Source organism: Sylvia atricapilla, chromosome 28 (assembly GCF_009819655.1).
Source record: "Sylvia atricapilla isolate bSylAtr1 chromosome 28, bSylAtr1.pri, whole genome shotgun sequence".
In the NCBI taxonomy this organism is placed as follows: Eukaryota; Metazoa; Chordata; class Aves; order Passeriformes; family Sylviidae; genus Sylvia; species Sylvia atricapilla.
This window is the reverse complement of record NC_089167.1, coordinates 2840953-2977816: the sequence shown is the minus strand read 5'-3', so window position 1 is coordinate 2977816 and position 136864 is coordinate 2840953. Positions and strand designations below refer to the sequence as shown.

General features: G+C 53.7%; 7 protein-coding genes across 9 annotated transcripts; 6 read left to right on the top strand and 1 right to left on the bottom strand.

Moving 5' to 3' along the window:
* Positions 1-10810: 10810 nt before the first annotated feature.
* Positions 10811-30249, top strand: TACC1 (transforming acidic coiled-coil containing protein 1). Of its 2 annotated transcripts, XM_066337169.1 has the most exons (14): positions 10811-11073; positions 11567-11673; positions 17286-18321; positions 19350-19385; positions 20990-21050; positions 21288-21486; positions 23070-23125; positions 25013-25135; positions 25285-25361; positions 25708-25751; positions 25844-26004; positions 26229-26335; positions 26915-27035; positions 27498-30249. In XM_066337169.1, exons 1-14 carry the CDS (start codon positions 10910-10912, stop codon positions 27564-27566), a joined length of 2361 nt encoding a protein of 786 aa, XP_066193266.1. In that variant the 5' UTR covers positions 10811-10909; the 3' UTR covers positions 27567-30249. The 2 variants fall into 2 exon arrangements, with proteins under 2 accessions (XP_066193266.1, XP_066193267.1); XM_066337170.1 differs by lacking the exon at positions 19350-19385 and having other exon boundaries at positions 10812-11073.
* Positions 30250-32574: 2325 nt separating this feature from the next.
* On the top strand, positions 32575-47714 carry PLEKHA2 (pleckstrin homology domain containing A2). 2 transcript variants are annotated; one of them, XM_066337171.1, is made up of 12 exons: positions 32575-32691; positions 37996-38159; positions 38520-38576; positions 39962-40010; positions 40138-40235; positions 42053-42199; positions 43502-43639; positions 43738-43806; positions 43904-43974; positions 44509-44572; positions 44837-44914; positions 45028-47714. In XM_066337171.1, exons 2-12 carry the CDS (start codon positions 38019-38021, stop codon positions 45346-45348), a joined length of 1233 nt encoding a protein of 410 aa, XP_066193268.1. In that variant the 5' UTR covers positions 32575-32691; positions 37996-38018; the 3' UTR covers positions 45349-47714. The 2 variants fall into 2 exon arrangements, with proteins under 2 accessions (XP_066193268.1, XP_066193269.1); XM_066337172.1 differs by lacking the exon at positions 32575-32691 and adding an exon at positions 35129-35182.
* An 849-nt stretch (positions 47715-48563) lies between these two features.
* On the bottom strand, positions 48564-49737 carry TM2D2 (TM2 domain containing 2). The gene is made up of 4 exons (XM_066337173.1): positions 49516-49737; positions 49354-49441; positions 49165-49280; positions 48564-49053 (listed from the first exon to the last, which is right to left on the bottom strand). The coding sequence occupies exons 1-4, from the start codon at positions 49701-49703 to the stop codon at positions 48840-48842; spliced, it is 606 nt and encodes a 201-aa protein (XP_066193270.1). The 5' UTR covers positions 49704-49737; the 3' UTR covers positions 48564-48839.
* Positions 49738-51961: 2224 nt separating this feature from the next.
* Positions 51962-74637, top strand: ADAM9 (ADAM metallopeptidase domain 9). The gene is made up of 22 exons (XM_066337351.1): positions 51962-52146; positions 58799-58896; positions 59411-59475; positions 60526-60604; positions 62029-62105; positions 62825-63014; positions 63769-63834; positions 64260-64331; positions 64875-65044; positions 65379-65460; positions 66224-66357; positions 66555-66726; positions 66844-66936; positions 67128-67323; positions 67835-67940; positions 68368-68557; positions 69192-69272; positions 69764-69869; positions 70777-70915; positions 71384-71483; positions 71734-71861; positions 72552-74637. Exons 1-22 carry the CDS (start codon positions 52032-52034, stop codon positions 72664-72666), a joined length of 2574 nt encoding a protein of 857 aa, XP_066193448.1. The 5' UTR covers positions 51962-52031; the 3' UTR covers positions 72667-74637.
* Positions 74638-75213: 576 nt separating this feature from the next.
* Positions 75214-81558, top strand: ADAM32 (ADAM metallopeptidase domain 32). The gene is given in 17 exon segments (XM_066337095.1): positions 75214-75284; positions 75422-75500; positions 75620-75696; positions 75859-76023; positions 76204-76309; positions 76567-76638; positions 77247-77413; positions 77794-77875; positions 78024-78160; positions 78729-78906; positions 79178-79267; positions 79554-79752; positions 80163-80271; positions 80562-80745; positions 81057-81137; positions 81223-81325; positions 81399-81558. Coding segments are annotated over 17 exon segments (2058 nt in total). The 3' UTR covers positions 81557-81558.
* Positions 81559-82926: 1368 nt separating this feature from the next.
* LOC136372659 (indoleamine 2,3-dioxygenase 2-like) lies at positions 82927-88770 on the top strand. Its single transcript, XM_066337384.1, has 10 exons — positions 82927-83043; positions 83543-83638; positions 84173-84292; positions 84496-84614; positions 84933-84947; positions 85357-85456; positions 85646-85763; positions 85853-85904; positions 87623-87771; positions 88402-88770. Exons 1-10 carry the CDS (start codon positions 82945-82947, stop codon positions 88752-88754), a joined length of 1221 nt encoding a protein of 406 aa, XP_066193481.1. The 5' UTR covers positions 82927-82944; the 3' UTR covers positions 88755-88770.
* Positions 88771-103714: 14944 nt separating this feature from the next.
* TCIM (transcriptional and immune response regulator) lies at positions 103715-105123 on the top strand. The gene has a single exon (XM_066337385.1). It carries the CDS (start codon positions 103833-103835, stop codon positions 104151-104153), a length of 321 nt encoding a protein of 106 aa, XP_066193482.1. The 5' UTR covers positions 103715-103832; the 3' UTR covers positions 104154-105123.
* Positions 105124-136864: the final 31741 nt, after the last annotated feature.

Here is a 136864-nt window from a genome sequence, read left to right as displayed (position 1 = left end):
GGGCTGCCACTCCCCACCCTGACTGTCCACGGAAGGTGCAGCAGTGTCCTCGCCAGTCGCTGCCCTCCTGCTTTTTGCGGGAGGTGGGAATGACGAGAGCTGGGTTCTCCGCCCTGCAGGGATGCCGTGCGCCCTGGGTGTTTGGGAAGGTCATTCCGGGCAGGGCACAGGACACGGGGCACGGGGCAGGGCACTGCGGGAACAGACGGTACATTTTGTTTGCGAGGGGAAGTTCCCCGTCTAAACGGAGTTTTCTCTTCTTTTTGGAAAGCAACACCCCCGTTGACGTTTCCCGAGGATGAAATGGCTGCGCGGAGCCCGCGGCTCATTCCTGCTCCTTGCGCTCCCTCTGCAGGAGCGGGCGGGTGCCGGGAGGGGCCGGGAGGGGCACGAACCCTTCGGGGGGATTTAACTGACTGGCTTGGGCCGATTTCCGTGTGCATGTCGTGGGCTGAGCCTTGCCCGGAGGGACCGGGCTGGAGTTTGGGCTTAGGCAAACCGAGGCTGATGGTCCCAGGGCTCCGGGGAGAGGAGGCGGTGGGGGAAACTGCCCCAGGGGCAGCGGGAGATGAAGAACCCGCCCCGAGGATCTGCGGCGTGCAGAGATGCTCACCAGAGCATCACAGATGTTCAGTGCCCGGCTGTGAGAGCCCCTGGCTGCGGTGGGACCCAGAACAAAACCTTCAGACCCTTACAGTCTTCTGCTCCAAAATGTGTCCCGAGACAAACCTCCTGCTGTCCCCGCTGCCCCGGGCTGGTTCCCTGTGCTCTGGGCTGGCCCCTCCTGCCCAGCTGCTCTGGGGAGCTCCGTGCCTCTGTCCTGTCCCTGTCATGTGTCACACGAGGCATCCCTGGGCGGCAATCCCGGGCACAGCCGCTGCTCCTGGATCTCCTTCCCCAGCTTTGCACAGGTCAGGAACGGCTCCCCATCACCTCTCCCTGCAGCCGCAGCTCCCGCTCCCTCTGTAAGCGGAGAGGTTCCCTCCCCGTCGAGGGCTAGGCTGCCAAATTCCAATCGAGAGCGCATTTTTCCGGCATGACACCAGTGGGGCCCCGGCAGGAGCCGGCATGAGATCCCGGCGTTCACCCGCCAGGCGCCGGGACCGGGACCGGGACCGGCTCCGCCAGCGCCGGGCGCTCGCTGCTTTCCTCCCTCTGCCCGTGGAAGCGCTCGCAAATACTCCCAAACATCCTCCCTTCCTCCCCCCGCGGCTACAGGGTGCAGAGACACCCGCCCTCCCCACCCCTTCCTTCCTCCCCGCGCCTTTCCAGGCAGCCGCTGCCGCAAGTGGCTTTGGAAGGAGCCCCGGGCCAGGTAGCAGAGAGTGCCAGAGCTTGGGACAAGGCTGCAGCTGCAAAGGTAGGAAGGAGAAGGGAGCTGAGGGCTGGGACATTCACCCAGAACTTGCCTACATCAGGCTGGAGGGAGGAGGAGAGCAGGACCCGAGGGCCCCTCGGCTGCCCGAGGTGCGGGGCTGTCCCCAGCTCCACCAGCCCGCTGCGATGGCAGATTTCGGAAGACACCTCGGAAGGGCACAACAGCACAACCTCCCGCCGCTTTGCGCTGTCGGGGAGCTCCGTGTCACGGCGCTTTCCCGGGCACAGCAGGGCAGCGGCACCTGCCGGGCCCCGCGGTCACTCCGGGCTCCCCTCCGGAGCTGGCCGGGACGGGATCGCGCCCCTCTTGTGGCTCTGTTTGGGTCGCTAAGGAGGAGCTGCCAGAGCCAGACGGGATGATGTGTGCTGGCACCACGCCTCCTGCCCTCCTTGGGGACCCTCGGAGATGCCACCGGAGCTCTGAGCGAGGTGGGGACGGGCTCCGGCTCGGGGCTGTCCCACCTGCCAGCGCCAGCGGGCAGAGCTGAGATGTTCCCGGCGTGCCCACCTGGCAGCCCGGTGGTGCCAGCTCCGGCAGGTTTGGAGCTGGTGACATTTAGATGGGAGGCTCCAACGAGGCATTTAAACACCATGTGACAGACCGGGCTATAAGTCACAGTCCCTGGAAACCTCTGCAAACCTCTGGCGCGGGCAGCAGAAAGCCTTGGCTGCCTCTTTCCCAGGCATGGAAATTTCCATGGAATTAGCACAAGGATAATGATTACCATCTGCCCCCTTGCAGTCATCCCACCGGGCAGCTCCAGTGCTCCCCGGGGTGCTGGACGAGCCGGGGGTGCAGGAGCCTCACCTGGGCTGAGTTCTGCTGGCAAAGAGCAGCACCTCACAGCTGGGGCACATCTGGCTGCCGTGCAGCTGGGCTGCTGTGTGCCTGGCAGCCAGCGCTGCGGGCACTGCCAGCGCTGCCTGCAGTGCGGCTTCCCGGGCAGGGCTTTGCCTGCTTGGGACTGGTTCTGGTCCTGTGACACCTGGCACAGCAGCAGCAAATCTCCTCACGCAGCTCTGCTCACCTCCAGACGCCCAGGTGGGACTGGGGGCTGCTCTGGGACTCCGAGGAGATGTCACTGCTCTGGGGTCGAGGCTGTGGCTCACAACTGGTGACACTGATGCTGCCTGTTGTCCTGAGGGGGCTGGGAAAAGCTTAATCAGTTCCTTTTTGCTAGTTTGTCAGGTTAAGGGAGCTCTGGAGAGTGTGATGAAGGACGTCACCATGCGCCCTCAGGGTGCTGGGATTTGGGAACTGGTTTTCTCTGCTGGTGGGCTACATAATTGTCATTTAATTTTGGTGCCTTCCCCCCCCCGCCTTTCCCTCCAGTGTGTGCCCGGAAGGGCAGCACCTTCCCAGCAATCTGTGTGTGTTTACTGCTCACAGGGTGGGACCTTGCCGAGGAGGGTGGGGACTGCGGCCAAAATCGCCAAGCCTGGAGCCACAGTGCTGGCATGTCACCCGCTGTCTGTCCCCGGCCCTGCCCGGAGTTTTTAATGCTGGTTTCTGATGTGTGTGTGTGTGCTGGAGCCTCGGCTCCTGGTCAGATCCACCCCTCCGCTTTAGATCCCCGCTCCCACAGGACGGACTTTTATAGGAAATGCTGAATTCCTGCCGCTTGGGAGCGGTCCTCAGCTCAGCAAAGCCTCATGGAAGCAGATTTCTGGGATAAGCTGCTGAGGGCTGGATACAGCAGCGAGTGCAGGCAGGTCCTGGCAGCTCCTGTCCAGCACAGGGAGGTGTGTGTGTGTGTCCCAGCTCTGCAGCCCTTCCAGATGCAGCGCTCAGAAACGGCTGGAGGGAATTCCTTTGAAACCAAAGGCACAGGAATGAAAGGGCCAAGCCCTGGGACTCCTGCCCATGCCAGGGCCTGGCCCCTGGGCACGCTGCCTCCACAGGAGGATGCTGAGCAGGGGCTGCACATCCATTCCCAGGGCTCACTGCTGCCCCAGCCCACCAGCAGGGATGTGCAGAGGCAGGGATGTGCAGAGGCAGAGCTTGTCCTTGGCTGTGAGGTGGAGGAGGCAGACAGTGACACATGGCACGGCACACAATTTACACTGTTTGGCCTTTATAACACACGCAGGAAGCCAGAGCAGTCCAAAACCTGCTCCAAGGGCTGCATCTTGGACCCGGGAACCCAAAAGTCTTCTCCTCACCTTCTTCACTTGCTGCCACAGTCCATCAGGACCTGAGGCTTCTGGCTCCAGCCAGAGACCCCTGGAAGTCCCCTCTGGCATGGCCAGTTTCCCCAGAGGGCTCAGCAGGGGAAAGCAGAGGAGCAGGACCCAGGAGGAGCCTCCAGGCTGTGACATGGATTTGGAGCAGCCCTTTCCCAGGGCCACACTCAGAATCATTTCCTGATGGGTTTCCCCTCACCCATGTGCCGTGGTGCAGCGCCAGGAGGCCGCAGCCTCCCGGGACAGGTGTCCCCAGTGGTGCAGGCAGGTGCCAGCCGTGCCTGAGCTGCACAGTGGGTGCAGGTGCTGCCCAGCCCCTGCCTGCATCGCTGCCAGGGATTATCTGGCCTCCTGCAGCAGCCAGGGCCCCACACGGCTGTCACCTGACTGAGCCCTGGTGACCAGCCGCGGTCACCGACCACAGCCTCCGACTTCTCCCCTGGCACGCCGGCAGCACAGGTAACACTGGCTCCTGCCAGGGGCATTTCAGGGCTCTGGGGGGGTCAGGGGCATTGTGGGACCCCCCTGTGCACGCAGAGGGGTTCCCATGGGTGTGCATGGATCAGGGCACGCTGGGCTTGGTCATAGGCAGGAGAGCAACTGAGCCTGGCAGGACACATTTTTATCCAAGGAAAGTTTGGTTAGCTTTTTTTGGTGGTTTTTTTTTTTTGGTTGGTTGGGTTTTGTTTGGGCTTTGGTTTGGTTTTGTGTGGGGTTTTTTATAAGAAGGTGAGTGCTTTCAAGGGTATTGATACTTTTCTTGCCAAAAAAACCTGCAACCCCAGCCAGAACACCCTGACTGGCAGGGAAAAAAAAAAAAAAAGAGATAAATATTCCAGGTTTCAGTTTCTCAAAAGTAAAAAGCCCCAAATGTTGTCAGAAATGGATACATTCTCAGGCACTTTAATTAAAAGCACTCCGGCCAGGACGTTTCCTCAGCAGGGTCACCTCTGAGCTTTTCAAGTGACACCTTCAATCTTCCTCCCGTGTAGGGGTGTGGCTGCTCCTGACATCGGGGCTGGCTCTTCGGCTTCCCCTGCAAGGCACGATTCGGGAAGAGGCTGTTCTCAGGGGAGAAATTACTCCAGCACTTTATCAGGGCTTCTTGACAGAGATCAGGTGTCCCAGACAAAGGGCTCAGACCCCAGCCTCTCGTTGGATGTGCAGCACGAGAGGCTGCGCTGGTGAGAGCTGGTAAAAGACTGGGTTTAACTCGGGTAACAGGGACAATTCCTTCATGGAAAGCTGTCCAACCCTGGCACAGGGTGCTGGTGACAGCGGTGAAATCACCGTTTGTGGAGCGATTTAACAGACGTGTGATGTGACACCTGGAGGACACGGCTGGTTAATACCGGCCTCGATGATTTCAGAGGGATTTTCCAACCCAAGCGCTTCCGTGGGGTCTCTTATTCCCGCTGTCCCCGCAAGAACCGCCTGTCCCACGGCAGCCCCCGCCCTCCGCCCGCCCGCCCGCGGGGAGGGACCGGCCGGGAGCGGCGGAGCGGCGGCAGCGAGCCCGGCCATGGGGGCTGCCCCGAGCCGGGAGCCCCGCGCCCCCCGGACCTCGCCTCGCCGGTGAGTGGGGGGCTCTCGGTCCGGGGTGGGTCCGGTTCCCCCCGCTCCAGCCCCTTCCCCACGCGTGGGGCTGAGCCAGGGGTTCAACCGCAGAGAGAAATTTAATTGGCGGCGAGAAAGTTCCTTTCCCTTTTCCCTTTCTCCTCTCTCCTCCCCCAGGCGCACGTCTCTCCCCACCCACGGGGGCCTGAACAGCCCGGCCCTTCCCGGGAGAGAAGCTGGGGTGCCTCTGCACCCGCAGTCTCGGGGTGTGGGCTGGGGTGAGGTGGGAGCTGGGGCTGGGATCTGCTCCCCACCAGCTGCTCGGGCACGGGGAACTGCCGGGAGACGCTCGCTGGGATCAAAAGGAATAGTGGAAACATCTTAGCTGTAAATCAACCAAAACATTGTTGAGAACAGACAATTTTTTTTTTTTTTTTTTTTTTTTTTTTTTTTTTTTTTTTTGAGTGGGGGTCCTGTAAGGTTTGCGAACAGTGGGCTCGGACAAGGAAAATTAGTGCGTTCTGCCCTTGTAATTGCTCGGTCCTGCCTTTAGCTCCCTGCAGTCATCTCCTATCTAAATATTAGAGGTGTTCTCAAGTGGAAAGCCCATCCCAGTGTTCCCTGCGTGGCTGGAAACTGCTTCTTTCTGCCCCATTGGACTCAGCTGTTTCTCCTTCCCAACCTGTTTGCTCCACCTTGAGCAAACTTTGTTTTATTCCTCCTGCCCTTTATCATCTTCCTGGTCCCCATCCCGGCTGTTGTCCTCACTCTTTGCTGTCTCCATTGCTGCTGGACCCCCAGGTTATGGGTTAAGGTGCTGCCTGCCTTTCCCGAAATGAGTCTGGAGCAAACTCAGCGATCTAAGTCCTGACAAACACCTGATAAAAGCATTCCTGCCACATAGCACAGATATTTTTAGCAAACGAGGCAAAGGAGTTGAAGGGGGAGTCAATAAGCTGCATGATGAAGGCAGCTGCTTGTGTTCATCCAGCATCAGTGTGGAAATGGGGCTGGAGCCTGTTCCTTTTGAAATGAGCTCGCACCCACATGAGCGCATCAGCGAGATTAAGCTGTGGTTGGCATTTTTAAAATGCAGGAATAGCAGAGCATTCATTATCCCATCGGTCCTTTTCAGTGCAGCCACAAATGTCTGTATTTACCCATTTGCTGGCAGTCTGGTGGGGAAAGGCAGCTGGAGCCCGGGGCTGCCTGCTGCTGGCCAGGCTCGTGTGTGACAGTTGTGTTCTTTATTTCTATTTCTGGCAGCCTGTTCCGGTGGAATGTGTAGCGATGGGAACTGTCACATCCCAGCCTGTGCAGGGTCCCGGGGGAGCAGAGCTGCTCGGCCGCCCTGTCCCCACGCCGGGCATTGCTCGGGAGCTCCGTGGGGCTGCCACAGCGGGTGACACCGCGGCTCCTGCCGTGCCCCGGCGGGCAGATGGCAGAGCCCCAGACGGGAGGAGGTTGGTTTTGTCTGCCTTGAACTCCAGGGTGCCGTTCTGCCCTGCCCGGGCTGTGCCCAGAGGTGCGCAGGTTGAGCTCCTGCCAAGGTTAGGAGCAGCAAAAGGAGCGCTGCGCTCCGGGGCGCTGGCGGAGCCCCAGCCCCGCGCTCCCGGCGCCGGAGAGCTCGGAAACCCATCCTGGGGAGCCCTCTAGCGAGAGCAGCGTCCGCCCGGGCCCGCCGGCCTCCGGGGCTGCTGCCGAGCCCGGGACATGCTCCGTGCGGCTGCCACACCCAGGGGATGTCCTATGGGACTGGCACACCCAGGGGATGCTCCGTGCGGCTGCCACACCTAGGGGATGCTCCGTGGGGCTGGCACACCCAGGGGATGCTCCGTGCGGCTGCCACACCTAGGGGATGCTCCGTGGGGCTGGCACACCTAGGGGATGTTCTGTGGGGCTGGCACACCTAGGGGATGTTCTGTGGGGCTGGCACACCTAGGGAATTCTCTGTGGGACTGGCACACCTAGGGGATGTCCTATGGGACTGGCACACCTAGGGGATGCTCCGTGGGGCTGGCACACCTAGGGGATGTTCTGTAGGGCTGGCACACCTAGGGGATGTTCTGTGGGGCTGGCACACCTAGGGAATTCTCTGTGGGACTGGCACACCTAGGGGATGCTCCGTGGGGCTGGCACACCTAGGGGATGTTCTATGGGACTGGCACACCTAGGGAATGTCCTATGGGACTGGCACACCTAGGGGATGTTCCCTGGGGCTGGCACACCTAGGGGATGATGCTCCGTGCGGCTGGCACACCTAGGGGATGTTCCGTGGGGCTGGCACACCTAGGGGATCCTCCGGGATGCTGATCCCTGGTCAATAGAATGGGTTGGGATAAAGCGCAGCAACAGAAAAATGCTCCTGAAACATCTCAGACCTCTTTTCCTGGGGGAGATAGATAAATGTTATGTGAATCAAGTACTTAGTACAAGCTGTGGGTTGAGAGTCACACAGCAGTGAAATATGGATTAATGTTTTATGCTATGCTGGTCTCTGGGTTGTCACCACTATCCCCTGCTGTCCTTGTGCCCCATCCTGGCATCGCCTGGTCCTGGCAGAGGAGCAAAAGGCCCAACTGCAGAGAAGCAGAGAGGCAGGAGTGGAGAAATGAAACCCCACCAAAGATCTGTTTCTGAGCTAGAAATGTCAGTGCTGGCTGCTGTGCCGTGCCCAGAAAAGCTTCACAGACAGAAATAAATGTTCTCCTGCCTAATGAAAGGGTTGAGAAGGGAAATTCCAGGTGCACGCCTTCCTCTGGCCCGGGGCACTGCGGCTCCAAACGGCACAGGTGTGGCTGTGTGATACCTGTTCCCAGCGCCCTTCCTGGGGACCAAGGAGCGGGGACACGGACAGGAATTGTGTGCTGTGTTTTTGGGGTCAGGGAGAGGCGCTGTTGCCAGACGGCCAGAAGGAAATTCATCTCCGGAGTGAGGGGAAGGTCCATCTGGATGAGAGCTGTTATCCCTGGATGCAGTGCAAGGATAAGCATGAAAAGCTAAGCAAGGTTTTGCTTCTTCTTGCAGCTTCTGTGGTGACAGGGCTCTTCTAGTTCCAAAATATTCGGGGCTCCAGCTATCCTCTGTGCAGCAGGGGCCGCTGCTCTCCCCCTCCTGGATCCAGGCAGCGTGTGAACCGTGCGTGGGCTTTGTAGGTGTTTCAGCACAGCCTCTGCCAGAGACATCCATCGGCTGCGCATCCCCTGAGCCGCTTGTGTGTGCAGGGCTTGGCACAGGGAGTCCAGTGACAGCAGCGAGGGAGGTGACAGCGGTGCCAAGGACAGCCCGTCCAGCTGCTGCCTGCGTGGGCTGCATCTCCCTGCGTGGATGGAAACTGCTGGCAGGTGTTTTTAAACAGGTCAGCATCCTCCCTGCTCTGCAGAGATGTGTTTGCCGACTGTGCCAAGCGGCGTTTGGCAGGCACAGCCTCCGGTGTGACTGACAAAGTCAGGTTATCTCCTCGGCGGTGATTTGCAGCCGGCGCTGCTGCCAGGCTGGGTCAGGTGCCAAGCTGGAAAATGCCACTCGAGGCAGTTTCTTAATTGCTCATCGGGAACAGCAAGTGGAAGCAGGCTCTGCCCCTGGACTGCTCTGGTATCTTCCTGCCTCAGGGCCCTGCAAGTCGGAAGCTCTGCAGCCAGCGTGGTTCAGTCCTGCTGATCCTGCTCCCGCCGGCTCCTCCGTGGGTGGTGGGTGGGAGCGGGGGCTCCTCGCTGGATGCTCTGTGTGTGTGCAGCCTGCACAAGGACACATCCTGATGATGATTTCCTGCTCTCGGTGTGTTCCCTCACCCAACAAATGGGGACTGTAGGAGTCAGCCTGTCGCACACAGCTCCTTCCCCTCTGCAGCGGAGGTGGCTCCTTCCTGCTGCCGCTGCTCTCAGGGTTCTCCTTCCCCTGTGAGCTCCCTGGCAGAGCTCCTCAGCCCTTCACAACACGCTGATGTTCACTCCTGCTGGCCCTTGGGTTCAGCGGGAGGTGGGAAGGGGAAGCAGGGGGAGGATGAGGTCGGGCTGCAGCGTTGCCGCAGCACAGCTCGCGCCGAAGATCTTATGTAAAATTCATCTGCAGAAATCAGCTCTGCCGCCTTGGAGCAGGGAAGTGGGCTGTGCTCTGCTCACGGCAGCCACGGGCAACAGGATGTGGAGTTTCTGCTTTTGCTTCAGCCTCACCGGTTTTGGCTAAGCTTCAGGAAGAGTCACGTAGTCCTCTTTTGCTCGGTGTCCTCCACCCAGCAGCAGGGGCTGTGCAGAGCTCCTGTCCCCAGGCCTGGGGCTGTGGGGACAAACGTGCTGCAGGGGCTGAGGTGTTCCCTGGGCCCCATGTGCTTCTCCTGCCACTGACAGCACCTCAGCTTTGGTTCACCCAGAGGGAGCTCTGGGGAAGTTTAGAAATGTTGTGGAAAGGGGTAAGAGATTTTCTTTTCAAGAGGATGGGCAGTAAATGACACATATATCTAATAAGGGCACCAGGAGAGGGAAGCTTGGGAGAAAAGATCCCTGCAGGGAGGTTATTTGAGATGCTCAGCGGTGAGGAATGAGCCCTTTGAAGCTTCCTAGGGAGGCTGGTGTCAGAGGCAGCCAGACCAGATGGACGGGTCTGCTCTGGCCCGGGGGCCTCACTGTCCATGCAGAGACATTCCCAACTCCCAGAGCTGGCTGATGATTCACAGCCGTGGGCTCAGCCTGCCGTGGGAGCTCCTGGTGTGGTCAGTGAGGGCCAGCAGCTCTTCTCTGCAGCGGGCCGGGCGTGTTTCACAGCTCTCTGCCATTTCCGAGGGCATCCCAGGGACCTGTTGCTGTCCCAGTCAGGGTTCCAGGGAGCTGCCAACTGTCCGGAGCCAGCAATGCCCCTGCCCGTGACAGATCTGCTGCCAGGGCCCTGCACATTCCTCACAGGGCTGCGGCCCCGGCGCGGTGGCAGTAATGTTATCCTCCTCTCTCTAGCAAGCGTGTGGGAGGTGATGAATTTGGGAGTGGGAATCCTCGTTAGGAGGAAAGTTCCCGAGGGAGGCCAGCAAGGCTGATTTCTGTGGGAACTGCTGGCTGTTATTCTTCAACGACAATAATTTAATAAATAAAAAAACCTGCTGCCACGGAAGGATATCGCATCAGCCAGAGCTGTTGAGGCCGGTATTTCCTTGGAAAATAGAAAGGACAGGTGTTTCCCTCCCTTCTGCCCCTGCCCCGTGTTTGGCTCCTCAGCGCTGGGAAACTCCTTCCTCCGAGGGGTGAGCCTTTCCCCTGGGACCTTCTCCTCTCGGGCCAAGTGAGGATTCCTGCGAGCTGCCTCCCCCGGGGCATTCCCCGCCTGTGTGGGGTCTTCTCTGCCACGGCCGGAGTGGAAAGAATGTGTGTCCTGCCGGCTCTGTGACAGCACAGGTGCAGCCCAGTAAACGCGGGATAAACTGCCGAGGATCTGGTTTCGCAGTGCCCTGCCCTCTCACCCTCTGCGGGCTCCCTGCGGCGGGCGGGAGGAAAACGGGCTGTCGCCAGGGGTGACATCGTGGCCGCTTTTGGGGCAGAAATAGGAGAATTGACGAGTTGGCATAGGAAAAGACGAGCTGCGGCCGGTTAAGCGGGGAAATCCCGCATCCATCCCCGCGGCCGGGGGCTCCGGGGGGGCAGCGGGCTGAGCCCCTCCCGGCGGGCGGGGCCGGTTCGCGGGGCGTTCCCCGCTGCCGGCGGCGCGGAGCGGGGGCGGCCCGAGCCGAGCGGAGCCGAGCCGAGCGGGGCCATGGGGGCGGCGGCGCGGCCGCAGTGAACCCGCCGGGCAGCGCAGAGCGGCGCCGATGGCGTTCAGCGCCTGGCAGATCCTGTCGCCGGTGCAGTGGGCCCGCTGGACGTGGTCGGCGGTGCGGGGCGGGGGCAGCCCCGAGGATGGGGCCGCCGAGGAGGAGGATGATGATGATGATGAGGAGGAGGAGGAGCAGGACCCGCCGGCTCTCGGCTTCAGGCAAGTCACCCGCTGCCCCTTCCCCGTGCTCGCCCTCCCACGGCGCCCGCACCCACGGCCCTGTCCCCATCCGCCCGTCGCTGCCCGCTCGCTGCCTGCCTGCCGGGGGTCCCGCACCGCACCGGGGGCCGCTGCTACAGGGGGGATGCCGGGGAGGGAACACCGCGCCGGAGCAGCCGCGCTCGCTGCCCGCCGCGGCTGGGGGATGCTGCGTGTCCTTGGAGGCCCGTGCTGTGTGCTCAGCTCGGGAACGACCTGGCAGACGCCTTCTCACCCTGGGGATGCACAAGGGGCCGCTCACGATGATGTTTCACCTGCTCTCCCTTTTCCGTTCGTTAGTATGTCCCGCTGGACAGGAGCGAGTGGCCGCCCCGGATGGCCCCGGGCAGCCCGTGGCCTGGCTGGACGTGTGTGTAGGCGCTGTGGAGGATTTCGGAGGTGGCCCTGAAAGCAGTAATTCCTCACTCTTTTCCCCCCCCCCCTCCCTCGGCAGCTCGGACTCCACTGATACTTTTGAGACCCCTGAAGCAGAAACACCAACCTGCTCGCCACTCAAGGAGTTCTGCGAGCCACCAGGATCACCAGAGACCGGCAGCCAAGGTAAAGAGCCAGTGTTCACCTTCTGCTCCTGGTGCTCGGCTCCGTTGGCGGAAAGGCAGGGTGGGGCCAAGGAGTGAAAGTCTCTGACTTTGAGTAATGCCTGGAACGCTTTTGGTGGTTAATGGCCTGGACAGTTCAAATGCCAGGGCTGGGCTGGGCGCTCCGAGAAGAGCTGGGATGGGTTGGTTGTTTGAGAGGAATCCAGTTGATTGAGAGGAATTAATTAGTTTATCAGTTAAACGTTCCTCTGACACTTTCTCTGCAGCCTGGGGGCTGCCCTGAGTGCTGCTGGCTGGTGTCCTCATGTGTCACTCACCCCTGGTTCTTGCACAGGAGTGGCAAAATGCCAGGTTTGTGTCCCCCAGGCTGGTCAGTGGTTGGGGTTTCACTGCACAGGCCATTTTTCCTTGGAGTTAGGTGCTCACTGTGTAGCTGCTGTTAAAGATGCAAAAGCTCAATGCTGCTAAACCCCATTTCTTGAGACATTGCTGATCTGCTCTAACTGTGTGGGGTTTCCTTTGCTGGTGGGTCCTGAGCTGTTTCTCAGGTTTATCCATAAGTCCCACGCTGCTGCTGCTCCCCTGAGTGTGGCTCCCCGTTAGCCCGTGGCCTCCTGAGGACCAGCTCCCCACTGTCTCCATACCACTCCTCTTCAGGAGTTTGTGCTGGTGCCCATGGCTGATCTTGGCGTTTATGTCTGTTTTTGTGCTGCTGGGAGGAAGCTTTGAAGCTCTGGCACTGCTGCAACAACCCTCTGGAGGTTATCAGGGCAGGGCAGAGAGGAGAGGTCCCCTTCCATCAGCTGCCAGCAGGGCGGGGTGGCCGGGCAGTGTCAGGGTGTTGGTGAGCCCCCGGGGTGCCCTGCAGGACCGCAGCCTCTCCAAGGCACAGCGCAGGATGTGGTGGGTCAGGAAATCCTGGACAGGCTGTCCTGAGCTTTCCCTGCCCTGTCTTGCCCCTCACTGCTGCAGACCATGGAAAGTGATGTGCAGTGTTGTGCTTTCCTTGGCTGCTCGCAGCAGCGGCTGGGAACTTTTTGCAGGGCTGGTTTCAGAGCACACGGGCTCGATGCAGACCGTGGGGCCAGGCAGTGCTGGCTGTGTCAGTAGCAGAGGCTATGGCCGTCCACCTCCTGTGATGTTGTTCTGCTGTTGGGGTGGATCCGGGTGCTGCTCCATCCCTGTGGGCAACTCGTGTTTGTTTGCTGTGATGGAGGGAGTGCTCGGTTCATGCTTCCAATAATCACAGCTCTTGGAATAATCCTTTCAAGAAGGGATGACAGAGACATCTTTACTTGGGGATAATGCCTGGTAAGGGGGGGAGAGATAAAGGCTTTCCTAAAGGAGGATCACAGCTTCTGCCACAGCTTAGGGAGGTGCGTTGCTTCAGGCTCCAGGGTGTCACTGTTCCCAGGAGTGCCCGTGCCCCTTGTCCTGGGATGAGCAGCTCCTGCTCAGCAGCGAGGGAGTAGCTGCTCCTGCACACAAAGCTCCCAGTGTTCTGGAGACGAGGGCACGATCTCCAGCAAAAGCTGTTTTTCTGTGCTGCCTGGCAGAGAGTGGGATGTTGGAGCCAGCAGAGCCAAACTGCGGTGCCACCACACTTGGCTCCAGCCCTTCCCTGCCCGTGCCTCTGCCTGTGTCTTTTCGGTTTGGAATAGTGTAAAGAAAGGATTCTCCGGGCTGGGTTTGCAGTGTGCAGAGGCACCCTGGGCTCTTACACCGCTGTACCGATGTAATCCACGTGTTAAGGCTCATCTCTGCCGTGCCCTTGGGTCTGGCTGCAGCTCGGGAGCAGCAGTGGGATGGAGGCAGCCCCGTGTGATGGCTGCTTGTCAGCACCGGGAGAGCTGCTGCCCTGCATCCCTGAGGAGTCCCTGCTGGCCAGCCTGGGGTGTGTGGGGGCAGAGCAGGACCTGAGGGCAGCCACAAAACCCCTTGAGGGACAGCGAGGAGCAGGCACACTCTGCTGCATAGCTGCAGTGTCATCCTGCCTTGGCAATTAATAGAGTGAGGAATGACAGAAGCTGTGACTCCAGGGCTGGCTGCTCCATGCACAGCCAAGAAGTGACCTGGCTGTGTTAAACCCTGTCCTTGGGGACAAAAAATCAGCCCTGGAGGGGGCTGCAGTGAGGGTTTATGCCCACTCAGGATCACTCAGTTTCCTCTTGCTGTCTTGGATGGCGAGACTAATTCCGTCCCATTCTTGCTCCGGTTACCTCCAGTCCTCTGCCAATAGATATTTTGCACAAGGAAATGAGCAGAAGCAACCAATGTGGAGCCATCAGTGCTGGAGCAGGCTGTCGCTGCCGTTGCCCTGCTGCAGGACACGTGTTTTCCGGTGCATTAGCAGCATCGTTCCCGGTATGCTAATTCTTAACAGAATAGATTTAAAAATAGATCAACGGCTGTTAAACACCAGCGGAAAGCCAAAAGAGGAAAACAGTGGCTGGCGATGGGGGGCTGAGCTGGGTGCACGGGGCAGATATCCTGTGCCGGGGCAGAGCGGTGTGTGACTCACAGTGAGCACAGAGAGAGCAGGGTTCGCTCCGGGCTGGGCTCGGGGGCCAGGCAGGGATCGCTGCTGCTTGGCCTGTGGGATGGAAAAGGGCGCTGAGCCTTTGCCTTGCAGCGCTGCCAAGCGTTCCTGACTCGTTTGAGGGGATGGCATGTTGGAAAGCTGTTGGAGTCGGTGTTTGTGTTTAATTTCAGCCCGAGGAAGAAAAGCGAAGCAATTATAATGCAGAGGCACAAAGTGTCTATTACTGCGGTGCCAGACTGTCCTGTCTGTTTTTCTTTAGAAAGTTAAAAAAAAAAAAAACAAAAACCAAAAAACAACTCTGTTTTCACTTTGTAGCATCCCCTGCAGGTACTCACCTGGATGTGGAGCAGGTTTGCAGCCTGCACACAGCTGGGACAGCGGGTGTCGGCTGTGTGTTTGGGACAGACCCTGGAGTCGCTGTGTCCCTTTCCATGCCAGGACTGTCCCCCGCTGCAGGGCACAGCGCCAGAGGTGCAGCGGGAACCCTCAGGGTCACCTTTCGGGGATGCTGCAGCACGGCATCTGCTGGGCTCCTGCGGGAAGAGCTGCTCGGAGGGGCTGTGGTGCCAGCCTGCCTTCTCCTGCTGTCCCCTGCGGCTGTTCAGCCCAGTTTGGGCCCCGTGGAGGATCTGAGCAGCGACAAGGCTGGGGGAAGCTGCAGGAGTGGGGGCCAAGCTGGTTTCCCTGGCAAAGGGAAAAGCCATGGGCAGAGGGAGTACGTGCAGAGCCAACACGGCTGCTCACAACGTGACTGCCTGGGGCTGGCTGAGCTGGGGATGCTGGAGCGCTCAGAGCAGGAGCAGGGAGAGCTGCAGGCAGCGTGCTGGGCTTGGGGAGGGCTCCGTGGGGGAGAGGCAGGGCTGAACTGAGGAATGGCCGGTGCCGGGCAGCTGCGGGGGCTGAGGCAGAGAGCTCGGCTCCTGCTGTGCACCCCAAGGCCCTCCAGGCCGCTGTTTTCTGCATCCTGTGTAATTGTTCCTGCAGGAACACGCGCTCCCGTCACGCTGAGATGGAGGCAGAGGAAATGTAGAGGGGGAGGAAGTAGGGGAAACCCCCCCTGAGCTTGCAGGAGGGACATTTCTGCTGCAAAAGATTTCCAAAACCATAGGCAAGCACCTGACCGTGTGCTTTTTTTTTTTTTTTTTTTTTTTTTTTTTGTCTGTGCCTCCTGCCTCCCAGTATATCCCAGTATATCCCAGTTCCTTGGCTCTCAGATTGGCTGGGCAGGTGGGCTCTGCTGCTGAGTAGCTGAGCACTCTTGGGTGCAGAAAAGGAGGAAATCACAAAACTGGACAAGCTGGGTGGGTGGTTCTTCTGATTTTTTTTGTGGGAAAAGGATTCTGAGCTCTGGCCACACGCGCCACCGCTCCTTTCCTGCCCTCCCTGCAGACACCACAGCACGGAGAGGTGGTTTGTGTGCTGACTGCTTGTTATTCAAGAAGTTATTACTCACTGCTTGGGTTAGAAACCAGGATGGGCTCATGTCTGTGAGAACTGGCGGCTGCCAAACCTTCTGCTGGGAAACACAAAATGCACTTAAATAGTCCTTTTGCCCTGACTTTGAAGTCTTTTTTCTGTTCAGGGCTGTCTCAGGAAGGCTTCAAACAGCTGAGCAGCACAACAAGTGTAATAAAGTTTTCTTTGGGGTCTGTTAAGGAGGTTTTCCTGGTTCCTAATGATGGGAAGGCCTGCCAGGCGCTGCCTCAGACTGTTTCCTGGCTGCACTCCAAGTACTCATCCACTGGATTTGTGTTTACTGATGCATTTTCTGGGGCATCAAGGCGACATCTACTTGGAGGGAGCTTTTTTTTTTTTTTTGCAGTCAGAGGAAGCAGTTTTGCAGTCTCAGAGAGGACACAGACCCTCATGATTCATTTCCATGGCTTTTAGCTTCCTGGGGATCAATTATGCTAACCATGAGCCATCAACTGAGTCAGGATTGTTGGCTCCATGTCCTGGATTAGTCCTGGGACCAGATATTTGCCTGATTCACTTTTCCTTTGCCAGCCTGTGGTTCGCTCTGTTACCAGCACACATGAGCTGGTTGCAAATGCCTGGTGATAGGAAAAACCTCTCCTGGATGCTCAGGGATGGGGGTCTGTGGGAGCAGATGCTTGGTGTCCCCCTGCCAAACAGGAGGGATGCTGGAGGTGACTCCCCTCTGCAGCTGTCACCTCTGTTCCAGAGCAGGGCTGGGACAGGCTCAGGTGGATTTCCCTGGCATAAGCTCTTCATCACCCAGGCTGCTCTTCCCAGCCAGGTTTTCTAACCAGTTTGGTCCTTGGGAGAGCACTGGTTCTGTTCTGCCCTTGGAGGAGCTGGCTGGACTGTGTCTCCCCAGAAAGGTGCCTGTGAAGGCTGCAGATACCACACACTCCCTGATGGCTGCTGGGCCTCCCAGCATCCTGTTTTGCCTTCTCCCAGAGTCTGTGCAATTGTCCCTGGCTGAGGTGCAGGAGAAACTCCAGATGTTTTCCTCTTGTGCACAGCTGTACCACGGGCCTGGCTCTGGGTGCTCACTGGGTGCAGCTTTCAGGGTGCCCCAGTAGATAAAGGATCTTCCCCCTCCCTTGATTTCAAAGAAAAGATTAAACAGTAAAAGGATTGAGGGGAAAGGATTGGAGTAATGGTGATTAAGTCATGGATCAGGATTTGTCAGTAGAAGATGCTGGCAGCACTGTGGAGAGCCTGGTGTGACTTACAGCAGGGGTTCTGCAGGTGGAGTCAGCTTGTGTCAGGCAGCTTCCAGCTCTGGGTGACCCCAGATCCCTCCTGCAGCTTGTTCCTGCTCCTTCACTGAGCACACCTTCCCATTCCCCCTCTCCCTGGGGGCTGCTTGGTCACATTTTGTGCTGTTGTCTCCTGTGTCCCCCAACTCTTCTCAGTAATTTTTAACTCTCTGCCCAAGTGAGCAGTGTCTCCTGTCATCTGGCAGGAGGGAAGCTGAGCTGTGAGTCAGTGGATCCCCCATAAAATCCGACCCTGGAGCAGCTGTGAGGAGGGAACAGAAAGCGCTCTGGAAGGGAGTGCACTGCAGGTCAGGGTTTAACCATCTCCTTTTATCTTTTCAGAGCCAGGTGGCCATGGTGACCTGCTGGTAGGGGAAGCCCACGGGGACAGCTCGCCTGGGAAGCAGCCCAAAGATGAGGCTCAACCAGAGATTGGAGCCCCTAAAGCCAGTTTGGATGCTAAAGGGGAAACCGACCCTGACAACTCGGCCCTGATGCAACCCTTGGCCGGGCTGGGCTGCAAGGCTGACCCTGGCCACGCTGCTGTGCCCACTGCCCAGCCAGCCCCCGTGCCCCATGTGGGCACTGCCACCTGGGAGCAGGTGATGTCAGGAGGGGACACGGCGGACGCTGGCACGGGGCTGGTGGAGCTGAGGGCTGATGCCCTGGCCCAGGAGCAGCTCGGGAAAGGGAGAACACCTTCACTGGGGAGGAAAACAGATGAAACCACAGAAGACACCCAAGCATCCGACCAGCTTGACCCCGAGCAGCACGACAGGAGTGTGGACCCCTCTGTGGCAGAGGCCTGCCAGCTGCAGAGCTCTTCCCCAGCAGCCCCAAAACACCTTCCCCATCCTGGTGAGCCAGGGGGTGGCCCGGCTCTGGAGGCCCCAGGGCAGGTCCCAAAACCTGGAGCTGATTTTACAGAGGCTAGAGAGAGTGTGGAGGCCAAGCCAGCTTCCCCCAGGAGGGGCAGCAGGATCCCAGCCAGCAAGCTGACACCGAAGAGACACAGAGAGTCCCCCAAGAAACCAGCTGAGGATTTGGAGAGGGGTCCCACAGAGCTGCCACCACCTCGGGGCTCCTCCCAGCTGGGTCCCACGTGCTGGGACAGCCCCAGTCTCAACTCCCTCAGTGGCAGCTCAGCTCTGCAAAATTCGCCAGTTCTCCCCAAGGGCTCTTACCAGTTTGACCCCAATAACTTTGACTCCCTGGATCCATTCAAGCCCACCAAGACGCTCGCCAGCGCCGACGCTGACTCCTGCTCCACTGCAGATAACAGCCTCAATGAAATCCTCGAATCTCAGACACTGGAGATGCAGGACGATGCCCTGAAAGGCAGAGACTCCCCCAAGAAGCCCAAGTCACGCCTGATAACGTGAGTGCCAGTGTGTGCAGAGCTGGGGCTGCGGCCCCTCTGTGTCCCCAGGGGCAGGCAGAGCTGCACTGGTGGTGGTGATGGTGATGGAGGTGATGATGATGATGATGATGGTGGTGGTTGTGCTCCTGCCCTGGTGCCTCCTGAGCGAGCCCCAAATCCTGCCAGGCCCTTCAGGTTCCTCTGGTGCCTCAGTTTTGTCCACCTCTTTTCCCCTGTGCCTGTCAGTGCCGCTGATGGGACGAGAGGGACAGGAGTTCTGGAGCAGCGCCAGGGGCTTGAGTCTCAAGCAGAGCAGGGGAGGCTGGATTGGGACCCGCTGCAGGATCACCTCTTTGGAAACCCCTTGGGGGTCCAGCTGGTGGGTGCAGGTGTAGATGTGGTGTCAGAGAAAACCCATAGTGGAGGCTGGAACTGATGCGTTTGCTGGACTTGTGCAGGGATATGCAGGAGCTGATGGCTGCAGGTGTGATTGGTCAAACGTAGCTGAGACATTTTGTGAGCTGCCACTGAATTTCTGTTTTATGTCAGAGAAGGAGAACAGGTTGGACAGGTAGGCTCTCACTCTGCTGTCAGATTCTCCAGTGAGAAAATTAGACTGTGGGTTTTTATAGAGAAAGAGAAAACCTCGCAGGCAAACATCGGGCTGTGTTGGATGTTTTTGTGCAGGAAATACTTTACAGAGAATAGATACAAATTTTTTAAGAGCTGGTGTTCCCATGTGTGGCTGTGGGTGAGCAGAGCCAATGGGGAGGGGAAGCAGCAGGGAAATCTCTGCTCACTCTCTGTCACCTTGGAGCAGCACAGGCAGCAGGATGTTGCCCTGGCAGTGAGGTTTGTGTTTGGATCTCACCCCACTGCTGTGGATGCAGGATCAGAGCGTCCTGTGTGTGTGTGCCTTCCCAAAGACAGAGCTAGGCACCTCCCCGTGCTTCTCCAGAGCAGAGTCAACATCCAGGTCTTTTCACACACTCTTCTTCTCTCCATCTGTCTGTCTCTCTCTCCCTGTCCGTGCTTTGGTGCATCAGGACTACTGAGCAAGTGAAATTTCTCTGTTTTCTGTTGTAAGTACTCTCTCCTGTATTCCTTTTCTTTTCCTTCGCTGTTTTTGTCCTCTCTCTGAGTGTGTGCTGCCCCACTCGTCTCCATGGCATGCTGCCTCCTTCTGCCCTTTGACTTGTGCTCTCTGCTGTCTGGTTTGTGTGCCAGCCCCTGGCGGGGTCCCCAGGGGGGCCTGGCCTGGTGAGTGTCTGGGAGTGAGGGAGAGGAGGAGAGCTGAGCTGAGCACTGGAGGCACACGCCTGTGCTTGTCCTCGCAGCATGCCGCCTCGCAGCATCTTCTGATGGTGGACAAGCGCTCCAAACCTTCAGCGAATGGAGGGGCAGCAGGTCTTTGTGCAATCCAGAGCTGTTATCTTGGTGCTGGGGGGGAGCTCAAACCAGCTGCCAGGTGATGGGATAACCCTGGCACAGCAGAGGGTGCAGAAAAGAGGAGGGTGAGCACATGACAAGTTTGACTTGCTCGTGGCAGGGCATGAGGGAGAAAACCAGTGCAGAGAGATTGTTCCAGGTGACCGAGGCGTGCATGGCAGCGTGCAGAGGAACCTCCGTGTGCCACGTCGCTGGCTGTGCTCCGCTGCGCTTGTGTGCCATGGGCTGGGGAGGCTGCACAGTGCCACTGGCTGGGGGCAATTCCAGAAACCTGGGAACAGCTCGCTGGGTCCTGCTCGAGCCTTTGCCTGTGTCCCCGCCGTGGGGAGTGCCGTGTCTGCAGGCACATCCCTCCCCAGGTCCCTGCAGTGGGGCTGTCACACGAGCTGTTCCGCCTCAGCAGGTGTCTCCTGCGGGGCTCAGACGTGGCCACAAGCCTGGGACATCCCTGAGTGTGGAGTGTGAGGGGCTGAGATGCTGGAGAAAAGCTCGTGCTGTCCCACCCACGTTCCCCCTGGGGCCGTGCCTGCGCTGCTGGGTGCTGTGCTGGTGTGTGGGGATGCGGCCGTGCCCGCAGTCCTGCACGGATGGAGGGCTTGCCTTCAGAACACGGGATGAAGCTCCAGGGACAGCCTCCTCACTGGAGGGCAAGGACACCACCTGCAAGACCTACTTGGGCTAAACTTCCCACCCGAGGGGCGCTCCTCCTTGGGACAGCGTTTGTGCCAGGCGGAGCAGTTGTTCAGGCACAGCACCTTCCCCTGGCCACACGGGTCTGACTCACCTGGGACACGTGGATGCTGTGGAGGAGTCCCAGACAAACTTGCAGCTGCAGGGACAGGGCAGGAGACAGCCTGGACGTGGTTCTTCCTGAAGAAAGTGGACATGCACTGAAGCCTGGGGTGCCCTGGACACGCAGGGCGAGGGCACGGCGAGGGAGATCCTTCTTTGCCTCTCGCCATCAGCCTCTTGGGGCTGCTCCTTACCTTCCTCAGGAATAAACTCCTCACAGACAAACCCAACTGATGTGTAGTCGTGTCTTTTGTTTGCCTGTTCCTTCTGTTCCTTCCAGAACTTTCTCTGCCTCGGTGTTCAGTGGTGAGTGGGGTGCTGGCACGCGGTGGGTGCAACGCTGGTGCTGGGACTGCCTCCCCCTGCTTGGGCTGTCTCTCACGTGTCCTCGTGTCCCCTGCACTGCCCCTGGACCCCCCTCAGCTGCTGCTTCTCTCTCCTGCAGGAGCGGCTGCAAGGTGAATAAGCACGAGGCACAGCCCCTGGTCCTGGACACCAGCACTCAGGTAGGTGGCATCTCATCCCAGAGGGGTCCCTGGGCACAGGGGGGCTGGGAGGGTGGTGGGGCAGCTGAGCTTCAGCCAGAATCTTCCCTGTGGGCAGATCCTGATGGGAAGGGAGGGAGTAGGGCTGCTGGGGAGCAGCTCACCAGTGGATTTGAAGCTTTCCATGCAGCATCCAGCAGCTCACCTGGTGGCCTGGTCCCCGCAGATCTTTCTTAACTGCATGCCTTGATCCTGCAGGATGAGGGAGTGTTGATCTCAGACATCCCTGACATTACCAATCGGGATGGACGTGCCACTGATGAGGAGAAGTTGGCCTCCACCACCTCCATGCAGAAACCAGCCGGGCTGGAGAAGAAGGCTGAGCCAGAAGATGACCTGGAGTACTTTGAGTGCTCCAACATCCCCACGTCAGCAGCAAAGCACAGGCCAGAGGCAGGTGAGGAACATCCCAGTTGCCCTGAGCTCTGGGAATGTGCCCTGACTGCATCCAGGGAGCTTCTGCAGCCTCCAGCAAGGAGCTGCTGCTGTTGAGGCACCGACAGGGCTAAAGGCTGCTGCAGGTTCTAGTGGAACCTCCCGTTGCTTTCCTGCACTATTTGCAGTATGGAAAATGATGGTGCAGCCTGCGTTTGTCGAGACTTCAGGTGCAGAGCACTCTCCCCTCTGTGCTGCAGTGGGATGTGGCTGAGGCACGAGGTTCCCTCCCCGTGCTGCTCCCTGCCAGTGCCCCCTGAGCTCACTGCTGAGCCAAGAGCTGAGCAGAACAGTTGTCCAGCCTTCAGAGCATCCTGCCCTGGCTCCTGGGCTGCAGGGTCCCTGTGCCTGGAGCAGAGCTGGCAGGACTTGGTGTCCTGGCCCAGGGGCTGTGGCTGATGGAGATATCACTAATGCTTACAGAGACACCGATTATTGCTCCTGGTGGAATTCTGCTGTCGGTTTCCCACGTAATTAGCCTCTCTGACCAAGCCATTAGAAAATAATTAAAAGCCAGGCAACGTGGCATTTAATCAATAGCCAAGTCCTAGGTGCAAGCAGGAGAGATCACCACGGGGGGGTTTGCAGCCCTCCCCTCTGCAGGGACCCATTAATCATTTCTCCTGAGGGCTGAGCTGCCAGCTCCATGGAGAATGGTCCTTTGTCCTCAGGGAGGAATATCTGACAGTCAAGGGAGAGGCTGGGAGGATTTATTTATTGCTGCTGGTTTCAGAGGGCCCGGCAGTGCTTGGGCTCGGTGCTCTGTGCAGAGATGGGGTGGGAGCTGAGGGTGCAGCTGCTGGCACTGGGATAAATGGAGGGAAACAGTGGGAAGTCTGCAGTCACCAGTGTTACATTACCTCTCTAAATACACTGTTCTCTGCCTGGTTAACACATGAATCAGGTCTGCAGTTGTGTGAGTGTGGCCCATAAATTACCCCTCACGCCTTGTGAGGCAGCACTGTGCCCACGGGTCAGGGTGTCCCTCCTGCAGGGCAGGGGGTGCTGTGAGGCAGTGTCCCACAGGTCAGGCTGTCCCACGCCTTGCAGATCCAGGGAGGTGATTTTTATCTCTTCTCTGCCGCTAAGAGCAGCAGGGGCCATGTGGCAGGTCGTTTGGAAGGTGCTGAGATTGGCTGATGCTTGTGCTCTTTGGAGTGGAGCTGCTCTGTCCCAGCATCCTGCTGGAGTGCAGAACGTCCCGAGCATCTTCCTCCCCCTCAGCGCTGTGGTCTCAGGGTGGCAGCCCTGGGGACATGGGCACAGGCTGAACTGCCACCAGAGGGGAGTGTTGGTTTCCACTCCAAGGAGTGCACGATGTGGCACCTGGGGACAGGGTTTAACGGTGACCTCAGCAGTGCTGGGGACTCGATGGTCTTAGAGAGCTTTTCCAACCAAAATTATTCCATGCAAGGCCAAGAGCTGAGGGCAAAGGCTCTTTTGGGAAGGGAAGCTCAGGGGATGGAGGGGCTCAGAGGTACCCTCCTATGTCTCAGAAATGTGCTGTTTCCAGATCAGTAAAAGGTTGTGTTTCATTGTCTTTAGGTGTTGAAAAGGAGATCAGCATGCAGATGGAAAAGGGAGGGCCTGGCATCTTCCCTGTAAGTGCCTCTCGCTTCTTCCTTTCTGAAACGAGTTTCTTTGGGAGGTAAAATTCTTGACAAGCCCACGCAGGGACTTGATAAAAATAGCAGAGATTTCCCAGCAGGCCTGGAGGAGCCTGGCAGACACTGATCCCTCCTGGGTGGGCGCTGGGCTGGGGGAGGGATGCTGGGCACAGAGCAGAGCAGTGCAGAGCCACTGGGAAAGGACAGGGACAGGGCAGAGGAGACCATGGGGAGGGGACGAGCTGCTGGGCACGGGTTGTGTCTCACGTGGAGTGTCCAGGGCTGGCTCTGGTGGCCTGTTGGTGCTGCTGCCTTCTACAGAGGGTCCTCAGCCCTGCTCTCAGGAAGGGAGCTGACAGCAGGGATGGGGAGGAGTGAAAAAGCTCTGCAGCCACACTCACCTTGGCACCCCAGCAGCAGCATCACTGTGCTGGGACACCCCTGACATGCCCCAAGGAGCCCCAAGACCCCTCAGCTATAGGGAGAGACCCTGTGCCAGCTTAGCAGCCCCTCAAGCTGCTTGAGTTGACGAGCAGATGACAGTGAGATTAACAGCATCAGCAAAACTGATTTCTCTGAGACAGATTTAACTGGGCTGAGCCTCACAAGGACGTGAGGCAAAGTGAACCTTTTGTTTGGTGCCCAGGAGAGCCTGGGCAGGCTCTGGTCCTGCAGGCAGGCTGGTGTCACCCCAAAGGCACCTGCAGGTGTCACCCCAAAGGTACCTGCAGGTGCTCAGGTGTGTACCTGCTTTTGGGAGATACTGTGGCAGGTTGCTGCCAAACCCCACCGGGCTGAACCTCCTCAGTGTTGGGGTGTCCAGCCCCAAATCTGCCCCAGGGGTGGCTCCCACCTCTGGCCACGGCTGCAGCAGAGCTGTGAGGGCTGGGAAGGGCTCGGGAGCTTGAGCTGAGCAGCAGCTGAGGCGCCGGGGAGGAGAGAAGTGCTCCAGTGCTCTCGTTTCCAGAACGTGAGGAGCAGGCTGCCTCCTTCCTCCCAGCACTTCTCTATTTATGGGCTGGCAGCCGTTCTCAAGGAGCTGCTGCGTGGCTGTCACTGGTCTGGGTGATGAAAGGAGGAACAGGCGGTGTCAGCACCGGGGCCACGGGGCTGAGCCTTCCCCCACTTTGTCTCTGTGGCTGCAGCCCGGGCAGAGCACAGGAGCTGTGCTTTGGCAAATGGAGGCAGTGAAAAGTGGGGGTACAACCACCCCAGTCCTTGCAGAGGCCCCCAAAACGGCAGCAGGAGGGTACCAGGATCTCTGTGTGAGCATCTCTTATTTCAGAGCTCTCCTGGAGCACCAGGGATGAGTGGGGCTGTCTCTTGTAGCCCTGCTGTGCAGCGTGGTGAAGTCTGCTCCCCCCACAGCTTCCTTGGGCATTTGGGTGACCAGTAAAGCCCAGGAAACGTCCCTGCAGCTGCCAGCAGCAATTTGAGTACGTGAGCTGCGGTGATGTCCCCACCAGACTGGGAGGGGCTGGAGACAGGCGACCCAGACCCTCACAGACCACCCCAGCCTGTGGCTCATGGATACCAGAGACCCTCCAGGCTGGGGATGTTTTTAAACCAGCCATGAGATAAGGGAAGTTGGATGTGAGCACATCTGTGCCTGGAGCTGGGTCTCCTCCCTCTGAAATGGGCCCTCAGTGGGTCTCCCTTTTGGGATGTTGCCTCCCTGGGGCAGCTCATGGGTGTCCCATCGCATGCTCCTGGCCAGGGAAGGCACTGACACCTCCCACAAGCTCTGCAGGTGTCAGGTGCAGGCTCTGGGCTCTGTGTGTGCAGAAAGGGGAATCCAGTACATGAGCAGACGCTGATAAAATAAGGGAGGTGGGTGAAAAAAAAACGCACCCCAACATCCCAGCTGGGTCATTCCCCCAGGACAATCCCGGGCTGTGCTCCATGGACAAGTGCCCCAGTGTGAGCAGGAGTGACAGTCCCCTGGCTGGCATCTGCCTCAGCGAGCCTGAGAAGGCGGCTGTGCTCACACTCATCCGAGAGGAGGTAAGAGCCTGTCCCTGTCCCTGTCCCTGTCCCTGTCCCTGTCCCCTGGGGCTGCCCCTCCCTGCAGCTCTGCTCTGCCTGGGAGCGTGGGACAGGGAGGAAAACCCCTCAGGGCACATCCCAAGGGTCCCGTGTGTGCTGCAACCCAGATAATCACCAAGGAGATCGAGGCCAACGAGTGGAAGAAGAAATACGAGGAGAGCCGGCAGGAAGTGCTGGAGATGAGGTACGAGCTGTCCCCTGCAGGGGACGTAAGGGGTGACACAGGTCAGCCTCAGCAGGGTGGGATGTCTTGGCAGAGATGGTCTCTGCCTGCTCGTTCTTTGCTGCAGAAATAAAATCCCATGAGCTGTGCCAGCCCCAGTGGCAAGGGCGGGTTTTGGCCTGAAGCAGCGCCCATGGGTGGTGCAGCCCCAACATCTGGCCCCTGTGACTGTGCTCCTGTGGGGTTGAGATGGTGACAGGGCACAGGCCAGCAGATTGTGGGGCAGATTGCTGCCAGTGCAGCTGGAGGTTCATGTCCCCAAAATCAGTGGCCTCTCAGCTGGTTTTTTTTTTCCTCTTCCTTCTAGGAAAATCGTGGCTGAGTATGAAAAGACGATTGCCCAGATGATAGGTAAGGTGCTGTCACCTGGCCAGGTGTGTGGGGCAGGGAGCTGGCTGCCACAGCTCAGTCACTGTGCCCTTGTTGTTTGTTCTCCATCCCAGAGGATGAGCAGAGGACAAACATGACGTCTCAGAAGAACCTGCAGCAGCTCACGATGGAAAAGGACCAGGCTCTGGCAGACCTGAACTCGGTGGAAAGGTCCCTGTCAGATCTCTTCAGGAGATATGAAAACCTGAAGGGCGTCTTGGAAGGATTTAAGAAGGTTCTTACCTTGGTTTGCCCTTTCTCCCTGCAGCTCTGGTCCCTGGCACAGGGTTCTGTGCAGTCACATTCCATGTTTCTGTTTCTGAGCTGGATATGGGGCTCCAGCATAACACAGCTTTTTTAAAACCCCTTTTTCTTACACTCAGAACAGTATCTATCATCCTGTCAGAGCTATGTCTTTGTGCCCAGTCCCAATGCAGGTGGATGTACTTTCTTTTCCAGAATGAAGAAGCTCTGAAGAAATGTGCTCAAGATTATCTAACCCGTGTCAAACAAGAAGAGCAGCGGTATCAGGCCCTGAAAGTCCACGCAGAGGAAAAATTAGACAAGTAAGGTCATGCATGAGATTGTTGGGTGCTTCAAGACCTTGTAGGGAAGCAATTTCATTTGCTTTCCAGAGGCTGGAAGGCAGGAGCTCAGTGATGTGAAAAGCTGCATTTTACAACCTCGGGCTCAAGTGTCTCTAAGCAAGGCAGAGCAAATCCCTGAATGCATTCTCTGATCTCTGCCTATTTATTTTTTAATGGAGAACCTGAGGTTCACGGTCTATTTATGGTCACTTAGCAAGTTCCCATCTTTTAGAGTGCTCGTGTCTGTGGTACACCATGGGGCTGCACAGCCCTGGGGCTCAGCTGATGAGCAGGAGCTCCCCAGCACATGTAACCCTGAGTGGTGAGTGCTGAGCTGGTTCAGCTCAGCACTGAAAGAGCAGAGTTCTGTTCAGGAGCTCGGAGGAGCGGAGTTAACCCAGACCCATCCAGTTCCCACCTGGGCAAACCCCCTCTGTTGTACCCAGGCCAGCAGAGCCACGCTCTGCTCTTGCTGCATGGGCTGTGGCCGTGCCTGCTGCTCCTGCCTGACCTGGCCCTGCTCTGACCTGGCCACTGGTCCCCTGTCCTTGTCCCCAGGGCCAACGAGGAGATCGCCCAGGTGCGCACCAAGGCCAAGGCGGAGAGCGCGGCGCTGCACGCGGGGCTGCGCAAGGAGCAGATGAAGGTGGAGTCCCTGGAGAGGACCCTGCAGCAGAAGGTAACACACCTGCCCCAGGCTAACCCTAACCCTCTCCACCCGCCCTGCCAGCAGGTCCTGGGGCTGCCCTGAGCATCCTGTTGATGCCTGAGGTGTCCTCCAGATTTTTGGTGTTTTGTGGGTTTGGGTTTTGGGGTATTTTTTCGTTTGCTTGGGTGGGGTTTTTTTTGTGTTTTGTAGGGTTGGTTTGGAATTTTTGGGCAGAATGGGCATTGCTGATTTATGTGTGCCTGTTGCAGAGCTGTGGGCTGGGGCTGGGTTGCTGCAGGTCTCTGCAGCACTGAGATCTGACTGGGATGAGGAGGGGGTGAGCACAGGGCTCCACACAGTGCCTGGATGCACAGAGGAGCTCTTCAGGGCCAGGTGTAGGAGCTGGCAGCCCTTTCCTGATGGCACATGGGCCCAGGTGTTGTCCCCCACCTGTGCCACCACAGGGCTCCCCAAGATCTGCTTTTCTTCCAGAACCAGGAGATTGAGGAGCTGACCAAGATCTGCGACGAGCTGATAGCGAAACTGGGAAAGTCAGACTGAGCCTCAGCACCCCTCGCCCAGCACTCTGCACTTGGCTGCTTTTCTCGTGACGTTGAGCACCTTGCCTTAGCCCTGGAGTCCCTGCAGAAAAGCTCAATGGCCAGCTGCCCTGCCGGGCCTGTGGCTCCTGCACAGAGCTGCTCCCCTCACTGTCCCTGTCTGCTTCCCGCAGCCCCGGGCTCCCTGCAGCCAGGCTGGCATCCTGTGGGCCCTCCTCACTGTCCCTCTGCACCAGTGCCACCTCTCAGGTGAGAGGTGACACCCTGGGCTCTGTCCCCTTTGGTTGGGCTGGGTCTGGTTGTGTCCCCACCACGCTCTCTGTCACTTACTGTCCTCACAGGTCCAGCCACATGGTAGGTCCTGGCCTGGGATGTGGGTGATGGCAGGGGTGAACCTGCTGGCTCTTGCACTGGGGAGGGGTCCTGGCACTGGGATGGCTGGTCTCTGGTTGGTGGGTGAAGCACACACAGCATCTCCCTGTCCCTGGCCGTGCCAGCCTCAGAGGAAGGGAGCTGACATCTCTGCATTCGTGCACTTTATGAGCATTTATGGGCACTTGGGCTCCCTGCTCACTCCTTCCAGGCAGGCACGGTGCTGACACAAGGCACGACTTGTTCCCCCAGAGCACTGAAACAGTCACATAACCTGTAGGAACTTCAGTCCTCTCAAAGGGAGAATCCAGGCGAGGGGAGGCAGGAGGTTTCTGCACCTAGAGGTGTTTGAGAAGCAGGGGAGATGTTGGAGAGCTGGGACTGCCCATCCATGCTCCCCGTGGCCACCCTGCCTGTGGCCCTGGCCCCTGCAGTGCCTGGGTGACCTGGAGCTGGGCACATGCAAAGCCAGGGCTGTTGCTGTTGACTCCCTGTGCCATGGTGAGATCAGGGCCCCATTTCAGAGGCTGCAGGAGGAAGGAAGTGAACCCTGAGCTGCCTCGTGGGTACTGCAGTAGCTGCAGTGGTGGAGGATTCTCTGCCTTCAGTGGATAGGTGTGAAATAAGGGAAATATTTGCAGTTTGGACTGTTTCCTGCCCAGCCTGTTGAACACTTTCACAAACCTTTTTGCTGCTACCTTTTTGTAACAGAATTGAGCTCTTTTCCTTCTATTTTCTAATTCCCTGTGTTTTGGTGCAGAGAAAACACCTGTTTAAGCCAGAGCCATACACTTGATTATATTTTATTAGTTCTATAATAAAGAGAGAGTTTATTCTACACTTAAGCAAAGGTGTCAGCAGCCTGCCCCAGCACACATGTCCCAGCCTGTTCTCCCCCAGTTATCCCAGTGATGGACTGGTCATGGAAGCCAGTGGCTGACACCACTCAAAGCAGTGCACCTGTGGCTTGTGCTGGATATTCACCTTTTGCACAGTTGACAGAAAAGCAAAACCCTTTTTTTCCCCCCTCTCTTTTTAACCCCTTTGACCTCCCCACATGTCCCCCTCTAGGGCTGGTGAAAAAGCTTCAGTCATGTGATCAGCAAGGACAATTTCTGTTCCCCTTTGGGAGTCTGTGCAGGTAAAGCAAACCCCCGAGACCCAGAGAGATTTCTTGGGCAAGTTGCCTTTTTCTCTTGAGGAAGCAGAGTGCAGCATTGCATAACCTCTCAGAGGTGGTGACAGGCTGGTTCAAGACTGGTTTCTGGTTTGGGGCACTGTCCTGCCTGCAGCAGCACCCACGGTGCCAGGGTGGGGCTGGTGGAGCCCAGGTGTGGGAGGCAGGTCCCAGCTGGGGCTGTGGCAGCCCTTCTGCTTTGCTCAGGGCTGCGGTGCTCACGTGCTGTCCTGGCTCAAGGTGAGACAGTCTGAGCTCAGTCTCTCCTTGGGGCGTTGCTCTGGCCCTTGGAGCTGATGGATAATTGCAGAAGTTTAGATTTCACCACTTGGCACTTCCGCAGACCCCTGACCTGCACACAGCAGTCACTGCTGCAACTTTCCCCTGTGGGCTGTCTGCAGAGCACGGCTCCACTGTGATAACCCACCTCCACCCCTCGTGTCCCTGCTGCCCAGTGTCACCCAGTCCTGCCTCCCCTCACCCGCTGCCTGTCCCCGTGCACCCCAGCCTGGGCAAAGAAGATTCCTACGGAATGATTTATCAACTATACTATGGTTATAGTTACATATATACAAATACATACATAGAGGGGAGAGTTATATGAAATAGAAGGCGTGTTTGCCAGCGGGCAGGATGGCTGCACCCCGTGTGCTGCACTCTGCACTGTGCTGAGGTGATGGTGTCCCTGTGACTGGTGCAGGGAATGGCAGGTCCCTGTGCCTGGTGTCACAGCTGGGTGTGTTTGTTGTCTGTCCCTTGCAGTAGATTTTCAATGCCCTTTCTGGCAGCAGCCCCTGCTGCTGTGTTGCTGTTTGCAGTGTGTGTTTGCCGGCAGATCTGTCTGTAACCAAGTGCCAACCAGTAACCCCGACTACTGATCTCTTCCCCTGTCCCTCCAGTGTGGCCTCCCCCAGGCAGGAACTTCCTCTGCATTGACTCCTACCCCTCTGCTTCCAGCCATGTGTGTAACTGCCATCGCCATCGGTTTTATATGTATGATAATTTCCCTTTTATATGTCAGGTAAATATTTGTAAGAGTTATACTCACACAAATGAGATTATTATAATGATTACTAATATATTTTTTTTCCATGTTTCATTGCCTGAGTAAAAACTGTGTTTATCACTCTTGAAAGCTTTCTTGGTGTTTGTGAGGTTGGTGAAGAGGTTTTGGAGGAGTTGGCTTGACCTTCCAGAATGGGCCTTGTCTTTATTAATGGGATTTACATGGCAGTTGGTTTCAAATAAGTACAGTTATCATCTGTTCCTGAAATCTGCATTTCTGAGCTCTGAAATTCAGACCTGGGATGACTTTTCTGGCCCCCCTGACTCCCAGCACTCCCACCACACTGTGATGGCACTAAGCCATGGTGGTGAGCTCAGACAGCAGGAAGAGCTGAGGCAGCAGCAGGAGAGAATCAGGCAGGAGAATCCTTGGCCTAATCCCTGCACTCACCCTGACAACCCTCTGTGGCCTTGGGTAAATCCTTCTGGGAGGATGGAGCCCTGGGGGGTGCTGGTTCCACTGGGCTCCCAGCCCTGCAGGGGTTTTCAGTTGTTCTCTTGCACTTCTCTTTTGGTGGGTTGGAAAATCTGGAAGGGTTTTCCCCAACTTGGCTTCCCCCTACTTGTGACAAGAAAGGGGTTTTTCTCTGGATGGAGCAGGTGGGCTCCGTCACGATCTTTGAAAGCCACCACAAGGTTCCATGTCCAGAGATGATTTCCAAAGCAAGGTATGGAGCAGAGCTCAGCCCATCCACCAGCAACCCCTGTGGTGCTCTGCCCCACTCCATTGCCCAGCCCATGTCCTTGGGGAGCTGTGTCCTGTCCCCCAGCTAAGATGCCATTGTCCCACCCCCGATGCAGTCACCCAAGCAGATTAGCTGTAAGACCTTAAGACAAAACCTCAGCTTCACATCCCACACTGCACACTGCTGAGAATGCCTGCCCTGAAGACCCTGCTGGCCCTGGCCATCGTCACGTCCCTGGCTGGAGACAGTAAGTGTCCCTTGGCTGCGGGCAGCACAAGGTCGGGTAAATGGCTGTAGCTGCTCCTGTGCTTGCTGCTGCCCCATCCCTGTCACCTGCTGCAGGCTGCGCCGCTCCCCTGCCCCACGCTGCTCCCACCCCTGCAGGAAAATCATCTTCTGGGGGGGAGGGTGTGTTTTTCCTCTGAGTACCACCACGAGAACCCCCTGTCCCTTCCTCCCTGCCACTGGCACAAGGCCCAGGCATGTGGTGCCCAGCAGGGACCAGAGTCTCCCGGTTTCCTTCTTCACTGGAGGCTCCTGAGCCAAACCCTCCAGCCTCTCTCGGTTAGAGCTGTGCTTCCCTGCTAAAACTTGGCTCCTCCAAGGCATAATCACAAAAAGCCATTGGAAAAGGCAGGAGAGGGGTTGCACAGCTCAGAGCAATGCCATGGAGTAGGGGCAGCTCTAGACTGTTTCAGGAGTCTTTGGACCAAGGCAAGATGAGGGCAACAGCATTTTTAGCTCAGGGCGGATGAAGGGCTGTCCCACGCTGTGAGGAACAGCGCAGGAGACACAACACAACCCAGCAGCAGAAGCCGGCTGATTGTGGGTTAATGGAAGGTGCTAACCGGCATCTGACCCCATGAAACCCCCGTTTTCCCCATTGCCGGGTTTTCTCTCCCCGAGATGAAGGTGGAGGCTCTGGCCCCGCTGCCACGAGAGGGCTCTGCTCCGTCAGCAAAGCGGAGTTTCACTTCAGCACCAGCCAGCGCTGGTTTACCCATCCCCATCAAACCCCAGCGTCCGTCATTTCAGGCAGGAGCAGGATCTCCAGGTTTGGGTTTTTCTGGGCTGTGTGTGTGTGCTCTGAGGGGTCACACAGCTCTTGCTGAGAGAGGAGCTGGCTGCTATCTAACCTCCCTGTGGGCCTCCTCTAAGGACCCCACTCACACATCTGCCTGGCACTCTACTGCCTGTCACCGCGCTTGTCCCCCGGCAGCACCTTGGGCTGAGCTTCCTGAGTACAGCGTAAAATGTGGGAGCTGCTCCCACAGGTTGGATGGATTTTCCCTTCTCTGCCCCAAAATCCTTACGAAAATTCATTCTGGCACAAGAAGACAAAGATCTAGGATGGTTTAAAAATATTATATCTACCTATTTTTACTGTACAAGGAATTCCAGGAACACTCAGGGAGTTTTTGCAGGGTAAGGACTCGGCAGAGCTCACCTGCCAGGTTTAGCTCTTATCATTTTGAGTAACTCTTGGAAGAGTTTGCCTTAATTTTGTGGACAGGTGAGGCCCCATCCTGCACCCTGCTGCATGCCACGGCAGTGCCTGCCCATCGCTCAACTCTGTTTGGTGCCAAGCCTCACTGGTCCCTGGGCTAGGGTCACCAGTGTCTGTGGACACCCACAGCCTGTCGGGGCACTGGGGGCTCTGGGACGGCGCACTGCTGTCACTCTCACTCCTCCTCCTCCTCCTCTTCCCCCAGGTAAAGCGCTGAAATGCTACAAATGTGTCGCGTCCAACGAGAACGACTGCAACCAGCAGGGATCGCACAGCTGCCCGCAGTACGCCGACGCCTGCTCCACCATCACTGCCCCCAGTGAGTGCCTTGGCTGGGGCTCCAGGGGGAAGGGGGCACAACCGTGGCTCTTGGAGGGTACCACAGGGGTGGGGAGGGCGAGGAGAAGCAGGAGACGTGCCGAGATGCAGGAGGTGGCTTCTTTTTGCGGGCAGGAGACATCCTTTAATTCCCCTCCCGTGCCCGCTGTGCTGGGACTCAGGACCCGGTGAAACCCTCGGTCCCCGGAGCCTGACCTTTGTGTCGCGTTGCCTTTTCCTTGCAGACAGCGTCATCAAGTCGTGCTCCTACAAGTCCTTCTGTGACCAGGCGCGTCGCGGCGGCTCCGGCGGGGCCACGGTGCGCTGCTGCTTCAGCGATGACTGTAACGGGCCGGCGGGCCGGGGCTCCCGGAGCGGTGGTGGGGTCCCCCCGAGGGCACAGCCCGGCCTGCTGACCGCCGTCCTGGCCGGGATGCTGCTGCTGCTGCGCTGGTTCTGAGGCTCCGCCGGGCTCCGGCTGCCCCCGGCCCGGGGATGCGGGCGGGGATGCTCTCGGTGGGAGGCGTCCCCTCGCCGCCAGCCCCAATAAACGCTGCCCTTGAGAATCGCGTTCGCAGCCTCTCATTGACGGGGAAACTAAAAAAAAAAAACCGCCAGAGAACCGCCGAATCCGGTGGGTTCGGTTTCGGTGCCGGCCCGGAGGGCTTTGCTGGGCAGAGGCCGGGATCCCAGCGCAGATTCGCCCCATCCCCGTCCGACAGAGACGCTTTTGGGCTGCTTTCTGCAAGCCGAGGCTCGGCTGTGGAGAGTGGTTTCTGTGGCTGCGAAGACATAGGGGAGATGTGAGGCTGCTCTGTAGTCTGGGGCTGCAGGTGGTCTCAAAGCTCTACTAGAAAGAGCCCCAGGAGTGGTTGGTGAGGTTTGGTTTCGTGAGGGAGAATGGTAAAAGTGAGTGAACAGAGTGAGGAGAACGGGAAGGAGGATGATGAAGGGATGAAGGATGGCTGGGACCATGAAAACTTGACCACAAGAACTGTAAAGCAGGCGAGCAGCAGACAGCGGCCGTCTGCTGGAGTCTGCCCCAGTCAGCACACAAGGAAAAGGGGAACGGGTACTGAAACTGAAAAGAGCAAGTCTGAACAGAAGAAAAGAGGTAATTCAGCACGTGCAGACCCAGCCGTGGAACTCACAGCTGGAGGATGTTGCTGGAACAGAGACCTCGGTGAGTGCTGGAGGGTGAGAGGGTCACAAGTCCTGCAGAACACGGACTTAGTCTTGTGAAGGTTAACATATGCCTAGAGAGTCGCCGGGCTGCTGCCACTGGAGCGGAGCATCTGGAAAGCAGAATATTCCCTGTCTGCTGTGGCTCCCGCTCCTTCCCCGCGGCACATGAAGGGGGTTCTCCTGCGGGGGGCTCTGGCTGCTGGTGGAATCTCCAAAGGTCCTGTGGCACAGACGTGCCCTGCCCCGGGACATCCCTCATACCCCTTCATCTGCTGATGGATGGCGTTTCTCGGTGAGTTCCAGGGGCTGCTTGTACCCCCACACAGGTTACGGCAGATAAAAAAAAACGCTCTGGAAAATCCAGGAGAGCTGGCAGGCGGTGGGAATGAGGGCAGAGCAGCGCTGTGAGTCGCTGCCGTGTGACCGCTCACGGAGCCCAGCGCTGCCCCAGACTCCGGCCGGTCACAAGGGCTGCCGGAGCTGCCTCGGGATAAAAATACTCCGTGGAACAGTTTAGTCTCTGCAAAGGGAGGGATGGGGAGAGGGGAGGCGGCGGTGGCCGGGCAGGGCTCGACACCTCCAGGATGCCGGGAGCAGGCAGCCAGCAGCGGACTAGCGTGGGATGGATAGGGGCTGCGGGTGTCCGTGAGCCACATCCCTGCCTACCCTCGGCGGCGGCGGCGGCAGCACCAGGATCGGTTTCACCCGCGCCGGGGGAAAAGTGCTTCGGGGCCAGATGGAGTTTCGGAGAGAAAGTGGGGCTTCCCCTGGGCGGCACGGGGGAGGAGGCAGCGGGTCTTTCCTGCTCCTAAATCTACGCTGAGCTGACTCCAGCAGCAGTTTTCCCGAGAGATGCTCTTGCAGGAGCCGCGACCCGAACTCATCTCCATCAGTGCCGGCCTCAGGCACAGACTGAGTGGGTTTGTGTCGGGTCTGGGGGGGATTCACCGGGAAGACCCCGAGCCCCGGACTGAGCGGCTGGGGGACACAAGGGACCCGCCGCAGGCTGGCACTGGGACCGCACAGAGCTGCCCCGACCCCTCCCCGGGGGCTGCAGCAGGTGCTCGGGTGGGACACGGACGGACAGCGACGGGACAACGACACCGACCCCGACCCTCCGCCCCGCGGAGCCGCCCCGCACTCACATCCGGGGCAGGGTTTGCTAATGACAGACGTAATTAACCCGGAAAGAAGCGACGGCGGAGCCAGGGGCACACCCCCTGTGCCGTCCGTGCTCCTCGCAGCGCTGCCCGGCGCCCGCAGCCCCCCGCCCGCCCCGGCCATGCACAGCCCAGGGACCCCGCGGGGTAAGTGACGCCCGGGGGACACGCGGAGCCGCCTGGAGGCAGAACTCGCTCTCCAGAGACCCCTCGGGGCGGGCGGGGAGCTCTCGGAGTCCCGTCCCCATCCTCCCTCCGGTTCCTTCCCCCGTGTCCCCGAGCTGCGGCTGGAGGCGTCCGTGCCCCACGGTCTCGGGAGGCGGCGGGGACGCGGCTCCGGGGCTGGTCCCCCCCTGTCCCTGGCGGGGACTCCGATTCCTGCAGCTCCATCATCCGTGCCAGGGCTGGAGTCGAGCCCCCGCGGTGCGAGCGTCTGCCCCGACGGGTCCTGCAGCGAGGTGTCGGGGACCGCGGAGCGGGGACAGCTCGGGGACTCTGCCAGCAGCGCAGGGTCCCCGTGGGAACTCCGGAAATGCTGCACGCACCATCCTCGCCCAAAGTCGCTGCGGTTGGAGGCAGGCGTGTGGCGGGATCGGGGGGTTGCAGCTATTCTGGGGGGTTCTCCGACTCTTTGTGGCAGGTTGATAATTTCATTAAGGCAAATATCTGGAATTAGTAGGAGCGAGTTGCTGGGCGCTGCCTGCCCCGTCTGGCTCGTGGGTAGGGCAGAAGTCGCTCCGGGAGCTCCGGGAGCTCCTCTGCAGGAGCAGGTGAGGGGAAATGGTGCTGCAGCCGCTGCTCGGGGCGCTGGGCACCGCGGGTCCACAATGGAGGGGTCATCCTGCCCCCAGGAGACACCAGGACAGCACGGCTGTGACGGGTGTGACAGAGGAGGAGGAGGAGGAGGCTGTGGCTGCCCACAGGTGCGGTGGGTGCTGTGAGGGAGGTGCCGAGGGGATGCATCTCATGTGAATGTCGGCTGCTCTCTCATTGCCTCGGGTTTTTTCTCCTGCAGTGTTCCCGGGTCGCTCCTGGGGCTGTAGCTCTGCCGGGACAGAGCAGGGCACTGTGGTGGTGCAGGGGCATCCTGAGGTGCTTCCTGGAAAGTCTGGCTGTGTGGTTTGCACACGAGGCCTCTGAGCCACCCGGGGCTGCAGAAGGGACTTGGGTGCTGCATGGACAGTGCCCTGCACCTCCTGCCTCCCCTGGGGAGCACTTCCCTTTAGCTCGACACAGGCAAAGGGGTGGTTTGGCTGTAAACCTTCTTCTGCAGCCCAACTGCTCGTCATTCAGTGAGTCAGGAAAGGGGTGTCTTTTTTGGTGGGATATTGTGACTGAAAAAAACTGGCAAGTCAGTTGCTTCAGAGGTAGCAAAGAGTCCTAGAAGTCTCTGATATGCTTCACTAGAAATATGAGCATTTTCTGACCCTCCTGGCCTTCCTGAGCACTGCCCCACATGTTAGCACAGCTGGAGACGGTACTTTTATCATTTTCTTATGGAAAGTGCAGTTCTTGGTGGCTCCTAAAGGAGACCATTTGTGTCCTGTGGACAGTGGGATGTGAGGGGGCAGGAACCTGGCTGACTTGGTGCAGAGTGTGGGGCAATCCCAATCTCCTCTGCCCAGAGGTTTGTGCAGCCTGGGGTCAGTGTGCACAGAAGGGCTGAGCTGCTTTGTGGTCTCCCAGATGAGCCCGTGGTAATGAGGGACGGTGGTGGTGGGACATGGAGACTCCCAGGAGGTGCCCCGTGGGGCTGGGGGCTCGTCCCTCTGCTGCCTGTGGCACATTCTGCTTTTTTCCTTATCTGTCTCCTAAGCAGAAATCTCTAGACCTTTGTTGTCAGCAGAAGGAAGGGTTTATGAGGTTTACTCTGAACGTGTTTGTATGGTTGAAGGTGCCTTGGGATTGGCTTTCCATGTGCTTCCCCGCCACAAAAAATAACCCCACAAAAAAGCAGCGAGACTTGAAGTGCCCACAGAAACCCTTGTGCCAGGGCAGCGTCATTGCTCTAAAACAACCTCTCCCTTTGCCAGCAGCGTGGTCCCCATGAGCTAAGCCCATCTCTGAATTGTTGGTGATAAACTGAGCTCCTGACAGCAGGTTGCCTTGTTTTCTGCCTCCTCTACCTTTGCAGCTGCACCCCAGCTCTTGCGCAACCCTCGCCCCCCGGGCCCCACTCCACTGCAGCTCAAAAATAGTATTTCCTCCTTTTCTGCCTGAGTTCTTTTATTTGTGCAGCTCTGCTTGTGGCACCTGCGTGATCACCACTCTCCTGCCAGACAAACCACACCGGGTTCGCTCACATCCTTTGGGTAACGGCTGCTCTCATCCCTGCCCTCCGCCCTGGGCCGTGGGGAGAGGGCTGTGCCCGGCCACTGGGACCTGTGCTGCCCACCCGAGCCCCTCTTGGTGCTGCTCCTGCTCCCCACACCGGGCTGGGAGGGATGACAGTGTTCCCGTTGCAGCCAAGGGGCCTGGAAGCAGATCTCCTGGGTGAGGGCAGTGCTGGGGAGGGTCCTTACCCGTGGCAGACCTGGGGACACAGTGTGGCCCCGCTGTGGTGGGCCATTGTTTTCCCTGCTGACTCGACATCCTGGCTGCCCAGATTTTCTGCTGGGGTTGCAGATTGTTCCCCGTTTCCTGGGAGTGTGCTCAGGCTCTCTCTAGCACGCTGCTTTGGGATTAGTTTTCACCACAGTTCTCAGGGATCTGGTGTCTCATGTCAGACCCTTTGTGGCTATTTTGTCCTCTCTCACGGGGTTTGGTGGCTCTTGGGGCTGGCAGAGATGGGTTGGTAAGTTGTCCTCTCCATCTCCCTCTGGAGAGCTCAGCTCTGGCTGAGTGGCTGCGCTGGCATCCTGGAACACGTGGCTCTGGGATGGGTTGGGTGGCCATGGGTGCAGGAGCAGCTCCCTGGGGAGCAGAGCACCCAGCTCCCCCTGCCTGCCCTCACTGCTCAGGGTGATGCCAGAAGGAGCCCGGCATGCCGTACCTGGACCGACAGAACCGTATCTGCGGGTTCCTGGACATTGAGGAAAATGAGACCTGTGGCAAGTTCCTGCGGAGGTATTTCATCCTGGACACCCAGGCCAACCACCTCCTGTGGTACATGGACAATCCTCAGGTAGGCACACGTGCTGGGTATGTCCATAAAGTTGTCAGTGAGGCTGTAGGCACATCTCAGCCTCCCTGGAGCAGGCGTCTCCTCCAGGTCTCCCCAGGTCCTGCTGTGTCAGAGCGGCTGAGCGTGGCCATGACCAGGCTCCAGCCCTTCTGTGACCTCTGTGGTTTCCAGGACGGTCCCAAGGAGCTCAGCAGGGCTGCTCCCACTGCTGAGGGGTCTGAGCTGAGGCAGATGCAGGAGAGGGAAGTGGCTGAGAATGGCAGCTGCTGCCTGACCCCAAGGGCACAAAGGACAGGCTGGATTGCCCCCGCCACTTTCTCCCTGTCATTTACCTCCCACTGCTCGTTCTGTGTGTTGCAGAACCTGGCCATTGGAGCAGGTGCTGTCGGATCTCTGCAGCTGACCTATATCTCCAAGGTATTGTTGGGGTGGGGCAGAGGGAAGGTGAGTGCTCCCTGTTTTCCCCTTATCCTTGTGGCATTCCCGGGAGAGGCGATGGCTTGCCCTGGAAGCACCCAAGGCCAGGTCCTGGTCCTGCCTGAGCTCGTGACCATCTCTCTGGGATGAAGTGGGGCTGTGGGAAGCAGGGAAGGACCCCACAGCACAAGGACTGGGACCGTGTTCACCCGTGGACCAGTGTGGGATGGGGTGCAAGGCTGGGTTGCAGGAGGAAGAGGAACTGCTGTGCTGTGAGGAAGGTGGCCAGGGCTGAGTGGGAACAGGAGCGTGGTATTGCTGTGAGCTGGGCACAGAGCAGTGCTTCAGGAGCTCTCCCCTGTGCCCAGAGAGCAGTGCCCTGAAGGGTGAGACCTCCTAGAAACTCGCTTGTGTGTCTTAAGGGTGTCGTCCAGTCTGCAGGAACAGGGCAATGAGCAACAACCGTGGCAGGGCCAGTGACTGAGAGCGGAGCTGGGGCTGCATGTGGAAAGTGGAGCTGCCACCATCCTCCTCCTGCCAGTGGCCCCTCAGCTGCTGTGGGGGAATGGGCCAGGGCAGGCGCAGCTCAGCTTTATCCTGGAGCTGGATATAGCATTGGACAGATCTTTCTGTTCCTGCTGAATCATGATTTATAAATTAAGCGCAGATGAAGCAATGCCGGGAGGCTGAGCCTTCCCCATTTTGGAAAGAGCCTCACAAATTATATAGGTTTTAGTTTAAATGAAAATTGCTGCAGGACAGCATTTGGTCACAAACTGCGGGCTTGGGTTCTGTCAGTGGATGGAACTACCAACAGGAAATACAGCAGAAAAATGGAGGTTTGCTTGAGAAAACATATTTAAAGCATTATGGAGTGGCTTTGAAAGAGGAGGACTGTCAGAATAAATACTCCATGAACGCTGTTTGTGGAGCCTCAAGGAATATTATTCTTATATAAATGATTCCTACTCTTAAAGGTAAAACCAGCACTATTTCCCCTCAATTCTCCTAATTGCTGATGAGAGTGACTGTGTTAATCCAGAAGAATGCGTGTTTTCAGGTCCTTTGAAAGCTTTCTGTCCTCTGCTGGCAGCTCAGCCAGTGCCTGAGGGGATGCAGGGGATGAAAGTCCTGGCTCCGTGCTGACCTTCCCCTGGGACCCGACACCCTCTGCTGCATGTGGTCGGTGTTGCTCTGACACGGGCCACTTCAGCTGGCACAGCTCTGCTCTGGCTCCTCATTTCTGTGGGGTCCTGTCCGGGGCAGCAGAGCCCTGGCAGGGAGCAGGGTGGGCAGGTGGAAACTTCCAGCTCTTGTGCCCACCGTTGGCCATGTGCTGTTAGCTCTAATTTTTTTTTTTTTTTCCCTGATTTGCTCTGTCGCAGGTTAGCATTGCCACCCCAAAACAGAAGCCTAAAACTCCCTTCTGCTTCGGTGAGTGAGTGGGATCTTGGTGGGCTCTGTGGGGGGACACCCTGCCACAGGGAGCTGCAGTGTGGGTGCCTGCTCCATAAATCCTTCTGGCTGCTGCCAACCCTCCCTGTGCTTCCCTTCTCTGCAGTTATCAACGCTCTGTCCCAGCGCTATTTCTTGCAAGCCAGTGACCAGAAGGACCTGCAGGACTGGGTGGAGGCACTGAACAGGGCCAGTAAGATCACAGTAGGTTACTTAATACTCTTCTCAATTGTTCCTTTCACCCTCCCCAGGGATCCTTATGCTCGGGGTTTACTTGTGTATCTTGGTTCTCCCTCCCAGCCCAGCTGTGGGGGACAGCAGCTGTGCTCCAGGAAGGTCCTGTTGGAGCCTTCCACATCCCCTCCTGTCCCAGGCCCTCCTCCTCCTCCTCCTGTTGCTCCTGCTGGCTGGGATGTGGCCCAGCCAGTCCCTCACTGTGGCTGTCAAAGGGTGGCTTTATTGTGCTTCAGTAACTGATTTATTCCATTTTTATTCTTCCTGGAATGCTGGCTCTTGTGACGAGGCGCAGCGAATGCCCTGCGCTGTGGGGCATGGCGAGGCAGGCTGTGCCTGCATCCAGAGGGGCTCATCTGCCATCTCCTCTCATCTGCTGTGTGCTCACAGAGCCGTGAGCTGATGGTCACTGACCCAGTCCCTGAGCTCTGCAGCTGCCCAGCGCTCCCAGCACTGAGGGCTGTGCTCTGTCCCTCCCTGGCAGCCCTGGCCCCGGCCTGGGGGTGATGCTCTGCTGGCACCGGCGGCTTGGGAGCTCCAGGATGCCTTCTGCCTGGATGGGGGATCCCTGTGAAAGGGCTGGGGGTTTCTGCTGAGCTGCAGTGAGCAGTGAGGCCAGTGCATAACGTGGGCAGAGTTTTACTAGGTCACGCACTGATGCGTGTTGTTTATGGCATGTAAACCAAATGTAAGGAAAAAATCGTGTAAACAGTTTGATTGGGGCTTATCCCTGAGTTTTTTCTTTAAAATCTCTGAAGTGCCACGTTGTAGTCTCTGTGGGAAACTCATCTGCAAGACCAGACCTAGCTTGTATTTTCTTTCTTTCTCTGCAAATACATAAATTGTGACAACCTTTTCACCTGTAGCCACCAGACTGCTCTGGCTCGTGCCTTCTCTTTCTGGGTCCAGCTGATACTGGCCACAGACTCCACCTCCAGAGCTGGCCAGAGCTGTAGCCAGAGCCTGCCTGTGCTCTGTGTCGGGCTGAACTGTCAGCAGTTTCCTCCAGGGTCGCTGCCTCTGGGCAGCCTGTGGGGCAGGGCGATTCTGCCAGGCTGGCAGAGGTGACAGCTGAGGTGACAAGGAGAATGAAGCTGCACCTTCTGCTTCTGCAAGAACCCGTGGTGATTTCCGTGCCCTGATTTTGGCCAGCCCATCCCGACTCTGGCTGCTCCCCAGCTGGCCGACCGGCTCATCCAGCCCTTCAGGGAGTTGTCACAGGCTGCCTGGGACAGCCACAGCTCCCGGGAGGTGGCTGTGCTGCCGCTCTGCCCTGCTCTGGGGGGAACGCAGCACGAGGGGCTGGCATCAGGGGAGCTGAAGTGCAGGGTTGGGAAGGGAAACTTGGAAATTCCCCTTTTTGCCCAGAGCAGAGGGAAGGAGCTGGGAAGGGAAAGGGGAGGATGATGGTGCTGGGAGCCTCTGCCCAGGGGTGTGGGGTGCTCATGGGGGGCACGGCCAGCGCTGGGGTCGCGCCAGTGCCCGGCCTCGTTAGCTCCTCATTAAGCCTGGCTGTAAGTGGAGCGGGGACAATTAAAGGAGCAAGTGTCCCACAAACTCACTGAGCTGCAGAGGCAAATCACAGGCGCCTGTTGAAGGGATGCTTAATCACTGAGCTCCTCTCATCTCTCCTCTGGGTGTCTCCTGCCTCCCAGGGGGTTCCACACCCTCCCTAACTGGGGTGCTTGGCCAGGAGTTGTTTTTAAAGGGATGTTGCTGCATTAGGCAGGTGTGGGGATGCCCAGCATGGTCACCTTGTGTCCCTCACCCCTTCCTTTCTCCCACAGGTGCCAAAGGGTGGCAGCGTCCCACCTGCCACGGAAATCACGAAGCCTCCGGTGGTGGCCCAGGCCCAGGAGAGGAAGCCCCAGGTGGCCTACAAAACCGAGATTGTTGGGGGGGTCGTGCTCCACACACCCATCTCCATCAACCAGGTGAGCTGGTTTGCACTTCCACTTCTGGAAACAGTGTGCCTGCAAACCCTCCCCCCTGCAGGTAGAAATGGCTGCTCTGAGCATCGTGAACACTTCTGCTTTGTCTTGCTCTGAAGTGTGATGAGACGAGGGGGTGTGAGGGGGAGGAGGAGAAGGTCATGAATCTGCTCGGCTTCCTGGCCATCACCATCCGCCCACCCACGTGTCCTGGGTGCACATCACCTCTTGAGGTTCCCAGGGCAGAGGAGCGCTGTGTCTGGTGTCCCCACTGCAGGAGGTGTCCCAGGGGTGGTGGCTGGCACCGTGGCTCCACATCCCCTTCCCTGGCACACAGCTGGGTGTGCCCGTGGCCATCAGCATCTCCCACCTTTGGGCACTTGTCCAGCTCTGGGCCTCACTTCAGCTCTTATCAGTGACAGCACTAAAAATAGAGTGGAGAATTAGATCATTGCAGCAGTTTCTGCGGGCAGATGCTTTTAACACTAACCTGGCCACAGGGTTCGGCAGGATGCAGAGGTGTACAGAGGGTTGTGGGCTGCAGAGGGGTTTTTTGGAGGTGGTGCATCAGCTGCCAGAATATTTCCGTGCGCTTGCTGCTTCCCCCGTGTGAAATGGCCATTCCCCTGCTGCAGCTTCCTGGGCGTGTCAGCGGTTTCCTGGCTGTGCCCCAGCTGGTGCTGCTCCAGGACTGCGGTGGAGAGTCCCACGCCCTGGCTGCACCCCAGAGCGGCCAGAGCATCACCCCAGCTCCTGGGCATGTGACACTCCTGGCTGCAGGAGCGTCCTCACCTCTGCCTTTGGACAGCGCATCTGTAACGCCCTGGTGCAGAGCTGGTGTGCTGCGCTGCTCTCCAGAGGGGCTGGGCAGCACTGGGAGGCCAGACAAAGGGGTTTGTGTGTTCTGGGGTCCCCAAAGCAGCTGTGGCAGGTTTGCAGGGCCACCCCGCTGCCATGGCAGTGCTCAAACCTCAGCCCAGCAGGAGGAAGGGCTTGGAGGGATGGGGAAGAAGCTGAGTGCAGAAGATGTTCCGTCTCAGCCATCCTCCGTGCTGCTGGGGGGAAGGGAGGGCGCTGCTGGGGTGCTGCTGGAGGCAGGGCAGGTTCTGGCCCTCGGGGAGCACTGGGCTGTGCTCAGGGCTGGTGGATGCTGAGCTGCCCACATCCAGCACTGCCACGAACCCTTGGCTCACACACTTCACTCGACGCTTTTGTCGGGGTGGGAGCTTTTCCCTGCAGCTGGGCGTCCTGCCTTCCAGCAGGGAATCCCTACCGCTCACAGAACCTGTGTTCTCTCCGGTGCAGGACGGCGGGGAAGGCAGCGAGGTGTCTGCCCACCCTCTGCTGCGGCGTTCGCAGAGCTACATCCCACCGTCGGCCGCCCGCCCGGCTGCCGGGCCGCCCGCGCTCAAGAGCGGCTTCTGCGTCAAGCAGGGCAACGTGGTGAGTGAGGGCACGGCCCTGGTCAGCCCCAGGGATGCTCTGGGTGCAGCACCTCTGCAGGGCTGAGCACCGAGCGAGGATTTCTTTCTCTTTGCCAGAGGAAAAGCTGGAAGCGGCGGTACTTTGTCCTGGATGAGTTTTCCATCAGTTACTACAAGTGTGAGCAGGTGAGCAGCTCCGGCGGGATGCCGAGCAGGGTTCTGGCAGCAACATCCCAACCCCGGGGCCAGCTCAGCCCACCGCTGTCTCCTCTCGTCTCTGCAGGACAAGGAGCCTTTGCGTTCGATTCTCTTGAAAGATGTTTGCAAGACCCACGAGTGCCTGGTCAAGTCTGGGTAATGCTCTCCCCACGTTTCCCGGCCGTGGCCCCGGGCTGGAACAGGCCAGAGCAGCCAGTGGGAGCTTGGGCTGCTCCTGCTGCTCGTGGGAAGCAGCTCTCGAGGTGTTTGCCTTAAACTAGCCCAGGCGGCTGCAGTGTCTGGGGAACAAGTTATTGCAGCAAACGCTGATAAAATCAAAGTAACCTAAAGACTTGCAGTGAAAAATAACCTAAGAAAACAAACCTCTTCAGCTAAAGTAAAAAATAGAATGTATGAATGTATCTATGAGCTGTTTATTCCTAATAAGTAATAGCAAGCTGATATTTAAAATGAGCTGGGAGTGCAGTGGATTATGGTGGAGGAGGGAAAGAGCTGGGGGATTTCTGGCTGAAACTTTCTGGGGATCTGCACGCTTCTCAGAATCCCAAAGAGATTTAAGGTTTGCCTTCAGTATGTTCCTCCCCAGCACACTCTAGAGATGAAAATAAATACAAGTTTTTTTCTGTCCACGATGGCTGTTGGGGTGTGACTGTCCCTTTCTGTTTCTAGTGACCTCCTGATGCGAGACAACCTCTTTGAAATCATAACAGGCTCCAGGACCTTCTACATCCAGGTGTGCAGCTGAGGCCAGAATAATTTTTGGGGCAGAAAGTTCAGCTCTCGAGAAATGGGCTGTTCCCTACATGAGCAGATGGGGCTGTAACACACGAGTGTGCGGGATTCACTGGTTTGAACTGGTGAGGGAACTGCGGGGGGGGATTCACTTCTCCTTTGGGATTATTTATAATAGGGGCTGTTTGTGAGAGCAGGAGAAGGCAGAGCTGAACCTTGGGAATGCCAGGACAGCTGAGCCTCACTGGGGCTGCTGTGTTTGCAGGCAGACAGCCCCGAGGAGATGCACAGCTGGATCCGAGCAATCACAGGGGCAGTCCAGGCCCTGAAAACCCGCCCCAGGGTAGGTCATGTACTTTCTGTTTCATCTTTTGTGTCGAACGGAGATTATGCCAACGTACAAAATACTTATTTTGCGGATTATCTAACCAGCCTCACTCTGCCCTATCCTTGCAGGAGATGTCCTTTGTGAGATCCACCTCCATGGCCAGAGCCGGGGGTCCCTCAGCCCCATCGCGGCCGTCGGCGGAGGAGCGCAGGGCCTCGGTCAGGGGTCCCTCCACGTCCTCCTGGCAGCCCTGGACGCCGGTGCCGCAGGCGGAGGGGCAGCGGCCGGCGCCGCTCAGGGTCTCGGTGCTGGTGCCGGCGCTGGCGGAGCAGGAGGGCACAGCCGTGCCCGGCACACGCCTGCGGCACCGCTCCGAGCCGCAGCACCTCAAGGAGAAGCCGTTCGCCTTCGACCTGGACGATGAAAGCATCCGGACCTCTGACGTCTGACCGGGCACCCCTGGCTCCACACGCCACCTCCCTGGCTGTGGGGCGGTTTGGGGTGTGCCAGGTGGTCCCTTCCCTCCAGGACAGCCCTTCCCTGCCCCGCCGGATCCGTCTGGACCCACATCCTGGTGCCCTACTCTGCGGGGTGCGGGGTCCCTGGCTGCTCCTGCCCAGGCTTGGCCCCAGGGGTTCCATGTCTTGGAAGGTGCCTCCGGGCACTGCCGGCGCTCGCTGTGCAGGGCAGGAGACGCTGGGGACCTGTATGAGGGGACATCTTCTGCAATTGCATCATTTCCCCCACAAACCAGGTCTAGAGGAAGTGGCAGGAGGTCTTGGAGGCGTGAGGGGTAGTGTGGCCTTTCTTGCGTTTGTGAAATGTTTCTCTCCCCTTTGATGCTGCTCAGATTCACTGCTGGTGGGACACACCAGCCTGCAGCTGCCCACACACGGGGCTCACTGCAGCTTCCCCTTACAATGACTTACTCCCTCAGAGACCAGCTCTTCCCACTGCCCACACAAAGGTTATTATTATCAGCAGTCCGCTGGCTTTTAATTGTCTTTTTATACCTGTGGCTCCTGTTGAACCCCAGCCTGAGCAGGTGCTCAACCCCTCCAAAGGCTTTTGGTACTTCCTGAGCATGAGCCAGGGCAAGCAGCCAGAGTGACAGTGGCTCCCAGGTGGGAGCATCCTCAGGTAAGATGTTGGTTTTGCACTCGCATACCTGGGCAGTTGTACGCACAGGTAGCTGTGCCAGGTGATGAAGGGCTTTTAGCAAAAAGCAATGAATACCAGCACCTGATGGAGCTGAGCAGACTTGTCCAGCCAACTCACCCACTGCCTGCCCGAGATGGAAACCAGCAGGAGTTTCTAGAGCAATGTGAATCGTCATTTCCATAACCAAATGAGCTCCTGTAGGTGTGATAAATAGTGTGTAGAAGATCCAGGTGTTCCCTTGGCAGAGAGATGGTCTGATACCTTCATCCCGCAAGTGTGTGCAATCCCCGGGTGCCGAGGGAGAACTCGGCTTCCCTTTCACTTCCCTGGCCGTGGCACGTTCTCTGCTCTGCAAGCTCAGCCCAGTGTGTACCCCACGAGCAGAACATCTGGTTTGTCCCAGCCCTTTTGGGGCCTCCAGCTGTTTGACAGCTGTGCCTCAGCCTGAGCCTTGATTATCCTGACTGACCTTAATGTGATTCCAGTTGTACCTTCCTGCCTCAGTCCCGTTGGACCAGTGGGGCTGCTGCAGGATGGGCACAGGAGAGGTACCTTTGTGCAGCTGGGGGAGGCAGGAATGGGGTCCCCCGTGTTCAGGGGGAAGAGGGTCTCAAATGGGATTGTGTGGAGGTGCTGGAGAACACAGAGACCATGAAAAGGAGTGGGAATTGATGCAAATGGTACAAGGCGAGTTTTAATATTATTTAATTGTAGCTACCTAGATCTTGCTGTTCCTTTTCCTGCTCCTTTTTGCTTTATTTGCACTAGACTTTGAAACTTTCCCTTTTTTATGGTGACTTGCTGTTTGGCTCCTAACACTGTTTCAAGCTAGTTTTAGTAGTTTGGCAAACCCATCCATCAGAGAGTCATAGTGCTCAGTAACAGCATTCTGATGTCAGTTTTGGAGAGCAGGGAATGCAGAGGGATGATGGTTCTTTAGTACAAGGCCTTGGAACCACAGACTCCTGAGTATTCCTGGTGCTTGGTAATTGCACAGTTTCCTCAGGCCTGGGAAGGTAAAGCAGAGGCTTGTTGCACAATTAAGGTTAATTATCCAGGAGCAGAAACTACCAGTGGCTCCAGCACTATTGCAACATTTCTCTTGCTCATTCCCACCCTCCTGCATCCATCCCCAGGACAGCATACAGGCTGAAGGTGAAGTGCAAGTCATTGTGGAGCTCAGCTGGGCTCCAGAGCCGTCCATAACAGAGGTGGTGGTGGTGGGAGGGAGTGATTTCCCTCCTGTTCCAGGGCTGGTGGATGCAGCCAGACCTTGATGGAGCTTTGTGGTTATTTTAAAGCAAACTGGTTTCCCCTCAGCCCTACGTTCACTCCTGGCTCAGGTGTGGGATGGACACATCCCCCCGGAGCTGCTCCCTCCTGAGGGGCGTGCTGTGGGGCTTTGCTGGGGGTGCTGCAGATTTGGGGTGCCTTGGGGGGCAGAGCGGTGGGAGAGACGGGTTTGCTATTCCCACGTGGTTCCAGAGGTTTCTCAAAGTGCTGGCTGGGGATTCCAAGTGCTCTTAGGGCTGGGGCCCTCGTGTGGGCAATGCTCTGTCGCTCCCGGGGGGGGGGTACCTGCCTGTAAATGCTGCAATGCCCTTTCTCCCGTGTTTTTAAATAAAGAAGGAAATCCCAGTGACTTTCCCAAGTATTTAATGTCAATTTGCACTGTGTATTTTGGGTAAGGGTTGCTATGGGGGTTGAGTGCTGTCCCCACCAGAAGACACTGGTGGGTGCTCCCCGTATTGCTGCTCTGCACAAGGACAGGGCTCTGGGCTGGGGGGAACAGTGCATGGAGAGGGCAGGGACATCACAGCTCCCTCTGGACCAAGGTCCCAGATGTTCCTTGGGGAGGAGGGAAGCTGCTGCACCAAGGTCCTGCTGTGAGCTGGCACTGGGGGGCTGGAGATGTGGGAGCTGTTCATGACAGTGGGCTTTCGCACATGGCATTATTATCTTTTTCTTTCTGGGTTGCTGCAGAATTTTTTTTTCCCCTCCATGGACTTTCCAGCCCTGCTGTTCTGCTGAGGAATGGCATTTTCAGGACAAAGCTGCCCCCCACCCCCCAGTCAAAGCTGCCAAACTGGGAGTGTGTATTTGCTGTTCTATCTCAAATGTGACTGGACATTTGCATACACAGATTTTTCTGTCTGGCTCTAGCTGAGACTTGCTGCAGCTTCCTTTTCCCATTTTATTCAGCCTGGTAAGTTTTTAACCTGCAGCTGGTGGGGCTTCCTCTTTCGGGTGTGAGGTTCTTGCACCCTTTGGGTGCTGCAGGTGCCCTGTGCTGGGGCTGGAGGTGTGCCTGGCACACAGACAGGAGCAGCCCCTTCCCAGCTCCCTGACTGCTCCCACAAGTCAGGTGGCTCATGACCCCAAGGTAACCAGGGCTCAGGACTCTAGATTAATGGGCTGGCTGGGGGGACTCAGGGCTAATCATGACCCCGTGGCCTTCATCTCTCTGTGGCTGTGACTCTACTAATCCCCAAAGTACGTAGAGTCAGCTTCTTCCACATTTTATTAACGTTTGTTTGACCCCCTGTGTTTGCAAGCTCTGATTTCTTAAGCTGTCACTATTTGCAGCAGGAAGCCAGATTATTTTAAACAAGCAAAATATATCCTGAACAACCTCATGTCCAAGGATGGTACAGAGTCATCACCAAGAGTAACTGCTGTGCACCCTGAGTTACAGTTCTCAAAGTCCACGTTGTGCACAGAGCCTGTGCTGGTGCTCGGGGTGAGCAAAGGCTGCAGCTGGGGCCAGCCCTGCCCCTCCTCAGTACACGGTGCACCAATTGCTGCCATCACTCGGCATCAGCCCGCCGGTGATCAAGAGAATCAGATCCACAAACCACCAGATGCCCAGGCCCCCCAGGGTCAGCAGCTTCCCCACGGCGGTGCCGGTGTGGCCCAGGCAGAACCGATCCACTCCGAAGCAGCCCAGGAAGAAGGAGTAGAGCAGAGTGGTGATGAAGTAGTGTCCCGTGTACCTGCGAGAGAAGACGTGACGGGGTCAGGGACTGTCAGCCGCACCAGCCCCGCTCCCTGGGGCGGCCGCATCCAGCGGCTGCGCTGGGGGACAGGGACAGGGACTCTCCTACTTGACGCAGGGCCGGCTGCCCCGCAGGAAGCTCCGCGGCTCGGCGCACTCGATGCCGTCCAGCGCTCGGCACTGCACGCGTGTGTGATCCACCTCGCCGTGGGCCTGTCCGCCGAACTGCGGCGGGGACAGCGCTCAGCGCCCGGCGGGGGCCGCCGGGACCGCGGCCTCACCCCCGGCCCGCCCTCACCTTCACGCAGCCGTGGCCCAGCTCCTGCTGCGCCGTGGCGTTCCCGCCGTGATCCACCGGCTCCTCGCACTCCACGAACTCGTCGGGGCTGCGGGGAAGGAGCGGGCGGTGAGGGCGGCCGGGCGGCTGCGCTGCCCCCCCCAGCCCCGGCTCAGCGCTCACAGGTAGGTGCACAGGACGAGCGGCGCCCGCGGATCGCTGTAAGCCCAGGCGGCGGCGGGCGGCCCCGGCGGCAGCTCCCGGGGCTCGGTGTCGTTGCCCGGGAGGCCGCGGCCGTGCAGCAGCAGCAGGTTCCCCAGCAGCAGCGCGGCCTGCCCGCACAGCAGCGCGTACCCCACGGGCGGCGCCATGGCGGCAACGCCGCCGCGCTCGGCCTCGGCCCCCACCGCCCGCAGCCAATGGGCGCCCGCCGCCCCGCGCCCGTAGCCAATGGGAGTCCGCCGCCCCGCGCCCGTAGCCAATGGGCGCCCGCCGCCCCGCGCCCGTAGCCAATGGGCGCCCGCCGCTCCAGCCGGTCGGAGCGAAGGCGGAAAAAGCTGCGGAAGCGGCGGCGAAGGGCGTGGCGGAGGGGTGCGCGCCAGGCGAGGACAGGATTGGCTGTCGGGGAGGGCTGGCGGCCAATGGGCGAAGGGAGGGGCGGGGCGCTGGTCTCATTTGTGGCTTAGGCATCACGGACCTTCAGCGTTTATTTGGTTTTACCTGGGTTTTATCTCAGAGCAGCTCCCGCTAGTGCGCCTGCTGATGTGGGTGTCTCAGATGTGCTCCCCTGGCTGAGCAGATGAGCAGGGATTTGATTTGACCTGAGCTGTGTGCTCAGAAGCTGCCGTAGTTGTCCCAGCAGTAGCGTGTCTGGAGCCTCGAGGTGTGTTTACAGTTCCTTGTATTGTAAGGCTGCAGTAGTGGTGCTGAGTGACAGGAGAAGCCAAGGGAGATGGATGTGGCTCTTGTTTGAACCTGGGAATCTCATGCCCCTCAGGCAGGAACCACAGCATGATTCACGTTTGTGCATTATTTGTACAGTGCACAGAGGTTTCTGTATGCCATCCATGCTGTTATCATGATCCATAAGGAGCTTCCTGTATCTTGGGTAATGCCCAAGCACTGACTGGGCATTCCCCAGCTCTTTATCCCCTGACTCAAGAGCAGTGTGCAGCTTCTGTAGCGGATGGAGATGGATCACCTCAATGTTGTGTTTGTCTGGCCTCTTTTAGGCTGCATACTGTGCCACTTTGCCATTACTTGCTCCTAATGTTATGGGTCTGTCAGGTGTTTGCTCCTGATTTTTCTGGAGGATGATGCAGAGCTCCAAGGTTGCCCTGACAGGTTGTCCACGGGCGATTGGTGGAGCAGGGCGATATGCCTGGTGCTTGTAGCAGAGGGCAAAGCCTGTGGTGCCTTCTCATTCTGGGGAGTTTCTCGTGCTCACCTGTACCTGTGGTATTGCCCAGGTAGGGGCTGACATGGTGTGTTCTCATGTGCTTCCAACATATTATGAAAAGAAGGTTGGTGGGGCACTGAACAGGCTCCCGAGGGAAAAGTCACAGCCCCGAGGCTGCCAGAGCTCCAGGAGGGTTTGGACAATGCTCCCAAGGATGCACAGGGTGGGATTGTTGGGGTGTCTGTACAGGGCTGGGTATTGGACTTGATGGCCCCTGTGGGCCCTTTCCAGCTCAGGATGTTCTGTGGTTCCAGTGTGCAGCTCAGTTCTTTGGCAGGAAAAGCCAGAGAGCCGCGGTGGCCGCAGCCTGGGCTGACAGCAGCTCCCAGCCTTTCCTTCGGGACCCCAGCGCTTTTGGTGCCTGGGAGTGTTCAGCTCAAAAAAAGCACTGGAAAGGTTGGGGCTCTTCCAGCCCCCGTCCGGGCCGTGCCGGGCGGTGCCGCTGCCGTGCTCGGTGCCGGGTCCCGGGGCCGTGCTGGGCAGTGCGGAGCCGTGCCAGGTCCCGGGGCAGTGCCGGATCCCGGGTGCCGGGGCCGTGCCGGGTCCCGGGGCAGTGCCGGATCCCGGATCCCAGGGCCGTGCCGGGCGGTGCGGGGCCATGCCAGGTCCCGGATCCCGGGTCCCGGGGCCATGCTGGATCCCGGATCCCGGGTCCCGGGCGGTGCGGGCGGTGGGGCCCGGGGCAGTGTCGGATCCCGGATCCCGGGTCCCGGGGCCGTGCCGGGCGGTGCGGGGCCGTGCTGGATCCCGGGTGCCGGGGCCGTGCCGGGTCCCGGGGCAGTGTCGGATCCCGGGTCCCGGATCCCAGGGCCGTGCCAGGCGGTGCGGAGCCATGCCGGATCCCGGATCCCGGGTGCTGGGGCCGTGCCGGGTCCCGGGGCAGTGTCGGATCCCGGGGCCCGGGCGGTGCGGAGCCATGCCGGATCCCGGGTCCCGGATCCCGGGCGGTGCGGGCGGTGGGGCCCGGGGCAGTGCCGGATCCCGGATCCCGGATCCCGGGGCCGTGCCGTGCGGGCGTTGGGGCCCGGGGCAGTGCCGGATCCCGGATCCCGGGTGCCGGGGCCGTGCCGGGCGCTGCGGGGCCATGCTGGATCCCGGATCCCGGGGCCGTACCGGGCGGGCGGTGGGGCCCGGGCGGGCGGCACACGGCTCCGCCCCGGGGCGGCGCAGCGCAGGCCCCGGCCCGGCTCCATAAGGCCGCGGGGCCGCCGGCCGGACCCAGCGCCCCACGGAAGGGGCGATGGGGCCAGGGAGTGCCATGGCCCGGGCCTGGAGCTGCCTCTGTCGTCTCCTTCTCTTCTTCATCTTTCTCATCTTCCTCCTGCCGCCGCCGGCCGCGCCCGGACAGCCCGCGGGTGAGTGCGCGGGGCCGGGCCGGGCCTGCCGCCCGTACCGCCCTCGGCCCCCAATTCCCTTTCCCCGTCCCCTCCGGAGGGTCGGGTCCCCCCTTGTCACCCTTCTCCGGGGCCATCTGGCGAGGCTCTGGCAGCCGCTCCCCCTCCCCTGCCCTGGAGGGGCGGCCGCTGGGGCAGAGACCCCCTCATGGCTTGGCCAGGCCGGGGGCTGCGGCCCGGTGTCCCCGAGCGGCCCGCGGTGTCCCCGGTGCCAGCAGGAGGCTCTGTGGGTGGCACCTGTGCCCTGCCCAGCCCCGTCGGTGCCGGGATGCTCCAGACGAGGAGCTGTGTCCTCGGGAACAGGAGGCAAAGCAGCCCGGCACAGCCCTGGGAGATGCAGGCTGCCCGCTCAGCGCAGGGGGCTTTGGCCACCGAGGAGCCCGGGTATGGGGCAGGACGCGCAGGATGCTGTCCCCAGGCAGGCAGGGCAGCACTCAGTGCCATCCTTCTGTGCGGCTTTTATAGAGTTGATCCCGTGCTATCCACAGGGACAGTTCATGAATTGAGATGGTTCTGTTCGTGGGCTCCTGTGGAGCTGATTGAAGGCTGTCAATACATGACAGGCAGAAATGTCTCCTCTGTCATTGCTTCTCCCTCCTGAAGGGACACGTGTGCTGCGTAAAACTTTTGTGTTTGTCATTAATGCGATGTTTTTATAGTCAGGTGTTCCCAGCTGAGGAATATAGAGCTTGCTAGTGCTGCTTCGTGCTGGGACAGTGTTATGTGGTGTGGTGTGGCAGCACGTTGGGAGCTGGAGGCCAAGGAGTGATTTCTGACATTGTGCATCTCTGAGATATCAGGTGTTTGTGCTTCCAGTGGGGTGGGTGGTGTTTTGAGGAGTCAGATTTTAGTTCCTGCCTGTAGGAAAGAAACACTGGTGCCAGTTCCTGATGGTGGATGATAATGTTCCTCTCTGCCGTTGGAACTGTCTGTCCCAGCTATTAATGCCAAACCTGCCGTGAAATATAATGAACCTGCCTTGCCTGAGGTATGAGCGTGAAGGAGAGGGTAAAAGCTTCCAAATTTGGGTTATAATGTAAGTGCTTTTGACACACACGGGTTATAAGGCAGAAGTGGAGTGTTACCAGAAACTATTACTTGAAAATTCCTGAATGACCATAATCACATAGTGATGTGTAGCCTTAAGATAGTTGTGTGTGCGTGGCTTTTCCTCTCTCGTTCGTGTCCATAGGAGCCTTCAAGATTTGACTTGTATGAATTAAAAAAAATTCACAGATAGAGACTGTTTTGTGCTGCTCCATCTCTTTCTTGATACTCGGTGTCATACACACACCAGGATATTCCAGCCAGGCTTGGCCACAATTCTTGAAGTGTCTAGATGCTTGGGTTTAAATTTCTGGGGAGATAGGGTGTTTGGTTAAGGTAATTCTTTTGTTCAGATCAGAGAAAACACAGCACTCACCCATATTGCAACAAATCTGGGACAATCACTCAGCAAAGAGTGGGTTTGTGGTTATTTCTAACATGTGGGAAGGAAAGAGAGGAAGGACATTTCAGTGTAGCTAACATCACCTCTTCTAGTGCCTTGCTTTTGGGAAAAGGAAGTTTGAGCCATAACTTTAGAGCTTCTGCACGTCTTGATCGTTATTATTTCTTAAGCTAAAATTAAAAAAAGGTAAGAATGTGCATTTCAGAGTTCCCTGTGGTGGCCAAATGTAAAGCCAGCGATGTCTCCAAAGAGAAGGTTCCCACGGACTCAGCTGAGAAAGCAGAGCTGACACTCACAGCTGGTAAGATGGGGAGGAAGTGAGTGGGCTCAGCGTGCTCATCTGCTGTCCTGGGCACGCTCTCACGGGTGGAAGGGAGGTTCTCCAGGGCCAGTGACCCGCAGGAGGGTTCATCCTGCTGCAGAGGATAGTAGACTTTTACCCTGCTCCTCCCTGTGAGAAGGTTCAGAGCGTGTGGTGACAGTACCAGCGGACACGTGTGACAGTCCTTTTTGTGGAACAAGGGGAGCTGTTGTCTTGCAGTCAAATTAGGCTTTAGTAAGGGTAGAAGGAATGGGGAGAGTCTAGACAGGAAACACTTACAGCATAGGTCTGGATTTCAGCAAGGGGTGTAAGAATTTTCTAGGAAATATATCTGTGGAAGAGCTCCGTAACCTGATCAACATCCCCAGTGAAATACCAAAAGAAACTTCGTGAATTGCTTTGGCTAGGTTTAAAGTTATACAAATATTCCAGGTGAGCAATACATGCAGATGAATTTGCTTCTCTTGCCATGATAGTTGGTCACCTCTTCCTGCCTTCTAAAAGACACCAGCACAGCAGGTCTGAAGACTGAGAGCAGGGGAGGGAGAGATGGAAAGAAAAGTCCCAAGGAGTGGTGCCTGTAGAAGAACAGCTGGCCAGATGTTCCCAGGTGTTTTGGAGATGAAGCACCACTGAGGCACTCTTTAGTGTTTGTGGTATGGGAGGAGCTGGAACTGCTGGCTCCACAGAAAACATTCCTACATTTAGAAGAACACTTGTTATCTTTGTGTTTTATATGAACCTCTAAACATTTTTAAGTGGACTTGGATAATATTTGCATAGCGAAAGTGAAGGAGGTTTTTGCTTGCAGTAGTCCAAAGAGTAAATCGTGCTTCAAGTGTGACCTTAGTGCAAAGTTCAAGTGCACCAAAAAAAAGCTTTTCCTGGTGTGTCATTGCCTGGAGAAATCCACCAGCAGTGGTTCTGTTGTTTTGAAGGACATCTGTGAGTAAGCCAGGTCACGGAAGTTTCTCCTCAGACACTGCTTGGCAAACTCCTGTATGATTCTGAAAATAGGATATGGAGAATGCAGATTGAGCTGGCAGCTGGTACCTCCCAGTCAGATGGGATTCAGGCTCCATAAAGACTGGGATAGCAATCCCAGTGGTCTGAGTACTGTAGCACTGTAGAGAGAAGTATCTGTCAGAAATAAGTGGCTTTGAAAGGATGGTACAAAGTGTTCTGCTGAGGTGGAAATAATTGTACAGGTACGAGAGGGTGAAAAATGGGGAGCACAGGAACATGTTGGCAGGAAAGGAAATGAGTGTCAGAGTAGGTTAAATGACAAGTGTATCAGACATGTGCTGTCTGCTTTGAATGATCTGTTTTGCTGATCTGTGGAGATCCATAAACACACACAGCACGTGTGCCTTGGTTTGTGTGGGGCCTCCCTGGGCTCTTGTGTCCTGTTGCAGTGCTTTTTTGGGATGGATGACTGGAGAGTGGAGCCAGAACAGCCTGATGTGAACAGGCAGAGGTGGACAGAAATACTGAATATCGATGCTCCTGGGTTGCAGGGAAGGAGAAGCAAGCATCACACTGGAAATCTAAAGATCTGGGGCTAGAGAGAAGGCAGTGAACAGTTCCCCCCTCTGGGGGTCAGAGGTGCAGCTTGAGGCACAATGAGCTGATGCACTGAAGATCAGGGATGCTCGATGGAGGTGCTCAGTGTGGAACTGGTCCTGCCCAGGCCCTGGTGGGCTGGATGGCTGTGTAATGCTTTTGGCACTTCTGGTGAGCAGTCCCCTGCCAAAGTGTGGGCTGACTCGTGCAGCTGAACTCAGCTATTAACTGTAATCAATTGATGATAACCACAGTTAACTTAATGAGTTTTGGTGTTAGCTGCTCACATGCTGATGAGCATGTTTTTATGAAATTAGCTTGTTCTGTGGTGTAACAGGCCACACTCTGAACTTTGCTCTTTTTAATCTTTTTTTTTTTTTTTTTTTTTTGTTCCTTTTAAGGGTGTATCTTTGACCTTCCATTGCTAGGCTTGGGAAGGAGTCATGGCTCAGGAAGGATGGTAATTGAGGGGAAGTGTGAGTGTAGGTGGATTTACACTGTGTGCTGATTCTGTAACTGAGACAATGGGCTTGCCAAAGTCTAACAAGACAGGGGATGCAGTTTGGCCTTTGCTGAGTACAGCTCTTCCCTGTCAGGCACCCCAGAACACTCACCTGAGTGCTCAGAGGGTCCCTCAGTGTCTGGGGTGCCGTTAGGGCTCTGATGTGTTCCGGTGCTTTTCAAGCTCCCACATGCCATGGAGCATGCATGGAATTCCTATGGTGCATTTGGGGTGGGGTGGGGAGGATGATTCACATATTCCTGGTTGTCTCCAATGCTTGGTAATTAATGGCAGCCTTTAATGAGATGAGATAAATACGGTCGTGGATATGCAGTTGTGTTTTTCAGATCAGTAACAAAATCTCAGCCCGGAAATGGGTCATCAGCATGTCACATTCTCAGCAGTGACGTGCTACAGCTCCAGCAGAAAGCACCTGAGGATTAGGAGTCCTGTAACTTGCTGAAAACTTTATTCCAAACCTGTACCTGGCCTTTGTGGGAGGAAAAGGTGGGAGCAGGGGTTGTCTTTCTGCTCGGCTGCACTTGTCCCTTGGGTTGGATTTTGGTGAACTGCTCTGTGCCCTCTTTGAGGGTTGCTGACGATGTGTGAAATTCTGCACAGGGCACTTGGCATGGAAACAGGTTCTCTGGGAAGTGAGGGGCAGTGCCAGGGAGATGCCTGCTGGAGACTCCTACCCCCATCACCTTGCAAACTTGGGGTGGTAAAGGATGGCAAGGAGGGCAGAAAGTGGGGAGAGAACTTTCAGAGCATTGAAAGACTTGAAAATTGGCCTCCTTTTAGTGCTGTTGCTCTAAGAGGATCTTCTTGGACTTGTTCTCTTCCCAGAAATCCCTCCCAGTTCTGCTTCATGTGATGATTCACTTACTTGTTTTCTGCTTCCAAGCTGCTCTTGGGCAAACGTGTCGTGTTCCAAGCACTGCCAAGGTTGGCTGTGTCCTGCTGTTTGTGCAACCTGTGCCTCGAGAGCCTCCAGAGCCTGGCCCAAGTGTCCCATCCCCACTCTTAGGGAGGTGAATGGCAGTGGGGAAGGAACAATTGCAGAGCAGTGACCTGCAGGCACTCAGGGCTGGGTTCAAGTGTGTGTTTGGACATGACAAATGTAGAGAAGTGATTGCTGCAGTCTGTGCTTTTGGTGGTTCATTCCAGGGAAGGAAACAGCCCTTCCCTCCCTTGTTTTCAGGCCAGGGAGGTATTGACACTGTGTTCTGTAGCCAGTGAATGTAAGGGGCTGTTTTCAGGAATTTTATCTCTGCAAACATTGTATTAATGAAAGTTCTGCTGCAGTATGTGCCTGGTGTGACTTCCTGAGGAGCAGCAGGGCTGTGCCTGTGCTTGGGGGACAGGAATGCTGTGTGACAGAGCAGGACAGCACAGTGCATCTGAGGCCTCCTGCCAGGGTGTGCTGTGACAGGAGGGAAGCTGGAAGTGATCTGCTGACACTTGTTCTTTGGGGACAGTGGTGGGGAGAGTGTGGAAGGGGACTTACTCTTCCCTTGGGATGCCTTTTGGAGTGCTGACCCAAGGTGATGATGTGTGTCAGCTTGCCAGGGATGGGAAGAGGAGGGAATAGCATCTGAAGGAGCCTGAATGTCACTACAGCCTGGTGCTTTTTGGGGAACCCCTGGCATTTAAAGCCTGTGTTTAAAAGAGGCTCCTGCCCGTTTTCCCAAGGATGGAGCAGGCCTCTCATGGAGGCTTTGAGCTCACAGTGCTGTCCTGCAGCTTCGAGAAGCCAAAGGCCCTTTGGAGATGGAGGGTCAGTTTTGGTGTGCTCAGAGGGGGGCTGGTTTTAACCAGATGCAGCATCTCAGTCCCCACTTGAGATATTTTGGAGCATCTTGGGCACCAAACACTCATTTACCTGCCCTAGATGTGGTGATGATTTCTGGAGGCAGACAGTGAGGATAACTGTTCCCTTCCCCCTACCTTTGCTGGGAAGCTCAGACTCCTCTGATGAGCTCATTGATTCCTTTGCCATGAGCCAGGAAAACTCTTTCTCTGGATACTGTCTGTGATCTGGGTTGGCCAACCTCCTGCTTCCTGGGTGAGCAGCTCCAAGCCAGGCACCAGCAGATGCCACTGCTGATGGGAAAAGTAATTTGCATGCAAATTTATTGTTGTTTACATAGTTAATATAACACTTGCTTGCAAAAAGCTGATAAAGGGAGCTTGGACTGTGGACTTGTTTGGTGCAGGGGATCTGTCTGATGTTGAATATGCAAATAATATATAAAGGGATCTGCTTTGTTGCAGGGCTTTGTCTCATCTCAGTTGTTTTGATGAGGCCCTTGAGAGCTCTCTAAGAGCATAATGAGTAGTAGCACCAGCCTCAGGTCAGGAGTTTGGCTGTGCTGTGCCATGGGGAAGTGCAGGAGCTGCTGCAGCTCTTTAGAGAGGCTGCCCAGGGCAGTTGTGCAGCTTTGCAGCACAGGACACTTGGTTTGACACTGGGTATCCTTGAGCGAGTCCCTGCTGTGCTGACCTGCTTCAAATGCTGGTTCCTGCTGATGAAGAGTAGTGATGTATGAAATGGGTACTGATAAAACAGTATGTGGAATGTGAAGACTTCAATTTGAAACTTTCTGGAAAATTGGTGTTTTCTCTGGCCCCTTGCAAGGCAATCCAAGTGTGCCTTGCTCTGAGGTTTGCTCTGAGCTCTTCCATGTGTGGACTTCTCCTGAAGCAGTGTTTTCTTCCTTGTGCTTCATCCCCTTGATTGCTTTGTTCCTTTAGCCACTGTTTCTGTTCTTTCCAGGTTTCCAGGACATTTCCCTGCTCACTTCCTACGAAGTTGTAACTCCACAGAGATTGGGAAGAGAACGACGAGAGGCTTCCAACAGCTCCCTGAAACAGGTGCTGGGCATTCTTAGACAAATCCTCAGTTTAGTGCCTACTTCCAAATAAAGTCCACCCCAAACTGGCCTGAAATGCCCAGGAGATGCTGCTGGATTCAGCTGGCAGCAGGGAAATGTCTGTCCTTGCAGAGAGCATCACCTTTAGCACTGCTGGCAGCTGAGGTACAGAAGTACCTCCCTCCTCCAGAGGTCATGAGTTGCTGCAGTGGATTTTTGGTCTGGGTGTAAAATTTGAATTATATTCAGTAAAAAAACCCCTGTGTTGTCCTTTTTTTTTTTTTTTGGCTCTGACTTGGAACTTTTCTGTGGACATTTTAAAAGGAAAGAATAAGGAAACCACAGTTCTGTTTCAAAACCATTTCCTTCATGTGATTTTTCCTGTCACACAGGAAAGGATGCTGGCTTCTGGAGGCAGGGACAATTATAAAATAAATTTCAGGCTCATCCACCTTTGGTTTCAAAGAATGTTTTCTTCATTAACATGAGTAAAATGCACCTTTCTTTATATTCAGGACCAGATGTTGTATGCTGTTGAGATTGGGGGAAAGGAATACACCATTCATCTAGAAAAGAACAAGTAAGTGATTAATTTCTTTAAATTAATAAATTATTCAAATTGTTGTGTTCAGGTGACAAGCTGGCAGGTAGCACACGAGTTTTAAATCCTGGGGTTCTGTGTGGGAAATGCAGGTACATCCCAGCTCTGCAAAATGGGAAGAGATTGAGTTCTAGTGTCCTGGCCATCAGCCAGAGATGTTTTTCCATTCCTGCAGCCCTGGGGAACCCCCTTCAGAGCAGGAAGCTGCAGATTACTCCGAGGAGACCCAGGGAATCTGCAACTCTTTCTCTTCACAGATAAAAATAAACAAGCTGAACTGTATTTCAAGTAAATATTTTCACATTTGTCTGGGTCTTGTTTATTGCTTTAGTTTTGTGTTTTTTCCTGTCTCAGTAGCTCCAGGACACTAATAAATGAGGAGACTGACTTTCTCTCCAAGGTCTGAATGCTGAGCCCTCACTGATGCACACGCTCTGTCTGGAGTTTAGGGGCCACTTGCAGCACCAGCACTTGGTCACTGACCAGGCACTGCTGCTCCAAACTGCTGTTGTGGTAGAGACACAACTGTGCAAGCCCTTGGGGAGCTCCAGCTGCCACTTGCCAAGGCCCTGACCCTCAGAAATGTGGGAATTTAGCTGCCCCACATCAATGGAATTACCAGGATGGTGCAGCAGCCTGAGCCGTGGGAGAGTTTCCCAATGCACTTCCTCCTTAAACTGGAGAGGAGAAGGCATATGCAGCAGACTGAGGGCTAGAATTATTTTTTTTCCTGCTTGGAAACAAGCTTTTAGCACAATTTAATGGGTTTTGCTGCTTGTTCTACTCTTTGACGTGAGGTGGTTTGTTTGATTTCATTAGCAATTCTACCATTCTGGTCTCTTGAATTTTGCTGGGAAAATATACTATTTCTTTGTTAATTTTGGAGGGGTTTCCTTTTAAATGTTTCCTTATTTAATTGCAATTTACCTCTTTGTCGCACTTTTGATTAGGGCCATTTGACTGCTCTGCTCCACTGTCACAGTCATTTCATGAAATTCCTCCTGTATTCCTTCTCCCCTTTCCTTGCAGAGAACTGCTGCCCAAAGATTTCACAGTTTATACCTATGACAAGGAGGGAAAGTTGCAATTGGACTATCCAGATGTCCAGGTAGGATTTCCTTCTATTAATACCCTCACTGAAGGTGACAGGAACAGAGCATCTGTGGGATGAGGGAGTCAGGATTATAAAAAGATAGTTGTGTTTTCTGGTGAGCCACCTTCAGTACCCACTGCCCTGTCCCTGGAGAGAGTCCTTAATTTTGGCTGAGGATTTAAGCAGTAAAAGGCCTGTGTTTTCTGATGTGGAGCTGGTTGGTATCTCATTAAAAGCTGCTCCTCTCTACAAGGCAGTGCTGCTCTCAGCTATTGCTATCTCATTACTGGGCTGGTGCTGTCCCTGTCTCACAGCCCAGTGCAGGGCTGGTGTCACTTCTGGCCCCTGCAGGGCAGCACTGGGTGCTCTGAGGGGCTGAACAGGCAGCTTTGCTTTTGCTTTTGCACTCAGGGAGCTCCCAGATTGATCCCTGTGAGCTGTCAGTGAGCTGTCAGCCCCTGGCCCATCCATTCAGCAGGGCCAGCAGCCTCTGTGGTGGGAGGTCTGATAGTCCTGACATGTGGGAATTTCTGGGAGGGATCAGTGGGGTCAAGTCTGAAGGATGTGATCTGTGTAGAGTTGAGTTATTCCATGGAAAGCACGTTTGCAGCCCTCATTCTGTACAGTCAGGCTGCCTGACAGGTTGCCTTTGGAAATGTAGAATTAAAAGCAGGCTGTGTGATACAAAATGCATGAGAGCTTTCCTAATGGCTTCACTCTTAAGGATCAGTGTTGTTCCTTTCAAAGGGAAGTATTAGTCATACATGATTCATAGGATCTTGTTCTTGAAAATAGAGCACCTGAGTCAAATGACTATTTGCTTCCTAGTTAAAAGGGTTTGGTTAGAGGAAAAGTGCTTTCTCAGCATTAGGTCACAGAAGTCATGCTGGCCCTGGACAATCAGCACAAGCCCTCTGTACTTTCTGCATTCCTTGCTGAGCCACAAGTGACAGAATCTGTATTATAGACCCCTCTATCAATGTCTGAAAATGCCCTTGCCAGTGAAAGTGGAGTGTATTTGCCTCATGCTACCCCTTGTGTAGTTTCCAAGACATGTGTGTCCAGAGTAGACAGTGGAAGTATCCCATCTGTCAGGGCTGCACTGGGCAGCTTGAAAGCTCTGGTTGGACAGCAGGTGTTGTCCCTCCTCCTGCCACACAGAGGTGACAGACAAGCCAGAACTTTCTGCCAGAAGACTGGAGACTAATTTGGCCCAAATCTGGAGGGAGGGGCTGGCCTCCAAATATTTGCAGCAGGGTGGAGGACAGAACAGGAGAGGGATAGCCTAGGTCAAGTTAAGAAATCCAGCTGTGGTAAACTTAATACATTTTGTGTTCTTGAGTTGCAATCACTGCTGGTCAGTGGCAGACCAGAGATTGCCCTGGGTGTGCAGGCATGCCTGAAACATGTGTGTAACGCCCCCTTGTTTTTCTGTCCAGGATCACTGCCATTATCAGGGATTCGTGGAGGGGACCCTGGATTCCCTGGTGGCTGTCAGCACTTGCTCAGGGCTCAGGTAGCACAACTCATCCTTTGTGTCCTGGCTGTCCCACTGTGCCTGCTGAACCCAAACCCCAGTTCTGCTGCTTTTAACTGGGCCTCAGCCAGCCAGGGAGTCACTGGCTGCACTGAGCTGCCTTGGTGCTGTTGTCCTGTGGCATCTTGTATTCAAGGAGTTCACAGATATTTGAAGTTATTAATGCACTTTGTTACCAGAGTGTTGTAAGTTGGTTTCGATGCATATTTGGCTTATTTTTTAAACTTGTACAGATAGTCATGACAACTGTACCTATTGCAGAAATGGAATGGTGAGCACTGGTCTCCAAATTTCACAAAATTGGCCCTAAAGCTTATGCACTCCAAGTTTGATTTAATTGTTTTCTACTTGGGCTAATTGCCACATATTCTGTGCCATCGATTTTTTTTGCAGGGCCGTGCCAGGCACCAGAGTGGCAATAGTGTATTAGAACTAAAGAATTTCTGCTTAAGAGCTGTGATGTAGTTCCTAGGGCATTGTAGAACCTTACATGGGTATTTAATTTACTGCATTTGTAAGGCCCTACTCCATGAAAGGCTGCTGCCAGGCCTGAAGTGGAGAGTGCTGGTTAATAAGAGCTGAGGTAGAGGGAGGCTTTGGCTATCCAAAAATAACTGTTCCTTTGTTCAGCTGTAAAAATTCGGGGTTACTATCCTCTGTGCTCAGCACCAGATTTCTCACACTCTGCCATATTTTAGGGGTTTGGTGACAATGGGGAATGTCACTTATGGGATTGAGCCCATGGATCCCTCTTCTGGCTCTAAACACATTTTATATCGACTGGATGATGTGAAGAAAGAGCCCACAACGTGTGGAGTTGCCACTGAAGGCCAGGAAAAGGAACCTGCAGAGGGAAATCTCCATCCCAGTATGAGCCAGCTGCTGCGGGTAAGTCCTCCCCAGTCCCACATAAGGGCTTTTGTGAGTTCATTTGAGAGTGTGGAAGCAGCTTATCAGATTTCCTGGGACTTAGCACATACCTAAAGGTTTATGATTTGGGGGGGAAACTACTGTACAACTGTTTCTTCTCCAAAGCAGCCACAGTCTCCTCCTGCTTCTGCACATGGCAGTGAGGGTGGGGCAGCTGAGGAGAATATTCCTAGGCTTTTTGGGGGGACTTTTAAGGGCAGGAACATCACCCTCATGGAGAGGCTTGTTAACAAAGTGCTGCATGAGGAGCCAGGAGAATATTGTCATGTTTATTCCATCCTCCTCACCATCACAGCAGCAGTTTGGTGTGAAGTTCCCCTTGTCCTTCAAGGACTGTACAGGAACAAGATGGAAATGAAAGCAGGAGAATCAAAAATGTTGTGTTTCATTTCAAGTTCATTGGCATTTGCTTGTAGAATCTTTCTGCCCCTTTATGAAAGTGTGTGCTGACTTTTCCAAAGCAACCTGTGCAGACGTCCCTTGCTTTTGAATCAAGGGAAGTCTTTGTGCAGCTGAGTTTTACTGTCAAACACAGAGACTCTCATTGCACTGGATTACACTGCTTGGGTTTGGCACCGTGTGCTTTGGGTGTGGCTCAAACCACTAGTGGTATCAAGTGAAATATGACAATGTCATGAGGTTTTGGGTTTTTTTTTGTTTACACTTGAATTAATAAATCTGAAGTTGTCTAAAACATTTTTTTTCCCCCCAGAGAAAGAGGGCAGTCCTGCACCAGACAAGATACGTGGAGCTGTTCATAGTTGTGGATAAAGAAAAGGTAGGAGTTCTGTGTGGCTTTCCTTTTTCTTTCTCCTCAGGAGGGGGCCTGGAAAGCCCTCAGGCTTCAATAGTCCCAAATGGATTGTTGAAAAACACTTGACAATTTAGACAAGTTGTGCAAATATGCTGCTCCAAAAGTGGATAAATGTGTTCAATGCAATCCTTCTCAGAAAAGGAGTCAGCCAGCAGACAGGGAGAGGTTCTGTTAGCAAGGAATCTCACAGTGTGAGGAAAGCACGTGGTAAAAACTGCCCTTGCTGTTGTCTTTGGAATATTGAACTGCTGAGTAGTAACACTGAAGATCTTGGTGTCTTGGTTGGCATCCTCTTGGAGATTTGGAGCCAGGCAAAAATGTTCTGTTCCTTTTTCTAACTGTTGTCTCTATCTCTTCTTTTCATGGGGCTAAGTTTCTTTGTCTTGCAGTTTGAAGATTTTGGGAAGAGTGAAACAGAAGTAAGAGAACACATGGTGCAGCTGGCAAACTTCCTTGACAGTGTGAGTAGGAAGGGTGCTGTGTGCTGCAGCCCTGCTGCCTTTTGTAAATGTCCACCTTGGCCTCTGTTCTGGTACCACTTTGGGGAATGCATCCCCTTGGAAGCTTTTCCACCTCTAAATTCATCTGCACTTATCATCCTTGAAAATTAGTTTGGGAAACTCTTCCAAACTGTTCTACATCCAGTGAGTGACAGGACAGATTGTTGCAGTTACTGCAATTCTCGTGTCTGTGTAAAAGGTAGAGAAAAAGCATGTGTATAACTCCACTACTTCACATGATATTTGTCAGAATTGAGAATTACTTCTTTTTGTTATTGTCTTACAGTGTAGCCAGTGTGGCATTTAAGCATTGATCTGTAGCTAATGAAGGTCTAAACCACAGGGAAGATGCATTCTAGTGGTTCCAATTGTGTACTAGATGTGAAAAAAAAAAAAAAATCAAACCCACACAGCAAAGATGGAGACTTGCAATAAGGCCTCTAACAGCGGGCCTTGTTTTTGTCTGAAGATATTAAGAAATATTTCTCCTCATTTTCTCCCCAGATGTACGTTATGTTGAACATCCGCATCGTGCTGGTTGGTCTGGAGATCTGGAAGCATGAGAACATCATCAGCACAGATGGAGGGGCTGGGGATGTGCTGGCCAACTTCGTGCAGTGGAGAGAGAAGAACCTCGTTCAGCGGCGGAGACACGACAGCGCCCAGTTCGTCCTGTGAGTGCCTCCTCCTTCTTTGACCCCAAGAATTTCATTCTGTTCCAGCCTGCTCAGCCCAGCTGTAGTGCTTGTGCTCTTTATATGCAGAGGGATGATGTGGAAGAGGCTGGCTTTCTCTGTAGACACTTGTCTTTAATTAACTGAGTAAAGGAATCCTGAGCAGACAGCAAAAGCTCAGCTGCTGCCAGTTGTGCTTGCAGTCAGTAGCAGTGCTCCTGTGTCAGCCTTGGAAAGCTGGAGCAGCAGGATTTGTGCCCCACAATGCTGATATGGACTCTGTGTGTGTCTGTACAGACAGATGATGCCCTTTCCTTTCTCTTCATGACTGCAGGAAGAAGGGTTTTGGTGGCACAGCTGGAATGGCCTATGTGGGAACAGTGTGCTCCAAGAGCCATGCAGGAGGCATTAATGTGGTGAGATTTCTTCAGTGATCTCTGAGTGTGATTGAGATCAGTTTGCACTCTGAAAATCTTCCTGGAAGCACAGAGTCTTCCATAACAAAATTGAAGTAGCTTAGTAGGGCTGTTACGTTGTTCCCAACAATTTCTGACACTTCCAGGATATCTGGATCACAACTTCTCTGTAGTCTTCTGCTCAGCTTCTCCTCTGAGTCAAATGAGTACAGTACTCATGCAGAAGGATTTCTTAGAGAGGATTTGTCTGTGTCATTTTAAGCACCTCTGCCTCAAAAGTATGTGGGAGCTGTGGGTGTTCTTAACTCTGTCCTGTGCTGTCTGACCTGTAGCTTTGACCTCCCTGAGCAGTGCTGGTTCACTGCATGTTTCATATGGAACTGTAGAGCCTTAGTGAACCAAGCTGCTGGTCTCATATAACTGGCAATCCCAGAAATATGGTTTCTTTGGACCAGTCACAAAAGTGCTGGAATTTGCACATTTCAGGAGAATTGGACTGGTTTGGAGAGTTCCAGTTTTTGTGTTAATGTTGCAGCTGCTCTGGAAAGTGGAAGTTGTTGGGTAGTGTCCCAGAGAGGTTTCTCTGAGGGCTCTTATTGCTAAGCAAATTCCATGCACTTGGTTGGAAATCCAGCACTGTTGATCTGAGAATCATGATAATGTCGAGACAGAATGGCAAAAGAGCCTCCTTAGCACATAAGTAAACACTGACTTTGTCAAAATAAGCTCTCTGCTGACTGCCTTCTGTGTCATTCTTGTGCAGTTTGGAAGGATCAGTATCCAGATGTTTGCATCCATCATGGCTCACGAGCTGGGCCATAACCTGGGGATGAACCATGATGATGAACGAGTCTGTCACTGTGGGGCAAGCAGCTGCATTATGAGCTCTGGAGCATCGTAAGTAGCTGGCCAAGGGAAGGCAAAGAAGGGTCAAAATGCCCCATCCGTTGTTTTTATGGATTACTTTCACCTTCAAATTCCCCTTGCAAAGAGTCCTGTTGTGCTTGTAATGGGGAAAGCAAACATCTCCCTTGGTCTGCAAGGGGATAGTGGCTTGGCTTAGTGTAAAGCTCAGTGCATTTTCTCCGTTGCAGAGGATCAAGAAACTTCAGCAGCTGCAGTGCAGAAGACTTTGAGAAGCTGACACTCAACAAAGGTGGGAGCTGCCTGCTCAACGTTCCAAAGCCTGATGAGACCTACAGCGTCCCCTACTGCGGGAACAAGCTGGTGGATGCTGGGGAGGAGTGTGACTGTGGCTCACCAAAGGTTTGCAGCTGGGTGTTTTCCCCGTGGTGCCAGGGCAGTCTTGTGCCCCTCGCTCAGAGGGGTCTGTTTGTGACAGAGGGGAAGGTTTTGTGACATTCACTGCCCTTGTGTCCTCAGGAATGTGAAAGTGATCCGTGCTGTGAGCCAGGAACTTGCAGGCTCCGATCTGGTGCTGCATGTGCTTATGGTGACTGCTGCAAAAACTGCCAGGTAGGAGACTCTGGTGCTGTTAGAAAGCTCACAAAAGGAGAGCATGTGCTTAGTCAGTGCATCTGTGAGAGGGACTTGTCCACAGATCAGTCCCTTGTTTGGAGCATGTCACGGGTCAGGTGCAGTGCCGGGCTGTGCTGTGAGGTTCCTGTTTCCTGAGGCAGTTTTCCCTCCCCTCTCTCTCTCCTCAGCTCCTCCCTGGGGGCACCGAGTGTCGGGCAAGCACCAACGAGTGTGACCTCCCAGAGTACTGCAATGGCACCTCTCAGTTCTGCCAGCCAGACTTCACGGTGCAGAACGGGCACCCCTGCCACAACCAGGAGGCCTACTGCTACAACGGCGTGTGCCAGTACTACGATGCACAGTGCCAGGATATCTTTGGCCCCAGTAAGGGAGAGCACAGTGTTACAATCTTTCTAGGAGATGTAGTGAAAGAAGAGGCTAAGTTTATTTAAAAAATATATTTATTTGCTTTTCTGTAACAAAGAGCAGCTGGCTTTGGCAGAGGATTTGAAGCAGGGGTGGTAACGGTGTGGCACAATAATGGTCACGCATTTTTCTTGTCACACTTAGTTCTGTGCTGGGGATTCAAGCAATGATTTTGTTGCACTTCTTTCTGGTACAGTGGGATTTCTGCTTGGTAGGGCTGTAAAGAAATATCTAATGCTAGAATTGACTCAGGTTAAGTAACTGTTTTTCTCCATGTTTTAAACTTGGAACCTTGTAATTCTGACATTGTAACCTCTTTAGTGTTTTGATCAAGTTCCTAACCTCTTTGCTGCATGGCAAATTCCTGGTGTAGCAGGGTAGTTGCTCTGGGTGCCGGAGATCCTGTGTGGGATGTTTCTGTGCCTGGGTAACGTGGCTCCTCTCTCTGGGGATGGGCTGTTGTTTGCAGAAGCCAAAGCAGCCCCAAACATTTGCTTTACTGAAGTGAATTCCAAGGGGGACAGATTTGGCAACTGTGGTTTCCATGGCCATGACTACAAGAAATGTTCCAGCTGGTGAGTTGAGCCCAGTGCATTGGGAAGTTCTGAAATACGTGGCTGGGAATCTGTATTTGGGTGCTGTTGAGTCACTTTGGGATGTTGTTGTGGGTGCACAGGGCAGGGATGCAGGGCTGTGGTGAGGAGAGCTGTTCCACATCTCCTGTCAAGCACTGTGCTTTTCCTAAATGTTCACATATGGGAAGATGAGAAGCAAATCATCTCGTTTTCCTTAATGTAGAGATTCCAACAGCTTACAGAAAGAAGGGATACGCTACTCTTGCAGCACTGGAATGAAGCCCAGTTCAGTTTTATTTGTCAAGTTGCCTCAATTTTGTTTTCAAGTAGCATCTTCCAGTAGAAAGGAAAGATATCAAACACATGGCAGTCTCGTTCTCAGAATAAATTCAAGTGTCACTACAGCATTCCTGTGTTGCTGTTGTAGGAATGCCATGTGTGGGAAGCTACAGTGTGAAAATGTGAAAGCCATGCCTGTGTTTGGAATCAAGCCTGCTATTATCCAAACCCCCATCAGAGGCATGCAGTCCACATGCTGGGGGGTGGATTTCCAGCTGGGCTCTGATGTCCCAGACCCAGGAATGGTCAATGAAGGCACCAAGTGTGGTAATGGAAAGGTAATTAAACATTTAAAAATTATATCCTAACGTAATAATTTGGGGTATTCATAGGAGTAAATTTTTCAGCTGCGTTGTTTAACCAATAGTTATGACCATTATTTTTTGGTGGCTGTAGTCAGTGTAAAACTAATGAATTCATTGATTGCCCCCACTGCCCAGTACTGCACTGCATGTGCATCAAACATTTAATGAGCCTTTCATTTGTAGGTGAAGCGAAAGAAATTGAGTTTGTTGAGAGCCAGAATCTTTGCTCTGTCAATGAGCAAGAAGAGCCAGGCCCACACAAATGCCTTGAAGACAACTTTCAATTAAAATCCAACTGAACTAAAGAGTGCAGAAGCTTAGCCCTACCAGAGGAATGTGCATTCCACATGTCCTTACTGGGCACAATTTAATTGCTGTTCCTTTACATTCAGACTGGAGACAAAAGGCTCCAGTGCCAGCTCAGCCCCATGCTGAGAGGCCTTTTGTGGAACAGAGTTTCTGCAGAGTTTGGAATTATCAGTGAGAATGTGTGAGGCTTTGTGGGACAGTGTGGCTGTGGAGCCCCGAGCTAGGAGCAGGGATCTGGGCAGGCAAGGGGACACTGAAATGCCATCATCCCTCATCTGTGTGCATCTCTGTTCCCCAGATCTGCAGGCACTTCCAGTGTGTGAGTGCCTCCGTCCTGAACTACGACTGTGACGTGGAGAAGCAGTGCCACGGGCATGGGGTAAGCAAGGAAAAGAGGCAGCAAGTTTTAAAATGGTGATCAGTAACTTTATTTTTCTGTTTTGTCGAACTGTAAAACTCTGTAAAATGTCTGTAGTCAAGAGAACCTGTAGCAGTGTCATAAAAAAATCTTTGACAAAACTCTCTGCCAGGCAAGAATTCTCAGTTCCAGTACTGCTAATGAAATTTGACTCTGCATCTCACAGTAAAAAAAACCCCAAACAAACAAAAAAAAAGCCCAAGCACAAGCCATGGTGTGTAAGCTTTGGGGATAGCTAATCCTTGGAAGCTCTTCCTGAGCAGTGCTGTGTGTGCTCAGTCATGTGAAATCTTGGGATGCCTGGCCAAAGACTGTTTGGAGTTGGCCAGGGAGTTACTGGGTAAAATGCTCCAGGCTGAGCAACAGGAGGGACAGAACAGGTCATGGCTGCTGCATGCAGATTTAAATGCATACAAATGGGAGTTACTGAGTATTTGTGTTTTGGAATACAGGTGTGCAACAACAACAGGAACTGCCACTGTGAAGCAGGCTGGGCCCCCCCGTTCTGTGACTCCAAAGGCTACGGGGGCAGCGTGGACAGTGGCCCCCCATACAATGGCAAGTGGCTCTGAGGGCTGGGTGCTCAGAGCAGCCCACGTGCTGGTGAACTTGGGTGGGAGGCTCTGCACTGGGTTTCACTGGCAAAGAATTCTAGCAGAGGTTTTGTGCTCAAGGTGTTGCACTTCTCTCTCGGGATGCTGGGGTCTGTAAGGATCTGGCCTGGTTTAGTTCAGGTGATTTCTGCCACCTTGGAACAAAGATCCTCTTGGACTTCTCTATATCCAGGCTGGGAAGGGAAGCCCTAGTGAAGGGAAGCATGATTCCTGCATAAGAAAAAGCAAACTGACTGAGCTGTGTCCATGTGGAGTATAAAGAGATCAGATTGGTGTAATTTCTGTGGACTGCAAGAACGACCTTAAAGACTGTTTCTTATAAGCTGGTGTGGGTTTGGGAAAGCCAGGCACTGTGATGCAATAACAGGCTGGAGAAACACACTGGAGCTCAGGCAGATCCCTCAAATCATCAGACAGAAAAAGGGAAAGGCTGTTTTAGTACAGCCTGCAGGGGAGAAATTGCTACCTATAAAAATGTCAAGATTAAGAACCCAAGTTCTTTGTCTACAGCAAATAGTGGCTGGAGAAGAGGTAGATTTAACATGAGACCAAAAGGCAGAAGCTCTGTTTTCCTCTCTTGTACAATCTTTAGTAAGGAAACATTACGGTCATGAAAAACAAGAATTGATCTCCTAATTTAATGTGCTGTTGCAGCCCAGAGTATCAGCTCTAAAAGATAAACAGAAAGGATCTATTTGGCCATATATCTGACTGGATTCTTTCGGGGTTTTTTTCTATGCAAAATGGAAAACAGTTCTAGAACCATTCCTACCAAATATTCACTGCTGTTCTGAGTCAGGTGGTGGTAACACCAGGTAAGGCTTATTTCTCCTGCCTGGTTTTGTCCTCAGACAAAGACACGTCGCTGCGCAATGGGCTGCTGGTGTTCTTCTTCCTGGTGCTCCCACTGCTCGTAGCTGCTGCTGTGGCCTTTGCAAAGAGGGACAGGCTGAAGAGAGGCTTCAGGAGGTGGATGTCCCGCTGCCATTCGTGAGTGCCTCCTCCTCCCTGCCTTCTCCTCTGACCTTGAATAGGCTGTGGATATTTCTTTACACGAGCCAATGCCGAAGTGTGGAGGCATATCCCAATCCCAGGCTGTCAGGTGAAGCCCCTGCATCCAATGGCACATGAAGCTTGCCTCTGGCAATGACAGAAAAGATAAATTCAGCCCAAATCAAGAGAGCAGAGAGGTTTCTCTTTACTGTTAGGCTTGTTCTTGTGTATTTGTGATAGGGGTTTATATTTTTGGATCCCATCTTTCCATGAAGGGGCAAAGGGAAGCTGCCAGAGCCTTGAATAGAAAAAGAGTTGTTGTTTATTAGATTTGTGGTAAATAGTATCTTTCTCACACTTGATAGGTGCTAAGATAGTATAAATCCAGCTGTCAGGTTCACAGTGCCTGCACAGTCTCTGTGTCTGGGTTGTGTGCTCACACAATCCATATCCATCGGATTTCAGGTCACGTCAGTCACCTCCTCCTCGGCCAGACCTTGTGCCCAGGGACCAGCAGAGAGGCTTCTCCCAGGGCATGCCTTATGCTCCAAGAGCTGTACCCATGGTAGGAATCATCTACTTTCCCTTACTCTCTTCGTTACTCTTAAGAGATGAAGGCAGTTACTATAATTTTTGCCCTAATAAAAGCTTTAAAGTTACTTCTTCATTTCTGAAAATTACGTTTCTCCTTGATAAAAAGCAGAGAGATTATTTGTTTTCTAAGGTTTGTGGGGGGGTCCTCCTCAGTTTCTTTTGAGTTCTGTTTTGAGTTTTGAGTGCAATTCATGAACATTTTCTTTATGTTTTCTTTGTAGGATATGCATCCAAATACCTTTCCTGTCCCAGCTTACCCAGTTAGCCAGCACCCTCAGCAGGCTTTCCACCAGCCCTACTACTCCCCACCACAGTACCCGGTGCAGCAGCCACAGAGAGTGCCCAGCAGGTCAGTGGAGTTACTGCAAATGCCCACTGGCAGGGCCCTGATGGGGTTTCTTGTCCTGGCCTTCACTCCTGGGAGCCCTGGGGGGTGTTCCATCACGTGCTGTGTGCAGGCAGAGCTGACTTGTCGCTGGGAGAAGTTTGTCCTTCAGTTCACCCTGAAAGGCAGAGCATTCATCCTGCCCTGTCATGGCTGTGGGTGATGGACGAGGCTCAGAGCGTTGCTGTGGGGGCAGATTAGCCCAGCAGGTGGATGAAAGGCCTGTTAAAACAGTCAGTTTAAAAGCAAATGACTCAAAAATCTGTCATTGGGCTGATTGGTGCATGTTATGGCCAAGTGCAAAACCATTTCTCTTTTAACTTTGAACAGAAAGTTTGCCTTTATTTTTCATCTTACTTTTTACTTGTAAGATGCAATGCTGTGCTGTGACACACACAGACCTGGGAAGTGCCAGTTACTGGGTGGGGAGCATCCTAATGCAGCTCATGTTGGTGGGGCACTTGGGCCAGCGGGGAAATTTTGGGGAGAAAAGGTGAGATTTAATCCCAGAGGCTTTCAGGCTGTTGAAGGCACAGTCGTGGCACGTTCAGAACGAGTCCTGGTGTGGAGCTGAGGGTGGGAGCAGTGATGTGCTGGCTGGGGAGGGCACAGGGGGGCTCTGGGACTGACTGCTCCTGCTCTGTCCCTTTACAGGCCTCCGCCCCCACAGCAGAAGGTTGTACCTCAGGGGCCACCACCTCCACAGCAGAAGTGTTTACCTCAGGGACAGTACTTCCCTTCCCGACCAGCACCTCTGCCTCCCAAGTAGCTTTGGCCTTCCTGGGCCTTTGTGTGAGCTGACCTGTTGGCTGCCACAGCTGAAATTGCAGTTCCCCTTCTGGCATCCCGTGCAGCCTCCCTGCTGCAGCCTGGAACAGGGCAAAGCAGAGATCCAAACCAGGAATGTAGAACTTGACACTCAATAAATACCTCGACCAAAGCTCCAGGGACTGAAACAGCCGGCCCGTCCCTTGCTCTGCCCAAGCTTTGCCACTGCAGCCAGGCTGGCAGCAGGAGTGCAGCAGCCTGCAGGGAAACAGTCCTGAAATCCAGCACGTGGGTATGGGCTTCCCCATTTCTGCCACGAGCCCTGGTAAGGAAATTGTCTGATTTGTTGTTGTCTCTCTGACTGTGCAGTGAGGAATTGGAGGAAGCCGTTTGCAAAGCAAGGAGATGTGGTCAGTTAATTTACAGTTACTCTGCATGGACTGGAAAGTGATTCCCATGTACACCTTGGGATAAATGGAATGAGGTCTCAGAAGACTTTTTCAGGAAGAGAGATCTATTTTAAACATGTTTATGCATGTATATATGTTTATAGATGCATAATAATGCACTTAAATTCTTAACTCCATGCTGACTGACCCTAAGCTGTGCTATAGGAGCACTGAGTTTAATGCTTTTTAATTAGAGAGTGGCTAAATGAGACTCCTGTACTAATTCCCACTAATACATGGATGGGCAGTGAAGATAAAGGTACGAGAAGACGCGGCCATATTCTGGTTTTAAAAAATGGGGTGCTGTTAGGTGTTAATTCAGGTCTAAAGACAGCAGCAGGACACTGGGAAGTGGAAAGTGTCTCTGCCTGGACCACCAGAGCTTCTCTGAGCAATTTAAATGGGAACCTGGTGATTGATGCACCCCTTCTTTTAACACCCAAACCCTTGTAGTGTCAGTCAAGATGCTTCTGGGCCACTGTGTCAGACTAGGCTGCCCTCTGCTCCTGCATCATGGGCTAGACTGGATTTTGGAACTCCTCCTGAGCAGAGGTGTTCAGCATCCACTGTGCTAGGAGAGGGAGCTGTAGATCCTGATCCCAATGGTGCCGTGGGTAGAAGCTGGATGTCATGGTCACAAACAGAAATCTATTGCAGAACTTGCTAAAAGTGAGGTTCTATTGCACAAACTTGCTAAAAGTGAGAGAAGTGTTGAAGAGTGTGCTGGGCTGTTTCACTCTGTGCTAGCCACAAGCACAGCTCAATCTGTAAAATCCCCCTAATATTGCCAAAAAAATAATCTTTTCCTCTGTATATACATACATAAATATATATATAGTGTGTGCAGTAATAAAATACTTGAACTCCTGTGGTTGCCCATCAACTTAGACTAAGATTTATAACACTATTAAAATCTGTAAAATGTCACCTAGAATTTCACCAACTGTACTGGTGGGGGAGGGGGTCTCCTTTTTGTTCCAAGATAATCAATTCCTTCTTAATTGTGTTGCTGTGTCCCACTCTGCCTGAGCGGGCTGTGTGTCTGTCTGTCACAATGAGCTCTGCAGCTGGATGCAGCCCATCTCCAGCCCTGGTCAGAGGGTGGGGAAAGAGGAGGGGATCCAGGGAATGAAGTCATCCAGAGAGATGTACTTTACTGCGTGTGACACGCTGTGTGTGTGAACTAAACTATGCTGAAAATGGTGCCTTTACTAGACAAAGAGTTTTTGTACTCCCAGCGTGCACGTTGGAACAGTTGCGGAGGGCAGGGACGTGTGGTTTGAGAAGCGATCCCATGGACAGGAAACAGCTCCAATTTTTGGTGTTGAATACTGAAGATGACTACTGACTTTCTTTTGTAAAGTGTTTGGATACCTGTCCCCGGGCAGGCCTGGAGCTGGCGGGGCTGTGGTCAGCAGCCACCATCACTCCAGAGCCGGCCCCGCGCTGGTCTCTGGCCAAAGGGCTGTTCCCGACCCCTTTGTACAGACCCAATGAGCAATAAAGATGCCGGTTTTGTACAAGTCTCTGCCTCAGGCTCTGCTTTAAGGGACAGAGGGAGGGGCTGTTGCTGGTGGGGCTGTTACCTGGGGGCAGTTACTGCTGGGCTGTGGGGCCGTTACTGGTGGAGGATTACCGGCCAGCCATGGGACCACTTTGTGCAATGCCACCACTGCTGCTCCTGCTGCTCCTGGAGCTGCTGCAGGAGGCTGGGCAGGGCCCCCCTGACCCTCCCACCCACCGGGACTGGGCTCAGCCATGGGGGTCTCTGTCCCCTGTGGGTGGGCGGGTTTGGTCTCAGATCACAGTCCCGCAGCAGCTGGGGGCAGATGCAGAAGGAGTGGCGGGGCTGAAGCAGGCACGGTGCTGGGGGCTCTGGGGAGGCTGGGAGAAGGGAGGGAAAGTGAAGTCTTCAGCTGCAGAAGAGGGCTGGGGGAGTACAGATGTGGTGAAGCTGTAACATCACCACAGCAGAGCTGCCAGCACCATGATGGCTGCACCCACTCTGTGCTCCCCCTTTGGTGGCCACAGCAGGACTCACTCGGATCGTGCTGTTTCCAACTCCCTGTTCCCAATTCTCCCCTTCTCTGCTTTTCTGTATGCACAAGGATGCAGTGTCCTACATCCTGAGGATTGAGGGGAGGCCATACACCATCCACCTGCAGCAGCAGTGAGTTGGCCATGACCTTGCCCTCACTGGCAGTAGCTGCCCTGTTCCCTGGTGGCTGCAGGACCTGCCAGAAGCCTGAGAAGCTCTGGGTAATGGATGCTGTTGTAAGTACCTCACTTTGCGCCTCTCTCTCGTAGTGCCTTTTTATCTGATGATTTCCAGACTTACATGTCCAGCGAGCAGGGATCTTTGCACTCTGATTCTGCCCACATTGAGGTAACCTGGCCTTGCTTTGGGCTGTTCGTGCTCCAAGTGGCTCTGCCCAAGGCAGCTGCTGGGTGAGGGGACCTCCTTCCCAGCCATGAATGGGCTCCCTGTCCTCTCTCATGTCACAGGGAGGATGCCACTACTGGGGGTACATCGATGGCTTCCCCAGCTCGGCAGTGACCCTCAACACCTGCTCGGGGCTCAGGTAAAGCACCAGCCCTGTCCCTGTGCCACCCTCCCCGTGGCCACTTGCCAGGCCTTTGCCACAGGGGCCAGGGCTTCCCTGGCAGCCTGGCCTGCGGCAGCTGGTGCTGGGGCAGCTGTCCCAGTGCCCAGGGGCAAGCGGCTGGTGCCGGTGCCTTGGCAGGGGCTTGCTGCAGTTTGAGAACGTGAGTTACGGGATCCAGCCCCTGGGCTACTCCCCTGCCTCCCAGCACGTGTTGTACCGAGTGAGTGAGGAGCAGAAGGCAGCGGCTCCCCCAGCCCAGAGCCCCCCCGAGGGAGGGCAGGGCGGGCTGGCAGCCTGGGAGGTGTTGGACACAGCCCACGGGGATGATGAGGTGAGTGCTGCCTGTTCTCACAGCGCTGCGGGCGTCCCTGTCCTGTGAGGAGGGCTCTGGTTCTGCTGGAAGCTTTTGGCCAGACACTTGGACACAAGCTTTGAAGGGACACTCGAGAAGCACAGCCAACAGCAGCAGTGAGGCAGCCAGAGAATGCAGAATCTGTACTTTGAAGCCCATTTTCTCTTTTAGCCCCTCTCAGCCGCTGCACAGTCTCCCAAGTACCTCACAGTGTACGTGGTTTTGGACAAGGCTTTGGTAAGTCCACGCCAGCTCCTTTTTCCTTGCCTTTGCCTGACTTCTGTGAGCATGGAAATGGTAACAGTTCCCTCCTTTTACACGGATTTGTTTTCCGTTTTGAAAAGTTACACTTTCTGTAGGTTTTTTAGAAAAGAAGGGACATGAGTTTTAGCTCATGGCTCAGTGTTGGGAATAATTTCAGTGTTCCAACATTGTCCTGCTTCACCCTGGTAAACACCTTGTCCGCCCTTGTGTCCTTTTGGGTTATTTTTCAGTACAACTATATGGGATCAGACCCGAATACTGTGACACAGAAGATAATCCAGGCCTTCAATTTAATCAACAATGTGAGTTCTTAAGTCTGGTTTGTACTGCAGTGAGATGGGGGATGAAGGGGATGTTGATGTTAGCAGTGGCCACCTAGCTGCTTTGAGGTTTTAGGAGGTAAAAAATTCCATGTTTCCTGAGAAGGTTTTTCCTCTGGACATGTCAGTCTGCCACAAAAGAACATCTTTCTGGTGGGATGGCCGTGTCTTGTGCAGGTGCACAGATAAACAGGCCCTTTGCCTTAGGGCAGCCAAACCCCTGCACTTTGGGGACTCCTGGGTTGCTTCCCTCTCTGTGCAGCAGATCCCTGCTCTCACTATCCAATTCACCTGCTTTCTGTCACGTGCTTGTAATCAACTTCCAGTCCTTCTTTACTCCCCTGGTGGCCTCAAGGTTCACTTGTGTAATGAAAAGTTCTTCCCCAAACCCCCTAACACTCCTTATGAGGTTATTGGACTTTGGCTCAGGCCTCTTGCTGTATCTCTTCATTCTTTAGGTGTGTTCATTCTTTTTGGCTACAGATGTCATGGAGGCACTGACAGCAGCAATTCACTTTTATTTGCTGTGTGCAGAGTAGTGACTGCATGGAGGGAAGGTGCCAGAGATGTTTCCTCTCTCATACTTTCAGATGTTCAATCCCCTTAATGTCACCATTGTGCTGTCCTCCCTGGAGCTGTGGGCAGAGGGGGATAAAATATCGACAGCAGGGGACACAGATGACCTTCTACAGCGATTTTTACAGTGGAAACTGTTGTCTCTGGAGCCACAGGCACACAACATCGCTTCTCTCTTAGGGTAAGATAAAGGTTCATTAGTGTTAAAGGTTCTGTGGTAGCAATCAGTCAAACCAATGTAAATTGAAATAGAAAGGATTCTTTTGACAAATGCTTTTTTAAAAATCTGTAATATTCTTGAAGTATTTTTATCCAAGACATTCCTCCTGGCAATGCAGCAGCTGCAATGGTGCCATCCATCCCTTGCCCTCCACCCAGGCAAGGAAGGAGGTGGGAATGGTGGCAGTGCCCAGCACCAGGCAGACCCTGCCCCAGCTCCCCTGGGGACAGCAGAACAGTTGGGGACACCAAGGGGACTTGGGCTGTACAGACCCAGCACTCCCCAGGTACCACAGCGAGAGGGTGTCCCTGGGACCAGCAGTGACCACAGCTCTGTTCCAGGTACAGGGACCAAGGAGCACTCACGGGTGCAGCAGCTCCAGGAGAGGCATGTCAGAGAGCTGCTGCTGCCACGGTGGCCCTGGTATGGTGTCCCCTGTCCCCTGGCTGTCCCTCACCAGCCCCCACGGCTGTTACTCTGCCGTGGCAGCAGGAACAGGGATGGGTTGGGAGCCTGTGGGAGGATCTGTGTGCAGAGCAGGGATCTCAGCTGTGCCCTCTCCTCCCTCCAGTACCACGGGAACGTGACCCTGGAGTCCTTCTCCGTCCTCCTGGCGCAGGTGCTGGGCCACAGCCTGGGCATGAGCTCCGACGGCTCCCGAGGCTGCAGCTGCCCTGGGCGGGTCTGCATCATGAGCCCTGAGGCTCTGTGAGTGTCCCTGGGGCTGCTGTGTCCCTGTCCTGGGGCTGGGCCACGTCTGCTGGGGGATAGGGATGGTTGCGTGATGTTCCCTTGTCAGAGGTGTCCTCTGCAAGTGTCATTCCATTGCAAAAAGTGCAACGGATCAGACCCATGGAATCACTCGGGTTGGAAAAGGCTCCAGGACCATTGAGCCCAACCCTTGACCAGTCACCACCTTGTCAAACTGCACCAGAACACTGTCAGTCATTTCTTGAACACCTCCAGGGATGGGGATTCCACCACCTCCCTGACCACTATTTCAGTGAAGAAATACCTGGTTTTATTCCTCTAAGAAGAAAAAAAAAAATTAATTAAATAGCAATTTACTGCTTAATTTGACAAAAGAGACATTTGCTCTCTATAATGAGGGTACTTCAGAATGTTTTTCAATCTGTTAATAATGAGCTGTAGCTCAGGTGAATTAATAGACCCCTGTGCCATTGTCTGGGCCAGCCCCTGACCTGCAGAGCTTTGGGGGGAGAGAGTGGCGGCGGTGAACGTGTAACATATAAACTGATTAATTGCTCTATTTTAGCCATTTCAGTGGGGCAAAAGCCTTCAGTAACTGCAGCATCAGGGACTTTGAGACCTTCCTGAAGCAGGGCAGAGGCTCGTGTCTCTTTGGCAGCCCCCGGCTGTCCCGGCGGAGCGGCGCCGTGTGCGGTAACCGCGTGGTGGAGCCGGGCGAGCAGTGCGACTGCGGCACAGCACAGGTGGGGCCCGTGGCCACGGCTATAAATCCCTGCAGTTGTGCTGCTGGGGGAGTGGGGAGTAACAAACCCTGGAGACAGGAGCCCCACTGCAGCAGGGAGCAGCGCAGGGAGCCTCCTGCTGGGTTTGAGATTGTTTCTGTGCGGTATCGATCTGGTGGTGGCGGCTCGGCCCGTTTGGTTCTGCTCGATATTGCTCAAGTAATATGGGGAGAGGAGGAGGAGGAGAAGCTCGATGGTACAACAGAACCAAACAACATGGGTTTGTCCCCAGGAATGCCTGCAGGACAGGTGCTGCACTAACAAGTGCAGACTGAAGCCAAGAGCCAAATGTGCCTCCGGATTATGTTGTAGAAATTGTCAGGTAAGGCACATTTTTACCATTATCCCCAAATCATTATTTATTTTTGGACGAATAGTACGTTCCCGTGTTGAGTCCCCGGACTTGCTGTTGTACAACAGGAAAGTTTCCTGGGGTTGGGCTTCCCAGCTCAGCTCTTGGGAACCTCTGGGTGGGAATATTACTGGGAGACTGTCACAGGCAGCGTCACTCGTGTGTGGTCACCTGAGGGCCTCAAAGGGGGACCCTGAGGGAGGAGGGGTTGTGTGGCCTCGGGCTGGCAGGCTGCAGAGCTCCTCCTCCTCTCCAGCTGATGAAGAGGAACACCATGTGCCGCCCGGCCACCGATGCCCAGTGTGACCTGCCCGAGGTGTGCAGCGGCTCCTCTGCCACCTGTCCCCCGGATGAGTACGTGCAGGACGGGCAGGACTGCGGGCAGGGCACGGGATACTGCTACCGCGGGCGCTGCCAGTCCTCGGAGCTGCACTGCAAGCGGATCTACGGGAGAGGTAACGGGCTCTGCTCAGGGGCAGGGGTGGCCACAGCCGTCAGGATGCTCAGTTTGTACCTGAACGCTTCAATGCATCAGTCTCGGGTGAGAGCGGGGCACCTGGAGAGAAGGCACAGCTTCAGGAGAGCATTTCAAGCTTTGTTTTGGCTCTGGGTAACAGAGTTCCCCAGTGCTTCACGGATAACAACGGAAAAGAACAAAAAGCAATTTTCTGTGGGCAAACTCAATCAGAGAACTTCCCCATTTGCTACTCCCCTTGCTGATTTCTGAGGTTTAGGACTGCTGGGGGTTTGGGCACGGATAGGTATGTTTTCTTTAATCAAATAATGAAAAATGAAGTTATTAGATGCCATAATATGTCCCTTTGTGTTCCTTTGAACTGTACCAAATATTATCGCTAAACTGTAGATTCGAGGAATGCTCCCGTGGTGTGCTATGAGGAGATCAACGGCCAGAGGGACAGGTTTGGCCACTGCGGGTTCAGGAACAAACACAAGTACAGCATGTGTGCTTGGAGGTACGCTGGGGGGCACGGGCTCTGCTAAAATCCATGTTTAATTGGGATTGGACAGTGGAGAGAAGGGTCGAGACTCCAGTTTATGGTCAGATTTGTGAAGCAATAAATACCTCTGTGTGTGTGTGTGTGTTCCCCTCGATACGGTGTCTCTCCTTATGTCACAGCTCCTCCCTTGGACTTCCCAGTCCTGCTGATGTTTTCTCACCAGACCGTGCTGTGTAATGTGCCAGTGTTCATCGGGCAGTGTCAGTGTGTGTTTGACACACACCCTGTGCAAATTGGCTTTCCAGGGACCTCAGGTGTGGGAAGTTGGTCTGCACATACCCTTCCCTCAAGCCCTTCTTGTCAGGCACCGCTGCCGTGATTTACGCCCGAGTGCGGCAGCACTTGTGTGTCTCTCTGAACTACCTGCATGTGGCAGCATGGCTGGATCCACTTCTGGTTCCTCCGGGGACAAAGTGTGGCTCTGGAAGGGTAAGAAAATATTTTGCAATCATCTGAAACGACAGATAGAAACTGCAGATATTAACACGATCATAGAAACTTGTTGGTTGCAGCAGTGTGCTCGATATTTAGAAGCACTGTAAAAAGTTGCAAATGTTGCATTAAAGGTTTGGTGGGGTGTGAGCACTAAGCATGACCTGGCTCCAGGGCAGAACTGTGGCCTCTTTGTCTTTTAGTTTTTAAAATAGCGTGTTTTCCTTTCCCTTTGGGCCATAGCCTGATGTGGTGAGCGCTGTCTGGGTGAGGCAGTGCTGGGCTGGAGCTGCCATGCTTTTTCCCAGGTGTGTATAAACAACACGTGTCACCCCCTCTCGGTGCTGGGATCCAAGTGTGACAGCAAAGCAAACTGCCACGGCCACGGCGTGAGTCCCGCGGGGTGCTGGGCTGGTGGGGGCAGCCCTTGGGGAGGTCACTGCACATCTGTACGCCGTCCCCTGGCCCTTCCAGGTGTGCAACAACAAGGGCAGCTGCTCCTGCTACTCGGGCTGGCAGCCCCCGGACTGCGGGAGGAGGGCATCGCGCCGGTGGCGCCGCAAGACGACAGCGGCAGGTGAGTGCGGGAGCCGCAGGGCAGCTGGCAGCGCTGGCAGTGCCCCGTGCCCAGCCAGCCCGTGTCCTGCCAGGCCTGCAGCGAGCCCTGGACCATGGGGAGATGGCCTGGCTGGTGCTGGGCTCCAGCTTCATCCTGCTCGTCCTCACCGCGGCCCTGGGGCTCGTCCTGTGGCGGCAGCAGGTGCTGGGGCAGTGCCGCAGGGAGCAGCCGCCGGGCGCCGAGGGGTGAGTCCTGGGGGAGAGGGCTGCACTCTTCCCCTGGAGGGCTGAGGGGATCCCTGGGGAGGGATTCCTATGGGGACACTACCCAGGGCTGGGGTGACCTCAGGCTGAGGCACTCCCTGAGTCAAGTCAGGATCAAGGCACCACTTGTAGGTCCCCCCACAGCCAGAACATGGGCAGGGAGCTGGAACCAGACCTGGAGCAAAATCTGGAGGCAGACTCAGAGCTGCAGATAGATGTAAAGCTGGAGATGAAGACAGACACAGACCCGATGCCAGAGCCAGCTCTGGAGGAGCACCATGGGCACTAATTAAAGGTGTTGGGCAAAGCTGGTGTCAATGCCAGTGCCCCACAGTATTATACCTACATAGGTGTGGTTTTTGTCAGAGTTAACCCTGCTCTTGGGGCCACAGCTGCTGAGACTGTTCCTTTTTCTCTGTGGGCACATGGTGGTGGTTGGGATTTGCCCAGAGGTGAGGGCTGTGAAGCTGCCTGATGTTGGGGACTGACTGTTCAGCAGGGTGCTGAGGTGCTCCGGTGCCTCTGAACTGGACCTCTCCTGTGTGACTGTGGATGTGTGTGGCTCCTGGTCCCCCTTCTCAGAGCTGGTGTGTGGTGGCTGTGGTGCTGACTGTGAGAGTGTCACTTCTGTTTTGTATGTGAAACGTGTTTCCTGCGGTGCCCTTAGACCTGTGACCCACGGAGATGTCAATCCTGCTGTTTGGAGCCTGGCCCTTCCCTTCCCGTGCACTCACAGTGCCCCTGGGCCCAGCCCCTGTCTGCACAGGCAGCACTCACAGGGCTGTTCTTTCCCCAGAAAGCTGCTGTTTGGGAAGGCCCTGCTCAGAGCATCCTGCTGACCCCATCTTGGTGGTGGGAGCCCACTGGCAGCCCCAGTGACCCCCAGCACTATGAGGAACACAGCAGGATCCACTGTGTTTGGTGCATGTCTGGCCAGGTGCCAGCTTTGGCCACCTCCAGGCTGGGAGGCTGGCTCCTGCCTGCCACAATCAGGTCAGCAGCCCACTGCTCACAGGTTTGGCATTGCCAGGATGCTGGGGATCCCCAGTTGCAGAAGCAGTGTATCTGAGCTGCTGCCCCAGGCCCCCTCCCATCCCGCAGGAGCCTGGCAGCCCTTCAGGGTGGTCCTGAGAGGGGTCAGCCCACAGCCCCAGAGACAGGTCCCACAAAGCCTTCCCAAGGGTGGATGCCCACATGGGGACAGAGTTTAAGGTTTGCTCCACGACAAAGCCTTATCAGCAACCTTTAGCCGTGTTTGCTCAGCCCCTCTGGCCATTGGGCAGCCCGGCCCGACCCCCAGGACAAGGTACTGCTGCTGGCTCAGCACACAGGGCCAGGGGGTGGCCAGGCCAGAGCCACAGGCAGCAGCCAGCAATGGAGGCCAGCGAGGACACCGAGGAGCCCCCACTGCCTCTGGCACTGGCCAGGTTTCAGGTCTCCGAGGAGTTTGGCTTCCTGCTTCCCGATCCTCTGGTAGGAGCCGGCTCTGCCTCCCCATCCGCACGCCACGGAGGGCAGGCAGGAAAACAGAGGGGTTGGTGAGCAGCCTTCTGGGGGAGCTTTGATTTAGCATTTTGCTAAAACACTTTACAAAGAACAATGAGGAAGGCAGGTGCTCTTTTGGCACAGGCAGTTTCATAGGACAAGCCCCTACCCTTTAAAATGACAGCACAGAGGAGAGGTGAAGGAGCTCTGCCAATTTACACACTGGCCTTGGCTCTACAGGATTTTGGGGTGCCCAGGAAGGGCAGATCTGCTGTGCCCAAAGTGGGGCTGTTTATTACTGGCCTGGCTCCACAGTGGGAGTGGGTGGGGATGGACAGATTGTCCTCATCCATGAATTTGTGACCACACAGGCTCATCTTACAGGAGGGGGAGCCAGACACAAGCCATCAGCAGTGGTGTGCGAGGCTGGGTGGGTGCTGGGAGCCCGGGCACATTCACAGCCCTCCCTCTGCCTCTTTTCACCAAGACGGAGCTGCCAGAGCCCTACAGCCCCTGGATGGACATCGCCCATGAACTGCCCCAGCTGATCATGAGCCACCAGCTCCGCTCACGTGTTCACCAGGTATGGTGTTCTCCTTCCTGCCTCCAGAGCTCTCTCAAACCTCGGTCTGACACAGCAGCGTCTAAAACGTGCAAAAAGCAACCCAGCAGCATGGATGTGTGTGCTGAGCCAGGACTGACACCAGGTGACAGCAAAGTCTTAACACTGGCACAGGAATAACTAGATCCAAGTGCTCAGCAGCCAGCAAGGGCTGGAGCAGGGCCCGTCCAGGTGTCACAAGAGCCATGTCTCATCCCAGCCACGCTCCCTGCCAAAGGAGCATCAGCTTCCAGTCAGGCTCGACCTTTGGGCACACACAGGGATCAGCTGCTCCCTTGGGCATCCCGGCACCAGGAGGAGGGATTCCTTTTTGAGGAAAGCCCCATGGATAACTCACAAACCAGTAACAGTGCAGCAGGAGCAAATCCTGCAGAGTGAGTGGGAAGGAAGGCTTAAAGGCAGGGGACAAGCCCTAGGAGGGTTCCCCTGGCTGGTGGGACAGGGAGCCTTGGCATTGCTGGCTCTGCTCCTGGCTCCCAAGGGTTTCCCTGGCAGATGCCACAGCTGAGCACCCAGCACCTCCGAGGACGTGAGCAGCTGCACTTGGCACACCTGGCACTCAGCTTCATCACCATGGGCTACATCTGGCAGGAGGGCGAGGAGGGCACCGTGCAGGTAAAGGCAAGGTAAAGCAGGTTTACCTGCTCCTTGGGGCCTGGGAGCTGGTGCTGCTCCCTTGGACCTTATCCCATGGGAGCAAAGCCCCTTTCCTGTGGCTGCAGGAGCGTGCCCCCTCCTGTCTGGCTGCTGCCTGCAGACAGGCACCTTTCTGCAGCCTGACACCATCCTCCTCTTCCCCTGTGCTTTGTGCCACTCAGGTCCTGCCCCGAAATCTCGCTGTCCCCTACTGGGAGGTGTCACAGGCCCTGGGCCTCCCACCCATCCTCAGCCATGCAGATTTTGTGTTGGCCAACTGGAGGAGGAAGGACCCCCACGGGTAAACGGGCAAATGCCAGCGGATGGAGCGCGGTTCTCCCTGCGGTTGGGCAGCAGTGGTGAGCAGGTGTTGGGGACAGACTGTCCCCAAACTGCTCCAAAACCCTTTGACTCCCACCTTGGCTGGGGTCGGCCTCATGGGTGTGGACAGGACTGCTGTGGGGACATGGGGGTCTCTGGGAGCAGCCCCTGGGGACAGCTCCTCTGTTCCCTGCAGAACACAGACCATCACTAGAACAATTTATAATAACTCTCTCTCTTTCTCTCTCTCTCTCTCCTGTTCTTGTGCATTTGTTGGCCATAACTGAAATGCCTTCAGGCCTCTGGAAATTGAGTAAGTAGTTAATGCTCATTTATTTTCTAACAGTGTTGATTTTGTTTGGATTGGCTCAGCTCTCCAGCACTTCTTGGGCTGAACCTCTCTTGATGTGTGCACACAAGAACAGTGTTTGTCACACAAGTGCCACTGTGATGACAGCAAAGGGACTGTGGCAGAGCCACTGGCTGCCCTGGCTGCAGAGACACAGTGGCCACAGGGCAGGGGGAGGGCATGGGGAGCATGGCAGAGCCCCTAAACCAGAGCAATCCTGCTCTCCTTTCACTCTGTGCCACCTCCTCTCTGCACAGGGGGCAGGTAAGAGGCTCTGGAGCCTGGGGTGGTTTTGTTCCAAGGGCTCCGTGGGTCCCACAGTGAGTAGGGAAATCCTGAGCTACCACCCCCAATCCTTGGCCCCTTTGTGTAGGAACCTGGACACAATCATCACACTGCCTGGGGGAGAGAGCCTGCGGGGCTTCATCCTTGTCACCCTGCTTGTTGAGAAGGCAGCTGTGCCTGGCATTAAGGTGGGTACTGCTGTGTGTCAGGGCTCTTTGCTTTCCTGCACTGCAAAGTGCTGAGGTGCACCCACAAGGTGTTCCTGTCCCCTGAGCCTGGCCTGGGGAAGGGGCAGAGCTGGCCTGGGTGGCAGCAAATGTCCAGAGCCACTGTACACAGACATCCTTGCCCTTTGTGACTCCCTCCTCCTCTCACAGGCGATCAGCCAGGCCCTTGGGGCCATCCTGCAGGGTGATGGGGACACCCTGCACAGAGCCCTGGAGGAGCTGGCAGGGGCCATCGAGGCCATGAGCACGGCACTGAGGAGGATGCACGGTGAGAGCATGGTGCCTGGGCATGCTGCAGCTCAGCACACACACTGCTGTGACTGCCCATCACCTCTGATCCGGTTCACTTCCTCCTAGACTATGTGGATCCAGAAGTCTTCTACTCCGTGATCCGGATCTTTCTCTCTGGGTAAGTGCAGCCTGTTCCCTTCAGAGCCACTGTGCTGGCAGCTCCCAGGGCTGGGGGGAGCTGGGAATCTGCAGGGAAGGGGCAGCCTAGATGGGATATGGAGTTCCCCAGGGTAGGAACCAGCATTGTGTCTGGCAGTGATGCTCCCTGGAGCATCATGATCCTGTCCCTCAGGAATTCCTAGGCACTGGATCAGTTGGGCATGGACTGTGGCCAAGGGCTGGGGTCTGCTCCCTCCAGCTTCTCTCCATCCCACTCTTCAGCTCAGCCCTGACAACAGCCAAAACTGTGCACAAGTGAATCTTTCCTGCTCTTGGCTGAACAGTTTTGACAGAAGAGGAATTTCTCTTTACTTCCACACTGTGTACACAGCTGCCAAGCTGAGTGGAGGCTCTTCCCACTGCGAGTTAAGGAAACACCCGTAAAAATCCTCTTGCTGCTGCTCTGTTACAATTCTGTAACAGAGAAAAAAAAAGAAAATCCCACCCAGTACTGAAAACACCGTTTGGGCAAGGCAGAGGAGGGCCCCAAGAGCCCAGCATGGCTCATTCACCATCCCTCAGCATCCCCATGGGGCTGCAGCCCAGGCTTCTCAGGGGGTTCTATTTTTATTTCTCTCCATCATATCTCAGCATTCCCAAGTAGAAGGCTCCATGCATCGTGATTAAATTTCTCTCATTTTTTATCCAAGCTGACCTTGTCTCGATGGCCATCAGCTTGGAAAAACAAGCCTTGCAAATTCCCTTCTAAGAACTTCCCGCTAGTAGAGGTTACTATAAATACAATCCTGGGACAACTAAAAATATTCTGGTATTCTGGATAATGAATCTATTTTCTCTGCAGTTTGTGTAAAATCTGTTCCTGTAGCCCAACAGACGCTGCAGGCAGCACTAAAAGCCCCATGGAATGGTGCATTCTGCTAAAAGTCAACAGATATTTTTGTGCCAGGCATTTTATCTCCCTGAAATCGTAACTTCTGTCTCCATTTGGGTGTGAGCACTTCTCCATTTCAGCACAAGGGGGGCTGCCAGGGTCTGACTTCAGGGGGTGTGTGGGAGGCACCAGCTCTGCTGGCTCCTGACCTGCCCAGGACCAGCAGCTTCAGAGGGAGGAAATCCCAGCCTTGACTCGTTATCTGCAGAGATAAATTAGAGGCAGGCTGGCCTGGCCTCTATTTATCTTTTAAATGCCTTTAAAAAAAGACTTCACCTTGAGTAACTAGAACAAACGAAAATCCAAGCTTCAGGGGCTCAGAGCTGAGTGTTTGGGTGACTACCTGCTTCTCCAAACAGCCACTGGCACCCAAGGAATTGATGTAAAGTGCCACTATTGCCCAGACAAGTGTCCCCTCCCCTCCTGCATACCTAAGGCAGCTCTGCTTACAGAAACCTTCCTGAACTGGAGCAGGAGGTGTAGCCAGGCAGGGCAATGTGTCCCAGCACCATGCCACAGGGTGCTCACCAGGGCATGGAGATCCCAGAGAACGCTCTTCTGGCAAAGGAAAACTGAGGATTTATCTTTACACCCACGGCCTCATTGCGTGCTTTGGCACAGTATTTGACTTCCAAGCTTATCTCCTGTTTGAGGAAAGCTGACAGGGCTGAGTTGGAGGAGGAGATCCACGGGCTGGGCCAGGAAAGTTTTGCTCAATCTTGCCAGCCCAAGGTCCCTTCTCACAGGCCCATGGCCGCTGCCTGACTGCCGTGTCTCCTGCCCAGCTGGAAGGACAACCCTGCCATGCCCCACGGGCTGGTCTACGAGGGCGTGTCCCCGGAGCCGCTGGCGTTCTCGGGGGGCAGCGCGGCGCAGAGCACGGTGCTGCACGCCTTCGACGAGCTCCTGGGCATCTGCCACCGGCAGGACACTGGTGAGTGATGAGCTTTTCCTTTTCCAGAGCAAAGGAGGGGCTGGGGAAGAGCCACAGCGATGACTGTGCCAGCTCTGTCAGGCAGGAGGACACGGGCCCATCTCATCCTTGCACAGCCTGGCTGGGACCAGGCTCTGCCCAGTTCCAGGGTTATAAATGTGGCTCTGGCAGGTGCTCCCTCACTGTAATAAATTCACAGAAGCACACATTTGGCCTCTTGCATGTCAGCTTTTTGCTGAGGTTCTCTATGGGCCCAGAGATGAGGGAGCAGAGGTTGCAGGCATCCTGCCAGTGAGAGGCCGTTCATAAAGCTTCATGTTAGTCCAGCCCACAACAGAAATATTTACCAGAAATTAGCAAAACCACTTTACTAGAAAAAAAAAAAACCCAACCCAAAAGGCTGGGAGCAGGGCTAAACCCTGCCTTTTAGGGATAGCACCAGCCCTAACGGAGCACTGACCTAATATGGGTTTTCTTTCTCACTTAGTTGGAAGCAGAGCAGAGGAGGCTGTGCAGGCTGTCAGGGGTCCCTGCAAACTGCCCCAGCACCACAGCTCCAGGCCAGCTTCTCTCCTAGACAAGCTCGGGGCCTTTAATCCACTTATTCCTTCCTTTGCTGGTGTCTTACAGCTGCCTTCCTGCACAGGATGAGGGACTACATGCCCCCGGCGCACAGAGCCTTTGTGGAGCGGATCCGCGGCGCCGCGTCCCTGAAGCAGCACGTTCTGTGCTCGGGGGACGCGCGGCTCCGCCTCGCCTTCAATCGCTGCGTGTCGGCGCTGACGGACTTCAGGTCCTACCACATCACCATTGTCACCAAGTACATCGCCACTGCGGCCGCCAAAGCCAGGGCCAGGCGGGCAGAGGCGGGGGCCAGACCCGCCCCGTCTGCCCTGGAGGATAAAGGAACCGGCGGCTCGCACATCTTCACCTTCCTCAAAAGCATCAGGGACACCACCAGGGAGGGGATGCTCAGTGCCTGACTCCCCCGAGGGTTGCCCAAGGCGCTTCGGTGTCTGTCTGCAACGCACAAGCCAAGATCCAAACCCTCGCATCGGCAGCAGCCTTTCCCCCTGTGCCCTGGGGACACGAGGAATCCCCAGGGGCTGTTCAGAGAGAACTGTGCTGCTGCCTCCCGCACAGGCACACGGCGAGCTCAGCATCCTCCCCCGGCCCCGGGAGGGCACAGTGTCCTCCTGTGGCACTGAATGGGCGCATTGTCCCCGGCCCCAGGGAGGAGCTGTGTCCCTCCGAGCCCCGCTTCTTGCCCGCGGGGGCCGCACTCGCACAGGCACGGGTGGGTTCCACGGGACAATTCCCCCCGTGGGGCCGGGCCCTGTGTCCGTCACCACCTCGCAGCGCTTCTCCATCAGCAGGTGGCGGAAGAAAACCGCGTTTGGCTGCTCCCCGAGCACAGGAGCGGAGCAGGGCTGGGGAGATGGACACGGGTGGGAGTGGCGGGTGGAGGGCAAAATAAAGTCAAAGCAGTGTGAATCTTGTTTTGATGCAGATAACACCCGGGTCTGTTGGCAAATTTCTCATCCAGGTAGAGCTAAAGGCCTGGCTACAGCACGACTCTGACGGGGAGGAGGGCATCCCCTAACATATATTAAACAAAAAGAAGAATCCTGGAACGACACGTGTCTCTTAGATAACTGCACAAAGATATGTTGAAGCACATAAGAAGCCGGCTGTAAGTATAGTAATAACACTTCACTAATAACGCCTATTAGAAAATCAGTAAATTTACATCATGTAATCAATATTATCAGCACTATCGTAGGGGGTTAAGATAATACTTTTCTACACGGTTATGTGTTTATGACGTTAAAATGAAACAAGGAAGCCGAGCCGCACACCCATCGGGATCAGAGTGTTACCGGGGCTCTGCACCGGCCCCCGAACACCCCGGGAGAAACACGGAGGGGAAAAACAACACAGAAACCCTCTAAAGACCGCATGTAGCAAAAGGGGAGAAAATACCGAAAACAAATACAGAAAAGGCACACAGCGCTTGTGCTCCCACCTCCTGCCGATGCAGGGGCCCGGCCCCTGCAGAGCTCCCGGCTGGAAAGTGAGACCAGGAGGGATCGGCAATGGAACTGAGAGCTCCAGGAGGGAATGGGATAAGAACTGTGAGCTCCGGGAGGGATCGGCACTGGAACTTTGAGCTCTAGGAGGGAATGGGATAAGAGCTGTGAGCTCCGGGAGGGAGCCGCCGGGGCTGTGGGGAAGCCCGGGAGGAAACGGCATCGGAACCTTCAGCTCTGGGGAGGAGTCGTGTCACAGGAAATGCTGTCCGCTTCCTGCCGCTCTGCAGAGCTCCCGCGCTCCGTATGGAGCTCCGAACCGACCAGTGCCCCGGGGTTATTTGGACAATAGAACTCACCCGAGCGGAGCTACCGGGGCCACCGCCCGCCACCGCCCGTCACCGCGGCCACTTGTGCAGTGGGAGCCGCCCTCCCCGCCGCGCCGCCCGGGGACACTGTTTCCCACCGGAGCCATTTTGCAGAGGCGCATGCCCACAGTTCCGGCGTCTCCACGTGGTTTAGGCAGAACAGTTCCAAAGTGGCTATAATAGATTTAAACAGTCTTTTCAACAGGAAAAACCGAATCGAAAGGCAATTCTTCCATCGTTCGTGGGTAGAGGGAACAGAAACTGACCTACAGACACAGGAAATAGTGACCAAGAGGTCTCTGACAGCGGCGGGGGCTTTTGCCGCAGCAGCTGTGGTCCCTTCAGCAGCTTGTCGTTTTTTAAACATTTCTAATAAAATACCATGTAGGTGACGATTTTGTTCCTGCCCACAAAATATCTCCTACCCACAAAAAACCGCCCCAACCCGTACCCTTTCGATAGAAAAGGCATTTTGTACATCTCCTCTGACTTTGTTGTCTACGCTGTAGCAATAAAGTTCACGTTTTCCTTTTCTCCTGTTTTATCCCATTTGCGGCTGTTTCCCCCTTTTCTGAACTCTCACTCTGCCCGATACCCCGCGCCCTTTGTGCGTAGTTTCGCGAGTGTGACGCTCCGCGGCGCGAATTTTTCACGTCGTATTTTGCACGATTTTTTTTTCCTTTTTTTGCTGTCTCCCGAAATTCTCCATCCCCATTCTACGCGGCTTGCGTCGTTGTACTTCCACGTCGGATTATGTAAACGTCGCATTATTTTCACGTCGTATTATGTAAACGTCGTGTTATTTCTACGTCGTATTATTTTCCGCTCGGGTCCTGCTCCCTGCCCGGTTCTTGTCTTTGTGTATTTTGTGTATTTTGTGCCGTCCCGGGGCCGGCTGCAGCCGGAGCCTTCCCTACTTTGTGTATTCGCTGCTTGAACTTCATTTCGCTGCGGGCTGTTCACTCGTGACTTTGTGTATTCCGTCTCCCGAGCCCCGTCTCGGCTTGGCTCGAGTCCTTTTTCCAATTCAGGTATTGGAATAAGTCAGCCGAGACTCCGTTTTCTTCATGCGGGAAAAGTCAATTCTTTATTCAGATCATTTATTTGATACAGTTTTCACAGACCTCGTGAAACACCCATCGGCTGGGAGTTTTCTTACTACTTTATTTATTGGTCAGAGGGTGATTTGTGTGTCCATGCTAAGATTCAGGTTGTTTACATTTTTCCTTTATGAGTTCTCACAGAACAGATCTCACTGTTCACACCAGTGCACTTATTTTTCCACCCAAGGACAGGAGCTTGTGTTTCAATACCACGACTGTTTCCCTATGGGAACCTGCAAATCGTTGAACTACACTTAGATGACAGGCTGATTATTAATTTCATAGAGCAGGCCTGATTTTATGAGGCATTTCTTTGGTAATTCTTCTACCTGTCACAACAGGGGGCAGCACGGGAAAATATTCCTGCCAAAGCCCTGATCCTCCCCAGCTACTGGGAGCAGGGTAAAACCAGCCTGGTGCCAGGGCCAGCCCCATGCAAAGGCTCCTCTGAGGAGCTGCTCCCCATGGCACTGCCCGGCCCCAGGTGCAGCCCTGGGCTCAACTGGCACCACCCACCTGGGCTGAGTGGGCAGAGCCCTGTGCCAAGAACAACACTAAAGCTTTATTTTTATAATGCCAGGTGCCCGTGGTGCCCTTTCTAGCGAGTCAGCGCGCTCAGATTCCTTGGAATTGGCATCTTTAGGGAGATGGGGCCATATGGCTTCTGTTTTGCCTCCCCAGGTTTTGCTGGCGCAGCCAGCACAGGCAGGATTCACACCCAGTCAGTGTCTTGGTGCAAAAATAGCCTCTTCTGCACTGCCAGAAGAGAGTCAAGGTCCTTTGAAATGAGACGTTGTTCCCATAAGGGCAAAAACAAGCTCAGCACACTGTAGCTTGAATTATTAAACTCTTGCTAAATTGTATTTTGTGCTCTTTTTTTTGACTATAGCCCTGAAACTGGGGCTTCAGAGATGACTTCAGTAAACAACCCACGGGAACGTGTCAGCACCTTTAAATCTTTGCCTGGCAGCGCTCCTTCCACTTGAGCTTCATTTCTGAATAGCTGCTGCATATTTCATGTAGGAAATATTTCATCTCGATGATTGTCTTGGTCTATTACATTTCAGACCATTTCAGGAAAACAGCAAACTTGGACCAGGGGAGAAAACACTCCATCTAAATGAGAAACGCAGCCAGGACTGGAGGGAGCTGGGGCAGGCTGGCCCTGCAGGGGACAGGGGCTCCTCTATTAGAGATTTATGTGCTGTAAATGCCCAAACCCCGCTGGGCAGCAGCGATGCTGGTGCCAGGAAGGGCCACAGCAGGTGGAGTTTTCTTCATTCTGCCAACTCCCTTCCCTCCCCGTGCCTCCGGGGTCAGGAGCAGGTCCTTAGGGGCAAGGAGGATGGATTTGTGTCACCTCAGAAGAGAAAAGAGGGGATGGGAAATCAGAGAGGTGTCGGAGGGCTCTGGAGAGCCAAGGGCTTTCCCAGCACTGGAGGGCACACTCCCCTTCTTTTGGTGATCAAGGAAGGTGCCGAAGAAACTGCAGAGAAGGAGTCAGCCCACTGTGTTCCCAGACCAGCAAACTGCACAGCACAGGCTCCCCGTGCCTGAGTTCACATTACCAGATGCTCTGTTGCAGCCAGCTCGCTAACAATCAGCTGCAGCTCCCTTAGAAGTGAATTCCAGGAGGATCCTGCCACTCTGAAAGCACCCAGTGAGCCACAGTAAGGCCTTTCCTCTGTGCTCTCCTGGCAGGCTGAGACAGCTGCTCCAGGAGAGCTTTGATTTCTCTGTTTTCAAACCACTGCTGTCTAACACTGATCACAAGACACAGACATCTAAGGTCTCAGGTGCATTCTGACTGGAAGCACGTGGCATTTTAATAATTTATGCCTGTGCCTAAAAATGGCACTTTGTTTTTGAGGATAACCATGTGCTTGGCATCCATGCTGCATCCCGCCAGTGGGAACTGTGCTGCCACAGGCTGCCAACCTGAGGCCCCACTCTGTCCTGAAGGGTTTGTTTTGGCTGGCACTGGGGGAGCCCAGAATGTGTGGGGTGAGTCCAGCCACAGCCACCCATCACCTCTCCTGAGCAGCAATGTCCAGGATCTGCTGCTCTCTGTCAGACCCTAACTGTGACATCCTGAGCACTGGAACAGGAAGGGTTAAGGCCGTTTCTGCAGCTCTGTAACAGAATTATTGTTATTTCAGCAAGAGAAAAGCAGCAAAAGAGCAGAGTTCCCCCCCTCTTTCAGAGGTGCTGCCCCCCAGACCTCAGTTCCCCATACATCTCCACAGTGAGGCTGCACAGTTTGCCCAGGATGCACGGGACTGAGAATGGGATTTTGCACCAACTCCCTGAGCCCAGCACTATCTGCTGGGTCAGCTGGGACTGACACCTGCCAGGCAGTGGATGGAAAAACAGAAGAGATGTCACAGCCCTTGTCCACATCCAGAGCAGCAGCTCCAGCCCCAAATCGGTGCCACCCAGGCAGAAACCTCCCTTATCTCTGAGGCCAGGCCCTGTCCCTGCAGCACTGAGGCACATGTTTCCATTGTGGAGCTGCCACTCAGAGCTGCCCAGCAGCCCAACAGCTCTTCCAGCCACATTTTGGAGTGTCCACCTGACTCCTGACTGCTTGCTTTTGTTAAGCAGAGATTTTCCCCATGATATCCCATGGTCAGACCTGTGTGATGGAGAAGCCTGGTGCACGCCCAAGGTGGCAGGAGGAGGCACACCTGGGCACACCTTTGATGTGCCAAGCCTCACCAGCCCTGGGACCAACCCACAGGAGGTGGCCAGCCCTGCCTGCCAGGCTCCCTGGGCCGTGCCCAGCCCGTCATCCCACCCACACTCTTGGCTCACACTTTCCATCCTTCTCAATCGTTTTGGCCTCCGGATCCCTCCTTGCCGTGCCCGGGTCTCACCCAGGTCACCATCCACTGAGACAAATCTGTGCAAAAGTTCCTGAGCTGCCCGTGGGCCCTGGCAGCCCTTTCCTGGGGCTGGGCTTCCAGCCCTCTCCACAGGAATTCCCACAGCCCCCAGGCAGACTCAGCCAAGAGCTTTGCTGCTTTTGCCCCTGTGAATATTTGAAATCGAACAGGAATACAAACATTTGGATTCTAGACGCTTCCCAATTCCAGCCTTATTTATCATACTTGGCTCTGCTCCTGGAGCTGGGGCCAGAAGAGGCTCTGAATGATTTAAGTGATTTAACATGCTCTGCATAGATCAATCTCACTCTCCCCTCCAGCCACAGGTTTCCCTTTGTGGTTTGCTGCACACTTATTATATCCATCAATATCTAAGTAATTAAAATCCCCCATTATCTGGGTCCTGGCTGCCTTTCAAACCCCTCATAAACTATAAACACGTTCATGATCAACCTCCCTAAAGTGTCTGGGAGTTTGCAGCCCCACCTCAGGGTCCCCAGGCTGTTGTTACCTTGTGAAGATCCCATTGGAGCCACAGGCAATTCTACTCTGAGCCATGGTTGCTGTTCCTCTCCCTGTGTTCCTGGTCTGTGCCAGGATTGCTCATTTCTATCCCCACTCACTGTGGAGTGGAGAACTCAACTCCTGCTTCACTTGTGCTGCTGCAGCAGAGCTTTGGACCTGTGAGCACCCAGGGGCTCCTGGGCTCCCAAATTTTGCCCTGCTGCAGAAGCAATTGCTGTACCTTGGAAAGGCAGCAAGTCCCCAATGCTGTCACCCCTGTGGCACAAATGTCCCTGCACTGTGATCAGAGACCATCCCAGGGCTCTTCTGGGGGGACACTTCCTTGTCACCTGGTCGGGCTCTGTTCCTGCACGCCTCGGCCACAAGTCTCTAAGCAATTCATCAGTAACACCAGGTTTGCCTTGTAATCCCCCGTTGGGAGGGATGTGAGAGCACAGAAAATAATTTCCTTCACCTTCTTTCTGGTGCTGCCACTTGCCCCAGACGTGAGGCTGTGCCCGGAGCACCGTGTCCCTCTCAGCTTGGCACAAGGAGAGGCTTATCTGTACCTGGGGAAGGGCTCACCTCTGCAGAGTGACTGCAGGCCAGATATGATTACAGGCCGTGACTCAAGCCAAAAAGTGCTACTTGCAGCATGGGGGAGGAGAGAGGAGCTGCTAAATTACACCTAATATGGAGAGGGATTGAGGAACAGATGGAGAAGCCACCACTGCTAAGAGGAGGACATAGAGCTGGGAGATGGTCAAGTCTTCATTATCAGATAAAGGATACCCGGAGGGACCTTTGGGAAGGGGTTTTATTTCCCTAAAATCCTTGGTGCCTGGCCAGTGTTTGGAAAACCTTGCACTATTACAGCTGTTGGTAAATAAAGAAACCAACCAGAGACCCAAACACTGGCACTAGAATAAAAACAGCTTATTATGGGGCAAACGAAGGGTGGGAACAAGATAACAGACAGGTCCTGACAAAGGTCTCACCATTTCTCTGCTGGGTGCCCAGTCAGGCTGGGAGCAGGGTTTAACCAGTGCCTGCATGGTGGCACGTCACTGGTGCCACACAGACGATGTGCCATGGCCTCCTGAACGCCTGTTTGCCAAGTTAGTCACCACAGCTCACAGTTGCTAGACCTGGTAAACAAGGGCAAACAGAGATACTGATGTCCCAGGAGGAACAGTGAACCCGTGAGGCAATCACTACCCGGCATCTGAGGAGCTCTAGTCAATCCTATTTCTTAGAAAAGAGAAAAAAAAAAAAAAGGAAAAAAGAAAAGGCGCTGCTATTATTGCAGTAAGAGGCTGTGTCATGCTGGGCTCTGCAGCTAAATATATTTGGTGTTTACTGTAAGCAAGGACAGTGGGAAGCCTTCCGAAACGGCACGGGGGCTGCTCCCGTTTTTTTTCAGCTATCAATCACGCCTGGCTTGAGCCATTTTTATCCTGACACAAATGGAAAATATTTTCCTGGTTTAATTTTCTACTGATCAAAGATACTTCCTCAAGAAACAGGAGCCCCACAGCCCCGGGGGGGTGGAAGAAGTCCCCGAGGAAACTATTTGCCTGAGGGGACGTGGGACACAGCTCACGTGCAGTGGGACTCCCCATGAGCAGATGGGGCACATCAGGACACCATCCCTGAGAGTCAGGACACAGCCCCACAAGTCAGGACACCATCCCATCAGCCCAGGGGCAGTTGGCCAGGTTATTATTCCTTTCCCTTCCCCAATTAATCTGCCAAACAAGAAGCTTACTGTTTACCACGTGCCTGCCAGACACAGTGCTGGGAGCACCTTGACACTCCCCCACGGTGTGGGATCCCCTTCATTGCGTCAGAATCCTCTTCTTTCCCAGCTGCTGCCGTGATGAGAGAGGCCTGCAGAGGGGCAGGCTTTTGGGGTCAGCTATCTGTTTACTTTCTCTGTCAGATTTTCCTAAACAGCATTAGAAAATGCTCCTTCCACAAAGCTCAACGTGGCCGGAACTGACTCAGCACAGAGGGTCCTGGACATGAGCTCACTGGCCTCAGCAACTTGACGTCACACTCAGCACTGTTTACTGACACACCACATATTTTATTCCTATTTGTGCCCATCAGAGTGGTGACAGCAGGGCTCTCCATGTGTCCCCTGACCCTGCAACCCCTTGGCTCCTTCAGCCTCACACAGAATCCTGTGATGGCAGATTCTCTCCACAAGGCAGACACAAAGTCAAATCAGATTTACTTCTCCCAGGCAGATGCCAACAACACCAGAGCACAAACTGCTGGCTGGGCTTCTGCTTCGACCCCAAACCACTGAGGGCTCAGAGCCACACTGGGAGCCACCAGAGCCCAGACTCGCCATCAGCATTTTGCTGCTCAGCCAGACCCTGCCAGAGGGACTGCAAAGCACGGCTTGCTATACACACAGCATCACCCTCTCCCCTTCCCTCCCCTCCCACACAGAACTAAAATCTACTGGCAGCTATAACTGGTTTTTGTCTGAACTGGTGCATAAATAACCCAACAGACAGCCTGAAGCCCCCGCACACTGACACCTGACAGCGAGTCAAGGGCACATCTCGAGAACAAAGACAAGGCTCCCATGTAAATAAGGCATCAGTCACTGAGGCTGTAACTGGGATTGTGGGGAAACATCTAGAAGGCATTGCTGCCAGAGTTAATACATCTGAGAGCAGGGGCTGTCAGCAGCCTGCAACTCAGTGTCGAGGTCACAGCACTTGGGCTGGTGGCTCTGACTGGGGTCAGGACACAAGGGGAAGCACTCTGTGCTATCCAGAGCAGGTCTGTGCTCCACAGATGATTCAGGCCTCGTGGGAGCCTGTCTGCTCCAGTTCTGCCCAGCTCAGACCTGCTCTGCTCTGGCGCCTCAAACTGCCAGCCTTGCCTGTCTCAGAGATAGGCTTTACAGCCCTGCTGCTGCTCTTTGAGCAGGGCTGACGTGTGCAGCTGATGGCAGTTTTCTGAAGAAAACAACCTTCAAAGTTCAGTTACCTGCCATAACCCACAAGCAGCTGGGGTGGCCCTGGGGACAGCCAGAGCCCAGGCACAAACCTGTGTGACACTCACGGAGCAGCTCTCACTCCCTACAGCAGCAGGGGCACAGCCAGCCCCAGCTGAACTGGGGAGGATCTGCAGCAGGGCCTCAGCAGGCAGAAAGTTCCCCCAAATATCCAGATGCAGCCAGCAGCTCCCATGGCGCAGGCACGGCCACAGGGATGGGAAAGGGATCACAGAAATCGCTTTTCTAGCAGCTACAGAGTGAAGTTCCCGGGCCACCAGAGACACTGGTAGGAGCCAAACACCATCTGTTCTCTCCCAGGAACTCTTTTGTTAGTGGAGAGATGAGCTACAAGGCTGACAACTCCGCAGTGCCAAGCTCATCTCCCAAACGATCAGCACGGCGTTGACTCCCTGATAAATCTCCACGGATGCAGCTTTGCTGTTTCCCTCCTTCCCTTCCCTTCCCTTCCCGGTTTTCTTCTCCCAGTGTTACTCAGCTACACCTCCGCAAACCTCAGCTTTTCCTCTCCAAAACACAGCCAGGTCAGGAGCTCCCTCTGCCACGTGCCACTTTGCTTTGGCACAAAACTAAGGAACTGAAAACTAAATTCTGCACAAGAAACCTGTCCCGCTGAGCCTGGCTTAGCTCTTTCAACATGAAGCCAGCGTTTCCCAGCCTGGACCCACTTGCAAGAGGCCACTCAGACAGACGCACGAGTTTAGCTTTTGGTGTCCCTTTGCCTAGCCCAGGATCTCCTCTGCACCACAGCCCTCCCCAGGTAGCCGGTCACCCTGAGCACGTCCCAGAGTGGCACTGCCACCGCCCTGTGTCACCCTCAGCACCGCTCCCGTCCCTCTCCGCCGGCCCGTGACCCGGTGCTGGCTCTGGAGCGCGGCCACGGGGGCAGCGCAGCCCCCCAAAGCCGGAGCAGCACAAAGGCACGTCCTGTCTGCCACTTCTCCTGGAGCAGAGGAAGCGGCTCCAGGGAGATTAGAGCCCCGCGGCTCGGGGCACCGCGGCGCCGCTCCGTGTGTCCGTGCGCTGGGGACACGCGGCCCGGGCGGCGACAATGACCCGAGCCAGCCCTCGGCCCAGCCCCACGGCAGGATTTCCCGTGAGCCCGTCCCCTCGGCGGCAGACAATGAGTGTCTGACAGCTGGAGACGGCTCTGCCTTCGCCCCTCTCCAGCCACGGGTCTTCGGGACCTTCAGGAAGATCAAACAGGAAATTTGGGGCAGAGAAAGAAAAGGGTTGTTCGTGCTCGAAAGTCCAAACTTTCATTCCTGACCTGGGGGAGGAAGATGCTGAAGTCAGGATATTCAAATACTTTCCCTGGCTCCCATGGGAATGGCAGGACATGGTGAGTGGGGTGGCATAAGGGACGGGCTGGTGCCACCTCACAGGGCTGGTGCCAACTCACAGGGCTGGTCCTGCTGGCACGTGCTCCCACCTGATGGAGTTGTCCCACTTAAACTCCTGCCCTGCCCACACCCTGTTTGCCTGCATGCCCACAGACATGGCTCTTCTCTTTGTGACGATGCTCTGGCTGGCAGACTGCCACTGTATTCCAGGAACGATCTCCCGTGACATGTGGGGAGCACCGCTGCCATCTCCTCTTGACAAGATGGGTTTTGGAAGTCTCAAGCACCAAGAGAATGTACCTGTGGCTTCCTCACACAGTGAGCCCTTGCCTCTCCAGACCCTCCAGTCCCCTGTGGCAGCAAGCATCCACACCAGATGTGCCCTCAGCTCTGCTGGGGTTCTGCCTGGTTACACAGTGCCAGAAGTTTCTGTTTCTCTTCTGTTTCTTACCAGACGTGATTTACTTACTGTAACTGGCTATCCGTTATGTCCTGCGCTGCATTATTAACTTGGTGATCGTACATTTAGCAGAGAATTTATGAGAAATGAGGAGACATTCATTATCAGTAACACCACTGACTTTACTCTTATATGGTCTCCCTGCAGGGAGCGATGCTTGGCTCAGCCAGCTCCAGCCATTCCCTGGGCCAGAGCAGGACAGGGCTGCTCTGCACAGCTTTGGGGCTGCATCCCCCTCACTTAGGCTGGTCTTTATTTTTTCCCCCTATTCAAATATTTTCTGATTGAATTTAATCGGCTTAATTGTGCAGTCATGCTTTCTGTTGTCTGAAAACCAGTATGTTTTTCCTGTTTTCAGGCAGGGAGCTGTGTGAGGTTTGTCTGAGACAAATCTGTGCTTCCCAGCAACTGAACTGCAACAGAAATGCCCTTAAAATACCCTCCTTATCCTGAAACTCTGGCCTGGGGACAAATATCCCCTCCTTCCTGTACCTCTGAACTGGGGACAAGTACCTGCCCTTGGACCACAGGAGGAGTCACAAGGAACACAGATGGCCAAGTTAAGCTCTTGGGGTTTGTGAGCAAAGGGTACAGCGTCCTGCCGTGAGATTTGGACAAGTGTTCCCAGATGTGCTATTAAAGCAACAACAACCACAGAAAAACCCAAGCAACAGCCAAACAAACAGAAATCTCAGGTGGTGTCCCAGAGACACACGAGTCCCAGTGGAAAGAGGCTGTAGGCAGGTTGGAGCCAGGGCAGGCACTGCCATTCGCACGACCTGGAGGTCTGACAACCTCCCAGGAATTCGGATTCCAAGAGCAACACAATGAACCAGTTCCTCCTTGACCTTAGAGCCATGCCACAGCTGTCTGTGCAGAGCACTCCATCTCGGAAACCTCTCCATCTCAGAAACCTTTCCCAGCAAACAGTGGCATTTCTGGTTCCTGAGAAGGGCTGAAGTTCCCAGCTGTGAGGAGCCAGATTTCCAGACCACTTAAGCCAGGGGAAGGATGGGAAGAGCAGAGATGGCTGGAGCCTCCTGGACATTCCCCATTCTTAGGTTTTCACTGAATGACCTGAAGACAAAGCAAATATCTATATCTGTCTATCTATTCTATCTCACAGGTATCACAGGATATTCTGAGTCTCAGTTTCTGAATGTCCCATGCCTGGCTGGGAAGTTCTGGCCAGCACCCGTGCTCCATGGGGGCTGCTGCATCCTCTGATCCCAAACGGGTGTTACAGCCCGTGCAGGCTTTGGCAGCAGCTAGGGGAGGGAAAGCTATGCAAAACATGCCCCAGGGAACTGCCAGGCATCCCGGATTACCTTCTTTGGAGTGGTTTTGGAGGTTACATTAAGGCAGAGCAAGAGTTTGTGGTGCAGGCACTGGCTGCCCCAGCCTCCCTGCACCTCCGGCCAGCCCGGGGGCTCTCCTGGCAGCAGAACCCTGAGCACCCCGAGCCCGTCACGCCGGGAGAAACAGAGCACAATTAGAAATGTGGCTGTGCCTCTCTGCAGTCTGTGGGGAAGGGAATTAATCCTCCCATTAACGGGTGAAATGGAGCGTTTGCGTCTCACAAAGCAATTACACAATAATAGCAGGAGAACGATGATAGAAATCACATCTTCTCTGAAGTTGCTCTCCAATCCAACACATGAATAATTCCTCCTAGGCAGTACTGGGAAAACAGTATTAAAAGACCCATATAAACAAAAATTACTGGAAAAAAAACAGACGAGGCATGCTTCATCGCTCCGTCAGAGCCAAGCACAACTAAATTTATACAAAGTGGGCAGAGAAGCTTGAAGGGGCAAAGACATTTGTTACTGCTCAGTGCGAGATGAGCTCACAAGGAACGCGTGCTTGATCTTGGCAGCTTTCTGATGTCTTACTCCTAAAGCATCAGCTTTAGTCTCTGTTTCCATGGCAGATACTTTTCTGAGCTTGTATCTTCCACAGATATTGCTAATTTATGCTGTCAGCCACGTCTCTGCAAATACCTGCAGAGTGATTCCATGTGCAGTGGGAGTGGTGAAAACAAGGTGCACGTGAACCTGCCTCAGCCCTAGTTTTTGACCAGGGAACACGAAAGGATTTGTTTTCTTCAGCCACAAAATCTTGGCTGATCTTCTGGCACTGCATTTTGCCCCAAGTACCCGGACACTGTGTTATCTATCCTGTGAAGCAAAGCACTTTCAGCTTTTCATCCAGACACGTGTTCCAGGCAGATTTTCCTCCTAATGCTCAGGGCAGCTCTGAGCAGGAAGGGTTGGGCAGCACATGTGGCCCTGCTTCCTTCTGCTCCCCCATCACATTTCGTGTTAGCAGAGCCTATAAACCATGAGATCATTCCCAGGCAGAGACGCAGCCACACCAAAAACTGGCCTATTTTCAGGGCGGATTTATCAGCCCTGCAAAATGTTGAACAAGCAGCTAATGAATTGGTCTCACCAATTTGGGAAGGCCATGGGAAGGTGAGAGGCTGCTTGTCTGGCTGCTGGAAGAAGAATCCCAGGGATTAGCAAAGTTTATACAAATTTGCAAGATTTATACACTGAAACACAAGACATCCAGCACGTACAAAAGAAATAGTGAAAAAACTTGTAAAAAGTCACTCACACAATGGCAGGAACCACAGGAAGCGATGGCATGTGCAAAGCACATGCTGGAGCAAAGTCCTGGCAGCAGTGGGGAAACCCTGGCAGGGTTACGGTGACTGCAGGGTTCAGGGCTGGTTCAGCATGTGCCCAGCAGCACCAGTGGGTGAGGGCCAACTCCCAGGTGGGAAAGTGGCCAGACACTGGAATAGATCACTCCCTCTCCCAAGGACAGGAGCCTGGCAAGTCCTGACCAGCTGCAGGTTGATCTGAGCTCGGATGGAGCTGTGATTCTGAGGCCCAGGCTCTGCTCACAGTTCACGCGGTGAGCAACAACTTCCAGGTAATTCCCTTCTCAGTATTGAGCCAGCACAAACACACATGGGCTTCAGGTGTGTTCACCTCATCACTGGCTCCTGCTGGCTGCTGCAGAGGGGTGTATGGCTCAGACATATCCCCTCGCTCCAAAAAAATTGAAGTTTTAAAGGGAACATGGAATAAAAAAGCATCTCGGTGAAGTTTCTTTGGATCTGCTCTTCAGTGTGGTAATTTCTGCAGCTCTCTGGTAAACAAGGGAAACCCCTGCTCCAAGTGGGGTAGGGACAGAGGCTGCTTATAGAATCTTTGAGCAAGAATGAGTAATGGGGTCAGCAACAACAGTAAACAAGCTTCTAGTTTTCCAAACAGAGCCTGTGCAGCATCCGGCTGCTTTAAAACATTAACCAAAATACACTTATCTCTGGCTCCCGGCCTTAACTGACTTTTGAACCCACAGCTATTCTGGGCCACCTTTGATTGTGCTCAGTAACACCAGGGGTCTAAGCCCAGCAGGAGCATTGGTGGTCAGGGCCCTGTCCAGTGTATCTCGAGTGAGAAGGGATCCTTAAGGGTCATTGAGCCCAGCTCCCTGCTCCTCACAGCAGCCAAAACTATGACTAAGAGAGTTCTCCCAGCCCAAGGGTTTGTCATTGACCAAGGGTGGTGTGGAGAGCACAGACTCTTTTGGAGCAGAGGTGAGTTTCCTTTCCAGCATGAAATTTAAGCAAAAGGACACTGGAGGCGGGAGCAGGGCAGCAAACTGAGTTTTCTTGCTCCCCCTGAGACCATTGCTATGTGCAGCTGGGCAGCTGAGGGTGTAACACCCAGGGAAGTCACCTCAGAGGATGTTATGGTGCCTTTGCCTTTGGGGTGGCACTTGTAAGTTAGACACTGCAGCTCTGTGTGCACTAAAGATGAGTTGCATCTGCTGGGAAGCAGCAGAAAGGAACCCATGCCCAGACAGGAGCAGGTTTGCAGTGGAGACAGAGCCAAGTTCCTGGCTGTTTGCACAGGCTCCAGCCTCTTGCTAGCATTGCAACAGTTCTCACCTGGAGTTTTACCTGTTAATGATGTGATACATGGTGCACGCAGTGCTTTTCATGAGCAGCAAGGGCAGGAGCGGAGTTTGGGCTGTGCTGGCTCAGCCCCACAGCCACGGCTGAAGCTGTTCTGTGGTGGGTCAGAAAAAGCCATTTCCGTTGCAGGAGCAGAGGGAACTTTTCATCTCGTCCGCACGACAGGAAAGTTGGCAACTTAGATGTTAAACTCGCCTGTGGCTGTTGGGCGTTGACATCAGCATGATCTCACCATTGTAACCGGAGCCCTCCAGTTTTTCCTCCAGCCTTGCCTTTAAATACCAGTCCTGGAGCCAGCACAGCACCGTCCCTCCGGCCGGAGCCCAGGGCCACGTAGATGAAAACAAAGACAAGCTCCAGCGCTCCAGCCATGTCCACATCACTGCGAGTGAGCCCCTCGGTGCACGGCTACCGCTTCGACACGGCCCTGCGCAAGAAAGCCGCCGCCAACATCTTCGAAAGCATCAACGAGGCGTCCCTGCAGAAACTCTTCAAAAACTCCGGAGACAAGAAGGCGGAGGAGAGAGCCAAGATAATCCTCGCCACCGACCAGGACATGGAGGAAAAAACGAGAGCGCTAATGGCACTAAAGCAGAGGCGAAAAGACAAGCTGCTTCAGTTTCTGACCCTTCGGAAATACTCCATTAAAGTTCACTGAAGTGGCGGAGGGAGCAGAGATGGAGAACATTTTGTGACGGGACTGTTTGTGCTCTCCCAGCGCACTCAGCATGTCCCGCTGCCCCGCGGGGCTCCGGCAGTCCCGGCACCGGCTGCAGGCTGCGAGCTGAGCATCACTGCGGGCAGCGCCGGTGAGGACACGGGATCCGTGCCCACGGCAGCCCGGGGACCAGGGCACACCGGTGAGCAGGGCACATGAGTCCCCAGGGCACACCGGTGAGCATGGCACATCGCTGCCCATGGCACATGGGTCCCCAAGGCACAGCGGTGACCCCCGCACAAGGGGATGGACAGCGCTCCGGTGGCCGGAGGCTCGCAGAGAGCGAGCAGCAGCTCCCAGAAGCAGAGCAGCTCCTCCGGACAGCCGCGGGACGCAGCCGGGAGAAAGCCACACGATTCTGTGTGGGCTGAGACTCGGGACCCTCTGATGGACTTGGTGCTCACGGACTTGACCCTTTGGTCAAGGGTGCTTTGCCTTTTCAGCCTCGTTTCCCTAAAGCCTGAGCCCGTGCAGAGCTGTGGCCGGCTGGACGCTCTGCAGACCGAGCAGCTGCTGCTCACGGTCACTTTGCGTTTCTTAAATGCACCCAAAGCACCGCGTGGTGCACGAAGTCCAGCCGTCCGGGAAGGCATCAGCTCCAGAGACACTCTGCACAACTGTTCCTTTCCTTCCCAAGCTCTATGTGTGCAGTAAAAGTCGTTTGCACAGAAGCAATAATAATGACAGATTTCCCTGAATTTACTGTGAAGTTCCCTAATATTGTGTTCACTTACCACTAACACTAAAAATCTAAACACAGTAACTACAGATCTTCTCTGTGTAGGTTACAGTCACTATCAGATGAGTATTTACTTCATGGCAATATTTTATGACAATGTTATTATTATATTGACTATAATTTATTGCATACACTGATGTGAAAACTAATAAATGATGAAGTAAATACAAATGACCTTGTCTGAAATGCTCAGTTCTCCTGGGGCGGCGGGGTTAGACTTTTTTTTTGGTCATTTCATAGAGACCTGCTTTAGCAGCAGACTACCTGCACCTCTCCCTCCTTCCCCAGGCTTGGCTTTGGCAGGCCATGCTCAGGATGAGCAGCAGCCCCACCATCCCACCTGGCAGCCCCAGGCTGCCCCACAGTTGCTTTGGCAACCGTGTCATCCCCGGAAAGACCTCACCAAATTTATTGTTAATCAACTCCAACAGCAGTTTCCTCTCTGTAATAGAGGAGAATAACAACTTCTGCAATGAGGAAAGAAAGGTGTAGGAAATGATGGTTTGGGGCCAGGGTGGGCAGCAGGGCTCGTCAGCCTTTGACATTTCTGCAGAGCAGAGCAGAGGAACCTGGGCTTGGCTCCTCATCACACAAAGAAACAGAACTAAGTTATGAAGCTTTGGCAGCAGAATTGGACTGTTTTTCTGCAGGTTGTGCTGTACTATCATGATAGATGATGCTAAAAGTACTTAAAAATAGCAAAGACTGGTTATTTATAAGTCTGTCCTCTAATAACCTGATGCTTTAGATAAAAACATTCCCATGACTCTGCTTAGAGCAACAAAGATAAAGCAGCTTGGAAGAGTGATAGCCCAGCTACAGTTTTTCTGCCCACAGTAAGAACTCCAAATTGCCAATAAGTCAAGGAGACTGGAAATAATCTTTTAAGTCACCTAATAGAAGGGGCAATTATAATTATTTATAGCTGCAGTGGGATGCATGGTGATTTCCCCTCCCAGGAAGACCAGAGAGTAAACTGTTTTGGGATTAACCTCTGAAAGCACTTCCAAAGGCTTTTCCAAAGAACTGTCCTTGCTCAGAAAAAAAATCTGTCTCAGAGCAGATTCCTCAGAAAAAAATCTATCTCAGAGCAGATTCCTCAGAAAAAATCTGTCTCAGACCAGATTCCTCAGAAAAAATCTGTCTCAGAGCAGATTCCTCAGAAAAATCTGTCTCAGAACAGGTTTGCTCCAGAGGAAGTTGCCTGTTTTCCAGGATTCCACCCTTTCCAGAGAAATGTCCCACACTGGCTGCAGCTGCTGCCCGTTTGTGACACATCCCAAACCATCACAACACAAACTGTGACACAACACAGACCATCCACAGCACCACAAACTGCCTCGAATGGGCTGTTTCCAGAAAAGGCCAAACTGGGCCAGTCAGTGCCTGCCCAGAGCCCAGCCCTGCTCTGGCCCTGGGGATGCCACACAGATCCTCCTGCTTTGGGGGCTGCTCCCATCAGAGCAGCCCCAGTGACCAACACTCACCACAGGAGCCCCCAAGGAGCCCCAAGCCCACCTGCCCCTGGGGTGTGTTACCTGCCAGGACCTGAGAATCCTGCTAAGGATCTCTGAGAACACCCCCAGGGACCAGATCAGCTTTTCACTGTCCTGCTGCTTCCCTGGCCCTGCTGCTGGGGCTTTGCTCCCTTGCTCCCCTGGACCACTGAGGTGTCCACACTCCCTGTGCCAAGGCCAATGCTGGATTTGGCAGAGCCTTGTCACCCTCTGGGCTCCCAAAACCAAACCCAGCTCCCCAGTGCTAGCAGTGACCTGGGCAGCCTGGGGTGTCATTTGCCAACAGCCTTTCCTTGAAAGAAGGAAGCAAATCTGGCAGAAGCCATGCTTGTGGCAGACTGAAAATCAACACCCAGTGAAGTGGTTGCTGCTGGCATGTCCTAGGATTGCCCAGACAGTCCTGTTCACAACATTTGCATAACATGATTGATAACATCCGCTGACTTGGGGATTTTATAGTCCCTCTGGCCTCATTGCATTGAAATTATGAGCCCAAGTGGTATCCCTGATAAATAAAGGCCACTTAGTAAGAAGTTATGTGATTATTGGCTATTTACAATTGAAAAAAGGCAATTTTCCTTACTTGTAGCCTGTCTGCTGCTTTGGCAGGTTTGTGCTCCAGGAACATATCTTACAGCAAGCTCATCAAAAACAAATTCTCATGGGACATGGGCCAGAGACAGTTTGACATACAAGTGTCCAACCACCCCAGGGCCCTTGCACACATTGTGCTGCTGCTCTGCTTATCTCCGGGGCTGCACCTGCATTGCTCAGAGCACCTGGACCCATCCCCAGTGATTCGGGGTTTGTGCAGCCCATGTGTCAGGGAGGGCACCAAGGCGAGCACTGCCAGTGAGGCTGTGCAGAGAGGTGTGGGAGGGCAGGCCACCCAGCTGTGCTGTCACACATCAGTGCTGGCAGCCTTCAGTGCTGTCACCCCTCAGTGCTGTCTGTCACCCCTCAGTGCCATCACCATCACTGCTGTCACCCCTCAGTGCCATAACCATCAGTGCTGTCACCCAGCTGTGCCATCATCCAGCAGTGCCATCACCCCTCAGTGCCTCCACCTGGCAGTGCCATCACCCCTCAGTGCTGTCACCTCTCAGTGCCATCCCCATCAGTGCTGTCACCCCTCAGTGCTGTCTGTCACCCCTCAGTGCCATCACCATCAGTGCTGTCACCCCTCAGTGCCATAACCATCAGTGCTGTCACCCAGCTGTGCCATCATCCAGCAGTGCCATCACCCCTCAGTGCCTCCACCTGGCAGTGCCATCACCCCTCAGTGCTGTCACCTCTCAGTGCCATCCCCATCAGTGCCGTCACCCCTCAGTGCTGTCTGTCACCCCTCAGTGCCATCCCCATCAGTGCTGTCACCCCTCAGTGCCATCACCCAGCTATGCTGTCACCCCTCAGTGCTGTCTGTCACCCCTCACTGCTGTCTGTCACCCCTCAGTGCCATCACCCAGCTGTGCTGTCACCCCTCACTGCTGTCTGTCACCCCTCAGTGCCATCACCCAGCTGTGCCGTCACCCCTCAGTGCTGTCTGTCACCCTCAGTGCTGTCTGTCACCCCTCAGTGCTGTCTGTCACCCCTCAGTGCCATCACCCAGCTGTGCCGTCACCCCTCAGTGCTGTCTGTCACCCTCAGTGCCACCACCCGGCGGTGCCAGCCCTTCCTGCCGCAGACCCGGCGCCTGTGGCCGGCGCACGCCGCGCTCCGGCCCGACGCGGGGCCCATTGTCAGCCTCCCCACACAACAAACAAAGGAAAAGGCTGTTCAAGGAATTTCCTCCCTCCAGGAGCCGGGCGTTTCCATTAATTCTTCTCCATGAGTCAAGCTGGCTGTACTGGGTGTCCCCTGCCCCAGCATCCTGAGGAACAAAATCTGAGCAGCTAATTTTATCCCGCGTGTCTAATGCCTTGCTCAGCAGCCGTGCTGGTGTTCCCCACTGCTGGCTGGGGAGAAGCCACGCAAAGGCAGGACAGAAACTAAGGAGAAGACTTTGGGCAGAGAAGCTCTGGCTGAACAGACTGGGGAAAGTGGGGAGCAACTCACAAGGTGCTGGAAAGAGAAAGCCCAGAGCAAAGGGAGTTTTCAAGGACAGCAGACCAGCAGAGGCCACACCCTTTGTCCTCTCATCAAACACTCATCCCTATCTCTCCAAAAAATGGAGGGTTGCTTTTGCAACTCTCTTATCCATGACAAGATGGGGTTGGAACAAGTCAACAGCCCAGCTCAGGCTGAGCACAATGTTCAGGAGGAGATGAGGATGTTGCCCAGTCTGAACACCCAGTACTGTGACCTTCAGCTTCTGGTGAAATCCAGCACACAAGGCACGAGCAGAGTCCAGAGCAGAGCTGTGCCAGCCCTCAGCCAGCCGTGTTTGTGTGTGGGGGGACAGGGTGCTCCAGTCAACAGCAACACCTCCCTGGCAGCTTCCCTTCCACACCATGGAGCAACAGGCAAGTTAAAAATTAACCACTGAGCTGAGCTTCTGCTCTGCTTCACCCTGAGGGACAGACTCTGCTCTGCAAACCAGAGCAAACCAGATCGACAGCCTGGGTGCCCCTGGCAGCCCAGCTTGGCACTGGCACAGGGGGTGCCTCGTGCTTGTGAAAACAGCCACACATGAAGCATATTTCATCTGCAGCTGCCGAGGGAAACCTCTGCTCTGAAGCAGGTTAAATGTGAGTGACAAGCTGTAAAGCATGAGATTTGTGGATGTGTCAGTGTGGTTTCCACAGAAAAGAGCTGGTCCGGGGTTTCAAAGCGACAAATGCTTCACATGCAGCAAAATGATGCTCCAGTGCACTTTGAAGGGACAGACAAGGCTATTTATGGGAAGAACAGCCTCTGAAATACTGCAGGCAACAGGAGATGGCATAGTTACTATTTATCTTTGCTAAAAAACCAAAAGTTGGGCCGTGACCAGAATCTTAACGCACAACCCTGAAAAACCCCCTTATTCCCACTGAGCTGCGCCCTGAATCGGTGCCTGTGGCATGGCACGAGCCGGCTCTGCCGTGGGAAGCAGTGACATTTTCTGCTTCACGGCTCCCAGCTGGGGGCCCCGACAGTGAATCAGAGCTCAGGCAGCCGGCACCTCCCGGCCTGCGGCTCCTCTGTGCGCCCACGCCAAGGCAGCATCACCGGGAAAATCATCGCGACAATCATTTGGGGCTCCGCACCGCATCCTCCTGCATCCTCCTCCGCGGAAAACCCGCTTCTTTCCAGTGACTGAGCGCTGCCCCAGGCTCGGGGAGCGTCACTGATTCATTGCACAGCCATCATTTCCCAAAACCCCGCCTGGGAACAGCGGAGCGGCTCGCCCGGCGCTGTCCTGCCAGCTGTGCCTGCGGAGCCCTGCCTGCTCCCTCCCCGAACCCTCCTGCCCCATCAGGCTGGAACCGGCCCTGGGCGCCGAGACCCATCACTCCGGGGGAAGGAACTCCCAGGGGTAGCAGGCAGCTGTGTGAAAGCTGCTGCTCTCTCACATCATCAGAAAATTCTGGTTTTAAAACACTCACGCACGTGAAAAAAGTGATTATCCATTGTCTTTGCGAAGTAGAGATGCTTTAATGCCTCAAGGAATTAAGGAAAATCTGACTAAAAGTACTTTCTCCACCTGCTGTGTTTTCTGCTTGGACCATAATGGAAAGGGAAGAGAAAACTGCCATAATGTGCTTCCCAGACTGGCCGTATTCCAGCTGGGATCTGTTTAAAATTCACCTGCCATCCCAAATGCTGAAAATATTCCAATCCAGACACAGTTTTTCTCCCTCCCTTCCTGAACGGTAAAGTACAAGGCACAATTTTTCATTTAAAAATCTGCTTGGGAGCCATCAGACCCTTTCCTTCCACCAGACTTTCTGGGAGGCTCTGATTTGCACCCTCACCCTGGTACCATTTTCTGAGCCAGTCTGCAGGATGGCAGCACAGGCTGCCAGAGAGGACAAGGACAAATGTACAACTCTAAGGCAAATTGAAACCTTGAGCAGCGTGCAATCCATGGAAAAATTCCAGGTGACTTGAAGGGTTTTATACAGAAGTAAAAAAAAAAAAAAAAAAAAAAACAAACAACTTCACTAGATTATGCAGAAAGTGCTGCCAAACATATGCTGGTTTTATCCTGATTCAAACAATGAACTTCTTCCTAAACACTGAATGTTTCGGCTAAAATAAAAGCATGCAAAACCATATCGTGAGGTTGGAGAGACATTTACCAAAGGCAAACAGCTGAGCCCACGCCGAGGGGCTGCCTGAGGGGTGTCTGTGACTGGGACACCCCGGGTTTACTGGGCTCAATCCCTGCCTGTGTCCCTCGGACCAAGGCTCAGCAAAGTCCCCCAGTGCACTGCCAGGCACGTCCCCTGACTCCCAGGAGAGCTTGTGACATAAGCCCTTACACACTTGATTGCAGAGCTTACAGTTTGCCATAAGCAAATAAATTAGGTATAATTTAATATTTGATTGTAAGATTTACTGCTCTACCCTTTACAGCTTCACAGGTGGATACCCAGTAATTGAGTGAAAGGAAGAGCCCCATTAATCCTCAGCAGCATGGACAGGGCTGGGGAAACCTTCCACCACCTCCAGCCTGAGCCCAGTCCCTGCTGGGGAAGATGAGGAAACTCCTCCTGGCTTTAGGGGGGCACTTATTGCTCTTTTCCTGTAACTCATGCCCACACACCCATCACGGGGCAGAGCAGAGTCCAGAGTCTCCTCACAGAACACAGCGTGGTTTGGCACAAAACTCAGCAATGACCTGAGCGAAATTCAGCGTTGCTGTGACTTTGAAACCCTTTCATTTGGAATAATGTAACCTAATTTTTTTAAGATATTAAAACTCAGTCACAACCTGAACTTGAAGCAGTGCTCCAATATATTTTAGTAACTTCCCAGTGCTAGATTGCATCACACCTTTGTGCAAGCTGGAGGCAGGGGCTCACCTCCCTTCTTGCTTTCAATGTAGAGATGGCTTTCTCTACTATAACATTAAAAATATCCTCCTTTTGTGGAGAGTTTTAGATCAAGTGCTCCTCAAAGTTCTCTAATCATGCTGTCTGTTCATGCAACACTATTCTCTGCAATCTGTTCTTTAGTCAGCATGTTTGGGTCCTTCTCCAGGACGAGTTCAAACACAGTCTGATTCCTCAAAGTCCCATCCTGCAGGAATTACATTTGCAACATGAGTTCTTCCCACACAGCTGCAGATAAAAGTACACAGGTGTCAGTGCCAGGGAAAAGCTAATAAAAGAATTCCATTTTGGACTCTTTTTTCAGGGTTTGGCTAGTTCAGGTATTGAGTCCCCTGTCACTTTGTGCCAATTCTTCATTTAACCTTGACCTTTTGCAAGGATCTTTCTCAGAAATATCTCACTTCAACCAACTAAACGAGCCCTTTAGAAGGTAATGCCCTCACTCTGCTGCAGACTGAGCTCTGACCAACAAATTATCTTCATCTGCAAAAAACATCACCGTGGCTGGCCTGGCCTTAGCCTCACACACCCCTCAGACAGGCAAATCCCACTCACCTGAGTGCAGTTTCAGGTTAAACATCACCCAAGTGCTGGGAGCTGCAGAGCATGGCAAAGTGTTGCCAGCAATTCCACATTTCAACATCATTTAAATAACTTTCCCCTTATTTAGTAAAGCAGGAGATTGAGCAGGAGCTGTAATCCCACCCCTGGGGGCTTCTCTGTGGCTCCAGGCACCCCTGACCCTTCTGACCCCACAAAAGCTGTACCCAGAGAGATCCACTGCTGAGACAGGGTCTATCAGACCCTGGGACCTCAGCACCCATTCTCCACCCATTTCCTCTTTGAATTATTTTCCAAGCCACTGTAAACACAATAAAACAGCCACCAAATTAAACCTTTACCCTTGTAAAAGAGATATTTGAAATGGTAAATGATTTGTGAATGAATAGTGCATTATGTTGCTGTCCAAGTCTGTTGCAGCACATTTAGACCATGGAAAGGTGCCACAAAAGTCCCGCTGGTTTTCTAGCCCCCCAGCTCTCCGAGGAAACAAGGGGCTTCTGCTACATCACTTCATGGGGGTTTAGCCTTCTTTTGATACTTAAAAAATGACTGAGGGATAAATCTCGCTTTGAAAAGTAAACACTATTTTCCCCCTGGAATTGCACAAGGGCTCAGCTGGGCTGGGTGATGCTTGAGGGTTCCCCCCTTCCTTCCTGTTAAACAGCTTCATCTTTTGTTTCACAATATACACACATATACATGCTAATTTATTTTTTAATTTTGTTTTATGTTTCTAACAAAACCAAGCTGTGAGCAGCGCTCTGGCAGCTTGTGCTGGTGCCGCCCTCCTGTGGCTGGAGAACCACTCAAGTTGGAACAAAACCAGCTTAAGGGTCTGATGAAATGTCACTGAGTCACCAAACAGGTAACGCCCGGTAACACCAGAGTAAGGTGGGCACGAACAGCCTGCACACACCAACTGCTCCCAGCAATTCCCACCAAGGGCTACTGTACAGCTCATCCACGCCAAAAAGTTTCCCAAGGCTGGAAGTTTGGGAAAAATGCTTCACCCCAGTGACTCATCACCCCATGTTCCAGGTTTCCCCTGTACTATGGCAACAGCAAATATGCAACACATGTCGTGGGGTGTTCCAGATGCTAACCCCCTTTTGCTGAACCAACACTCAGGAGAGATCAGGCACACCGTGGAAAAGCATCAGCACCCGATCCCAACCTTGGGCAGAGCCCACCCAGCTCCAGCAGGGCCCGGGGGTGATGCACAGCCCCGCCAGACCCCGTGCCAGGACATCAGCAGAGTAAAAGTGCTGCTGCCACACTCGGACGTGGGGCCAAGGCCACAGTGCTGGTGACACAGCTCGTGGCTGCAGAATGGGAAAAGCAGGTGGAGGCCACAGGGAGGAAGAAGTGACAGCAGTGCCAGGGCAGGAGGAGGCTGTGAGGCCACAGCTGGCACCCACCAGCACCTGCCCCTGCACCATGCCAGGGCCCTGCAATCACTGCGCCAGCATCTGTGGAGCAAAACCCCTGTGCCACTGAACCTGAGTGCCACAGACCCTGTGTGCCACTGAACCCGTGTGTCACTGAACCTGAGTGCCACAGACCCTGTGTGTCACTGAACCCCTGTGCAATAGACTCGGTGTGCCACTGAACCCCTGTGCCACAGAACATGTGTGTCACTGAACCCCTGTGCCACTGAACCCCTGTGCCACAGACCCTGTGTGTCACTGAACCTGTGTGCCATTGAACCTGTGTGTCACTGAACCTGTGTGCCACAGACCCTGTGTGTCACTGAACCTGTGTGCCACAGACCCTTTGTGTCGCTGAACCCCTGTGCCACAGACCCGAGTGCCGCAGATTTGGCTCCTCTGTCTCCTGTAAGAGCCAAAAATCGCACAGCAAAAAAGCAGTGACTGACGAGGGCAGTGACGCAGGTGTATTGTGACTCTAAAAAAGCCAAGTTTACAGGAAACTGCTCAATCAATCAACAACCCAGCACAGGAGTCTCCTCTCCGCGTTCCTGAGAAATGTCCAGAGCCAACATTCTGACAATGAGCCGCTCCTTGTCAACGTGCCACACCAACCTCGGCAGCCCACACTGCCCAGAGCAGCAAAATCACACCAACTGCCCAAAAATGTGCACGCTTCTGAGTGTTAGAAACTGCAAGGGACTCCCACTGCACCAACAAAGCCCTGGGCGAATTCAGAATTCCAGCATCCTTAATTCACTTAAAGGGATGTGTCAGAACCTCCCTTAATTGTGATAAATCCCATTCCTTCATCTGAGAAGGTGACATTTCATGGCAAATAGTCCCAAGAAATTGAGTGGATTAAGGAAGAGTTTCCTGTTTTCTAAGTGATTTCCTGCAATGACAAAGCCCAGCATGGGAGCATTTGGCTGCATGGCTGGTGCTCAGGTTTTTTAGGTCTTTGTTGTTCCCAGGCAGACAGATGGAATTTGTCACAAGCAACTAATCAGGGACACTGAGACCTAGTTCCATTTACAGGGATAAAATCTCAGTTTGAGGAGTCATTAGAAACCTGCCTCGCACAAGCACGCTGCCTGCTATTGCCTGCTATGTCACAGACCATTTCCCAGGCAAACCATTTCCACAGAACCGGCAGGATGACCGGGAGAGGAGCGGTGGGAGCCGTGCCCGGGGCCATTCACCCGGCTCTGTCCTCGCTGCCCGAGCCAAGAGCAGCTCATCGCTTCGGCAGGGACAGGGGTGTGGCACTCGGGTGTGCCAAAAGGAGCTGAAGTCACTTGAAGCCCGAAGATGGTGACCCCCCAGCTCCTCCAGTCTGGAGGTCAGGTTGAAAATCCCCTTTCTTCCCTAGAGCTTTGGGTGCCTCTGTCCAGTGCTGCTGCAGAGGGATGCACTCTGGGGGCCCTGCTGCCCTCCCAAAGGGATCAGGGGAGCTGCCAGTCCACACACGGCTGCCTTGAGGGAGTAGTTTTTGAGCTCTGGAAAAGTGGAATTGCAAACAGGAAAGTGCTGAGCCAGCTGGGAACAAGCTGTTCACCTGCCCCTGAGTATATCTCCCCCAGCAAAGTTTTAATTCCAGCTCAAACTGCCAAGAAAAGGAGCTCCTTGATCAGCAAAAGCCCTGAGGAAGGGCAGCTCCCGTTCCTGCTTGCCGTGGCAGGGTGTCCCTCTGGCCACCACCCTTCCTTCCCCTGCAGCCCTCAGGCTTGTGGCCACTCTTGTGCCAGCCGTGCAAAAATCCCTTTCCCCTGTCCTCACAAAGGTGAGCACACACCAAATCTGCCACGTCCTGCTGCAGCTCTTGGTCTCCCCAGGAAGAGGGGCTGCTTTGGTGGACCACTGAATGTCCCACGAGAGATGCAAATTTCCCTGACTTCTGCTCTTCCAGAAAACTCGGCCTTCAAGCATTCCAGTGCGTTCCAGACAGAGGGTTGATCTCCCCCAACTGTGCTTTGCCATTTCTTTGATGTTTCCATTATCCCCTCTGCAGCACCCCGCAAATTCTGCCTTGTACCAAAAGCCATTTCTGTCAAATTGAGTTAAAAGGAAGTAGTGAAAAACTAAAAACTCTGTATCTAATCCTGCCACCTGGAAAATCAGCAGAGAAATATAATTTTGTGGTCTTTCAAATTAAATCAGATTGTGGGCACTCTGCTCTTGGATTTATCCAATGCTGAGTGGAATAGATCTGCTCAACCAAGACTAGGTTTAGGCATGTTCAGCTCATGGCAAAGCAGTTCCAGTTCAGAGATGCTGCTTTTAATTGTATCCTCACGCTATTTTAAAATTCTATAATTTGCCTCAGCCATTCTCCATTAATGAGGTGTCAGCAGGAGGTGGCCTTTAATGGAGAGCAGCTCACGCTACCCCAGAGAGTGGAGGTCAGGGACCTGCAGGGGGTCACAAAGTCTGTGTTTTGTGACTGCAGCTCCCACCAGGGCTGAGCCCACCCTGGATGCAGCTCCCACCCAGCTCCAGCCGGGGGGTCCCACTGCAGGAGCAGCTCTGTCCCCAGCCCTGCTCGGGTTTCCACTCCTGCTGGGGATGTGTGACTGCTCAGGCTGGTTTTGCTGGGTTCCCTGTGCTCTGAACTCTCCCCTGGCTGCTGCTTTCCCGTGCTGGCCATGCCCAGGAGCAGTCACTCCCACCTGGCTTTGATGTTTTGTATTAAACTGACCTGCACATGATTTTGTGTCTTCCTATTCTCCTTCCAGCATATCAAGTAGAACCACAAGTCTCTCTGTACTTTGCTTTATTCTGTTTTTTTCCCTGATTGCTTTTCACAGGCGAAGTCCAGAATGTCACATCTGATCTTCCCTCATTTTCCTACAGCTTTCCTGGGGGAGCTTAGACCAGTTGCATTAGAAGTAGCAAGAGTGATTGAAAGTGTGACGGTGCTGAGCCCTCAGCCAGGGCTCCTCCCTGAAGCCTCAGTCTTTGAAATCAGAGCTTTTTGGGAGCTCGAGCTCAGTCCAGCACCCAGCTCCTGCAGCCAGGGACAGAACCTGTCCCCACAGATGTGTGTGCCACACCCCATGTCACCACCCTGTGCTGGCTTGGTGCTGCCAACACCCACCTCCCCTTTTCAGGCCTCCTTTGCATATTCCCCTAAAACCGTTCCAAAAGGGCAAACACCGGCAATTCCCTCCTTTCAGTGTGAGCCTGAGTGCTCTCCAATGAACTGCTGTTGTTTCCTGAAGGAATTATAGACTGGACTTCAGTAATTGTGGGCTGGATTCATCCCTCCTTAAATAGCTTTCTCTGCAGAGAAATAACAAAGCTGGATGAAGAAAACTTACGTGTGGCTGCTGAGATTTCAGTGTGAGACTTTCCAAGTTTTACATTTAGCAAGGTAAAGGATGATGAAAGGATGATGAAATGTTTCTCCTCTTTTCCTGGCGTTGGAAGAAGAGCTGCTCACATTCCACCAGAGCTCCGACTGTGCTGACCTCTGCAGGCAGTGAAGCAAGGCTACAAAGGGGACATCAATGACAACAGCTATTTTTATAGACAAACAGAAATGACATCTTTTTTCATTTCTTCAAATAAAAAACCCGAAACAAGCAAGAGTAAACATGAACAAGGTCATTCATTCTTGAGCAGCTTCTCTGGTATCAAGAGATATGATCATATACAATATGGTGTTTTGGTTTGGTTTCTCTCTTGTTTTCCTAATTTACAATGTGTTTTAGCATCTCTGAAAAACACCCTTCAGACTGCCAATGGCAATAGGACCTGAGGTGGTGATTTAACATAAGAGAATATGCTCTCTTACCCCATTTTTTCACACTCTTCCCTTTTTGCTGTGATGTCACTAAACCCCTTAAAAGCAGGTGCAGAGGCAGGATCTGCATCCTCTCCCTCTGGCGGTGGCCGTGGAGTTGTCCTGTCACAGACCAGGGCTGTCCCTCAGCAGCATCTGCCTCTTCTGGCGCCTCCCAGAGATGCAGTCTGTCCTGGGCCCCCGGCTATGAGTGCTCCGGGGAGCTGGCCCTGCCAAGGAGGAGGAAGAAGAGGACAAGGATGAGGAGGTCATCTCCCTGGGAAGCGTTGCACAAGTCCTGTGCTCACCTGAAGGCATTTTTGCATTTGAGGACAGTGACATTCACTGGGTCGGGCTGCACGTGGCACGCTGATGCTGCCACCCCAGTGGACACTCACTGCTGCTCTAGAGATTTACCAACCAGCATCACAATGAGCCTGAAGCCAAGGCTGTGAAAAAGGCAGCAACAATTCTTGCCAAGCAGCACAGCTGTACGGGCACGAGGGAGCAGAGCTGCTGGGAGAGCAGCAGGGCTCAAATGGATCACGGGAGGCGGAGAAGGAGAGGCTGAAAGCTGCTCCTTTGACCCAAATCTGGCGCTTTTCCATGCGCAGGGAAGGCAGTTTGCACTGCTGTTCCAGAAGATTAATTTATTGCTCCTCTCAGGGCAGGTGTTGATGGATTGTTTGTGGAACTGCAGAATTTCCCCAGACCTGAGATGAAATCAAATCTCCAGGAAATGTTTCACTCCTGATATAGAGGGCTATCTGGAAAAGGCAGGAGTACAGCTTTGCCTGCAATCATCTGCAGCAGTTTGTTTCCCTTAAAGAGACTCCAGAGTGCAGCGAGAGGCCTTTTCAAGGATCCAAAGGAGAGGGCAGGATTTGAACTCTCTCCATGGCACTGTGTGGAGTTACTGGCAGGAGGGAAGGAGGTGATACAGGTACAAAGACTCAGAGACGTTACAGGAGGTTATCCAAAGCCAGCAGATAACCCCAGCTCTGCCTGGGTTTAGGGGAGATGTGGGAACTGCCACTCCTGGAGGCAGGACTGGGGCCACCCACCAACCAGCCAGTGCTGGTTCCCTTGGACTTGGGCACGGACCCAGAGAGGAGGACCAGTCCCTGCCTCCAGAGAGCACAGCAGGAGGAGCAGCTCCATCCATGACCTTTCATTTTCCCCATCCCTCTCCCATCCCCACGGGCAGACAGCTGGGCACTGGGCAGTGTGAGTGCATGGAGCAGCTCTTGGCAATATCAGTCTCATCTGTCTTTAACTCCACAGTTTGAAAGCCAGACTCCACAACTTGGAGAATTTCTTACATGTCATCTAGTTTTAGTGCTATTCTATTTCATTTGCTACCTTACCCTAATAATTTCGTTAGCACTCATTCAGTTTGCATTTCTCTCTCTTTTCATTTTCATCTGTTCCCGATATTTTACGTTTCCAATAAACTAAGTAATTTAATGGCCTTAATCCCAAATCTCCTATTTAGAGCATGGATGTGGAGGCTGCAGAAAGAAGTCCCAATTTAAATCTGTCAGTCAAACATAACTTAATCTATCATCTGCTTTATATCTAAAACTGCTGCATGGGAAGGAAACCATGACTGGGATTCAGTTTAACGTCAAAATATCCAGCTTTACACCTTTCTAATGCTTGCTCTTCTTATGCACAGGCTGTTAAAAAATGGGAAAGTTCTACAGGTCTTGGACAACACAAAGTCACCTCAGTTTAAGTCCAGAAGTGATTGCAGAGACTTTGAAGGGCCCAAGGCCACAGCCCCTGTGGCATCACCATGGCACGGGCACTGCTGTGCAGCTGTGATGCTTTTCTCTTGTTTTTCTATTTCTGGACCTCTACAAACAGTCAAGAGAATTAAAGATACTGAAGATAACTGCTTCTCTTTGTTACCTCTCCTGCCTGCTGTCAGACAGTCTGCAGATTTCCCAGAGGCTGTGGCTCAGGGCTGAAGCACAGTCCCAGGCACGTTTAGACTGGGCAGAGCTCTGGAGTGAGGACACTGAACAGGGGATGCTCCTCCCTGTGCTTTCTGTGGCTCCATCTGCTCTGCTGCTTCTGTAGTGGACAGTGTTCAGCTGCACTGATCAGCCCCAGGACGTGTAGCCCCTGCAGACCCCCATGAGCACAGCAGAAAGGCACCTCCCTCACCCCTGCTGCAGCAGGGAATTAATCACCCGCCCTGCTCGGGGCCAGCGCTATCAGGCAGAAGCAGAAAATGTTCAACAAGACTGGCAGCACGAGAAAAGAGCTCCTGAAATCAATCATGTGAGACAGCAGCTAATTAGCAGACATCATGCCTTCCCAGGCCCTGCTGCCCTGTCCCAGGGTGCTGCAGACACGGGAAAGGTTTTTCAGAGGCTCGAGCCCCGTACCTCCACATGGCCAAGGCTCCTCCACAGCATCTGGTGTGGCACTTGAGTCTCATTTACGTTTTCTCCATTTCACTGGGATCAGGACCTGTACAAACAAACCCTCGTGTCTTCTTCCAGGGCTGGGATCAGAGGTTGGGGAGAAGCTCGTGGTGTGTGTACTCACTGTCCTGAATCTTCAGGTACTAAACAACTGTGCTCCCACAGCATGATGGGTTGTGTTAGTTAGATGCCATTTTTTCACGGATCATTGAGGAACTTTCATCCAAGTTTCACCACCAGCTGGATCCTGCACCTGCAGAGCTGCAGCAGAGCAGTGCAGGGCACATTCACAAAGACACTGCAGGTGCCAGAGCTCGAGCCTCAGAACTGGGGACGTGTCACACACCTCTGCTCACCTGGCTGTGTCTTGGGGGAAACCAGCAACACTGAACCAAGTGATTTCTCCTCTTGGAAGTTCTTCTGTGCTGTTTGTTTATTTGTGTCTGCTCCATCACTGATGGTTCTGTGGCAGAAGCTCAGACCCAGCTCTGCCAAAGTCCAGAGGAATCACTGCAATTCTGCCCTGAGCTGGAGCATCCAAAAGCTGCCACAGGCAATATATTTAGGGCTGCAGCAAACAGCCTGACAGCTGGGTGCAGCAACCATTTAGCAGATAACCACATTTTATTCTGACCCTTATTTCATCCTGCAGAAATTAGCCAGGAAAAAAGGGTCTCATCATTTTAGCCTCGTGTTCCAGCATGTTTAGGGAGGCAGAACCTAGCCATACCTTCTGGATCCTGAATAAAAACACCGTTGGTGTCTGCTAGTTCACATCCGTTTTCACAAGTACAGCATGAGGGAAAAGCTACTGCTGGCTTTGGCCACCTTGGAGGATGATTTTGAACAAATCTGAAGCAATCCAGTGAGCCCTGTGAGGAGGCAGCTGCACTCTTGGCAGTGCAGTGCAGCCACCCCTGCCCCAGGTTGGGGGGATGAGCCCCCCACCAGCATGCAGACATTTATTGCATGTTAGGTCCTTCCCTTTGCTCCACCTTAATCTAAAAACATACATTTGATGTCCATATTCTAGTTTTCTGAAATTATATCTTCCCCATAAATATCTTCTCAATAGCCCCAACCCCAAGCCCAGCTCTAATAAAAGTGCTCTTTATGGTTATTAGACAAGTGAGATGTCCCTGGACTGAACAATTACCTTCAAATATCTGTCCAGAACTGGCTGGGAGTGGAAATCAGCTTCTTCCTCCCCAGGTACAAATCCATAATGAGGATTTATTTCTGAGGCAGTAGAAATGAGGTAATCCCTCTCCTTCCTGAGGTGAGATAAGGAGAAAGAAAAAAAAAAAAAAGAAAAAGAAAAAAGAAATAGCACAAGTTAATAGCGAAGCATCTGCAAAAGCGAATGATTTGCAGGAGGTAGGGGCAGGAGGTCAATGGCATAGAACAGCTTTGAGTAATAAGGGAGAAATGATGGATTTGCCTAAAGCTGACCTGTGTGGGGGCACAGGCTGGGACCCTTCCCTGTGCTCAGCCTGCTCAGGGCTCCTGCAGCACCTGGGAGCACACAACCAGCACCCAGCTACTGTCAGTCCCTCAGTTATTCTTGATTGCTCTAACACCCACCAAAATGAAATCCACTACTGGGATCACAAGTAGTGAGGAGCCAAGTGCTGTTCCTGGCAGTGACAGACAAAGGCTCAGGACAGACAGACAGCCCTGGGATGAGCTGGGGGTTACTCTGGCACAGATAAATCTGCATCTGTGGGGATCGCCCTTTTCTGCCTGCTTTGTTTCAGCAAATTCTTTACTATAATAACCCATTTCTGTAAAGAACATAAAATTGCCATGAAGTGAAGCAGATGAGGAGAAATTCTATCATTGTGGAAAACAAACTGATGCCCAGTCTCTGCCTCAGCAAAGCCACAGCGGATCTGTATTGCCCCGTGCAAATGTAGTGACCTGAGAAACTGTGCAAATTGTGATAAGGGTGTGTGTTTCTGGAGGAAAACACCTTGGCTCTCTCCTGGGATTCACACTCCAGGTTTGTTATTGGCTTTGCTCTCTGCCAAGCCCCAGCAGCTCAGAAGCAGAATCTGTTGATGCTACAGAAAGCAAAGTCATGCAGAGCAGTCAATGGGAAATAATGGATATCAATTACACAGCTGGAACTGCCGACTGGATCAGGTTTTATAACTCTTTACTCTTGTGGTCTTCTTAATAAAACCATTGGGAGAGATGTCATATCCTTTATAGCAATATGTTTCAATGTTTTATTTCCTATGGAGGAGCAACTGGCCACTTTACAAAGTGCTCCTTGGAGTCTCCCACAGCCTCATGAAGGAATCAAAATTGGTGTGAGATGAACAATGAGCTATTTGTTCTCTAATGCAGGCACCAGTTTGCCATAAGATTCAGATACTGCTGCTGGAAATCAGATGGATTCCTTACCTTCTGCTTCAGTCCTGTTTGGAACACAGGGGCAGCTTGTGAAGAATGTGGGAGCCTTTACAGTGAGGTGCTCAAAGCTCAGGTCACCTAGAAGAAAATCACACATCGAGGAGAAGCTACATTTTTGTGGCAGTCAGAAAACAGCATCAGTCTGTGGGGGTGTGAGATTTTCCCGCCCTGCAAGTGCAAGGAAAGAGCAGACAAATCACTCAAATGAAGGTAAAAAATTATATTGAACAGGGGTACAACCTCCCCTCGTCTTTATCTATCACTTGCAGTCTTTTATCTGCATTTTTATTTAACCAGTGCTAGAAGCAGAAATGCAGCCTTCTTCCATGGCACCTTCCCTATGGTAAATCTAATTAAACAGCCATTAAAATGTGTCTTAGCTCGATTGTATCAAGGTGACCTGGAGCTCCTGCTAAATGTTAGCAGCAGCATTCCCCACAAACTGGCATCCAAGAGGGAACAGGCAGTACTGTTTCTCCTGATGTGGCCTTTAGATGAACGTGGTTATTAAAGTGCTTTGTGTACAACAGATTTCCAAATAAATGAGTCTAATTTTCTGGCAGCTGAAGTATTCTGTGTGCCCCTCCAGTGCTCCCAGCCAAGGCTGGCATCCCAGTGAGCATCCTGGCTGGACTCTGGCTCTGCAGCACTCCGAGCAGGATGCCAGCAGCCATGGGGGCTGGCACACGTGGACAGAAATGCACAGGCAGCATCACTAAAAGCCTGCCCACAGCAAAAGTGCTAAAATGTCAAAAAGGAGAGGAGAGAGGGCAGAGCCTTACCTGCACCAGCCCCAGCAGCTTCCACCTCTGTGGGAGGATCCTCCACCTGCAGAAAACAAGATTGATTGTTTCCTAGCCCAAGTAAACACCTGACTAGGAGTTTAAATATCTTTAAATCCCTAAGTCTCAATTCAGATTAAAATCTGGAAACATTTCCTTGATTTACACTGGCCTGACCTGCAGTGTCAGAACCACACACAGTTCATATTCATGATGCAAAACTCTGTAGACCAAATTCCACCTCTCTCCTCACAACTAGACCTGCTAATGCCCGACAAAGAAATATCTGTTTTATAAGCAATTTATGCTCAGGTTAATGATAGCAAAATGCTAATGATGAGACTGAAAACTGAGAACAGTGTCCGTTGATTACTGCAGGTTTTTATCATGCACCCTAAGAAGTATCATTATGCTAAAGAAAATGTTCACCAGGTACTAAATCAGACAGATCTGCAGATAAAAAACTACTTTCTTTGGTTGTTACCTTATGTTTGACTCCACAAATTTATTCCTTTAACTGCAGCTACAGTTAAAAATAGGAAATATCCCACCAAGCTGCAAACTAGCTGAACAGGTGGGAAATGTCTCACTTCCCCCTTGCACATGTCAGCAGCCACAGTTTGGGCACTACATGAGTGGAGAATTCTCCCCCCACGCTGTGTGCAGGGGCTTGGAGAAGCTGGAGACACAGGAATGATGAATTCTCAGGTGCAGTGATAAAGGAATGAACTAAGTTTAAAACCAAAATAGAACAAGGGGAGATGGAGGCAGGCAGTGGCACAGAGCTCTTGTTCCCCAGGTTTTGGCTGCCCTGGAAAGGCACAGACCCTTTGTGTGCAGCCCACACAGAGAGGTCTGCTCAGGGCACCTGGACAGTGGTCACATATTAAACCCTGGCTCAGCCCAGGGGGTGACAAACATGCTTCAACGGATGACAATGTGCACCAAGCTCATCCTGATTTGGGAGCAGCTTTCCACAGTCACTGTGAGCCTTTGGAGAAGCCTGGCCAATGCCCTTCCCAACATCACCTTGTCTCCAGAGGATTAACTGTGCCATTCAGCATTACTGGGGCAGAGCTGGGGCTTCTGGCTGATGAGAGCAGCTCACAGGTTTGCTTCTAACAGCAGCACCATGTGCCTGTGGCACTGAGTCTCATCTGGGCAACTTTTAAAATTCTGTTTTTATTTTCAGATCTTTGTTGTTCTGTCTTGGTTTGCATTTGAATTTCTGATTAAAACATGTTTCTTTTATGAATCCTTCAGCTATTATGATACATCTCCGCTGAGTAGGGAAGGCACAGTAAAACTAATTAAATGCCTCCCAAGAACTTTACTCTGCCATTTACAGAAACACATTAAACTATGAGGAATGGCTCTTTCAGAACCATTGCAAGGGGTGCACAACCAGCTGAATTTTCCCATGATGGACAGTCTGGTACCTGGGCAGACAGGAGGCAGCAGGCTCATGGGCAAAGGCCAGCACAGCATGGCACCCTGCTTGGCAGGTGGGAGAGGACATGGATCTGCAAGGGCTGGTTTGGAGCAAAGATGCAGCAAGGGAAAGGGGTGATGTACACAGCAGAGAAAAGAGTGATGTACACAGCAGGGAAAAGGGTGATGTACACAGCAGGGAAATGGGGTGCTGTACCTGAGGGAAGGGGTGCTGTACATGAGGAAAAGGGTGATTTACATGAGGGAAGGGGTGCTGTACACAGTCCAGGGTCACCACCTGCTCAGCTCCAGCACAGGGCACACACAGTGTGGGGTTCACAGCCTGTCCCTGCAGGTGACAGCCTGATGCCAAGCTGGGCACTGCACTGCTCTAACCTCCCTTCACCTGGGGCAGAGCGTGTCCCAGGCTGCCCCCACCTCCTCCAACCAAAGCCCTTTGTCACTGCCACCAGGAACACTGAGAGGAAGAAGAGCAAAAGCAAGAAAAGGACCAGCATGGAGGATCATGCTTGGAAGGGACATGGGATGTAAAGGAGCAGTTCTGTGCAGAAATCTACTGTCACAGGGGGTAATGAATTAAATGAAGTGGAAAGCATGGCATGAATGGGAGATTTGCTGTAGTGACTAATGTAATTAACCTCTATTGAAATAATTAAGCCTCCTAATTCGTGCTGCATGAGCAGTACAACCTCAAGGGCAGGTGTGGGCAGCCCCCACCATGCCGAGGGGCTTGGGATCTCCTCTGCTGTGTGGAGCTGCTTGGCTGAGCTGCAAATAAACCCCACAGGTTTAGGAAGAAAAAGCTGTGTTCACAAATATCCCAGAAACTGCTATGGCCCATTCCTCTTGGACTCGACCTGTCTTCTCATAAACTGTGACATTTTTTCTTCCTTCAGCAGAGGATTGCTTTATGCCAGTCAGAGAAGCAGGGTTTGTTGTCTCTAGTTATTAATTTACTTTTATTGACTGCAGTGCCTTTCCTGGTTTTATTACCCAATAGCTCACACCAGCAGAACAGCTTTTCTTTTAGGTTACACATAAACGTTTGACTTTCCCAAGCGGGCACCAAGGAGAGGCAAAACCACTGTGGCTCCTGCTGGGTGCATCTGCTGCTCTGGCCCCTGCTAACCCCAGGGACACCTTCCAGCAGACCATGTCTCTCACAGCCCCATCCATCCAGCAAAAATGCTGATCCCTTTTCCCCCCTTTTCACTGCTCAAGGCATATGATGAAAAAGCACAAGATTTAGATTGATTTTTTTTTCTGTCCTAAAAATATGCTCTGAAACGCTTCCATTGTCCATGTGCTGCTCCCTGTGATAAGACACATTTTCCCCTCTATAGCAATTATTTTGAACACCACTATTAGGCTGACTGTGAAAACCCCAGAGCAGCAGAGAAGGTTCTGGGGGATATTAAACCCCCAGGTTCCCTGCTGCTGATGGACACGTCCCGCTGCGGCGCAGCGCTCGGCTGGCCCCTGCTGCAACTGGGACAGCGGGGAGCTGCACAGATTGTTTGGGGTTTTTTTTGAGAAAACAGACAGCTGAAAGGAGTCCTCCACTCAAACAACTATTTGTGCTAAAGCTGAAAAAAATAAAAATAAAAGTAGCTCTGGTGCTTGGCTGGCTTTGAAGCCCAACAGAAGAAATTCCCTGCTTTGCAGGAGCTGTCAGGAATGGGCAACGCAAGGTGACGGCTCAGAGGGGCAGCCCAGCAGGGACAAGATGCCTGGGAGCTCTGTTCCACTTCCCAGCACATTTAGGGATGTGCAGGACCCAGCTGGGAGCAGCAGCTCTGGGGCAGAGGATTAGCAGTGGGCCAGGGCAGACTCTAGTGACGGCCCAGTGGTATGTGGGGCTGAGCCAAGGCTGCCAAATTAATGAGGTAGCATCGATTCTAATTCACTGCATCCTGTCAGCAGTGCTGAGTGACACACTGCTCTCTAAATTTTATTATAGCTATTTCACTGCTGAAGATAATTGGGGGATGTGTCATCAGTCTTACATCAAGTGCAGCATGTATTTTGTCTTTCAGTCATATTGACTTTAACTTCACAAAAGGATTAAATGAAGTTTACAGCGATACGCAACTGTTGTGAGAAGGTGAGAATTCAACTGAGAAAAAGAAAGATAACCCCCACACACACACAAATAGGAAAAAAATAGCTCAGCAGTGTCTTATCCTCCCTTTCTCACTCTAGATGAGAGTCCTCCCAATTCTGCTCAAGACCACAAAGCAATTCCTAAGAAGAAGTTTAGGAGAAGTACCCCCAGAAGTTCCCTGGTCCGTGTGTAGGAAGCAGAGGATGCACAGGGGGGGCACAGGGCACTGTCCTGCTCTCACAGGCTGACAGAACCCCCTGCCCAACCCCTCTGTGGTGCAGGAGCCAACAGGGCCCAGGTGGGTTCCTCTGTGTCTCAGTGCTGTTTGCACATACCTGGCTACCAACACTTACTGGCAGTGAGGTGCAGCTTGCAGGACAAAACCTCTCCTGTGGAGGAGATGCTCGCCTTTGAGACGGCTATCCATGGCTCAGTTGTGCAGGCAACATCTTCCCCCTTTGATTCTTTTTTCAATTCTGAAGCTGGGACAACTCTTTTCCATCAGGCAGTCTGTGTTTTGACAGGTGAAGGAGCAGAGCAGAGAGAGCCAGGTACAGCAAAGCACTGGCCAGTAGTTCTTGGTCCTGCACCTCCAGCAGCTGCTGAAGGACAAGGCAGGGGCACGGGGAATTCCTGGTGGGTGTCGATGAGTGCCAAGCCCAGCATCTCCATCTGCTGGCATTCAAAGCCCAGGACACTTTTGTGATCAGTAATTTATGGGTCTGTGCTGCAGCACAAAGGTGTGTACAGCAAAAGGTGTGAGGAGCTGTCCCTCGGCCCTCCAGACCAACAGGTACAGCCTGGAAATACACCCTTGGATGTTTCTCCAGAGGCCCCAGCTCTGCTCCTGAAAGAGGCAGAGCTGAAGATGTTAAAGATTTGTTCATTTGTTTGGGGGTTCATTTCCCTGGAAGATTGACAGGCTCCCACAGAGTGTTTATATGAATCCATTGAGTCTCTACATTTAATTACACTTGATCTGACTGCATTAACACACCCATGAATTTTTAAAAGCTATCAGTTTTATTCTGTTTGACTCCAAACCTGACAGTGTGAGTTGCTTTCCAGCATATCCTTTCCTCCAAGCCCTTTTCCCAGGTGTCTGCAGCTTCTGAACCTGAGGAGACACCCCCCAACATCCCCCTCCAGCGAAGCTACACCACCAGCAGGAAAACACCAATTCCAGCCCACAGGCCCTGAGGGGGATAATGCATGTGCTCTGAGTCATGGCAGGAAAGGCTAATTGTGAGGGAAGAAACTCATTAACAAGACTGAAGTGGCTGAAAGATGAGCCCCATGCGCTGGGTCAGCAGCACTTCCCTCTCTGAACCACTGCGTCCTGTAGAAATGGCCTTTATTCAGAGATAGATGAATTTAATTCCCAGCTGCTCGTGCAGAGCATGGGAACAACCCACAACTCCCCCCAGAGAGCCCAGAGCACCTGCACACCCAGGGTGGCCCAGAGGCAAGCACCCACCCACCACAAACACAGAGGTACCTGGATTTAGAGCAGGGTCTCACCAATTTGTATCCCAGCCAAGCCCTTGGAAAACGACACTGGAGACATTTAACCAACTTGGTTGTGCCTGTATAATCTGCTCCTCTCTGGCTCACTTACACCTATCATTTCCCCGCAGTTTGTTACCAGTAAGCGTTCACATCTTTCCTTTCTGTAAGGGCAAAGCAGAGTGTTACTAATGTTTTCATTCTCTTCACAAACACCTCAGGCATTTGTTGAATACAAACCTGAATAAGCAGGTGCCACCAAAAGCTGCAAAGCAGCATTTCACAGGGAACAATGTGCAGGTGCTGCCACATTTGGAGCAGTTGTGCAGCATTAAACCCCATCAACTGCATAGAAATAATAAAGCAGAGGGACACCAGTGCAGAATCAGAGATGTGAGTCCCAGTTCTCACACTGGGACATACCTGCACAGGCCATCCTCACACAACACTTGACAGTCGGTTTCTGCCACAACTTGTGCTGACCCTGCAAGGTCTGGGCTCATCAAACAAGCCACAGGACATCAGCACACTCCCCTACAAAGTCTTTCTGCTGTAAGACACAACAGGATGGCACTGAAAAGATTCCACTGCCTCTGAACCACTTTCTTTTGGTGAAGATTTTTTTAAAAATACCCTCCTACCTTACACACACACAACCCTGGCTGTAGAGCCCTTTGCTCTACACACGTGAGGAGGCTGTACAGCACAGGGCTGGGAGCATTTATTTTTGACAACTTCTACTGTGTGTTCAGGAGGGCACACAGGAAATGCCAGGGATAAACACAAATTTTTCTGATGGTGAATAACAGACTGGCAGCCCATAATGAGAAGTCAGTTATTAGACACTGCAGGAGGAACTGCTCTGCCTGTTAGTCTGTATTTTTTATTCCTCCACCTTGCAGGGTAAGTGTCCCTTAAAGGTTTTCATTTAGGTCTTGAAGGCAGAACACTGCCACAGAAGGCAGCATACTTCCAACTTAAATGTATCTCTTTTGAGATAGTTTTGTTTATTACACAAAAATATAAACTATCCCAGAAAGCTGCTCTGAATGACTTTAAGAGTTTTTTACCTGTAAAGCAGGTTTCTTGGAAGGATTTCACTATGTGGATGAAAGACTGTTTCATCCACCTATTATTTGGAATTTATCCCTGTGCTTGCCCTGTGGAGAACTAACAGATTTCCAAAAAGTGAACGGCTTAAATGCTACTGACACCACAAACGCAATAATCTAATTTCAATAAGCTGCCAATTTAAAAAATGAAGTGGCATGAAGTACAGCAGGAGGGGAGTCTGGCCTCAGCAGGTTGGACAGGGAGATTTTCCTGTTAACTGGAGTCCTTCCCACAGCCTGGGGAGAAGTGGCATCTTGTGTTATTTTTAATCTGCTCAAACACATCATTTAAATGCTGTGAACTTTAGGTGAAACAGGAACATCTTATAAACATTAGAAAAACATGCAAAAGGCAGCTGCTGCAGGCAGAGGAAACCATATTCTGGAGATTAACAGCGCCTGAACTTTTGAAAAGCTGCAGTCAGAATGACCATCGAGCAGCTTTTTTTCAGGCTGCGCTGCCTTGTACCTTGTTTTCTGCTGCCTGAGCGGCCAAGTCAGGCCTTAAATAGGTGTTTAATCGGCTGGTAAATGGGGCAGTTTATTACCTGCTGCAATTCTGCCTTTCACCTGCACTGCAGCAAAGCAGCACGAGCAGACCCCTGTGCTTCCAGACACCTGCAGCAATTCCTGGGGCAGCTGAGGGAACACCCTGGACACTTTCCCTTGTTCTCTCATTAACTTGGGACTCCTCTGATTGCTGCAGCAATCACCCAGAGCCATGTCCCATCCTGTCACAGGGTTTGCCCACACTCCAGTTTGGCCGATCCACACAGGACCCCCTCAGCTGCTCTGGGAGAAGCTCTGCAAAGCAAAAGGAAAGCTCCCAAACTTTCCGGTCCCACCACAGAGGAGCACAGCCACATCCTCCTGCCCTCCATCCTCGCTGCTGGTGAGGACAAGGGCATTGGCAGCGTCTGGAGAACAGGCAGCTGCTCTCCAAACTGGATTCTCATCAGCAAAGCGCGGTTAATTAACACGGGAGATTTAATTAGCTGATCTTCCCAAGGAGCTCTGAAAGGCTCCAGAGGTAACTGTGAGATGTTCCTGTAGCTGGCCAGCAGAGGTTCATCACCATGGGCTCTTCACAGCGCTCTCCCCTCTCCAGGGCAGGGCATTCCTTTCTCATTTTCCTGCTCCCAAAGCCATTTTCGTGCTCCCAAAGCTATTTTCCTGCTCCCAAAGCCATTTTCCTGTGGGGCCGGCACAGCCCCACAGAGGCCGGGACACGCTGAGGGCCAGAGCAGCTCGGTGATGTGGGAGCTCCCTTCGTGCTGGGGACACCGCCACGGGCCCACCAACCTTTGCTGATCTCCAGGCCGCTTTTGGGGTTGAATTTTATATTTTTTTTTGTGTGTGTGCTGAAGCCACGGGGAGCTTTTAAGGCGAAGTGACGGAGTTTCCCTGACGCTGGGAAGCGTTTGTTCCTCCCCCGCTTCCCCTCAGTCCCGGCTCCGGCCCAGACCGGCCTCGCCTCAGCCCACTCGTCTGCTCAGGAGGCTCGGCAAGACGAAAACAAGAACACAGCAGCTTTGCACACAGCAGGGCAGAGGCACTGGGAGCAGGGAGCACGAGTTTTAATGGATTGAGCACGAGTTTTAATGGATTGAAGGGGGCACGGAGCAAACCGGACTGCAGAAACTCGTTTTGCTGCGTGGACAAGTTTTTTAGACTGTAGATTTACCAGTTTGGATGCCTAAAAGCCGGTAAGCATTCGTGTTGTTTTCTCACACCGCAGCTCACCTCAGTGAAAAAGCAGCTGCTGCTTTTTTATTTTTTTTTTTTATAGTTTTCCTGCTTCTATTCAAGCAGTGTCCCAAGTCCACACACAGCAGAGACGTGACCCCTGTGAGGGAATATTGCTGGGAATCCACTTGAGTAAAAACCCAAACATCAGTGAAATAAATATGCCAATAGCAGGATCTCGTGCTGCAGAGTGTGTTGGCAAACAGATACTGACAGAGGGAAAACAAAGGAGATTATTCCCTAAACATCAAAGACATCTCAGCAAAGCACTTTGACCAGAAAGGGACAGACACAGGGCTGCAAGGACAGTCCGAAACCTGCAGGTTTGCCATTTGAGGTACTTCTGCCAAATGCATGTGCAGACAGACACAGACCTTTCCAGCTCATCCTGTCACCTGCTTGTCACCCCGGGGAGCACAGCAATACCTGCGAGCTGAGTTACTGCCACTGCAACCCTGTAAATCTGCTGCATCACCCTCACCTGGCTTGTCACATAAATCCCACCGGTTCAACCTACTGCAAGGGATTACCAGCAGGGAACTGGGCTGCAGAGAGGTGTGGATTGCTCCAGCTCAGCAGTGCCCACCTCACAGCCTGCTCCCAGCAGAGCAGGAGCCCAGCTCCTTGCACAGCTCCCAGAGACACCCAGAGGATGGACCAACCTGCAGCAGCCAGATGAGCCAGGACCTGCTGCTCTGCCTCTGCTGCAGTGGGATTTCCCCAGCCATTCCCTAACTCCTCCTGAATTAACTCCAGGCGGTGTCACCCCTGACTGAGCCCCAGGGCCTGCAGTTCTGTGGCAGTGACTTATGGTGAGGACAGACCAGAAATACTCCACACTCGAGTTTCCAGAGGGCAGATTATCTGTCTTTCCAGCAAATGCCCAGCAGAATTGCCTGTGCCAACTGAAGCCTCCGAGTGCCTGGCAGGCACTCTGCTGCCCGTTCAAGGACATAAGCCATAATTAATGATCATTTTTTGTACAGTCGTGACCAATGTGGCAACCCCTGGGAGTGCTGTGTTCTCACTCCTGGGTGAAGGCAGGGTCTGACTTCACAAGGCCACCACACACAACAGTCTTGGTAGAGATTTTGGCTGATTTGGATTGTAAATGCCATTGCAGCTATTACAGCAGTGTTAAACGTGCAAAACAATTTTCACGGTTTTAAAGCAGGAGCTGCTGGGGTGGCTCGTGTGAGTGGTTTGTGCTGCACGCCGGAGTTACTTGTGCTCTGTTCCTCTCCCAGTCTGGGGCACTCTGTGGTGGCTGCACTCACCCAGCACAGCCATGCAGGGCAAGGAAAGCCCCCCAAGAGGCAGGGAGAGGACTTCCACATCCATTGCAGCTGGCAGAAACTGCTCTGCAGCCCAGACAATCTCAGCTAGACAACAGGAACAGGAATGTTATGAGCTGATGAGCAGGAGACCACTGAGTATCCCCAAAGTCTGCTATTTTTGGCTGAGGCGTGGTTAAACTCTAGCACAGACAGCACATAAAAACCAGCACATTTTGCACTCTGGATTCATTCTCTGGCTAACGTGTTCTCTACACAAGTCACCCAAGCTACTATGCAGGAAGCCAAGAAAAATGAGGAAAGGTTTGTGGGGAGAAGGGCCAGGAGGTATTTAATCTCCCAGACTGACAGTCTGATCCACCTGCAGCCCTCAGGGTGCCCTGCTGGGCTGTGAGGCTCAGCACTGGCACAGGCACAGCCACGTCATCCGTGCTCTGTCACAGGAATAAATCTTCCCAAGGGCCCAAATGACTTAACGAGCCTCGAGTTCCTTCTCAGCAGGGAAGGGGAGAGACTTGCTCCGGGGACCAGCATCATCCCCAAGGGCTCTGCTGAAGCTGCTGCCGGCTTATTGCTCAGCAGGAAGGAGACAGCAGTACCCAGGTGACACATCGAGGGGCAGAGGAGCCACAGAGCATCCCTCTGCAAACTGTATATATCCTTTAACTGCGTGTTTAATTAAATAGAATGCTCGTGTTTTATATTAAACTCACACAGCAGCTGATTATTTAAAATACACATATTGAAGCTCGCCAACAGGGAATGGCTCCAGAGCTGTTCTCTAGATTGACTTCCAAGAGAAAATTCTGCTTAATGTCTCTGAGGCCTTTCCAAATGCCCCTCCTGGGACAGGAACCTGGTGTTGCTATGCAGAGAAATGGGTCTTAACCATTGGGTTTGAATTTAAAATATGACTTCATTACTCACCGTGCCGATACTGAGGCAGCTGGCAGAGGTGGCAGGGCTGTGTGGGTTGGCAGCACGTTTGCCACGGTGCTCTCAGTGCTGAGAGGGTGATGGAGTATTTCCTGAGCTCCATTTGCTGCTCCCAGCACTGCTGTCCCATGTCCCCTGGCAGAGACATGCTGCCCTGGGCTCTGCTCTGGCCAGCCCTGGGCAGGTCCTGCTGCAGCCACTGCTCCCTCTCCTCCAGAGCTGGACAGATCCAGGGGATTCGGGCTCCTGCCCTAAGGGAAACCCTCAGAGAGAAGCAGGTGGGAGAGGGAAAGAGTGCCGTGACCCAAACAAACACCCTGCTGTGCCAGTGCCTCTCTGAGGGGAACAGGGTTTGGCTGGGGGAGAAGAGATGCCACTGAAATAAATCCTCAAAACCCTCAAATTAATCCAGCTATATAGCTCAGCTTAAAATAATCTATTTTTAACATTCCTTTTGCAGTGCACGTCTGTGTTTGTGCTTGCTTTAGAACTGGCATAGACAGAAATAGCCTGTTCTCAGAACAGAAATCACCACGTTGGGCATTTTCACATACAAGTGCATGACACTGAATGGCAACAGGGGGTTGAACAAGCCCCCAAACACAATCCTCAACATGTGCAATTACAGCTGGCAACTGGCAGTTCCAGCTTTCTATCCAATGCAGAACAACAGATTTATTTCAACCCCTGTGAAATTAGTTGATGATTGTAGCTCTATTTGAACCTCCCAAATTTGAAATAATAAATTAGGTTTATACTGCTTAATTTTACAGAGACTTACTACCTTTCCCCCCACACTAATTTGTTGCCATAATTACATTAAATTGAAGCCGAATTTTTTTCTAGTCTAGATTTAGCTGGAAGCTTTTTGTTCCTATTTCAGATCCAAAGAAGAATCTGTTGCCCTAAAGCCCATCTGGTCTCTGAATCTATTGGATACTCTAATTTCACTATAAACCTTATTATCCTATAGCCTTAGATCCTCATTACCACAACAGTGATATTAAATTACACAGAACTAATGATAAGGGTGAAATAACCACCTGAGCTGTGCCAGGGAGAGGCTACAGATGGGGTATCCAGAGAGGAAAACAACCTTAGGGCACAAGAGCAGAGACTGATTTTGCCTTCCTGTTTCCAAAGCCTGTGGACACTTACTGGTCAGAGCCTCAGGACAAGAGAGCAGGGTGGGGGATTGTTACAATTGGGTCTGTTATAATTAGCTTTGCCTTTTTACTGATGCATTTTAATGCATCACTGCACTAGTGAACTAACTATCTGCACTAGAAAGTGAGTCATGGTGGGAGCAATCCACCACTCCTGTGCTTTAGAGGTGCACGATGTGAGCCGGATTCTGGCCAGACCTTCCCAAATTTACATCCACCTAAACCTGCAGGAAGAGCCAAAGGCATCACCTGAGCAGCCTGTGCCTCACTTCTGAGGCTGAGGGAAGACTCCACAGTGGTTCCTGTCACAACCAGAGCTCTGCTTCTGGCAGCCCCAGCCAAAACTCCCCGTGGCACAAACTCTCCATTTTGGTGCTGCCAGAGGCAAAGGCAGCATCCTCACGGCACCCATGCCAGGGTACCACTCATCTCTGGCACTGCACCATCATGGTTTTGGCACTACCCAACACCTGTGGAGCTGTGAAAGGCTGGAACCTGGAGAGCAGAGCCATGGTTCCTTACAGTATGTTAATTATTCTTCTGGATCGGCTGCAAAAAATGGCCCCAAGGCAGGGCCACCTTTTGCCATTTTACAAGTCAACACCACTGAACAAGACTGTTGTATTTAGCTCGAGCTGTCACAACAGGCACAAAATCCTGTCCTAATCTCTTGTTAAATGATCCTTGTTTTAAGGGGGAAAAAAGAAGTTTAATGAATGCATCCATGTGAGCCATTAAGAGTAAATAAATGCAGAAATAAAGGAAGATAGAGACAAAGAAGGACAACCCTCAGACATGTTTTCTGCCAATGTCATTCTTTACATAATAGATGCCGTTTCTTTCTTCCCTCCCTCAGATGGGAAGATGGGCTTGACACCATCTCATCAACAGCAGCTGTAATAACAGCTCCTTGCTATTAATATGCAAATTGAAATGCACACACTGATTAAAAACATGTTAGACAAAGGCTTTTTTGTCAGAGACCTGCAAGTGGGCAACAGGGCTCAATTAGGGAGCAGTGGCCCACTACAAAATTTTTAATAAAGTCTCACGCTTGAGCCCAGTGCAGTAACTTCAGCAGGAATACACTGCAGGGTTAGTGGACATTTGCTCTTTCTCTTGAGCTCTCAAATGTTCAGCCCCCAAAGTGGGTCCTGCTCGTCTCCAGCCCCAGGGATTCCTCACAGCCCCTTGCCCTAGGAGCAGGCTGCCAGCTGCTCAGGTCACTGACCTCAGACAGGTGCAGGAAGCTGCCAGCACAGCCCAGAGGAAGAATCAGACTTCCACATACTTCATTTGAAGATTATGGAAGGTGGTTTTAAAGGTCAGGACTTGCTAATTAAGTTGATGCAATAGGAAGTTAACAAAGGAAGCACCGCTTACGTACCAGGAGCATTCTTCTCCCATGATTAATCTCTGTATAAAGCTGCGTGTCTCAGGGTCAGCCTCATGTTACACCCTGTTGCCTTAGAGCTCCACTGCCTCCAAATAAGGAGCCACATAAAACCACAAATTATTGGTGCTGAGCCATACCTGAGCTTAAAACACCACGGCAAGTCAGTGTCCTGCTCCTGAAACAGAACCTGCCACACAGAGCAGAAGCTGGAGAGCTGCATTAGTATGGGCTACAAACTCTGATGGAACACATCTAAAAACATCCCAGTTTCAGTGCTGGCAGTCACGTTTGCAGCAGCCTCCCAGTGGCACCTGTATTCCTGTTAGCACTGACTGTAAAGTGAGTCTGGGGAGACACCCAACCAGACTGATGATAAGTTATTGAGATTTATTTTCTTTACAAATCGTCTTGCACAGAATTTTAAACCAGTAAAACATTTGGCCGGAACTGACAAAATCAAACTGTTACGTACAGATGTTCTGCATGAAAAATGCTGAGTGTGTTTATGGGTATTTTTAATGAAGAAAATTTATGCCAATGTTTTCACCCTTCAGTTTAAAGTAACCTAGGGGGATGCAGTGGTTGTCCTGAACCGTTTTCAAAGCTCTCTAATTCATCCTCTCCCACATTTCAGCCCGGGGCCATTGGACCAGGCTTGACATCAGAGATCTGGCAGGACTTCTACAGGGATCACTGACTTACCATGAGGAGATTTGTCTTTTTATGTCTTGCTTTGAAAGCCTAATGAACTTAGGAAAAGCAAGAGATTAAAAGGATTTAGGGACCAAAGCCTGATTGACTGGATCTGGACAACATCGGCAACAAATGGAAATACTGCACTGCTCTGTCACTCCAGGCAGAAGGGATGTGATGGGGCACCTCACCTGGGCTGGCTGCAGGGTGGGATATGGGAATCCCATCAGCAGGGCTGACCCTCCTGCTCTGCAGTGCCACAACATCAACCCAGAGCTGCCACAGTGACACCAGCTCCAGGCCAGGCTGGACACCCAGGGGAGAACTGCCAGCCCAGCACAGGCTGGGAGTGCAGACTGGGTCTAACCCAGCTCACTGCAGAGCTGTCTCCACCACACCTGCCTGGGGAAAGAAATTGTCTTGGCGCTGTAATTAATTTGCTGCAATTAGCTCGTAGTGATTACTAGAGCACACAGCTTTTTGGGTTTGTCTCCTGACAAAAACGCCTCTGCAGCACCCTGGATGCTGCTTGGGGGAGGGTTCCTTTGGGGAAAGAAGGCCTGGAAAAGTCAGGCCTGAACCCACATGACTGATGTGCCC

What these genes read in the sequence shown, in the direction of transcription:
- TACC1 (XM_066337169.1), top strand. Translation starts at nt 10,910, where the DNA reads ATGGCGTTCAGCGCCTGGCAGATCCTGTCGCCGGTGCAGTGGGCCCGC. An exon ending in CCGCCGGCTCTCGGCTTCAG is followed by an intron (nt 11,074 to 11,566) that starts GCAAGTCACCCG and finishes CTCCCTCGGCAG; the next exon opens with CTCGGACTCCACTGATACTT. An exon ending in TCACACTCATCCGAGAGGAG is followed by an intron (nt 25,136 to 25,284) that starts GTAAGAGCCTGT and finishes GCTGCAACCCAG; the next exon opens with ATAATCACCAAGGAGATCGA.
- PLEKHA2 (XM_066337171.1), top strand. Translation starts at nt 38,019, where the DNA reads ATGCCGTACCTGGACCGACAGAACCGTATCTGCGGGTTCCTGGACATT. An exon ending in GAGTGCCTGGTCAAGTCTGG is followed by an intron (nt 43,975 to 44,508) that starts GTAATGCTCTCC and finishes TTCTGTTTCTAG; the next exon opens with TGACCTCCTGATGCGAGACA. An exon ending in CCCTGAAAACCCGCCCCAGG is followed by an intron (nt 44,915 to 45,027) that starts GTAGGTCATGTA and finishes CTATCCTTGCAG; the next exon opens with GAGATGTCCTTTGTGAGATC.
- TM2D2 (XM_066337173.1), bottom strand. Translation starts at nt 49,703, where the DNA reads ATGGCGCCGCCCGTGGGGTACGCGCTGCTGTGCGGGCAGGCCGCGCTG. An exon ending in CTCGTCCTGTGCACCTACCT is followed by an intron (nt 49,442 to 49,515) that starts GTGAGCGCTGAG and finishes CCTTCCCCGCAG; the next exon opens with CCCCGACGAGTTCGTGGAGT. An exon ending in GGCAGCCGGCCCTGCGTCAA is followed by an intron (nt 49,054 to 49,164) that starts GTAGGAGAGTCC and finishes CTTCTCTCGCAG; the next exon opens with GTACACGGGACACTACTTCA.
- ADAM9 (XM_066337351.1), top strand. Translation starts at nt 52,032, where the DNA reads ATGGGGCCAGGGAGTGCCATGGCCCGGGCCTGGAGCTGCCTCTGTCGT. An exon ending in TGGATGTCCCGCTGCCATTC is followed by an intron (nt 70,916 to 71,383) that starts GTGAGTGCCTCC and finishes ATCGGATTTCAG; the next exon opens with GTCACGTCAGTCACCTCCTC. An exon ending in CCACAGAGAGTGCCCAGCAG is followed by an intron (nt 71,862 to 72,551) that starts GTCAGTGGAGTT and finishes GTCCCTTTACAG; the next exon opens with GCCTCCGCCCCCACAGCAGA.
- LOC136372659 (XM_066337384.1), top strand. Translation starts at nt 82,945, where the DNA reads ATGGAGGCCAGCGAGGACACCGAGGAGCCCCCACTGCCTCTGGCACTG. An exon ending in CAGCTGTGCCTGGCATTAAG is followed by an intron (nt 85,457 to 85,645) that starts GTGGGTACTGCT and finishes CTCCTCTCACAG; the next exon opens with GCGATCAGCCAGGCCCTTGG. An exon ending in ATCCGGATCTTTCTCTCTGG is followed by an intron (nt 85,905 to 87,622) that starts GTAAGTGCAGCC and finishes TCTCCTGCCCAG; the next exon opens with CTGGAAGGACAACCCTGCCA.
- TCIM (XM_066337385.1), top strand. Translation starts at nt 103,833, where the DNA reads ATGAAAACAAAGACAAGCTCCAGCGCTCCAGCCATGTCCACATCACTG.